Source organism: Chionomys nivalis, chromosome 17, assembly GCF_950005125.1.
Source record: "Chionomys nivalis chromosome 17, mChiNiv1.1, whole genome shotgun sequence".
Taxonomy (NCBI): Eukaryota; Metazoa; Chordata; class Mammalia; order Rodentia; family Cricetidae; genus Chionomys; species Chionomys nivalis.
The window spans coordinates 42,458,337-42,593,295 of NC_080102.1; the positions used below are offsets into that span (position 1 = coordinate 42,458,337).

Genomic DNA, 134,959 nt, shown 5'->3' on the forward strand with positions numbered 1-134,959 from the left:
ATCATCAAGCCCCAGTCTTGGGCCACCTCCTGCTCTCTGATGGAGAGACTGAAGCCATGCCTCAGGACGGAACAAGGGTCAGATGCAGGGTCCTGCATATTCCCTTTTGAAATGCAGAGCTGGAGGCTCCCCCAGAAGACTTGGATCTAACACACACTCTGTGGGTGCCTCACAGGGCCTATGGCTGGCTGTGGGATCAGCAGTCCCACCCGATGCCAGGCTTCCCAGGACAGCGGGCAGTGGCCAAACCGGCCCCGCCACATGCCTTCTGACCCTGGGCAGAGATGCCATTCACCGTAGGCAGTGCATGGTCACCACAGGCTTTGGCCAGGCAATCAGTTAGGGCTGCAAGCCCCTAGGGACTCTGGGCTAGGCCCTAGGAAAACACAAGGCCCCCAGAAGTTCACCACAAAGATCTGGGGAGACCCTAGATACTCGGGCCTAGGACTCTGAAGTCAAGGGGAATGGAGGTAGAGAAAGGGCATTCTACCCGCCCTTCCAGTCGAGGGCATATTGGGTCCAGATCTTTGGTTAATTCCTGGACATTAGACCATTAGGCTTTGTGTCCTTGCAGCCTGAACCCTTTCAGAGAAGCTTCTAGGCCTGTGTACAAGCATACATCCAGGGATTCTGGCTGGCTGCCAGGGGCAGGCCAGCCTGATGGTCCCAGCCGAGCCTGGCCAAGGACCTCAAGTACAGAAAGGAAGGAAGCAGGTCTCGTCAGCAGAGGAGGTAAAGGAAATGGGAAAGACTAGGGGTTCAGCCTTGGTGGGAAGTGTGTGTCCCCACCCTCAGGGCAGGAACTGCGGGGGCATAAAATGGAGACTCCACACACACACTTTTCTGATTCCAGCTTTTATTGGGGCCAAGTGCTCCCCTCCAGAGGAGGCACAACACAGCCCATCAGAAGTAGGGCACTTCAAGGACATGTGGTGCCCGGCCACCTCCACCCTGGCACACAGCATTGGGACAGCCAGTGCCCTGCCTGGGTCCACTAACCACCTCTCTCCCCTAGGCAAGGTCTGCGGCTGACCGAGTGCAGGCGCAGGTGCCTGGCAGCCCAGGGACAGTGCGAATTGCCTCGGTGGCACCAGGGGCCCCGAGGGTCTGTTTCAAGCAGAAGGAGGAGCCTGGCTTGGGGGACGGCAGCCAAAGCCATCCCCCATCCCCTCCAGTACCCAGTGTAGGTCACAATAACTTAAGAGACATGACAGACGGGGGACTCTATATAACAATATAAGTTAACCAGGCTCCTCACAGGGGACACTGGGCTATGGACTAGGGCATCCCAGGACTTAGGGTGAGGAGACGGGGCCAAGGATCAGGGTGGGGCATCTCCAACGTCCCAGAGGCTTGGAACATCCTGATATGACAGGACCCACAGCTGGATGCAAGGCAAGGGCAAACAAGGGTCACCTTTTCCAGGTTAATGTCCAGGCCACCTGGCTTGGTGGCCACCAAACCCCACATTCCCGTGGATTTCTGCTATGAAAACACCTTAGTGTAGGGAAGGCTGTGGGCAGTTGTGCCATCAGCCCTGCCAATCCCTTACCTCTGCAATGTGTTTTGGAAGAGAGGGAGGGAGATGCCCAGGTCTGAGCTCTTATGTCCCCGTCTGGAAGATCCTGAGGAAAGAGGACATCAAGGCTCCCACAGACCCCCGCTTGAGGGTCCCATGTCCTCATAATGTGAGGACACTCAAGCAGGTGTCTGTGGACAGTACGCAGGGGGCCTGGCAGATACATCCCTAAATTCTGGATGCCGATTCTCTGGCATCGGAGTCGGAATGGAAGAGGGTTCAGCCTCCCAGCACCTTGGCTGCTTCCAGGGTTTGGGCTGGATGGGGTTGTTGGGGGTATAATTCACAGAGCCATTGGGTCTCCAGAGAAGATTCAGATTGCTCTGTGTCCATCTGTCACGTGGGGCAACCGTCCCTGGCCTCTCCCGAACCTGTGGGGCAGTCTTGGGGGTCAGGCTGGCTCCAGGCTAGAGGGGGATTTGTAAACTGGAGGTGGAGATCGGCAGCAGACTGGGGTGGGGGTGGGTGGGTGAGGGGCTAGAAAAAGGAAGAGGCATGCCTGGAACCCGACACATTTGATTTGCATGACAGTTTCCAAATGGAATGGAGGATGGACTGTCCTCTGAGGCCATCTCAGGCCTTGTAGACCCGCTAAGCCCCTCCCAGAGTGCTGCCAAGAGTTCCCCTACCAGCCAGCTTCCGTGCCAACCCTGACACCTTGGGTCCTGCAAGGGGCAGAGGACCCTCGAGGGAGGGATTGAGGGGAAGAGAAGTGAAGGGAGATGGTGGGGGGGCGACCTCCAATAGGGTTAGGTCTGGCTACCCAGTCGTTAGTACTGAGTTCTCAACTGATGCTAAGAAAACATAAATAATTTTGTCAACATCCATCCACACTGCCGGGGGCCAGCAGGACACAGCTCAGGAAACAGTTTTGAGTGTGACTGGCGGGTGTGGCCTTTCTCTGTCCAGCCACCAGGCAGGGAGGTGATCCTCAGAGTCTCGTGGTCACTTTGAGGTCCAGTTTCCCGAAGAGAAATAAAGGAATTTGTCTCCATTGGGTACCAGACCAATGCGTTGGCCTTGGATGCCGGGTAGGTCAGGGCACTGCTGTGCCTCTGGAGGGGACAAAGCAGGTAGGAAGGAGCCTGGAGTACCCCAGTACCCTACCCCCAGTTCTACCCTCCTGTGCCCACAGCTGGCAGCTCCGGAAGCAAAGAAGGATGTGCAAAATGGCGAGGGCCGCGGGATGGGCAGGCGCCTTGTGCGCCTGCACCGCGGCCTCACTTGCAGGTGAAGACCTCGGTGCGCTCGCTGCACGTGTTGCACTTGACAAAGCAACACCAGTGGAATTTGCAGTTGCACTGCCACACCTTGGTATACTGGTGTGTGTTGTAGCCGCGGCCACAGCACATGGTGTCACAGCCGTCGGCACCGGGAGAGGTGCGGTTGCACAGGCGGCCCTGCGTGCCCACGCTGCCCGTGGCCGCGTCCTCCTCACAGTAGTTGGGTGACTTCTCGATGTACACCAGGTCCGTCTCCATAGGCTTCTGGTAGCTGCGCAGTTGCTTGATGCGCAAGAAGGTGGGCTGGCGCAGGCGGCTGGCGCGGACCACCTCCACCTGCACGGCTGCGTTGTATTTCTCCTTGAGCAGGTGGCCCACCTCGCGGAACTTGGGCAGAGTGGTCCAGCAGGTTTTGGTGGTGCACGAGCCCGACACACCGTGACACTTACATTCAAGCTTCATGCGGTCCTCCAGAACCTACAAGCGACAGAGTAGAGGCTCAGAAGGAAATGGAAGAGGCTGAGCGCCTTCCCGAATCCCCGGCGTCTCCTCTGTGAGCTCATTCGCTTAAGCTGCTGAAAATGGGTACCCATGTGCTCTCAGTAGAGAGTGGTGTATCTGATCAGAGTTATTTGGTTAAATCCAGCCCTAATGAGGAAATGGGACAGGGGCCACTTGCAGGGCAGCAGGTAGGGACACTGTGCTGGGAGAGGCCCAGCAAAAGCAGTGATTAATAAACACAGGCCCTTCGTGTCTCCATCTCCCTGTGACTGCCTCATGCCCGGTGCAGGGCCTGGCATGCAGTCAGAGCTTAACAGCCAGCTGCTTAATGACAGCCTGGCGTGCCAGGGATGGAGGAAACTGGGAGGGTGAGGGCACGGGTCAGCGAGGCCCAGTCGTGCCATCCTCTGGGAAGCCGACAGCCAGGCCTAGCTGGTTGTTGTTCTTTCTCCCAGATGCATGAGGGCCCGGGATGGGTGCAACCCTGTGTTTTCCTTGGGCCTCCCTCTCACCCAGGAAGGCCAGTTCCCAGAGCCAGCCCTGACCCCAGGTACTCATTTACCCAGATCGAAAGGGGCCTGCCAGCCGGCCTGATGAAAGATGGGGAATTACTGTTAGCTGCAGCCCTGTGGCTGCGGAGGGGCCATTTGTCAGCTGTCCCTGCTTCACTGCCTTACCGCCACCGTCTGGGCTTGCTGGCATTTGGCCCCCCGTCTTTTCCCCACCCCCATAGAACTCATTGTCAAGGGCACCTGTTCTTAGCCCCAGCTCTGCCCTAGACAAGAAGCCTAGTCAGTGAGTGTGTGAATCAATAAAGGGATGAACAGATGAAAACAATGAGTGGCTGCCTCCATCTCAGCACCTTCCCTGAACCTCACAGAGGACCTCTGAGACGCATGGTCCAGTATAATAAACAGGAGGACACAGACTCATGACTCCCAGGGCCTGAGGAAGCTCATGACTTTGAAAGGATAACATCTTGATCCATAACCATGAGACAGAACACTGGGAATGCTAAGAGTCTTAGGAAACTTCAAAACCTGATCCCAGAGACACATCTCGAGTAAGACCACACCTCCCAATCCTTCCCGAACAGTTCCACCAACCGGGGATCAGTTATTCATACATATGAACCTATGGGGGCCATCCTCATTCAGACCATATCTGTGGGAAACAAGCCAATGTGTGCAGTTACCTCGTGTTAGCTGTGGAGGCTTCCTGGAGAAGATGGTGTGGGCAGATGGGTGGGAGCTCATTAGATAGGCAGGGAGTTGGAAGGAGCTCTACGAGGCCCCACCCAAAGACACAAGAGTGCCACTGAGAATTCAGGGGAAGATGAGACTCCTATGCCTCTCATTGTTGGATGGACCCTGGGCGGGCATCACCACGACTCCAGCTAAGTGAATGATGGCTTGCAGTGAGGACCAGAGAAGCTGGTCAGGAGGAAGCGGGAGACTGAGGTAGGGCTGCCTCGGGTTTCATGTGGGGTAAGGGGAACAGGGTGGGCTCCAGACTGAGTAGAATAGATAGGCCGGAAAGGCTTGCGAGTCAGGCTAGAGTGGCCCGCCTCATGCACACTTGGGACCTATTCCTTACATGCCCCATCCCTCGTCCATCCTGGTGACTCTCCCGCCCCTGGTTCAGCTTTGTTTGGCTCTGTTCCCTTCTACTAGTTTTCTTCAAACCCAGGAAGTCCCCTGCTCTGGCCAACTACCCACCAGCTAGTTAGAGTGGTCCTCCTAAGTCCCAGGCAGGAGCAGCAGGTCCCTCAGGGCCTGGCTGACAACTCTTCTCCAATGGCTGAGATCAGTGGGGGTTCCTGTTGGGGTTGTGCAGGCCAGCCACTGGTCGGCTACCAGTATCATTGCAGCCTGCTGGACACCCTTGCCCTGTCTGTAGCTCCTGAGCCTCATATAGGATCTGTAGCCCGCTGCTCTCTTCTACCCCTGCCTGCCTGAGGACATCAGATCCTGCACAGCCCTACTGGTGACAAGGGCAGATGAAGTTGATTGGGCAGGTGTTTGCAGAGTGAGGGGCCGAATCCTCGCTTGGCTGGGTCCCCTGAGCTGGAGCCTCGCCGGGAGGTGATCACAGGATTCAAGAATGCGCCGTTTCCTTCTCCAGAGCCCTTGCCATCAGAGCGACAGCAGCCGTGGCGCCAGGGACAGCCAGGAGCTTGGGGCACTGAGGCCAGCCCAGGTGCTCAGGAGACACCTGGAGGCTGCAGAAGGGGTCTCCTTCATGAGGTTGGTTCCCTCCAATACACAGGAGTGTGGTGCCAACGGGACCCAGGAGAAGGGCTGACATGGAGGATCAAGGGCCTTGGAGTAGCACTCCATTTGACCAGGCTAGGGGAGTCACCAGGCTGGGGCCAAAGTCCTGTAAGAGGAGGTTGGATAGCCCAGGGGAGTCAGGCATCCCTCTACCTCAGCAGGGCAGGCCTGGGTAGGCAAGTGTCTCACATTCATTCAGCCAGGGAGCAGCTGAGGTCTCGGAGACAGGCTGTCAGTGGGGTTCTTAAAACCCTTCCTTTCCTGAGCCCATGGATGGCTTGGCCTCTCCAGGGGTCTGGGAACTGTAGGGACATGGCCTTTGCCTGCTGTTCTTTCTGACTCTGTCCAGGAATGGCTGTGGGTCTTGCTGGCCTCTGAGCAGCAGCTACACTCTGGGCTTGGTGTGGGTTTCCCTCCCAGATCTATACAACAGGAACCAGAACCCTGTCATAAACCCTGAGTCAGGACTTGGCCTGTGGCCAGCTGGTAGGGTGTTATCCCCAAACTCTCGGAAGGACCCCAGGTCTGTCCTGAGCCTAGCACCTGACCACAGGGACAGCCCTGGCCATCACCATATCTGAATAGGGGTAAGAAATCATTGATGCCACCTTCTCTGCCTACTGCCCTAGTTCCACACTATGGTGGGGACCCAAAGGGGACAAAACTGTTGACCTGGCTCCCCCACATCTGAGTATTCATTGGGAACAGTCTCCTTCTGCCCAGACACCAGGGGGCACCTCTCTCTAGTGACCAGCACAGCCCGTGAGGTGTCTGGGGATGAGCAACAGGGCTGGGTTGGTAGCCATGGTGGGTTACCACCATGAGCTCAGCCCATCTCACCCCAACCCATCCAGGATCCCTGCCTGAGTTCCTGCAGCCAGAGAATGGGGAGTGAGATGGTTGGAGGTTTCTGCCCATACTTTGTATCACAGAAAATCTTAGAAGTGACCTCACCCGGACAAGATGAAAGTAAAATGGAATTACGTCTGTCCGGTATAGGGTGGTATACAAAGTCTCAGTCTTAGTGGTATCCTCATTTGAGACAGAGGGAACAACATCCCAGTAGAGGCCACACAGTCACCAGCAGAGGCCAGACCAAAACAGACAAAAGCCAACAAGTTCTGGGGCCTCTAGAAATTGGTCAAGGCAAACAGGACCTCCCTCCAATACCCTACCTCCCAGAGCCTTTGGAGAGAGCATGACCCTCGTCATACCTGGATGCCAGATTTCAATGCTAGAACAGTGGGAGAGCATCTGTCGGTCTCTGTGAGTCTGAGGTGCCCTGAGACATCTGTCTGATGCCCTAGGACCCAGCACTGGAGTACCGTGACCTCAGGCTCTCAACTCCCCCCTCCCCACAGCCATTGCTAGCACTAAGCTGCTTGGAAGAAAAGGCTCATGTGGAGCCACCAGCTGGCTTTTAGGGGTTCAGGCCAACGTGTGCTCACAGCTTCAGGGGGTGAGGCTACTAGAGGTGCAGCAGAGGAATCTGGCAAAGTATCATCCATTGCGCCAAAGGGGAGACTAAGGTTTAGAAGAGGGTTAGGGCCAATCCCCACACAACCGATGGCAGAGCCGGTATAAGGACTGTGACCTTTAATCAGTATTTCTTTTAGGGGATGGGGGTGGATATCAGTGTCTTACTATGTAGCCCTAGCTGGCCTGGAACTTACTATGTAGACCAGGATGGCTTCAAACTCACAGAGATCTGCCTGCTTCTGCCTCTTGAATGCTGGGATTAATAGCATACACCACCACATCCTGTTCTCTCTCTCTCTCTCTCTGTCTCTCTCTCTCTCTCTCTCTGTCTCTCTCTCTCTCTGTCTCTCTCTCTCTCTCTCTGTCTCTCTCTCTCTCTCTGTCTCTCTCTCTCTCTGTCTCTCTCTCTCTCTCTCTGTCTCTGTCTCTCTCTCTTTCTCTCTCTCTCGCTATGCATCTCAGGCTAGCCTAAAACTCACAATCCATCTCAGCTTCAATGAATGTGCTGCCATGCCTGGGTACCACTGACCCTTTACAGCCTTTTCCCATGGCCTCCCTGTTCCTAACCAGCCTCCACCTAGCCTGCTCTCCAGTGGCCCATTCTCCATCTTAGTTCGTGGTACTGTTTTGCCCCAAACCCTTTGCATGGTGCGTGGCCTGTTCCTACACCCTCATCCCCTCAGCCAACAGCTGCCAGGACTCACCCCTTGCCCTTCATTTTGGTCCCCAGTCCCACTGCCAGCCTCCCTCTTCCCATATCTCCAGGGACCACTCAGCCTTAATACCTGCACCTCTCTACCAGATTGATCCCAGACCTAAACTGGAGATAATGCTAGCTGGTCCTCAGATGGCCCTTTGCCTGAAACCCTTGCCCCCATGACCAGGATCAGAACTCAGGCCTGGGGAGCCACTTGACCAGCTCCGCAGCAGCTCGCCCTGGGGCTCACTGCCCTTATCTGCAAATGAGGGATGGTGAAATCTTCCTTCCAAGAGAAAGAAAAAAATCTGCTCAGAAACATGCCACTGAAGCGAGTCGAGGGGCTCCTGAGGGTCCAGCCTTGCCTACCCTCCATGTTAGAGCCCCCCTCCCCCCTTCAGCCTCCCTGCCAGGGTGGTTTTAATCGTAGGCTAGGAACCAAACTTTGTCTGTAGCTAGTGGTTCTCTGGGCATGCACTGCCTCCACAGGGTCACGCTATCTTCATCCCTTTGTTACCATAATCTAACAGCCCCCTCTGGGGGATACCACACATCAAAGCCAACCCTGGTCCTGTTCTACGCCAGCACCTGTTTCCTGGGGCCTGACTCATCCACCCATCTGGATCCCATTGGCTGGAAGTGCTTGCAGCCATCCTCCAGGATCTTGCCTTTCCCCTGAATATCCTTCAAGACCCCACTGCCATGCCACCCCCTCCAAAGAGCTCCTGGGCCTTCCCAGGGACACCTAGGTCCTTTAAACCCTCAGGTGATCCCAGACTCCCTAGCCAGATGAATTCCTCTCTACTGCCCAGCACAGAAAAAGGACGGAGTGTTAACTGAATAAATGAATGAGATAGTGGTCTTGGCTGTTCCTCGAGGAGACTCATTCCCTCTTCTTTGCCTGGGAAGGCCAGTTCATCCCAGACCCAAGAAGCCCCTAGGCCCTGCAGGCATGGGTGCAGCACCTAGAGTTGAGGAACCAGATTCAGTCCGTGCTCTGCTCGGCTGGCTGCCCTATCTCGGGCCATCTTGCCGCCATGGCAGCCGCTCCTCCTAGCGCATTATCTGCAGCCCTCATCTCCCTGTGGCAGCCGGGCTCCTTCTGACTTCTTCCCTAGTGTGTCCTGACCTGATTGTCCTCCATTCCCACCCATATGCAAACCTGACTATTCCACGAGGTCACAGCTGACTGGACCTGCCCATCTTGAGAGAGTGATCTCCCTTCTTCCTCTGTCCTCAGCTGTCTGTTTTTCTTTTGTTTGTGTTTTGTGTGGTTTTGGGGGTTTTGTTTGTTTGTTTGTTTGTTTTTTGCTTGTTTGGTCAGCTGGCTGACTAGCTTCTAGATCCACAAAGTGGGCTGTTATGATCTGGATCATAATATGATGTGATCTGGCTATTATGATATGGCCTTGGACCACCTGCAGGTCCCTAGCCAGGTCCAGCTCATGCTTTACATAGAAATGGGTCCCATATGTCCAAACCCTAGATGTCATGCCTGTAGACCAGGCAGTAAGATTGCTGCAGAGAGGTATGGAAGAGACATTAAGAGGATAGGGTGCAAGTGCTTTCATAGGCAGGTATTATGCCCCTTGTGCCCACTATGCCCACCATGCCCGCATGCTACCTTTCTGCCTGCCTCATTGTTGTGGAGGTTCATGAGGCGCCTGGCATTCTTTTTAATCTCGCGAGCATCTACGAAGCGTCGGGAAAAGTCGATGCCGTAGCGCACATCGGCTGAGCAGCCTCCCCACTTCCAGCCTTCTGCCTGGTTGTAGTAGCCTTGCTTCTCCCGGTCACAGCCGCAGTTGCTCAGGTTGCCCTGGCTGCAGGCAGCGGTGACGGCATGGGCCACACCTGCGGCAGTGATGGCATATGTGAAGGCGGCCTCACGACTCCCTGTAAAGAGAGACAAACGGTTTGGGCAGTGAGGCCTTAAAGTCCTGAGCCAGGTGGTCACAGGGGATGTAGTCCCTAAGCTGAGAACCTGCCCTCTAAGAACTCGGAACTCACTACACTGGGGCTGATGAACCCCACCCTAAAACGGGGCAACAAGGACATCCGAATGGCATTTGTTTCTGCAGTGACCCACCTGCACACCCCACTGTCATTTTCTGTCTTCCTGTTCCCAAGGGACAGGCCATTTGTGTTCTGGGAGAAAGGTGATATTCTGGGCCATAAGGAAGTAGAGTCTCTGTACTCCAGAGCTCAGAAGCCTCCCTCTCTGCTCATCTTCGGTCCGTTTCAGGCCTCGGTCTCTCCCAGGGTCCCCTCTCCTTCCAGCCTGTGGGCAGCAGGCGCCACCCAGGCGTAGTCTAGGCAGAACGCCCACCCACATACCCTAACACTGTCACCGGCCTCTGCTGCAGAGCCAAACCCATGACCAACAGAGCTGAGAAGGGAAGCCACCCCCCACCCCAGCCCTGCTGACACCTGCTTGCCTCCCTGGGCCCTCTCCCCATCCTGTCAGGGACGATGACTCAGGCCTTCCGGGTGTGTCTCACACCACCCGCAAAGGTACTCTTCTTTGGGGGTGACAGTCCCTGCACCTCTTGAGGCCAGGCTTTAATGTCTCCTCCTCCAGGCAGCCTTCTTAGGATGAAATCCTCACTGCTGGCATGGGGACCCTTTCTACCAGCTTAGCCCTACAGGGGATCCCTGGTCCTTGTAGGTCCAAAGGCTCCTCAAGTGGGGCAAGACCTGCCCTGTTTTCTTTATCTACCTCAGCCCCAGGTTGGGCCATGCAAGCCTTCCATCTTGTGCTCAATCTTCTCAGGTCTCTCCCTCTTCACCCACTCTCTCTTTCCTTCAGGACTCAAGCTCACGGTGGTGGATGGGTGCCCAGCAGGCTTATGAAGAGCATCTCAGGAGCCTAGGGTAAGCTCCAGTAAGAAATGGTTCCCTACCATCTCATCTGCAGACAGCAGGGCCAGTGGTCAAATATGGGTAGGGTGGTGGAAAACCAAGACCCAGCCTTAGCGAGGCCCGGGCCAGCACCTGCCTGTCCTAGCCTGTCCTCGGTACCTCGTTGCAGGCCCTGCTACTGGGGGCTGTGTCTACTGAGTCCCACCAATAGAGAACAATGGCTCTGAGTCAAGTCAGATCCATAAGCCACACCAAGGACCAACTCTATGCCTGGCCTAAGCCTACCTTCCTCCCTACCCACCAACCAGCGGGGGTGCACAGGAGGGCACCTTCCTTCTCAGGAGGAGCTCACTGGGGGACCCTCTTCCCTCAAGGTGAAGACAGGGTGGAGCCCAGTATCTCAGGGCTACAGCAATCTCCCCTCCATCCAGCTGCCCTGCTGGCTGCCCTCACCCCCACCGTCACCTCTTTTGCCAGAACAGTCCCAGGATCTGTGGGCTCTGGGCTCCGATTATGATAGGAGAAATGAGAGATAAGAGATCACCCCTAAGCCCGATGGGCTCTGCACAGTCCCGTGTGGTTAGTGTCGTTCTCAGAGGCTCCAGGGCTGACCTATCCCTGCCCTCGTGGACACTGGCCAGGAGCCCCAGACAGAGCAGAAACTGGAAAGGTACAGGAATCTGTTTCTGGGTCTAACTTAGGTCACCAAGTCCCTAAGGGAAGCTGGCAGGTTCCCCTTCCCCTCTGATCAGGTCTGGCAACTTCATCTGACCAACTGTTGAGGGATGATGGAGATGGCCAGTCCAGGGTGAGTCCTGGGGTGCAAGGGAACTACATAGCCACTGACCCCAGGATGGGGGCTCTGTGGAGGCCAAGCTGACTTTCTAGTGTGCACATGTTGCAAGTATCCAATGTAGGGGTCTAGAAAATTCAAACCATTTTGCACTAGGGGCAGACAGCTGTGGGTGTCATCGTCCACCACCACCACACCACCGCTGACGCCGCCACCAATGCTGCCGCAGATGCCACCGCCGCCGCCACCAATGACGCCACCACTACCCAGGCCAAAGCAGCCACTGGAGGTGTTCAACCTCTTCCGGTCCATCCAGGAAGCCTATCTTGAAGCCCCAGGCAAACAGGCAGGTGCCCTGGCTGGCAGGTGTGTTTCGGGGCGACCCAAGGCGTCCCGCATGGGTTCTGCTTCAGGCCTCGGCTCTCACCTGCTTATGCCCACACTTGCTCTGATTCAGTTACTCAGCAGTTACTCATCAGGCTGCCACTCCTGCTAGGGCCGTTTTTATTTGGTTTTAACGAGCCAAACCCTCCGTCTGTTGCCATGGAGACAGGGAGGGGGGGAACAAGAGGCCAGTGGTAGTTTGTAGGGAAGAACAACCCATGTGAGGTCAAGCAAGAGGGGCTGCCATGGGCTGAGGGTCCCCGCAACTATCATTCTGTAATGTGTTCACTTTCAAGGCTTGAACGAGCCTGGCTCAGCGGGCTTGGTAACTCGCCCCAGGCTGTGGCATACCCAAGTGTTGAGTAGGGAGGGAGGGACTCCAGGCTTCCCCATCCCTCCTGGGGCCTTGGCTGGGACTGCTCAGGGCTCTAGCCTGCTTCCTTCAGGAGAGAAGAACTGACTCAGAAGAACCTGACCTTTCCAGGCGTAGACAGCCTGGGCTCAAGGACCTAGTTTAACAGCCATCAATGGCTCCCACGATCTCTGAGATGAATTCCAGTGCCCTGTGCTTGTCCCCAAAGCATCCAAGGCCTGATAGCGTACCCTCTCCCACCATGAGCTGCAGCCCAACATGGCCAGGGTGAATGGTGGCCCATCTGGGGATAACTGTAGTCACCTCGGCGCAGAGAATCTATTTATTTGTGGAGAAAGGAACCCCCAGCTCCCTGCCTCTTGCCTGGCAGGCGCTGGCAACCCTGCTTTTAGTGACTCTCAGGGTCCCCATGTCACAGGCTCTGGATGCAGCCGGGACTCTCCCTGATCCAGAGTGTATCCTGGAGGCAGAGATAGCTTCCTCTGGGCAACAAGGAGGCCGTTTTCTCATGCATCTCCCAACCAAGACCCTTTCCCAAGTCCTTGGACATGGGTGAATCTGGGCATTTCATTTTATCTTATCTTTCCCACAACCCCAAAGAATGGTTCATTTTAATTGGGCACATTTCTCAGATAGGAAAACTGAGCCTCCTAGTAGTAAACTATTTGCTCTAGACAGTAGCTGCTGCCTGGGCTCAGGCTGTTTAGGGGGATTGTTATGGCAGGTAGAAGGATAAAGTGAATGGTGACAGCACTCACAATCTGTTGGGCCATCACCAGCTGTCCTGAGAGGACACTTGGCCCAGAGCCCTAGGAGTCCTTTAGGACCTGAAATAATTCCTACACGGGTCTGCACGCCTAAGCCCTGGAGCCCCCAGTATTCCTGGAAATCACCAGAGATGGATGTGTAGGGTTTATAGTGTCCAGCCCTTATTTCTGGTCCTCCAGGGTCCCTGGATGGATTCTGAGTCTTGATGGTCCTCTGGGGACCAGGGTGATACAGAGCCCCCTGTCCATGATGTTTGGCTATATCAAAGCAAGCACTATTAGCTAAGGGGCCCTGGCCAATAAAGGGAAAGCAGAGGGGAGCGTGGAGGGTGACTTGGAGCAGGGAAGGTAGAGGAGCCCTGAGGGAAAGCAAACCACAACTCCTCTAGAAGCCCGTGTCCTTACTACCCTTGCGGGACTAGAATGTGCTCCTCCGCCTAGAGCAGGCTGTGGGTGCAAACGAAGCCAGCAACAAACAAAACCATCACTACGAGGGAGAAGAGGGTTGAGGCCAGCAGAAGGAACCATAGAATGACCGGGTACTGCTCAGGGTTCCGTGAGGCTGGCTGGGAACTCCCTCCTGCAGGCTGGTCCTTCCAGCGCTGCCCAGCAGTGTCCACCATCTTCATCCTAAGTTAACCCGGCTTACCAAGGCAGCAGATTCTGAGCCCACTACCATGTGGGAGAACCACAGCTGCAGAGCAGAGGCTGGCCCAGCCACAGGGGGATTGCCCAGTACAGTGCTCTCCTTAGATTATTCAAACTCTAGCCCTCACTGGGCATGTGGGCTCTCCACCCAGCTGGCACAGGCTGGGCTCATAGGACAACAGATTCAGCCCCTGCCTGCCACCTACCTATAGTGTCGGACTAGAGCCGAGACTCACGCACCTGCTGGCCTATCACACTGACCCCCAGAGAACATCACTAGGCAGAGTAGGCAGAGACAATGGCCCTGATGCCCAGAGTAGAGGCAGGACAGGGCCTCCTGCCCCAGGGCAGAGTTGGGGCTAAGACTACCCCAGACCTATCAGTCAAGCTACCTGCCACTTCCTGGAATCTCCATGGGCCACACACTATTTTTAGAATGCTATAAAAGCCAGAATTGGGCTCACAATGACCCCATGTGCTACACTGGGGAGGTCGGGCTAGAAAAGCCCTTGGCTCCTTCTCAAAAGAGGAGTCAGGGATCAGGAAATCAGTTCTGGGAAGGGCCTTGAGGACTTTCCAGTAACACATCTTAAGCAATGAGACCAAGTGAGGTCCAGAGAAGGATAGAATACTGCCCAATATCATACTCAGGATATGGCAGACCCAGGGCTCACAGACCCGTCACTGAGGTCAGAGGTCAAAGGTGAGGAGTCATTCAGGTCGCAAAGTCCTCTAAAAGACCAGATCCTAAAATCGGCTCCTTGGGTGACTGGTCCTGGGGGTCATACATGCTCCCCCAGATAGGCTAGCCTTTGTACCCATATATGTTACACACACAGGTTCTTTATGGTATGCACATGCTTGAGCAACTGCATGTGGTGTGTGTGCATTACATGTCCATGTATTTGCACATGCGTGAGCTTTTGTTTGAACTCAGCGCCTGGGAATGCACACTAAGGGGCATGCCTGTGTGACCTGCACTCGGGACCAAGGGAGTCCCACTCGCCTTCACCTCCCAACTCTGCTCCATCCTCCTTAGAAAAGTTGTCTTCAAGTCACTAATAAAAAAGCAACCAACCAATTAAAAATGGGCAAAGGAGGGCAGATGGGCATGGCCCAGTGGAGAGTGCTTGCTTGCCTAGCATGCGGGAGGCCCCAGGTTTCATTCCCAGGACTGAAAGGAAAAAAAAAAGGCAGCAGAGAAGGGAATGTGTGTGCAAAGATTCTGAAGAGATATTTCTCAAGAGGATTATGAAAATGAGCAATAAACACGCGAAGAGATTCTTAGTGCCCAGTGTCCTTAGCAAATCTGAATCACAGTGAGATGCAGCCCATACCTACCAGGACGACTGAAACCAAAGACCGCTAATCTCACATGCTGGTGAGGGCCTGACACCTCACAGCCTTGGATGGAGGGATGGGAAAGAGAAAGCCACCATGGAAAAGCCTGGCGTGTCTTTGGAAATGTAACGGTTGAGTTACCTGATGCAGCAGCTGCACAGCTCGGGTATGTGCTAAGAAATGAAGTCACACACCACAGAACCCTCCACACAAATGTTCACAGCGGCTCTCAATGGAAAAAGCTCAAGTATGCATCAATGATGGGTGAAGAAAATGCAAGCTACTGGGGCTAGAGAGATGGCTCAGAGGTTGAGAGCCCTACTGCTCTTGCAGAGGATCCAAGTTCAGTTCCCAGCATCCATGTGGGGTGGGACAACTACCTGAAACTCCAGAGCCAGGGTATCTTACACTTCTGGCCTTCCTGGACACCAGTACACACACACACACACACACAAATTTGTTTTAAAAAAGAAGAAAATGCAGTCTATCCATATAACAGACTATTACTTAGTCTTCAAAGAGAAGTAACGCTAACACAAAATCTTGGGCCTTGAAAAGATGAAGTGAACGAAGCCAGACACACAGGCGTCACACTGCAGGAGCCCATTTCCAGGGATGTGCACAGCTGGCCACTCCACAGAGAGGAAGTGAACTGGGAAAAAGTTAACTCAAGGTGCACAGTTTCTTCTGGGGCTGAGAAAATGTCTCAGATCTATACTGGTGGCCTGCAGTACCACCCCCGGAGCCGTATGGCTGCAGCCCGTTACAGAAATGTAGCATTTGATGGTCTGAAGGACTCTATCAGCCTCAGTAGGTGCTCAGCTCTGCTAAGACATGGGGCAAAGAAGCATTGGTGACTAGCCTCAGGGCACACAGAGGATGAGCCACTGAGCTGGAGTCTGATCTGGGAACCCTGAGCTCTTGATGCCCTTGAGGCCTAAGTGCCGAACTGGAAAACCTGCCTCCTGCCTCAGACACCTGTGTCAACCCCACATCTCATCCCCTCAAATGTAGCTCTGTTCCTGGCCAGGGCGTCCAGAGCCTGGGGGAGACATCTACATGTCCACCCCATCTGGCAAAGCTTTTCAGAAGGCCAAGCATAGCACGTGATGGTGGCGGAATATGCTGACCCAGGGCAGACAGGTTAGACAAGGCTCCTAGCTGCTGAGGCAGAGGGCAGCCGTCAGACTGTGCAGGGGTCAGCTGCAGGGCAGTGGAGGGACTAGGAAAGCCAGGCGGGAAATGTACTGAAGGTGAGCCCTAAACTGTAGCCAAGACACAGGGACCAGTGCCTCGGGCAGGAGGACCGAAGTCTGGAGGAGGAAGATATTAACAATTCACTGTTTATCCCAAGAAATCAGGGATGGTCCTCAGGGGCCCCACATCATTGCTTCTGAGAGAGAACCAGGAAGGGTTAGTTAGGGCTTTCTTCTGAGAGACAGGACATCCTTTGGGGTGTGGCTCTGATCTGAGCTGAAGGAACCCTCTGGCCAACTGCTGAGGTTTGGGGACATCAAGGAGAGGCAGGTGCAAGGGTGCCTATGGGTGAGCCAATGGGATCAGAGGGAAGTGAGGGAGGGGACAGAAGATTCCTGAAGGCCTCATACGTAGTATTGGAGGGCACCATGAAGGGTGGGATAAAGTCTAGGGGAATCAAAGAAAGTTTTAGCTAGTTTAATGGGTCTAAGGACAGGAAGGGAGAAGGGACAACTGGCACACAGGCTTAGTCTCAAGAAGACAGCCCTACCATGCCCATCCCTCACCATCAAAGCCAGCCCCAAGAAGCACTGGGTCTGTGCTATGAGACCCTGGCTGGACCCCTCTCTCTAAGGCCTCAGTGTTCCTATGTGTAATGGGTCCCCTTTAAAATCTCCTTCAAAAGGTAGCCATACTCTCTGAACCTTCCGGAAGAATACCTAGGCTGCAATGGGCAGGGATGTAAGAGGGTGGGCCTGGGCAGTGAGACACGACTGGTGATCCTTTCCCTCACCCAGCCTACCAGGTCCCCAGTATCCTCCTAAGTGTTGAACTGATCAGGGAGTATCAGAATCCAACAGGATCCATCTACACATTGAAAAACTGAGACCCACAGAAATAAGGACGTACCTGGGACCTGTGGGTAGTGCCACTGGCCAATGGGTTTAGTGCCTACATTTAGGGGGACCTTTGTCTGAACAGGGCCCCGAGTGGCTACTGGGCACAGGAACTGGGAAGGGGGAAAGCTTGGAAGCCAGAGCAGTGCCCAGTATGTCCCTTATGACTGCCCACGCCCCAGCCTGGCCCCTTACTCCCAGCACGGACTCAGTCACCAGGTCTGAATGTAAACCCTGCCTACGTGGGTCTCAGGCGGGCACCCTAGTACTCAGTGTCTCAAGCTAGGGGCATCTGTGTGTAGCAGGGGACGGGGTGGAGACAGGGACGGTGAGGTGGGCCAACACACGATACCTCTGACCCCACGGGGATCTCCAGGCTCTGCCTGGTGCAGGTTAAGCCGGCTACCTCACACGCCTGCCTTCTTCTACCCTAGTAAAATGAGGTGGTAGCAAACATCCCTTGAAGAGGCCTCTGACAAAGATAGCTGGAGAGGTATTACATGTGCCAGGGCCTGAGTACCATGGAGGAAGCGGGTGACATACTCTATGTGCTACAGACACCACCCTCTCAGAGACAGTCTGACCCTGGGCCTGCATAGGTGCTGTATGATTAAGGAGTGTGCATATGTATATATGTGTGTGTGTGTGCACTCACACGCGTGCGCACGTGTGTGTATATATGCAGAGATGTATACTGTTTGTGTGCGTGCTTCCATGTGTATGTAGGTATATACCTGTGTGGAAGTCCGTGAATGTGTGTTTGTACAAGTATGCATCTATGAGCGTCTACAGATGCATTTGTCTAGACGCATATGGTGTGTGTGTGTGTGTGTGTGTGTGTGTGTGTGTGTTTTTCCATGTGCCTATCTGTCCTTCTCTATCTCTCTGTGTCCCTTGGTCCCTTCTGGCTCCCACCCCACCCGGCCCCACCCGGCTTGGCTGAGTCAGTGTCTCCACTCTACTCTAAGCTCCTCTCTGCCGTTGTCATAAACAGAGCACCAGGGGAAGGCCTGCCAGGTCCGAACATGCAGGCCTGCCTGCGCCCCAGGCTTTTGTTCCGACCCAGGGTGGCCCGCACATGCTGCTGTGCAGCCCTGTAGATAGTGCCCCATTTGGGGGCACTGGGCCCAGAAGAGAGGACCTGGCTATACGACTGGGGACATAAGGGGTCTGTGTCGAGGTTCTGAGGGAAGGAAGAAAGTCCCCGGACAGCCGTGGTCTCTCATCCATGTTGCCTTGGGACAGTGCTAGCCACCTCCACTTCTCCCTCCCTTAGGGTTACTGACAAAAGCCACCCAATGCTCTGGGGAGAAGTGGGGTCTTGACCTCAGTCCCTCCTGACACAGTAGGGGAAATGGAGGCCCCAAGGACATGAGGTGATCTTAAAGGTTACCTGGGTGAGTTAGGACACTGACCCAGGAAAGATCTCTCCTCCCAGCCCTGCCTGACTATGCTCCTGACAGGGCCTGACAATGAGGTAAAAATTCCAATCCTGGACAAGTCTCAGGGGGCCTCTGAGGGGCTGAGGGATGGCCCAGGCCACCACGCCCAGCTGCTTAAGGCTGCAGAGCTCAGTCAGTGACAATGGTCTTCTGGGAGCAGCCCTCCCATCTGTGAGTTACCTTCAAACGAGGGGTGGAGTCCAGGCACTAGTCTGGGACCCCATCACATCCCAGGCCAGCAACTGACTTTCAAGCTCCGGACTGTCCCCAGAGTCCCAGCAACCAGAATCCCATGCATAAGAAATGTCTGTTCCGCTGTTTTGGCTGGCCCTGGTATTGGTTCAATGGAACAGTAGTATGAGATTCTCAGACCAGGTATCTGAAGACCTCAAGGCTAGGGTCCCTCTAGCCCTGCGACTGTAGCACCAATAATAAAAACCCAGAGACAGATATTGGAGTTCAAGTTAAAAGATCAGAGAAGCAAAGCAGTCAACCACTAGAGAGCTCTTACCGCTACACAAATCTTCAAACTGAAAGAGATTGAGCTCCTGTCTCATCCCTAGGCAGGGCCCTGGCCTGGCATACTGCAGGTGTTCAATGCCAGCACACCGAACCACCACAGGGGCTGATAATGGCAACCACTGTCCCTCACATTGCCTTGACCCATATGCCCTGGGAAAAGACCATCAGATCTAAGTTTAAATGTTGCCTTTGCCCTGGCCAGGTGAGCCAAGTCACTTTCATCCCTTCTCAGAACAGGCAAGCCATGAATATCTTCTGAGGTTTCCCAATGTGGTCACATTAAGTAAAGCATAAATAACACGGGAGGCCAATATGGGTGATCTTTCACTTAGCCGGTATTTCCAGACAGTATCACTCTAATAGACCGCAGGGTAAAGGGACGCTTACTTCTGGGGTCTGAGCCCTGCTGTGTCTTACACTGCTCTGCACTCAGTGGAAGCACACCTGCCAGCAGAGGCCTACAGCCATCATCAGGCAGTCAGTGACCTTCTGGGGACAGTGTTCCCTGCCCCACAGAAGCCTATGTGCAATGCCCTGGAAGAGCAACCAGTACACGTGCTGAGGAGCCACCCTCCCTCCCCAAGGACCTTCCATTCTCAGGTGACCGAAAAGGGGTCAACCTACCTACCCCCTCCCCAAGGGCTTCAGCTGCTCTCCTGATGTAACATGGGGGACGGGAAGCAGGGGGAACCTTGCTATAGGGACGCTGTCCCCATAACAAAGCTCAGCAGGGGTCAGCCTTGGTCTGCTCACGTGAGCACAGATTAGGGGCGGCCCTTATGCCTGGTCATGTCTGAGACCAGCACATGAAGGGCGGAACGCTGCACGTTGGAGCTGGGGACTACAGAGCACAGTTGGGGCCAGGTTAGCGGGTCAGGGGCTTCAGGCTCAGGAGGAACTGGGGTTCAGGCATGCTCAGAATCTTCCTGATGCGCTGAGCTCTGTGGGGGGACTCATGGCATTCCATCTGTCTTTCTGCACCCTTCAGCCTCAGGTCCCCCACACTGCCATCCCAGCTTACCCCCACAAAGCACCTGTGCTTCAAAAACACACTTTCTGCTTCCTGGCCTCATGGCCTCGGCATATTCCGTCCTCCTGGTCTCCTTTCCTGGGCTCCTCTAGAGAAGACTTCGATGGAAGTCCTGGCTTGGTTACGGTGACTGTTAGCAGCTCCCACACTTGCAAGGGGACCCACATTTCTAGCAGGATTCCCTGGAATATACAGGTACCCTACACATACACTCTCACCCCTCACCTCTGTCCCCCCTCCAATCTCAGTGAAGAGCTGGGCCATACTTAAAAGACATCACCCTCAAGTTCATTCTCAGTCGATGGAAGAAAGGGCTCCATCCTCCCTGGAGCCCTTGGGAATAGTACTAGTCAGGCCAGAGAGCAGAGGGTACCAAACGTGGAACACCATGTCAGCAGCATGGAATCTAAAGACTGTCTTGACCTTCTCAAAAGAACAAAGCCACTAGCACTATCAGACAAGTGTGCCAGACAAGACTAGTGTCGTGGTCAGCATGGGAGCACTGAGCATCCTGTCCATGGAGGTATACAAGTCACTGCAAATGTGTTGGGGAAGGAGTGGGACTTTGCTGAGGGGCTTTGCTGTCTTCAGAGGGTTTCTCTTCCACATATAAGTTTTAGGGCTGGCCCAAGGTCACAGGCAAGGCCTAAAGGGGGTTGTCCTACCATCCAGACCATTGCCCCTCTTGGGGACAATCATTAATTAGCCCTGCTTGAGAGGTTGCTCCCAAGAGAGCGCCCCAGCTGCCTGCCAGGCACCCAGCAAGCCTCTCAAAGTGGCCTGTTCACAGTACAGTCTGCTTGTTGATCCTGACTTTTAGCCACTGAGATTATATAGGCAAAGCCCCTACGGTTCCGGCCCCTGCTCCATCAGCTCGGCCTGTGGCCAGAGCTGCCCTGCTTGAGTGCAGCAGGAAGCTACAGGAGGCTAAGGCAGGGCAGCAAGACCCAGGCTGGGCTCCAGGAAGCCTGCCCATCCCAGGGCAGGAAGGGCTAGGGACAGGCACAGGCTGACCCAGCTTGAGGGTGTGGAAAAGCCCCCCAGGAGGGAGAGAGACGAACTGAAAGAGGTAAAGTACGGGGAGAGGCCTGGCCTTTCGGGCTGAAAAATGAGACAGAAAGGGATCTGGCCTACTTGGGCAGACAGAAAAGTCAAATGGGGCTGGGGGCTCTGGTGGGAGAAAATCAAGATGAGGAGCTCTGGAATAGGAAGGTAACCTTACCTTAGGGCAGCAGACAGCTACAGCAAAGAGTAAACATTGTTCTTTTTTTTTTTTTTATTGGCAATGGATTTGAAACCATCTCATACAGACTAGGTGGGTTAGTAGCTAGCAAATATGGGGGTGACAGGACCCTAATGCAGCACCTTGGTTTAGGAGGTGCTGGGGAATCAAACCCAGATCCTTTGGTGTACTAGGCTAGACATCTACCCACAGAGCAGAAAGAAAAGGACACAGGGTGGCCTGTCTGACCCAGTAACTGGGGCTGTGGAAGCCAGAGGCCATTCAGAACTTCCAGGGAAGGGTTGGAGAAGAGATCCCGGCAGGAACGAAGGGGTAGAGGGCTAGAGAGTAGAAATGACACCAGACAATCAGGTGGGATGCCATGCAGGAGAGCCAAAGTGTCCGTGGACCAGTGAGACTCAGAGCATCAGGTGACAATGAGCTGTCGGGGTAACTGTGAAGACAGTCATCCATGTGTGCCTGGGGACAGGACCTTACCTGGGGCAGGGCAAGGAACAGCTAGAGGCAGGAGAGAACCCAAGTTGATGAGTCCAGATGCAAGTCAACGAAAGGGAACAGTCAGCAACACAGGTCACTAATGACCTGGACAAGGAGCTGTGTGGACACAGACAGCCATGGGCTGGGCGTGAAAGAGTCTGCTGAGGACTCTGAAGTCTTCCTGAAATTCTTGATGCTCGGGCTCTCCCTAGGAGAAGCACCCGCGGCAGGAATAGTCCTCTCAAGAGCAGGGGGCATAAATAGGGGGAAATACAAACTCTTGAACAACAGTGACATTAGCAGCCTGGGTCCCACGGGAGCAAGGAGCAGGAGGGACACACGGGGCAGCACTCCCTCGGTGGCCTCCTTCCATGGACAGAGCTATGCCCTTCCTGGCTGCTGGTGGGCCCACTTCTTGAGGACAAGCTATGAAGTTCTTTGAAAGGTGACACTGAGGTAAGGGGACCACTGGGGGCAGGGGGATAGCATTGCTCCTGGGAGGACAGTGTGCAGAGTCACTGGCATACTGGGCAAGGCTCAGGGCTGTTACGTGTCTCTCTCCGTGTCTTGTGTTCCCAAAGTTCAAGCCCCCACTTCTCTGCTGCTTGCCCTGATTGCCAGATGAGGTGACACAAGACTCTGGGTCTACGCCCTGGGCAGGCTGAGTGACAGCAGATGACCTTACAACGTCAATTTCTTCCCTGTGCTCACAGATGCCTCCAAACATGGCACCTGGGGAAGTGGGTGGGAAGCCACACAAGACGGGTACCTCTGCCCACTATTGCCCTCCCCACCATCCCCCCCAGCTGGCACCTGGAAGGAGTGATCTGCACTTGGGTGGCAGAGCCCCAGGGAGGGGGCGGCGCCACGCTCCTGGCTGCACTAGGTGCCACCCACAGGCTGCTCACCACAAAGGGGCCCGGGGGGGTTTTCCCCTACACCACCCCAGCCCCACGCTGGCATTTGCAGCCCTGTAGAGCCGGCTCCTGCCTGGGCCCTGTGGCAGCTGCAGTCCTCTGGGGTATAGGGGACACTGTGGGCCTGAAGGCTAGGCAGCCAGCAAGTCTTGGACTGTTCTCCCATCTGACCTAGAGATGGTCTACAGGGAAGCCAGAGTCACTCACTGTCCCTGCCCACATGCTGTCCACAGCATTTATAGAACACCTACTGACTTTGAAACCCAGACAAGAGCCTACGGGCTTAGAGTTCACACTACAAATAAGAAAACCAAAGCTCAGAGTAGCCCCGAGAGACACAGCCAAGATCACATAGCTGGATAAAGATCTATATACTTTCTGGAAACTTCTTTTAAACCTCTTTCTAACCCTGAATGGGGTCCTTCCTGGGCTTCATTCTCCCTATCTGTGAAATGGGTACCATATTGCTCACGCAGTGCTTCAAGGGCAGGCACCACCATGCACCCCCAAGGGCTGCATCAGCAGCCACCCCACCTGACATGATCCCTGTCTTCAAATAGAAGACCACCCGTTTCGCCCAGATCCACCCCAGCATGCGGCATCCTTCCTGCAGGGTCGTAGGGATCACACCTGAGCATCCTGTAGGCTCTGCTGCTGGAATCCCTCAGCAAGGAGCAGGAGGCATCTCGTGGTCCTCCCTGGGGGGAGCTGCAGTGCTCAGCTCCTGTCCAAAGCCTCACACAGTCTCCCTGCTTTCCACAAGGCAGCCACAGAAAGCAGAGGAGGGGCCTGGGTACTTGAAGATACAGAACAGCCCCACCCACTGTATTAACTCCCCAGCCTCTGCTCCTGTCTACAGGAGTCACTGTGTCCCCACCCCACAGCCCAGAGCTAGGATGCTCATCCATACACACAGGCTGTGTGGGCTGTCTGGCCTGAACTTGGGTTGGCTGGTGGGTGACCTGGCCCCCAGCCCATAGGCCCAGAGACACCCTTACCTACTCGGAGCTCTTGCCCGAAGACGGTCTTCTCGCCCAGGGCGGAGCAGTTCCAGCGGCCAAATCGGAACTGGTGCTGGCATTCATTGATGCCCATCTGCGCCCCCTCCCCGATCACAATGATGGCATCGGGTCGGCTCTGGCAGATGGCACGCTGCCGTGGGGCCAGGCCAGGAATCTTGTTGCAGATGATGTTGGCTCCCAGGGCCACCACGGACGACAGTGCTCTGTGGAGGCAGAGAGAAGATGGGGGTTGAGAACCCCTCAGGTAGTCTGCTGTCCCCCAGTGGCACTCAACACTCCCTCCACTGAATCTCACCGGCCCTGGAAGTGTTAGAACCACAGTCCAGTTCCTACCTGCAGAAGCCATGGTCCCCAAATCTGAGTCAGGCACACATCCCCCCGAGCAGACCCACCTGGGATCTGACAGCCTTGGCACAGTCCCCGGTGGTTTTGGAGTGGCACGCCCAACTCCCAGACCACTGGGCTTTCCTATCTCCTCCTTCTGAGCCCGAAGAACAACCTCCAGCTCCTACCTGTGTGTGACCTTGAGGAGACACTCTGAGCCTAAGCTTCACAGTCAGAGAATGGATGTAAACACCTGCTGATCCCAGCATGCAAACAGACACACCTGAAATAGTGGCCCCAACTTCCACATGAGTGGGGTGCGCTGGGAACAGACAGGATCCAACATGAGGTAAGCACCTACTGTGTGCTGGGCTGGGCTCAGAGCCTATGGCTGCCTTTGTAATGACTCCTGGCAACTCCCAAGGAGGAAGCCTCTTGCCAAGTTCACTCTGAGCTTGGAGTATTATCAACACAGTTGTTTGTTTTTGTAATGAGGGGAAATTCACATAACATAACATTAACCATTTAAAAATGTACAGCCCCGTGGCCTTTAGCACACACGTGGTATTGTACAACCTCCGCCTCTATCAAGTTCCAAGCTTTTCTCAACATCCCAAAAGGAAACTCTGTACCCATGAGCAGACACTCCCAGCCCCTCCTCCCCCAGCCCCCGGCAGCCACTAATCTGTCTCTGTTCCCACGGGGCTGCCGCTCGCTCGGACAGTCTGTGGAATCTTACAATCCATGCTGTCTTTGGGGCTGGATTTCTTCCACTCAGTGAAATAAATGCTTTCAAAGTTTATCCGAGCTGCAGCACACATTAGTGCCTTGTTCCTTTTAAAGGCTGAATAATATTCCATCTGCACAATGGGCCCTCACTGGCTGATCCACTCCCCACGGACAGACACCCAGCCCCACCTCTCAGCTGCAGCCATGAAGGTGCATGCATCTGCCGCTGTCTGTCTGAGTTTTCAGACAGGGGATGGACTTCCTGGATCATCTGGCGATCCTCTGACCTCCTGAAGAATTGCTAAAAGTTTGCCACAGTCATTTTACTGATCTTTTTGGTTCTAGGTACTCAGAGAAGAAGCATCAAGAGGAAGCAGAGAGCTAGTCTTCGGGTTAATGGCCAGGGCTCAGACTCAGTTAGTTAGTGGTGATCTGGCCTTCCATGCTCAAAGCCCAAGGCTAAAACAGTAACACATGAACTACATGTGGCGGCTCATGCCTGTAATCTCAGCACACTGCAAGTGGAGGCAGGAGAATCACGAGTTCAAGATTATTATCAACTACTTAAAGTTTGAAGTCAGCCTGGGCGACAGGTGATCCTGTCTCAAAAATGATAGAAAAAAGTCTCCAGCTTTAAAACAACAGTCTGAGCCGGGCAGTGGTGGCGCATGCCTTTAATCCCAGCACTCAGGAGGCAGAGGCAGGTGGATCTCTGTTGAGTTCCAGGCCAGCCTGATCTACAGAGCAAGTTCCGGGATATCCCAGGCTACTCACAGAAATGCTTTCTTGAAAAACCAAATGATGATGATGATGATGATGATGATGATGATGATGATAAAACAGAGTGGGAGCAATGGTGAAGAGGAACACCCAGGGGTCCCCAAAGTTGACAACTATGCCCTGGGCCCCTGGAAAGATGGGGGCCCTTCTCTGCCCACTGCCTGTTCTTTGAGAACTCTGTGTTTTTCCAGGCCACCATACTCCCCAGGCAGCTGGGCAGTCCCCGTGTGGCCTGAGCCCCCAGCATGTGCCGCAACCTCGGTGACACTCAATCTCTGTGACCCGCCCACCTGCTCTACCTGTTAATCTGGCCAAGAGCCCCCCTGGGTCTCCTGTGACACAATGGGGTGAACACGCCCCAGGCTGGCGTTGAGGAAGGGCATCTGGGTGGGTGGAGCTGGGAGCGGGCTGGAATCTGGGGAATCTAGCCCAAAGTAACTGTAGAATCCTCGGAAACCGAGCTGGGGAAACGAGATGGATGAGAACTCCACCAGGCACCGCCACGGCAAAGCAGTCACTCTGGGACCAGACCTCAAGGGCGCTCCTCGATCCCAAATTCCTGCAATAGGCTTGGACCTCAAAGCCTCAACTGCCTACCCAGGTCAACAGGCTAAGCCGTGGGAACCTTAAGGGGACACAGGATGAACTGCCGGCAGCAAGAAACCATTGCAGTGGCCCCGGCCTACTTCCCACCTACAGGCAGCTCCCTCTACCACCCAGATCTGACCACATCACTCCCCCTGCTCAATATTCATCCATAGCTCCCCACTGCCTCTGCCTAAAAATATAAGCCTAGGGGCTGGCTCTGATGATCGCTCCCTTCTGCCTCCGCTGTCCACCTTGACTGTGTCCACATATCCCTCTGTTTGCATGCTGTCTCTCCTCTCTGGCTCCACCTGGAAAGCTACTTCTACCTTCCACAAGCCCTGGCATCGAAGAGGGGAACAGTGGGCACGTGTTCTGAGAGTCTAAACGCCAGTCCCGCTTGCCCCGATGTTACTGTATGCCTCAAGAACAATGCTAAATCCTAGTTGAATTTGGGGCCCAAGAGTGACCTACAGAGAAACGGCCCTCTTCAGCTCCCATAGGATGCCTGAGTAAATTAATAAGTAGACTAGACGCCCGAGAAGCACACAGGAAACCACGGTTGGAATTCAGCAGCCAGACAACAACCCCGTTTTGCAAAGGATTTGACATGTTCCCGCAGAGACATGGGAGAAGCAAGCAGCACATACAGTGAGATGTGACCTCGCCCATCCTTCCAGGAATGCGAAACACTGCACACCCACCAGGATCCCTGTGAGCAAAACTGAGAAGCTGCGAAGCACCAGTTGCGGGTGAGGAGGTAGAGGAGCAGGGTCCTCCCGCCACACTACAGTCGCTGTGGGCAGCAGTCTGGCAGAGAGTTAAAAGTCACACACAAAGCTGCCCGGAAATTCCATTTCTTGGCATAGATCCAAAAGAATTGGAGACAGGTGTTGAAACAAAACCTTCTGTATACATGCTCCCAGCAACACTATTCACAATAGCCAAAGGATGGAAATAACTCAATTCCCCATCGACGGCTGAGTGGCTGAAAACAAAATGTGGTATGCCCATACCATGGAATATTATTCGGCCATAAAAAGGAATGAAGCATGCATTCATGCCCCAATATGGGAAAAGTTCAGAAAACATTATGCCATGAGAAAGAAGGCAGACACGGAGTCCCAGATGTCACCTGAGTCCATTTAAAGGTAATATCTAGAACGGGCAAACCCACAGAGACAGAAAACAGGGGAGAGGGAGGAGACAGAGTCTGACTGCTGAGTAACTGTGGAATTCCCATCTGGGTGATTGGAGCTATGTAGGTTGGTGGTCGTGGGGTGCTATGAAAACGCGAACTGTCGCCATTCTGTGCTTTAAGATGGACAGAGCAGTAAATTTCATTTGATGTGTCTCTCAATGTTTTCATGTCATGTTTGGTGAAGCACCTCTTCCATCTTTATACGTGTGTGGGGGGGTCTCACCCTGTAACCCATGCCGACCTGGACTTCACTCTATAATCCCACCTTGGCCCCTTTACTTGGGGTCCTAAGAGAGTACCACCCTATTGGGCTATGCCTGTTTGGGGTTTATTCTCAAAACCCAATCTGAGCTGCCTCCTTGCTGAAAAAGCCTTCATTCATTCATTCATTCATTCATTCATTCATTTGTGCTTATGGTGTAGATATCCGCTTGCAATTTTCCATACCCTAGCCCCTGGCACTGACTGATCAGATCCCAGGCTCCTAGTGCAGGTTAGACCCTGGCAGACCCAAGTCTTTGGGACAGGGTAGGGGGCTGCAGGCAGAGCCCACGAGTAAGAAACATGGCTAAAATTCTAAAAACGAAGCAACCTGTGCCAGAGGCTAGTGGCATGTGGGGCCTTGCCGAGGTTATTGGCAGTGGGATGAGAGCTTTCCTGGCATCCTCAGCAGGCCACCATGCAGGTGAACCCCGGCTCTCATCCCACATTGGGAAAACCCTCTTCTCAGCCAGCAGCTGCCTGCTCAGGTGTCCAAGTGACCAGATCAGGGTGGCCTGTGAGCAGAGAAGCCTGGCTGGCAGGTGTCCAAGTGACCAGATCAGGGTGGCCTGTGAGCAGAGAAGCCTGGCTGGCAGGGGTCATGTGCCGCTGTGGTTGACTTTTTCCGTGGAACTCTTCTGTTCTGGGCTTGTCCCTCAAACTGCTCCTGGGCCTTAGGACATGGGCAAAGTGCCAGGAACAGTGGGGCCACACTGTGAGCCTACAAACCTTCCTCACCTCTGGCCTGGATCAGGCTCCTAGCAACAGCTCAGAGGAGCTGTCGACGAGACCTCCAGGCTCACAGGAGAGGTCACCAGGGGGACCCGAGTCTTGAGTTGCCCACCTTTGACAATCTGGCACTGTGACAAGGGGCACTGCCCTGGACAACAAGATGACCCTTCTACCTTCCAGAAGCTTACGGGGATGGGACTGTTCATGACGAGGGGCTGGAGGAAGGAGTGAAGGGCAGAGAAGAGCTCAACCTTGTTAGTACTACCCAGTGGTAGATATGGTAGATACAGGCTACCTACGCCCAGTCCTCTGATACAGTGGCTAGGGCCACAAATTAGGGTGCCGACAAGCTCTGTGGGAACCCTGACAATGCCTCTTCACGGCTGAACGGGAAGGCTCCAGCACACTCCCTAACCTCCCCGTGCTCCAGTTTCCTCCTCAGTAAAGGGATGTGAGAACATCCTGGACACATGTCAGAAGCCTCACGCTGGCACATACGCGCGCACCACACCACAGCTAGCGTGTGCTGACATTCCGTGTGTGGGATCATTTGTATCCTGCATGCCTGAGACTGCGGCCACTAGGTCCTTCACTGGACACACATGGCTGATGCATTCCTGGCTCCACCAGTCCCTCTGGGATAAGCAGTGCCCCACACCTACAGTGGGAACCGGAAGCAATGAGTGCCCACTGCGGGCTCCATGCCCACTCAAAGGGCCACCCTCGGGCTTTTCCTCCCTCCCATCTAGTCAGCTCACTCACGGTCTGAGAACCAAGGGAAAACAGTATCAGGGACCCCAGACACTACGGAGACCAACCAACCACCAGATGAGCTGTGGCTGTGTGTGGGGGAGGGTCAGATCCCTTCTTCAGGCCAGGCTTCACCCTGGGGTCTCCTCCAAGTACCCTCTTTCCAGCACTAGCTCACATTAAAGGCTGGGGAAAGAGTGCTCCCTAGGCCCAGGACTGAGGTGGTGTTTTCCTTACTTGGAGTGGAGAACACTCCTGTTTCCTTCAGGAAAGAGGCCCTCCAAAGACTGCTGTGTGTGTGTGGTGGTGGGGGGGGAATCAAACCTATTCTTCATACTGGCCAAGTTTTAAAATGCTTGAGTGAGAAAAGACCTACTGTGTGCTAGACTGAACTCAAGGTCCACTTAATGTCCCTATATGAAAACATCGGGGGCCAAACATGATACCAATTGTTACTGCTTTCCCCCAGAGACTCAGAGGGCTCGGCTTCCTAGGCAGGCAGGCAGGCAAGGAGCAGGGAATGCAGCCCAGCCCTCTGTTCCACACCTCAGCGGGTGAACGAATGAAGGTCTGTGAGTGGATGAAGGCCTTCAATCAGGCATCTCAGATGCACTGGCACACACCAGGAGCCCCTCACAAGACAGCGACCTGACTCACGGCTCACACGCCCAGCTGAGTGAAACATGGGACACCTTCAGTGTAGCGGGGCAAGCAATAGCTGTAGGGAAGTCATGGGGCTCCCTCTCTTCATCCTGGGTGACGGATCCGTGAAAACCACGCCATTTCCATGGAAATGGCCAGAGAGGAATGGTGTCATTGCTAGCCGCAGAGGTGACCGTGATGAAGCAGTCTCTCCAACCCAGAGGAAGCCTCCAGTCACCTCCAAAATCCCCGGATGGGTCCTAAGGTGGCCCTGGAGCCAGGCCTCTTCACCCCAGAATCCCCTTTAAATCTGTACGCACAAGAGCAAATGGTTCCATAATAGCAGTGACCTCTGCAGGGCTTCTCTCTGGCCTGAGCACTTTCCACGTGGGAGCAGGCTGCCCCCAGGCTGCTGGGCTGGGACAAACACACAGGATGGAAGTCATGGGATGGAAAGGCTGCCACAGGATCCAGTTTAGAACTGGAACTGAATGCACCCTGGCCCGGACACTCACAGGGACCTGGGCACTCCTCTCTCAGAAGCGGGTGCCTGTTAAGAAACTCCCCCAGGACAGGCCCCTTAACCCTCCTGTCCCACCACCCCTACATGCTCCAGCTCCTGGCTTAGCCCAGGGCCCTGTCTGCACGACACTCAACCTGCCCCATCTCAGGACCTGGCCCGGCCCTCCCAGCCTCAGATGCAGCCTCTTGAGCAACCTTCTCTGCTCTATTCCACCTACCCTGTGGCACCAGCACTGGGCCTCTCTCTTCTCCCTCCTGCTGTACCCCACTTTCTCATCTACTCTCCCACTGTGGATACACCTCCTCATAGGCATCGCATCTTCCGGCCCCCGTGGGGTCCCTGGACTCAGTATGTGACCCTAAGTCCTTTCCAAAGGTCATTTTCAGCAGGCTCTGCCTCTTGCCTACTGCTGACTGCTCAGAGCACGTATTCCCCATCCCTGCCAGGGATCAGTCCGAAAATGGCCCTGGCTTTGAAACGCCCATTCCTCATGTCTTCCTGCCTTGGTCCCAACTTTGGAAGGTAGGGAAAGGTTGGTCTAGCTCCCCTCTGGGCCCCCAAGACTTGGCCCGGTCAGCTGCCCAGCTGCCCAGCTGCTCAGTAACTCCAGCCCACGCTCCTGGCCCAGGGCGCTTTGTAATTCTTCCTTCTTGGGCATCCTCCGGCAAAATATTTGAGGAATGTTCTAATTATCTATGATCGGCCAGGAAGGCGGGCCTGGGTCCACTCATCCAGGAAGTAACTGAGCAAATACCCTGGAGGGTGGCGCTGAGCTCTCCCTCGGGTGGGCAGGTGTGTCCTGGGCTTTTCCAGCCACTGAGGGGCCCAAGGGCTCTTCCCAGGCTCTGGAGCACAGAGGGGTACTGGGTGGGGGGTTGGGAGAAAGGGCTAGAGGAACCTCAATGGTCTTGCTGCCAGGTAAGTGGGGATAGGAATGTCTCCCCAGAGTAGACTGGTCCCTAAATCAGAGTCCCCCGACACACAGCATTAGCTACGCTCTGAATTAGGTAAGACTGACCACAGAGAGGCCACCCATGCCATTAGGCAAGTCTTTAGGACAGAGGTGGTCAGATGGTCAGAGTAGAACACTGCCTTCAGGCCACCTGTCCCTCCCTTTGGTCCTCCTTCAGCCTCTTTTCCTCTGCTGGTAACCCCAGCTTGGAAACGTGGGCAGAGCACGCCGCTCCAGAGCTATGCTCTGTTTCTCTTCCTCCCTCCCTCCCCATCTCTCTCTTTCAGGGTCTCATGCAGCCCAGGCTAATCTCAAAACCACTAAGTAGACAAGGGCAACAATGAACTTCTGATCCTCCGCTTAGACCTCAAAGTTCTGGGGCTGCAGGTGTGCATCGTCTCAGAAGGAAGTACCTGGACCCAGGTGAGGCCGTAGAGGGAGTGCCAGAGGGTAGGTCCAGCCTGCCCATCCAACTGGCCCTTTAGCATGCCCTGACCCAGAGCCACGAGTCACCCACCCACAGTGATGCCTACTGTTCTACCCATCCCCACAGTGGCTCCTCACAGTGGACCTTAAAGCCTAAACTTTCAGAAGGAAAAAACAGACTGAAAGAAACCTAGAAGGGCCTGGAGGTACCCAAGGACTGGAAAGGGCTGAGGATAGGTACTTCTAGGGCTCTGCTTGGGAATTCAGCCATCCCAAAGCCCCTTCCTGACCTGCCTGGGTCTGTTTCCCATTTGAATATCAAGGGGCTGAGGTGAAAACCAGGGTACCTGAGGCTAGATCCTAAAGAGGGCCTCTGTGGCTATGGGGTCTAGGGTCCAGTTCTGCTCAGTCTCTGACCCTTTCTGACCAACCTGGGCCTCAGTCTACCTATCTGTCAGGAGAGAGAACAGGCTGTTCATGGTTGGGTCCCCTGGAGGCAGCCCCTCCCACTGGCTCCCATCTTTCCAGGCCACTGATCCACTCAGCTGCTCCTGGTGTTCCCAGGCAAGAGAGTAGAGACTCTGCTAAAGGCTTTCCCACCCTTCCACATAGCTGGCATTCCATCCAGGCATCCCGGGACCCCACCCTGGAGAGAAAGAAAGTAGTCTGGGAGAAAGCGGACGGTGAGCAGGAGGCCTGCTGGAGATGGGAAAGCCACAGCCATAGAGTGGTGCACAGAGCAATGGGCAGAGGGGCCAAGGGGGCTGATGGATTCACGGAGCTCTTATAGGGGTCACTGTAATGCCACTGGCCTCCAACTTCAGAAGTCTTAGGACCTCTCCTAGCACACAAGGCCCCCCATAACATGCCAGGTCCTGGCCCTAATGGACCAAGTCTTTACCCAGCTCACTGCCACCACCTCCAGGAAGCCCTGCTTCATTCTTGCTCCTAGCATGGCCATGTGTGCCCAGTCCGGCACAGGGGGTGAGGTGGCATCTCTCTGGCCTGAGCCCTAGCTTTTCTCCTTGCTTCCCACAGTACAGATGTAAATCACCACATCCAGAGATGCCAGGGCCCCTGAGGTGGCTGAAGTCCACCTGGAGCTGAGAGCCCCCCAACAGTCCAGCATGGCACTGACTATACAGCCTATGTGATATGGGGTGCCCTGAGGCATGGCTGGCCAAGACACCAACCTGAGACCTAGCGACAGATGGACAGGTGGGTGTAAAAGGTGGGAGGGAGCTGGCAGGACCCACTGGCCTACCGCCAGTTTGGGAGTCTAAACGCTGGATGGCTGAGCCAGCACTTCCTGGGACACTCTGAGCATATCGTGAGCTGTAAGTTTGGGGACCAAGTCCCACACACAGAGGTCAGGGCAGGGCTGAGCTCTTACCCAGCATAAGATGAGAGATAGACCCTAGAGAGCATGGGGCCTGCTGGCCACACAGCACCCAGGACAGTGTGAGCCTCAATCAGGAACAAGACCCAGCCCTGTCATCTGCTATCATCATAACTGGGAACCTGTCTGAGTCAGAAGACCCCTGGGCACTGCTCCCTGGTGAAGACCTTCTGGCTTTCTCCATGACATCAGTGGCCTCTCCAGCCAATTGCCTCTGATGGAATGCCCTGGGAAAGGTGCCACTCAATCCTAGTGGCCAGCCTGGCAAGGAGTTCACTCTTCCCATTTTCCAGAGGAGGCTCAATGGACCACGGTGTTTTATCCAAGGTTGAACAGCAGCTTGGCACAGATAAAGCCTAGTGCTTTGCCTCTGCCTCCTTGATACCCTCCCAGAGCAGCTGTGGCTACCCTGCTCCTTCCCGCTACAGGAATCCCCACCTCGGAAGGCACACTGTAAGATGGTTTTAGTACACCCTGTCCCTGTACTGCTCTGCGGGGAGTCCAGAGGGAAATGCTGACCTGCAGACTGCCAGAGGGCAACACTGACCTTTCAACCTCTGCTACTCCTCAGGTGGGACCATCCATCGCACAGAAGGAGGACTTCCCTCAGGTGGAGTCACCACGTACTCTACTGCAAAGATGGCGGGAAAGCAACACAGAACCTCGGGCAGGGCCAGGAGCCCCCACCACAGGTACCACAGTCTGAAGGGAACCTGTCCAGCCCTAGGACCTTCTGTTGCAGGGGGACGGGATGGAAGTCTAAACACTCTTCTCTCTGGCCATCTTGAGGGCTGTGTCTCTGGGGTCCCTCAAGCCACGCAGCTCTGTCCCAGAGCTCTGGTAAGATAAAGAGCATCTAGACTAATCAGGCCCCGACTAGTGCTCTCTCCACACAACCTACCCACCCAACCAGTCACTGGGTTCAAATCCAGCCCCAGACGCCCTGACCAGAGACACGCCTGGCCTTGACTGCCCCACCCTCACGTTCCTATGCTAGAGGTGGCTTGGTTTAGCCCCATGCCAGCAGTCAGGGTGGAAAGAGACTCCAGACAGGCTGGTCATGCCAGGCTCCCAGGAGAGGGCCTTCTGGAAACCGTGAAACCTGGGACCTGTGTTCCCAGTCTGGAGTCAACAAGACAGCTGGTCCGTTCTCATTCTAAAGACTTTCGTCTAGGACAGGCCTCAGTTTAAAGCCATGCTGGCTTTAAACTTGTGATCCTCCTGCCTCAGCCTTGAGTGCTAGGATAACAGGTGTGCAACCCCAAAAGGGCATTTCAAATCAGTTTTATACCCAATGGCCTGCTACTGAGAGCAATCTGGACTCCAACCTGTCCTCTGCCTCCCAGGGACCTGGCCACATGTCGTAGCTTCACCTGGGCTTGGTGGTAGACTTTCTGGGAGCACAATGGCAGAGGTTCTGGAAGGTGATAGAAGCCCTGAAGTATCAGCTGATGGGACTCTCAGGGGTTCTGGCTTCTCCTCCACCTAGGTACTATGTGCCTGCCTGAGTGATTGCTGTTGTCCCCAGCCCTACTCCAGCTCTTGGGAAGCTTTACAACCTATAGCTGTAATACTGGCTAATATTTACATCAACTTGATAGAGGCTAGGGTCATCTGAGCAAAGGGACTCTTCATTGAGAATCGCCTCTATAAGAATGGCCTGTAGGCAAGTCTGCGATTAAGGATAGAAAAGGGAGGGTCTATCCTACAGGGAGTGCTCTTAGGTACTTTAAGAAAGGCTGAGCAAGCCACGAGGAGCAAGCCAGTAAGCAGCACTCTTTCATGGCTTCTGCTTTGGTTCCTGAGTACAGGTCTTGCCTTGGTTTCCCTCAATAGACTTATCTGGGAGACGTGAGCCAAATAAACCGTTTCCTCTCCCAAGTTGCTTTTGCTTTTGGTGTTTATCACTGTAATATAAAACCTTACTATGATAGTTACCATGGACACATCGGGACCACTGCACTTTAGCATCGTCTACTTCCAGTCTCGGCCATGGTTGCAGCGATCTGCACCAGTACAGCCGTTTCAGCCGCACACCTAACTGCTTACTCTGTGTGCCCAGAGCGCCGGACTCGCTGGTCCAGCAGAGCCCTTCTTCAGAATCCCTGGTGTCATGCTTACATCTACTTGGATGCCTCGAGGACCAGAAAGCTCAGTGTCTCTCAGACAGCAGCAAGCCTGGCCCAAGTCTGGGGATACTTACTCAAGGGCAAGGTGACCCTGGGTGGATGGGGGATCTGGGGGGAGGGGCAGACTGCGCTGGAAGACAAGGAAAGAGAGGGAGCCTGGAGTGCACCTGTACCCACCCCCACCCATCGGCCAGCCTGAGGGGAGGCCCCCAGCCCCACACCAAGGAGAGAGGACAAACGGCCGTTTTGTCCTTGGACAGCGGGCGGCCTGTACAACACAATGACCCTTTCATCAGGCTGAGGGAGCCCTGGGCCGGGGTTTCATCTGACAAGGGAGGGCGCCAGCCTCTTGTCCCCTTGGGAGGGGAGCCGAGCCCTATCCCAGCCGGACTCAGGACTGTGCAAAATGGAGGTCTCCAGGGAGCCTGCTGAAGCTGTTTCACCTGCCTGGGAGAAGGAGAGGTTAGTAGGCTGGCTTTGGGCTGCACAGAGGGGCCCTGCTCTGGAACAACCTGGGTCCAAAATACTGGTTCCCATCCCAGCTCCGAACACTGGCTCAAACCCCAGCAGGGCATCCATGTCCACCAGAACACCTGCAGCAATAGAACCCTGGTCCACGTGCCCTTCCAGGCCAGCCTGAGGCTCAGAGGCTCAGCAGGAGAGTGCGAGAGGAGAGGAGAGGAGAAACAGAGCAGGAAGCATCATTTTTAGACATCTCCCTTCACGGTGATTACCTGCCTCTCTGCACTGGTGACAGCTGGCAGTGCCTCCTCGCCCCTCTGGGATGGATCGCCGTGGGAGAGCCATGTGGGGGTTAGAGCCAGGGGAGTAAGGTGATGGCATGGAGTCTGGGTGAGCTCATCTCTGAGGACCCCAGTACTGTATCTGCCTCTCCATTCCCACGGGGACCCCTGAATGTGTTTGACAGTCATCATGCTCGCCCATTCAGGAGTCTCTACTGTGATCTTACCTAGTCTGACCAGGACTCCTTTCCACCCCTCTAAAAATTCTGTTTAGACTCACCTGCAGGAAGCCCCCTGAGACACCTAGAGAGTACATCATGCCCTCCCGACTGCTCCCTCTACACCTCCCTCTGTGTCACTAGAGGCCAACCCCCCACACACACACCATGAGCCTGTGCTATCCAAGAGCCACCTGTCCCCTGAACTACCCCTAACATCAGGATCTGAACTGAGCACTGGCCCTGAATCTTCTGAGCGCTCAGGCCACCCCGTGAGGTTTGCGTGAGCGCCACAGAGTCTCCCTGGGCAGAGGTGTTAGTTAAGGTCAGGATACAGTCAGACAGGAAGAGGTGGCCCGCGGATGAGAACTCAGATTTGGCATGCCTCATGGTCTCCAGGACGCCAAGGAAACCAGGTTAGAAAGGGCCCCACCCTCCAGTTTCCCCCACAGCCAAAGCCCAAAGAGGCGAAGCCCTCTGCATACACAGAAGCTGGGGAAAGTCCATTCCAGACTGTACCTCGCTCCCCTCTCAGCTGGTAAGTCCTAATACCACAGTGGGTTTGGGGTAGCTTTCTGTGGTTACAGGGGCTCCAGTTGGCAGGTTTCCTGGGAGTTAAGCTGTCCTTGGGTGTTCTAGCTCTAAGGCTGTTGTGCCAATGTCCTATGGGGTGTCACATGCTTCCAGACCCAGAGACAACTGGGCCTGACCTGAGCTTCTTTGCCCTGTGACTGGTGAGGAGATACCACCCTTCAGGTGACCTGTCCATATTGAAGTCCTGTGACCCACACTGCCCACCCCCCCTCCGGACTGTGATGCCACAGGAGCAGCCTGATTCAGCTCCCATCTCACCAAGGGTCATGCCCACAGGGCTTTTAGGACTGTGGTCAGCACCACCGGCAAAGCCACAACAGGAGCCAGGAAGAGGCCTGCCGGGGCCTGGGGAGGACAGTGGTGAGCACCCTCTGCACCCCCCAAGCCAGGTGGTCGGTGAGTAACCATCCCGTCACCCATGACTCACAGCTCCCCAGAGCAGGCGGTTACCATGACAGGCTATACCGGAAGCCATGTGTGTGTGGGGGGTCATCACAGCCAACTACCACATCTAGGCCAGGGAGGCCAAGACCGGAAAGGACCTGCCCTTACAGTAGCTCAGGCTGGTTCTGGCTCCAGGCTTGGGCCAGGCCCTCACACCAGCTAACCCAGCACTCCAAATGCTGCTTGTGGCCTCAGCTCCCATTTGCCTTCCCTTGGTCCCTTGCTGCTTCTACACTTGGTCCCCATTCTACAACATGGGTAGCGGTGGCCAGAGCTGTTCTCCCAGCTGGGTCTTATGGGGGCTTGGGGCTCTTCCAGGCCAGCACACCCGTCCAGTGTGATCAGTGGCAGGGACCCAGGCATGTGTCTGAAATTCACTATGTCCGCATGGGGAGCTGAGAGAACAGCCCAGTTGAAAGGGGCAGGATCAACTGTTGGCCAGTGTCTGCAATCCCAGCCATGGGATGCCTTCTGGAAAGTTCTCTGGAACAGAACACAGCCTCCACTCAGGGCCCCTCCTCGCTGTGGCATCCTCTGGGACATTCTTGCAGTGTGAGAGAGGGGGGTGTCTCGCATTGACCCCTACCACCTTCCACTGTTAGCGGAGTTCTTCAGTTCAGGGGCGCCTAAACCAGGGTGGGTTAGCACGCCACGCTTTCATTCTGGGCCATAGAGGTAGCTTCATTCCTAGGCATCTTACACAGCCAACCCTATGATACCCAGCAAGGTGAGGATGGCCCAGCACTACAAACCATTAGCCCCCGCCCCCACCCAGGAACAGGGCTTATGATGGACCGAGCAGGCTCTTCATAACACCAGGCAGGACTAGTTAGTGCTGAAGAAAGGAACCTGGTCTGCCTAACTCTCCATCCCCCCTCCCCCCAGCTACCACCACTCATGCTGGTCCCCGCCCTGGCCTGGATACACTTGAGAAGCTGTTCCTTTAAAAGAACTTCAGCCCCCAGAGTGGCAGTGTAGTCAGGAAGAAACTCATGGAGATCGCCACTAAGCTGAAGAGGGCCCTCCAGGAGAAAACTGGGGGCCTCGGAGGTAGACTGGCTACCACTGCCAAGGAGCCCTGCAATTGCTGTGTGGCCAATTATTCTTCCCATCTTCTCCTCTCAGACCCAACTCCTGGTCTCCACCCCTGGACACCTCCCCAGTAATACCAAACCTCAGCTACTAGCTTCCCCAAATGATTTCTCAGAGTAGCTGCAGGCTCTTCAGCAAGGCTTAAGACTAGGGTGGCCAGAATGGGGGGGGGGGGGCGCTCAGGAACTCCAGAACCAGGAGCATTGGAGTCCTTGGTTGATCCATTTCAAGGAAGGATTACAGAAGCAGGATTCTCTTGGCCAGGTCCCCACTGATCAGGCGGTGCCCACGGGCCCTGCGCCCTGCCCCGGGAGGCCTGCTACTCCCCACCCCAGGCGATGCCTCCGCAGCCAGGGCTGCCCGCCGGGCCTGGAGCGCTCCCTCTGCCCGGACCTTGTAATTATGTTCCACAGCCGGGGAAACCGCGGGCCTCGCAGCATCTGGCTGCGGTTGCGAACTTTTGTTTCAAGATGCGCGACTATTTATAGAAGGAAAACTGGTAGGATAGTAATTTCCTAGGAGCTGGAGGAGAAATTGGCCGCGTCTTTATTAAAAGGGGTGGGGGCGGGGCAATTTATCAGGACTGTGGCCGCGGGGCGGGGAGGGGGTGGTGCAGGGAGCGGGAAAGTGGCTGCCGCCTCTGGCCGCGTTAGGCGACCCCGGACGTGGCCCGCGTGTTAAGGAGGGGTCGGGGGAGGGGAGGAGAGGGAGAGGGAGCGCTGGCTCTGAGGTTTAATCAGTAGCATCCAGCTTCAATTCCCCCAAACGGCGGTTCCATAAATCAAACTTCTTTTTAAATCGGAGGCCAGAGCATATGCGTCCCATTAGGAATCGGGCGAAGCCACCGCTGTGCGGACGCGCCCCCTCGGCTCGCAGGGCCGCCTTGGGCCCTGCCCCAGCTTCCCGTAGCCTGGTGGGCGCTGCCCTACCTCTCACTCAAGCGCACTCTCCGGGCCTTGATACCTGGGCGCTCCGCGACCTGAGCGCGCACAGTGCGCGCCTTCCCCGCCTCCAGGAGAGGCGTCAAGCAGAACAGGGGCCAAGGCCTTCAGGCGCGGCAGGATGGCGCGAGTGACCAGAGACCTCGGGGGACAACCTGGGTGCGCTATCTGGTGGGGCGCAACATGCACGTGTCTGCTACTCTGTGTGTTGGGAAGCAGATCTGTGCGTGTAGATCTCCTTAGTGTATCACGGGGCGTACCGCCGCGTGAGTTAATATGGCCTAGGGAGAAGATCTTTTGCTAACTCAGGATCCTGCTGGACGCGAAGGAAATCTTCACTCTGACTGGCTAGCTCTGACCCTGGCGCTCAGTGCACACAGCCTAATCTGCAAGGCAGTCGAATCCCTCTTAAGTCACCTTTTCTCTGTCCCCTAAGCTAAAATTTTCATTGCTACAGCTGCACCTCCAGGTGTTCTACCTCGACGGTTTAAGCCAGCAAAGTGACCTAAAACCAGCTTCTGTGCTGCACGCAGGGCACCCAGCTCCCCACCCGGAGACCCTCTCGCCACCTCTCCCGCCCTCCCTCCTACAGCAGTAGCAGATGGCTAGGGGCTCCCTTCCCATCCACCCTACCCGCCACCCGCGGCACTCACAGGTAGCTGCCGCTGGACAGAAGGAGAAAGATCTGCGGGCAATAGACGGAGACCAGCGCGCTGCGCGGCGACAGGAGGAGCATGATGGGCTGGCGCGCCTGGCTGGGCTGGACAGGCCCCACCCGCAGGGCTCCTGTGCCAACCGAGGCTAGGGTCTCCGCGGCCCTCCCTGATGCAGGGCAGCAGCGCTGGGCGCTAGGGGCCAGGGCTCGGGGACCGGGGGACAGCGGTCGCCCGTGTCTCGACGCCAGGACCGCGCATCGTGCTGTATTTGTGGCAGTAGCGGGCGCTGAGGCTGGAGTTCGGGGCGGGGGCCCGGCGGGGGGCAGTGGGCGCTCCTTAGCGGCTGTCTTGTCCTCTGTCCGTCTGTCTGTGCGAACGGGCTCTGTCGCTCACACTGGCTCAAGTCTCCAAGTCTCCCGAAGCGCGCAGCTGCCATTGGACAGGCCGCCCCTACATCCGCCTCCTCCGCGGGCGGGTTTTTTTTCTTTCTTAAGGGGAGGTTGACCAGAATGTGCAGCGGGTGCCGCCCCCAGGGTTTGCCCAAGTTGCCTTGGCCGGGATACCCTCGCCACAACCTTTGGCTAGAAACACCGCTACTGAGAGCGCATCTCCGGGAGGCACTGCGCGGAGGCGTGTGCGCCTCTTAGGGGTTGTACTCAGCAACGTGTGCTCATGTGTGCATGCATGTGCTGGCATGTGCTTGCAGGAGCACGGGCGGTCTATGAGCCCTCAGGTGTGTGTGCACAGATGCCCTGTGTGTGCTGCCCCTCTGCCTGCCTGCAGCCTGGTTAGGGATGGCTGGGTGTGGGTCCCTCTTTACAGCACCTGGGCCAGTCCTGCTCCGGGGCTATGTTCTAACCCACCCACTTCACGCACCTCTTTGGGGAGGAAGGCAGGTGAAGCCCCCCGGTTGCTCCTCTTATCATACAGGACCCCAACCTGTAGCATCTTTATCTCTCATCTTTTGCTCTTTGAGAAGTTGGCTGGGGTGGGTGCGGAGAGATTCTTCTGGAGAACCCTCCCTTTTCTAGTAAATATTTTTTCAGAGCCTACAAATAGATTTTGGGTCCTATCTCCTATTTCTGCTGAGCCTGACTGTAATGGAATGTACTTATATAGAGGTATATGTCAGCTGGGGGGAGTCTCAGAGAAAGGTGGACAGCGGGAAAGGGGAGCTGTGTTTGGTACAGTTGTGATCCTGAAGAGTGGATCCTTGGCTCCTGGGTTTGGCAAGGAGATTTCTGGCCATCCAGGCAGGAACCTCCCTTACCTTCAGACTTCCCTGTCGTTTGCCCCTCTGGTTCTCCTACCACAACAGCACAGAGAAGCCAGGGCAGGGCTGGTCCCCGTATCTCAGTGACCTCGGCTGTTCCCTATCCCACCTCGGCCTCCTTCAGGACAGCAGCTTCATCCATGGGGACCCTAGGTTAGGCACTGTGACTTCCTAATGTCATTATGCTTGGAACTTGTTGAGAATCCAAGGCACTTATGGGATTGTGAGGGCTGAATTCTGGCTTCTGCTAGTACGAGGGGTGGGCACGTAGGATGAATATAACTGGGTGGGATTTCTGGAGGTCCCACCACACATACAGAAACATGGAGCAGAGGCAGGCTTGGGGGCTGAGATCACAAAAGACCCTCTCCAGGAACAAATTATCTGGAGGAGCCCCCACGAGGGCTTCCACACCTTTGAATGTCACAGTATTCCATCACCATTGCTTAAGGTTAGGACAAAAGCCGTCAGAATCAATGCCTCACTGCCCCGAAGGGGCTTCTACCACCACTCCACTATCTTCAGATGAGGGTGAGAGGCTGCTCTGGGCAAGAGTTCACAGAGGCACCTGCCAGAAGTGATGTGAGATGCCTCCTCCAAAGAGCTCTCAACCACAAGGCTTCCACGCCACCTGTCCCTTCAGGACACATGCTCGCCCAGTTGACTTTCCTGCCCACCTAATGGAGGACACACACAGGGAGACACAGGCGCATGTGCGCGTGCACACACACACACACACACACACAGAGAGAGAGAGAGAGAGAGAGAGAGAGAGAGAGAGAGAGAGAGAGAGAGAGAGATTACAAAGACATCCATGCCTTCTCTTTGCAGGTCTCAGGGTCAGTCTCTGATTTCCCTGGAGGTCATTCCATTGGGCCCTTGGAATCTTTTTTCTTTTTAACTCGAGGTGGGGGCAGTTTCTAGACAGAAGAGTTCCCTTTCTGGGCTCATGGGCAGAGTTGCCACCATGCAAAGGAAAACTTGCTCAGTCCCAGAAGGTAGTGGTCATGGGCACTAGGTGCCCAGACTAGGCTATAAGAGAGACCTTCAGGGTCTCACTCACCCATTCTCTACTCAATACTGACCACCATGCTGTTCAAAACAGCCAGAGCCAAAATCCTGCTTCCAGAAGCGGAAGGAACAAGCATAGAGATAAAACCCAGGAAACACTCCAGAGGAGGCCCCAAGCTTGGGAACCTGGTCCCTCTTCTGATACCTTTTCTCATTTGCCCAATAGGAGGCTTCCTCGGAGGCCTCTTGTAGAACTGGGGCTAAGAAAGACTGGTCAGCAGTGGAAGCCAGAGCCGGTGGAATCAGGCACCCAACTCAAAGGCCTCCGTGCCAGAGCCAGTAACTGGGATCACCCTGGAGCCTTCTCCTAAAGGACTGTGTATCTCTTTACTGGCCTAGGTGGATCATTGCAGGCCGCTGAGAGTACGGGGAAGCCATGGCCTGCCCACCCCGCCCCCACCTCCCAGCAGGCTCAAAGCCCGCACCCCTCACCTTCATAAACAAACACCCAGGGACACAGCCTACCCACACAAACCTACAATAAATACAAAGTCACCAGCAGCCGTAGACACTCCCGCCCAGGTCTGCAGGAATAAGGCTAGGACGGGACTTCCAATCCTGCCTCTGAGGCCACCAGGCTTGGTCCCTGCCCCTCTCGGGGCCTCAATTTCTTCACCTGTAAGATGGCGGAGGTGCAAAGGGCTGGGAGGGGTGCTGATCTTCAGCTACTGTTTCTACCTCTCGCCTGGAAAGCCAGTCTCCCAGGTACCGGAGCCCACCCCTCCTACAGGTCTGGTCGGTCACTGGCCTTCCCAGGGCCAAGATGAGGCTGGCCTCCGAGGCCTAGCGGCGCATAGTAGGGGCGCGGGGCGCGGCGGCGGGGCACAGAAGCCCGCAGGTGCTCGGGGTGGGGGTGGGGGTCTGGCCTGGGCCGCCAAGAGTGACTAACGCCTGCGAGGTGCACTGCGCCCCGTTCGGTCACACTGCCCCTCCACCCCCAATCCGGGGAGGCCGAGACAGATTCCGTCTAAAGGAGATCGCGGCTCAACAGGTAAGGACTCGGCTAGGTTCAGGAATGTGGAAATACGACTCGGAGCAGCTACGGCGGCGAGCAGCGAGCGCGGCCCGCCTGGAGCCCGCCCGGCCGCGCCAGGGGGAGCGCGGCAAGAGGGGGCCGGGCGCAGGGTCCCAGGCGGGCGGGGGCGCGGGCCCCGGACGGAGCCCGAGGCTGCCGCGCCAGCCCCGCGGCCCATCCTGAGCCAGCCGGACGAGTTGTCAAGGTAATTTCAACATGTCCGGGTGATGGATAGAGACGCAGGGCCACGGAGGGTGCGGGGCCTGCGCGCTCGCGACGGGTGCACGCTCCGATCTCCCCCGCCCGGGATGCCCCCCGCCCCCCGGCCCGGCGCGCCCTCCGGGCGGCGAGCGCTCGGCCCGGGCTCGGCGCCCAGCGCAGCCCGGGGGAGGGAAGGCGCGTCCCACCCCCGGGGCCTGGAGCCCAAACAGGTGAAAGTACGCGCCCGGCACGCTCGCCGCTACCCGGGAGCCCCGCTGCGGCCGTCCGCGGGCCGCGCTGTTTCTGCTGCGTCCTGGGTTCCGCGCCCCTCGGGAGCACTTCTGTGTTCCTGGGCTCGGATGAGTCTGCGAGGCTGAGGCGAGGGCCGGACACACCGGTCGCTCCGAGAAACGCCCTTCCCCCCCAAACTCGGGTCCCCAAGTCCGCTGGAGGAGGTTCTCGAGGCTGCCGGTTCCCCTACTACGGCCCCCGCCCACAGGAATACTCACCCGAGCTTCACGTAGAGGACGCCAAAGCAGAGAAACACGTAAAAGATCCACTTTCGAAAGTTTCTGTGCATGATCCAGGGAGGGGGGCTGCGCCATAGACAGCTGCGGCCGGAGGGGACGCGCGGGCGGGCAGGGGCCGGGCAGGGGCCAGGGGGCTGTGAGAGGACCACGCTCAGCCGGCACTTCGGCTCGGGCGGCGGGCGACGCGCGGGCACCCGGCACGCGTTGCCACCATGGTGAGCCCAGGGCGCCGCAGCCGCCCCGTGCGCTCGGGGGAGTGACCCGGACTGGGAACCGCGACCTCGGAGCCCAGCGGAGTGACCGTGGGGCTCTGCGAGCGCAGGCCGGGGCCGGGCACAGTGAGCGGGTGGGTGGGCGGACGCTGCCTCCACTGGGCTCAGCCGCCTGGGGCCGTGCGCGCCTCGCGGTGCGCCGCGGCGGCCAATGTGTCCGCACTTGTCCGCCTCCCCAGGTGACTCGCGGCCCCGGCAAGCGAGCTGCGAGCAAGCGAGCGCGCCCCAGGTAGAAGGATCCGCCTCCCGCCCGCCCTCCTCGCTCACAGCGCGCTCTCTCTCGCGCGCTCCCTGGCTCTCCCCTCCCTTTTCTCCTCCCTCCCCCGTGACACACGAACGCATCTAACCCCGCGCCCCCCCTTTCCCAGGCCAGCTCCCTTCCGATCGCCCTCTCTGGACTGCGTGGGAAGGGGGGAGGGAGGGAGGAGGGTGCGTCTCTGAAGAGACACCTGCGCTCCTCTGAACCAGTGAGGGTGGGGGTAGGGGCGGGGGCTAAGAAACTACTCTTGCAGGGCCTGGTGGTCACTTGGTTTCCAGTTTCTAGTCGAGGAGGCAGAGACCACCCATCATCATTTCCTTTCTAAGTGCAGACATCCTCCCCCTAGATACTACTCACATGGGGGCTTCCACGGCCACACCCCCGATCAGACATCGCTGCCTGCCCAGCAAACTCCAGTGAAAGATCGTTCCAGCACTCGCACTGGAGAGCGCAAGCAGAGCGTGGGACTTCAGCACTGGTCAGGCACCCTAGCCTGCCCACCATTAAGAGTGTAACCATGACAAAGACTCAGAGAAGGGTATCAGAAGGTGTTCCTGGAAAATCCCTGTCAGGATTCTCTCTTCCACTCTGCAGGGCTGTCTGATGAGGGATATGATTCCTGTTGATCAGCCAGAGTGGGCAGTTAGACTAGCCTTGGTGTCTGGCACACTCTGGATGATTTGGGCTTGATTCTATCCTGGACAAGTGGGAATCAGGGACTCTGCCTGTCAAGGCTGTCCTACCTCAGCGGACCCAGTTAGTAACCAGATACCTGCTGGGGGGGGGGGGCAAGCCAGGTTTCCTAGTGTCTTCGGCTTTAGATAGCAACAAATGGAGCCATTATGACAAGGGAATAGACTCGGAGAGCGCTTAGTCTTTAAGGACTATTCAGTACCCAGTTGTCTGGTGTGGGAATAAGGAGGGGTAAGAGGGGGTTCGTCCTCAGGCCTACCTAGCTCAGCTCGGCCAGTAACCTCGAGCTCAGAAGTTATCTTCCCTGTCCCTAATCCCCTTTTAATCCCTTTAGATCCTCTGAACTTTTGCCATGACCCAGGAGAGAGCTGCTCCTGGGCCCCAGGTTCAGAAGCCGGCAGGTGCAGCTGTGCAGAACGTTTTGGGTCGGAGGACTCTGTAGAAAGGAGACTTTGGACATCACGAGCAGGGAAACTGAGGCACAGACATAAAACAGCTGTAGCAGTCCCACACCACAGTCTCCTGAAACCAAAAATCTCAGGACATCGCACAACTTAGTGGGCAGGGAGCTGTGCTGGGCCCAATGGCGGGAGCGAGCAGAACAGCTTGACAGGCGGATGCTGCCACCCGGTGGTAACAGGAAGCGACGCTTGCAGCTGGACCTGGACTTGAGATACTTAGGGGTTCCCCACCATGCCTGGAAGTTAGGGGACCACTCCACCCGTCACCACCAACAGCCTCAGTCTTGGAGTCGGTTAACGAGACAAAAGATTTGTGTGGCTGCAGCCGGGGGTTGGAGCAGCGAGAGCATCCCCACGTGTCCTCCACCTGGGGCTTTGGGATCCCCACCCTTTCTCCCGTCCAGTCAGATCCGAAGGCCCAAGATAGGATTGGCTCTGGGATTCTCCAGGAGGTGTGTGGCCGAGAAAAGTGGGTGCTTCTGTTGGTAGATGGGACCCGACCTGCTTTTATGCCTTAGTTTCCCAAAAACAGAGCACCGGGTTGCTAAACTTAGCGCCGAGGGTCTGAAGCACAGCGTCGTGCTGCCCCCTGCCGGCAGCATTTGGGAAGAGACATGGCCTAGGCATTCTTGAGGGCCTATAACCACTGATAGGCTCATTTGACCTTGCAGTTTGAAGAAGATATGGTTAAGGTTTGGCTCCAGTATCCCTCCCCCCACCCCACAACTATTGTGGAACAAGGTGGAGACTCACTTCTGCTGAGGGACGCTTCTCTCCATAGGGCTGGGTTGAGATAGGTAAGAAAAAGACAGAAGTCTCCAGAGCCAGGACAGCTTAAGGGCCTGGTTATCTGTGGGTACAGTCAGGCTCAGTTATCCTTGCCTGAGTGACTTCAGGCAAAATTTTCAACATCCTCAACCTGGAAATTATCATCATTCTTATACTCCGTGGTATAAGAATATATTCTGAAATGAGTATGAACAGTGGTGCTTGTCTGGATGAGTGGGTATTCAGGTAGATGATGCAATGATGGATGTATGACGGATGTATGCACACATGAACACATGGATGAATGGAGTGGTAGGTAGGCAGGTGGATGGATGAGTGCCTGGATACATGGGTAGGATAGGAGTGATTGACACATACCTTCATAGATGGGTGGTGCAGACATAGATGGACAGCATCTTAGGTGGGGTTTCTGTTGTGATAAAGCACCATAACCCAAAACGACTCGGTGAGGTTTATTTCAGCTGACAGTAGCACATCACAGCCAATCATTGCAGGAAACAGGGCAGGAATTCAAGGCGTGAAAGAGGTAGGCAACGAAGCAGAGGAATGCTACTTAGTGGCTTGCTCCCCTAGGCTCGCTCAGCCTGCTTTCTTATAGCACGCAGGACCACCAGCCCAGGGGAATTCAGGCTCTGCCCTCAGTGAGCCGTGTTCTCCAAGAGCAATCATCAACCAAGAAAAGGCTCCATCGACTTTGCCCACGTACTATTTCTTGTAGTGGGGAGCATCTTCTCAGTTGAAGTTTCCTCTCCCAAAATGACTCTGTGTCCAGCTGACACAAAATAAGCCAGTATAGTTGGCCCCTTGTCATCTTGACACACCAACACCTCACTGTTGGACTGGAACTTTCCTTTTCTCATTTGTCCCTAAGATGGTATGCCATTAATACCATAATATAAACACTCCAACTTTGTTTTTGTTTTTGGGACAGGATCTCTTTATGTAGCCCTGGCTGGCCTTGAACCCACAGAGATCTGCCTTCGTCTGCATTCTAAGTATTGGGATTAAAGGTGTGCACCACCACTCCTGGTAAACATTCTAATTTTGAAAACTTCCACAGTCCTTAAAAACTCAAACACATTACGAGTTCAGTCTCTTTAAAATACCCAAGGTTTCTTTAAAAGTTCAAAGCCTCTCTAAAATATCCTAAGAATCTCTAAAATTCCAAAGTTCCTCTAAAATAGCCAAGGTCTCATAACTGCAGGCTCCTGTAAAAATCAAAAGCCAAGCTAAATAGTCCTTACTCTAAGAGGGAAGAACCAGGACACAGTCACAATCAAATCAAAGCAAAACCAAAGTTCAATAGTGTGAAGAGTTCGGTGCTTGACATCCAGGACTCACGATCCTCTGGCCACCAAAGACCAGCAGGCTCACGATACGTCTCTGGCTTTGCCATTCACAGCTCACACAGCTGACTCTTAAACTCAACTCTTGCTGTCATTGGCGGTCATCCCACGATACTGGCATCTTCAAAATGCTGGGGTCCTCTCGGCAACTGGGCTGCACTTTTACCAACAGTCTTTCCTAGGTTCTCACCAGAGACTGTGACCCTACCACATGACACCAAGCCTCAATTTTCCATGACCCCTTTAATCCTGGGGCTTTACTTCAACTAAGGTGGGCGCTGATGTGTGGATAGGTGAGTCAGTGGATGCATGTATGGATAAATTTATGCATCTACGAATTCATGGCCTCTCCTTGTGTCAAGCCCTTTTACGCTTTCAAAACTGGTACCACTTGGGAGACTCTTAGACATTATCAAGTTCAGCTGCCAGCACGAAAATACAGCTTTAGCTCCCTCTGGACCACAGCTTCTGTGTACTGACTTTGAGGAAACATTAACCTGGAAATTCCTCCTTAATGATGCTGGTCTCTTACTCGCAACTGATTCTTCAACTCCAACTGACCAGCATCAATTGTCCTAGCAAAGCAAATATTTCACTTTCATGAAATCTTAATCCAAAATATCACAGAAATGACCTTGATAGTCTTTGTTTCCCTCTGAAACTTCACAAGCCAGGTTTCCATTGTCTGCACTCAGCATTGTGTTCCAAGTTCCCACAACTGAGCTCTGAACACTCAATGGCTTTTACAGCCTAAAGTTTCAAACACCTCCACAGTCCTTCCCAAAACAACACGGTCAGGTCTGTAAGAGCAATACTCCACTCCTGGTACCAATTTCTGCCTTACTTAGTGTCTCTATTGCTGTTATAAAATACCATAACCAAAAGTAACTTGGGGAGCAAAGGATTTGTTTCAGTTTGTAGTTCCACATCACAGTTCATCATCAAAAGAAGTCGAGGCAGGAACTTGGATTCAGGAACAGAAGCAGAAGCCATGGAAGAATGATGCTTACTGACTTGCTCCCCAAGGCTTGCTCATCCTACCTTCTTATAGCAACCAGGGCCACCAGCCAAGGGGTGGCACAGTTCACAGTAATCTGGGTTCTATGACATTAGTCATCAGCCAAGAAAACACCCCACAGGCCAATCCAGTAGAGGCATTTTCTCAATTGAAGTTCCCTTTTCTCAAATGTCTCTAGCTTGTGTCAAGATGATATAAAACACAGCATAGATGAGTAGGGGATGGATCGGTGGATGGACGGATGCATGCATGTATGGGTACATGCATAGATGGATGAAATAATACATGGATGGAAAGGTAGGTGAGACATACATGGGTGTATGCATGCAAGGATAAATGAATGGGTAGGTATGTGGGTGGATGGGTACATGAATATGTTGATTGAGTAATGTATGGGCAGGTGGGTGACTGGATGGATGGATTGATGGATGAATGGCTATGTGGATGGATAGACACATTGGTAGATGGATAGTTGGGTGGATAGATAAATTCATGGATGGATTTGTTGTGGGAGGATGCAGCAAGCCATCCCCGTGTAGACCAGTGTGGGCTATGGAGATGAATTAAGTCTAGGTATTTTAGTATTTTGCCTGGTACATTCCTGCTGTGGGAAACCCTCTCTGTATGCGGTGACTATGTTTTATTACCATTGGTTAATAAAGAAGCTGCTTTGGCCTATAGCAAGACAGGATGTGCCAGGTGAGAAATTCAAGCTGAGATACAGAAGAAAGGCGGACTCTAGGCAGATGCTAGCAAGCCACTGCAGCAACAAGCTATATTAGAGAACAGGTGATGATACAAAGCCACGTGGCAAAGTATAGGTTAATAGAAATGGGTTAATTTAAATTGTAAGAGCTAGTTAGTAATAAGCCTGAGCACTAAGCCAAAGGTTTGTAATTGATATTAAGCTCTGAGTGTTTATTTTAAGTGCTGCAGGACCAGGTGAGACAGAAAAGTCTGTTTACACATTCCCAGGTTTTTGTTTGTTTTTGTCTGATTTTTTTTTTTTTTTTTGGTTTTGTTCTTGTTTTTGAGATAGGGTACTTTACATAACCCTGGCTGTCCTGGAACTTGCTATACACCAGGTTGGCCTTGAATTCAAAGAGATAGGCCAGCCTCTGCCTCTTGAGTGCTGGTATTAAAGGCGCATGTCACCATGACTGGCAGATAGTCTTTTTTTTTTTTTTGGTTTTTCGAGACAGGGTTTCTCTGTGGTTTTGGAGCCTGTCCTGGAACTAGCTCTTGTAGACCAGGCTGGTCTCGAACTCACAGAGATCCGCCTGCCTCTGCCTCCCGAGTGCTGGGATTAAAGGCGTGCGCCACCACCGCCCGGCCTGGCAGATAGTCTTAAGCACCGAAAGTACCCCATCGCAGGAACTGGTCAGTCCTTGATAACCACCCCAGATCTAAAATAAAAGGTAAGAAACCAGAATTCTCCTCAAGCAACTCATTTCTCTGGGACCCTAGCAAGAAGTGTCTGAGAATGATCTCACAGGGCTGGGCAGTGAGGGAGAGGGGATTTGAAAGGTAATACCAGCTCACATTCAGTTGGCAGGCACTGTGTGCTGGGCTCCAACTCTGCACAGTCCTCACTAGACACCACAAAACAAAACGGGTTTCCCTTTGTCCCCACACCCTGCAGTCATTGGTCTTCCATAGCTGAGTGCCTCGAGTCCAGTCCAGGTCAGGCACAGACCTGGAATACGGAGGAGCAGATGGATGTAAAAAGTAGATGAATAAAAGCCCACCTTTGTCTCTCCTGACAACTATGTCCTTTCTGTCATTCTGACACTCCAAGCAAGCTCATTTCTGCCCCAGAACCTTTGCACCCTCTGTCCCTTCCAGCAGTGTTCTTCCTCTGGTTCTGTCTGGCCTCAGCTTAAGCATCCCACATCAGAGGGCCCCTAATATACCCACTGGTATTCTTTAATATGACGCTTGATACCCTCCTCCAAAGGCATCATTGTTTTATCTGTCCAGCTTCCATTGACATGTGAACTCCACAGGGACTATTGCAATGATTGTTCACTGCTCTCTCCTCAAGGCATAGGTAAGTAGGTAAGTGCTCTGTAATCATTCGATGAATGGAGTGAATAAGTGATTTTGCAGGAAGCAGTAGGCACGTGTGACCTGCAGTGTTCCAGGTTGAAAAGAGAGGGATCTGACCCTACTCCCCCAAACCCTGAGGTTTATTACCCCCATCTCTACCACCAATCACCCCTGGTTGTTGCAGCCTCTGTGTAGCATCCTGTGAGGGACATGTGAGTGATGTGGTCGCCGCCGTTTCCTAAACTTCAGCGGCTCCGGCCCCATGTGCCCTGAGTGTGCACTGGTCCTAGATGAGCAGCCGGGTACCACTAAGCTCAGGCAGATGAAAGATCAGAAGCAGAGAATGGTGGGCGGGGCCAAGCTCACATTGCTGGGGCAATATGTTATCTGGTTTTATGGCAACTCAATGTAAGCCAGAGTCCTTTGGGAAGAGGGAACCTCAACTGAGAAAATTCCCCTTTCAGATTGGCCTGTGGGCACACCTATGGTGCATTTTCTTGATTTATGATTAATCTGTGTTCTCTGTGAGCAATGCCGTCCCTGGCCAGGTGGTCTTGGATGGTGTTAAGAAGCAGACTGAGGAAGCCATGGGGATCAAACCAATAAATGGAGCTCCTCCACGGCCCCTGCTTCTGTTCCCACCTTGCGTTCCTGCCCTGACTTCCCTCAGTGATGGATGTGATTGGGATGTGCAAGCCAAATAAGTTGCTTTTGGTCATGGTGTGTTATCACAGCCGTAGAAACGATAACGGAGACAGGGAGGTAGGATTCCCACCTGTGCCTGTCAATCAGAGAGCTAGGCTCTTGCCACTGCGACACTCAATCTCTTCCTGGGGCAGAAGCAGAGAGGAAGCCCTGGCAGCCGCTGCTGGGAGCCCCAGTCCGGTGAGGTGAGGGACACTAAGGATGGCCAGAAGTTAGTAGCAAGGTGTTGTGCGAGGGGGCCTAGGTGTCCCTGAGGGACTGAAGCAGATGGAGGCAGGGGGATAAAGAGATGTGGTGGGTTCTTCAAGACGCCCTGTCCTTGTTCCGGTTATCCCCAAGACTGTGGTCGCCTGTGAGACCGATGCATGTAAAGTCATAATCCTTTGAGTCCATCAGAGCGTACCCTCACAGGCTGGGTCTGAGTTCCCGAGCTCCCTAGAAACTTCAGCAGCTGTAGCTGAAGGGGCTGCAGGAGCAACCTGAGGGACAGGCAAACTTGACTGACAGTTGCCCTGAGGAGGCACAGCGTCTCAGGAGAAGGCTCAGGGCCTCTAGGGATTGAAAGGTGTTGCAACCCTCAGCCCTCCCACAGCAATGAACCAAGTTCTGTGCCTGCAACCAGGACTAGCTCAGAAGCCCACTCCTGCAGACCTCCAGGTAGCCCCCACCCACTCCTGCCAGCCCCCAGCCATTGCAGGCTGGACTCCTGATGGGGCAATGGTTAGAAGCCATGCACTTTGTGGTAAACATAAAACCAATGTGGCAGGGTTTGGACACTCAGAGAGGGAAACAGAAACCCAAACCCCAAGACGGTGTAAGCAATGGCCCCTGGTATTGCTTAGGAAGGAGGCCGGGCCCCAGACATGGCCTGCATGCTGGACGGAGGAGCAGGGACTTCGTTTCCTGGCACAGAGGAGCTACTGAGGATTTCTGGAGAGAGAGAAGGGCATCAGAGGTGGGCCCTGGATGTAGTGCCTTCTGGTCACCTGACTAGCCAGGGTTGGGATCATGTCTCAGAAGTGGGGGAGGGGAGGTCCTATATGCTGGAGGGTTCTAGAGACAAAACCTGATTAGGAAGGAATCTAGACCATGACATCAATGACTGGTAGTTCCAAGTCACCTAGCTCCTGGCAGCTTGCATGGATGCCCCTATCCTGTGCATGCGTGAGTGTGTGTGTGTGTGTGTGTGTGTGTGTGTTTCCCACTCCAACTTCTGTAAGGTGAAGGGCAGAGCCCTTAGGGAGAGATAGGGAGTAAAGTGGGGAGCCGTTACTTGGATACACAGGCAGAAGTACTGGTTCTTGAGGAATGATGAGTCTCCCATGGAGCAAGCCCAGGAGTTTGACAGGCCAAGAGCAGGGAGGGGGCCAGAGGCTGGCCGGGATGGTAATCTCCAGGAACTGGCACTCTGCACTGTGTGGGCATGGCCACCAGGGGGTGCTCTGTGCACAGATCTGCTGCCCCTTTAAAACAGAGACCTGTGTTTCTAACAGAAGTCCCTTCTCAGGCCCAGAGGGCAGAGAGCAGAGGTTAGGCCACTGTCCACTGTACCCTGTTCCTGAGCCCTGGTCCAGCCTGATCTGGCCTGAACTTAGAGGCCTCTCTTCTTGTGTAACGCAGAAGAGGCACTGGGGTGTTCTCTCTGGGTGTGAGGACACAGGGCCCAGCAGGCACGGTCTGTCTTGATAGGGGAGTGTGTCTGCCATGCGCCTTGCTTCTAAAGTCCGCGATGCTCAGCTCAGACTGCCAATCCTCAACTTCCTCCTCCTTGGCAAAGGTGACTAGGTCCCATCCTTCCATCCCTTCACCTTACTGGTGATGGCTGCCATGGAAACACTATGTGCGGGGGATGGGGTGCAAAGGAACAAAAGCCCCTCTGACCCAACTCCTGTGTTGTTTGTCAACTTGACACAAACTAGTACCATCTGGGAAGAGGGGATCTCAACTGAGAAAACGCCTCCGTCACTCTGGACTGTGGAGAAGCCTGTGGGGTGTTTTCTTAATGGTTGGTGTGAGAGGTCCCAGCCCTCTGTGGACTGTTACCCCCCTAGGGGGAGGGGCATATGGTCCTGGGTTGTGTTTTAAAAATTGAGCAAACCTGAGCATCATTCCCTGTGGCCTTTGTTTCAGTTCCTGCCTGCGTTTTGTTCCTGTCCTGTCTTCTCCTCGGTGATGGACAGCAACCCGGAAGCCAAACAAACCCTTTCTTTTTGGTCTATCACAGTAATAGAAAGCCAAAAGAAATGAATACCCAAGGCTAGACCTGAGCATTCTGGATCTAAGTGTCTGCCACCTAGAACTGGACACCTTCCCGTCAGGTGTCCACCACCTGGAAATGCTATCCTCCAATGACTGGCTGAGCGATGATGTGAGTGCCTGGGGGGAAGGCTGGGTTGAGGCCTGGGGGCACCCACACAACACTCAGCTGCCGACTCGAGATGGATTGCCCACAGCACCCAGAACATTTTTGTTGGGTGGTTCTTAGGAGGAGGAGGTTGTTTTGTGTCCTGTGTCATTCAGCAGGGTCCTGAACCCCTATTACCACAGACACTTGTAGCCCCTCCCGAGAGGCATGGCAACCAGAAGTGTCTGTGCACATTGACAAATACCTCCTGGGAGATGGAACTGGACTGTTGAGAGGCACTGGTCTAAGCTCTAAAGTCTTCACGGTGGGGGACTCAGGTCAGTTGTGTGTGTCCAGTCCATAGCCTGGTACAGGCTCATGCTAGGGTTTAGACATAGTGAACTCTCCAGTTGCAAGAAGCACAGCCATCTGAGAAAGCAAGTGGCATTCCTTCGCACCTCTGGCATTCCACTGATGCCAACTTGATTTAGGCCACACCTAGCTGCAAGGGAGGCTGGGAGCTGGAGCCTAAATTCGGCTGTTGGCTAGGACCAGCTGCACTAGGAGACCCAGGAAGGAAGGAACAATAGATTCTGGGGGTGATCTGGTGTAGTTGGATTTTTTTTTTTTTTACTCTTTGGGAGCCTGCCACCCGGGTCCCAAATAAATACACAGAGACTTATTCTTTCTTATGAATGCCTGGCCTTAGCTCGTTTATTTCTAGCTAACTTTTATTAACTTAAATTGTCCTGTTCATCTTATTCTACATTATTCTACATTTTGCCCCTGAACTTTTACTTTTTTCTATTCTATATACCTTTCTTTCTCCTCTCTCTCTCTCTCTGTCTCTCTTTCTTACACCGTGGCTGGTTGTGTGAGTGGGTAACTGGCTTCCTCCTCTTCTTCTTTCCCCACTCCCCCCTCGTCTTTCTTCCTCTCCTATTTCTCTTCTCTGCCTGCCAGTTCCACCAGCTTCTTTCTCCTGCCTGGGTATTGGCCGTTCAGCTCTTTGGTGGACCAGTCAGATGTTTTAGACAGCCAAAGTAACACAGTTTGCAGAGAAACATAACATAAACATAACATAAAAGAATGCAGAACACCTTTAACTAAAATCCCACAACTGTCTGGCGGGTGACCTTCCGTCTTCCTTAGATGTTGTTCCCACCATGGCCCTGTGCGCTCCCACTGTGACGCCCTTCCCTGCTCTTTATCTTGTTTCCGTGGGCTGCTCTTAGTTCCTGGCCCTGAGCAGACAGATAGTCACAGCTCCTGTTGTGACGCTCTGTCAGCTCCTGCGTTGACTGCCCAGCTGACATTGTTTCCACTGGCCGAGGACAACTGTACACTGCACGCTGTCTCACCTGTGGCCATCTGAGTCCCCTTGTTCTCTGATGTTCTTCACTGTGCCAGCTCACAACAGAAGTGTTTAAACAGAGAGCATGCAGTTTTCTCTCTCCTAAGAGATGCAGTCATACACACACACCAGAGCTGGCATAAGGGCCACACGTAGCATCAAGGGCTCAGTTGCCATCCTGAACATGGAACTCTCACTTCAGTGTTCAAAATGGCCACAAGAGAGTTCCTCTGTCCCATCTGCCTTCCAGAATGTTGGATGAAGTAAGGGCCAAAGAATGTGTGGTTAATCTGGGTTGTCACCTTGACTGGATATGGAAGTAACTAAGACACATGCCTGGAGGTAGGTCTGGGGTGTATTTCCAGCGATAGTTAACTGAAGGGAGAAGACCCTGCCTTGAGAGTGGGCAGCACCTGTGGCAGTGGTCCAGCTATGAAGAGGTTTGAGAGAAATGTAGTGTGGCCTGCTTGCCTCTGCTTACTAGTGGTGGCTGTGGCTACCCTACCGCTGCCGCCGCCGCCACTGCTGCTGCTGCTGCTACTGACGCCACCACCCTCTGTTGCCATCAGAATCCAGCTTCTTTGACCTTCCAGTTTTTGTTGTTGCTGTTTGGTCTTGTTTTTTGAGACAGGGTTTCTCTGTGAAGCTGTCTTGGCTGTCCTGGAACTCACTCTGTAGACCAGGTGCCTTTGCCTTCCAAGAGTTGGGATTAGAGGCATGCACCACCACCGCCCTGCTGGCCTTCCAGTGTTAACTGAAGAGCCACAGCTCTTCAGAAAGTTCCTCAGCCTGTGGCATGAGCCCCAAGCCTGTGGCTGAGGCATCTGGCCTCGTGGGTTCCCAGCCTCTCGGGTTGCACGTCCACTGATGGACTACCCAGGCCTGTCCATCCTGTTCCCCTAGAGGATCCCAGGTAAACAGAAGGACAGCCTCTCTGACACTTCCGCTTCTCCCTGGCCAGTAGTTGGCTAAATGGCCACATCAAGCTGTGAGCCTGTTTGGAATATGTCACCTTCTAGCTGAGCATGCCCAACCCAGCAGAAACTGGAGCTGTTGCAAAGGAGGATGGGAGGCGGATATGGGCGGCATACATGGAAGACGCTTGCTGTGTCCACTTCTCTGTATCCTGCAACTGTCCTGGAAAGTTGGATCCCAGGCCGTGTGTGAATGACTGTTCTTAGACTCCCTGCAGGGAGTGTGTAGGGTGACAGCATCCTTCTCTGTCATCTCTGACTACTGGGGTCCATGATGTCAATGTGGACCTTGTGGGGCTGGGGGTGCAACTCATGGCTCAATGCTAACATTTTCCTTCCTCTGGGACTCCGTTGACTCTCATGTGTGTTTCATGACTCTTTGGTCAAGTGGGATTATGTGTGTGCATGTGTGTTTGTGTATGTATGTACATGTGTGGAGTATATATGTGTGTGTAGAATGTGTGTGTGTGACTGTATGTGTGTGGTGAGTGTATGTCTGTATGTATGTCTGAGTGTACGTGTGTGTGTGTATGTGTGTGTGTGTGTCTTAGAAGTGTTTCAGAAGTTTAGTCCATTGGTGGGGAGCATGACAGCATGCAGGCAGGTGCTGGAGTAGAGCTAATTTCTGATCTGTAGGAGAGAGAGAGAGAGAGAGAGAGCACCTAGGCCTGCCAATGGCTTTTAAAGCCTCAAAGCCCACCCTCAGTGACACACTTCCTCCAACAAGGCCACACCCCCTAATCCTTCTAATCCTTTCAAAGAGTTCCACTCCCTGGTGATGTAGCATTCAAATATATATGAGTCTATGGGGACCATTCTTGTTCAAGCCATCATAGGCTTGTAGTTTAAGAAGGGCTATAGCCCATCATGGCAAGGAAGGCATGACAGGAAGAAGAATGTGAGACAGTTGACCACATTCAGTCTAGTCCATGGATACTACTCACAGGCAGGGTGGGTCTTCTACTCAATACAACCTTTCCAAAAATACCTTTATAAACTGTTGGGAGCAGTGAGACCCCAGATCCTGAATTTCTTGTAATCCCCTGATCTGAGTGCCTACAGCTGCTCTGAGCACGAGACCTTCAGGAGTTCCTGATGGCAGGAGAGTGGTTTCTGGTGGGTTTGCCTGGGGCGTGGCTATCTCTATATAATCTGCCCCTGAACACAATAAAGGGGGCATTCTTGGGGAATTCAAGGATGACCCGTGTCGCTGTCTCTCTGTGTGTGTTTGTGTATTTTAACCTCCAGCCCCCTTGCCCGAAGCTCGCGAACTGGGTAATAGCACACCGAGTGCAGACAGGGGGCGTGGTGCGTGGCAATAAACAGAATTGAAACTCACTTAGGAAACAAGCCTATTCTGTCAAGGGTTAAGGTGACGATGATGATGAAGGTGATGATGGTGGTGATGATGATGATAACGATGATATTTTTGAGAGTGGTAGTGCTTTTGAGAATAAGATGGATGGCAGTGTCTGCTGTGGAGTCTGGTTTGCAAGCTGGATCTGCCCTCACTACATTGTTGTCCCTGGGAAAAACTCACAACTTTGACCCTTCTTTTTCATGGAAGTCATGGAGAAGGCTGGATGATTCAGGCAGCTCTAGCTTCTGCCCAGTCTCTACCCTGTGACCCTCCAAACGTCCTTGACCTTCATGAATCTGCTGAGTTCTGGATTTCATCTCTAGGACCTGACAACTCCCAATAGCTCCACCAGAGGGCACTCTACAGCAGGGAACGGGCACACTGAGACAGGATAAAGAGTGCAGATTCTGGATTCTCGAGCACCTGGCTGTCTGTCACATAAAGGCTATGTGACCATCTTTGCCTCTCTGTCGTGCTGCCTACCTGAGGCCTCTCGGGACAACACACAGGGACCAGGTTGGTGCTGGCTTACAAAGACTCAAGCAGGGTTGTGATTTCAGGAACAGGGCTGGATCCCCGTGAATAACAAACGGTAGGCCGAATATTTGAAGCTACAGTCCTAAAGATGGGGGTGCTAAGGGTTCTACACGCTATGGCACCACTCCTGAGGTACAGAGCACTGGAATGGGAACAGCCGCAGCAAGCCCAGCCCCCAGGTGACTACCTAGAGATCATGTAGAAAGGTCACCCCTGCATTTGTTTCTAGACGTTTGGCTCACCCAGTCCCTTTTGACTGCTGTGAGCCCTGGTACTCAGGACTCTGATCCGGCCCCTCCTGTCGCTTCTCTAGGACTCAGGTGTGGAAGTGGGCTTGCTGGCAACCTAGTAGTGCTCCGTGTTGACCTTTCTGAGGGGCTTACCGGTGTGGCCACTTCACAGTCTTGCAGCCACTGTGTGGGTGTCTTCTCTGCTCTCTCGCTGCTAGTTTCTTTGCTTCTATTGTGTTTTATTATTGTCTATCATTGCTATTGTTATTTTAACATCCAAGTACGTGGGAACCGGTATCTCACTGTGCTTCACTCCTTTGTAAGGCTGGACAAGTGGGGTGAATTCTTTCCTTGAGGGTTCATAGTCGGTGTTTGAAAGACCTGACAGCCATCCTCACACCTAAGAGGCCAGGACAAAAATGGCAGAGATAGACCCGACTGGGTATGGCAGGCCCAGCAGAAAGAGCCCAGCACAACCTGGAAGTTGCTGCAACCAACTTATTTAGGAATCTGTCAGCCCTCTGTGAGGACTTAGTAAGCGCGTGAATCTTATTCTAAGGCCCACCTGGACAGGTTCTGTCCTTCCAGATATTTCTTTTGTTTTTCGAGACAGGGTTTCTCTGTAGCTTTGGAGCCTGTCTTGTAGACCAGGCTGGCCTCAAACTCACAGAGATCCACCTGCCTCTGTCTCCCGACTGCTGAGATTAAAGGTGTGCGCCACCACCGCCTGACTTTTTTTGTTTTGTTTGTTTTTTGGCCTGCCAGGTATTTCTGAAGGATGAGGAGACTAACAAACAAGCGAGCACCTCAAGATGTGGTGTGTGGGCTCAGGATGTGCCTGTGGCAGGAGAGGGGAGGGCCCAGTAGAAGAGAGAGACAGCGCTTGAACAAGAATTCCTGGACGGAAGGGACTCAAGCGAGGAGGAGAATGCAGACCATGGGAGGCCACTGGAGTAGACCTAGGTGGGGAATCTCAACAGACCTAGATAAAGCGCAGAGGGCACGGTCACATGAGAGCCTGTAGTAGGAACGGCTTGCACAGTCTGAAGCTTCGGTTACCAAAGAGAGGAAGACAAAGCCAAGATTTCTTACCCCACCCCCCAAACTCCCCTCCATTTCCCAGGCACCGTTCCAGGGTCCTGATGGGTTCAAGGCTGGAGGGATCAGTTTGATTCACCCTTGAGGCTCCTCCCCCTGGAGTCTGAAGTTCTAAATCACAGTGCCTGGGCAGTGGGTTCACTTGGGGACATGGTGGCTCCCCTTCCGTGCTCCGTCTTCCTGTGTTGCTGGGGGATGGATGGTCCTGGCCCCGGGCCACCCGCCAGCACATTGTCTGCTTGTCTGGCCGGAAGCAGCTGCTGCCCAGGGCGGGTGGGGCCTGCGGGGACCATGGACTGGGAGACTGCAGGGCTGCAGAGGCCTGAGCCCATCCCAGTCAGACAGCCATGCACAGGGTCTGGGATGTGGAAACTGGATGTGGGGAGCGGGCTGCTGGTCGCCATTCTGTAAGTCCATCTGTCCACTCGCTCAGTCGCCTGAGCTCCATCCCATCACCCAGCCAACGGTAACCTGTTGGAGGATTTTGGTCACTTCTCAACCTGGACACAGTAAAGAAGACCAAGGGGAGTGGCCAAGCCCTAATCTAAGGAGAAAGGACTCTGGTCCTGGTTAGCTCCTCATCTAAGAGGAACATTCCAGCTGCTGGTCCCATGGGAATTTGGACACTCTCCCCTGGGGTGAGGATGGTCGGGTGTGGACGTCCAGCCTGGGAACTCACAGGCTCCTTATCCCATGGCTCCTGACCTGGGTCAGGTCCTCTCTGCCCCTATTTCTCATCCTTCCCTCCCTCCTCATTCCACACACCAAACTTCAACAAAGATGTCCAGTGTGGACAACTATAAAGAAAATTGGAGGTGTGTGTGTCTCAGTTGGAAGAAACTGGCTGTAATATCTGTCCGCTCTGACTGTATGATCTCATACGATAAACAACTGTCCCTGCACCAGTATGGCTGTTTGGCCCGGATGCACCTTTTCTAGCAGGGGTGCCCTGGGACCCCAATTTGGCCACCATGCCTGTTAAGGGGCCAGGACACCCTGGGTTGCACACTTATGGTCATAGTTATAGTGGGTGTCCTTCTCTCATGTCCTTCAGTGGATCCCACAGGGCAGCCACATACTAGAGTCCTCAGGCATGACATCCTGGCCAGCCATGCCTGACCTTCAGCATGCTGTTGTTCTGCCTTGAGGACCTGAGCCCTGTCTCATAAGTACTGGGTTAAGCACTGGCTCCTTACCTGCATAGACAGCCATTATTTGGGTACGGACTCATTCTGGCTAAGGGGCCTTGTTTCTAGAATCTTCTGTTAATTTCCCTTCAAATGTCTGCCTTACTTTTCAAAGTATCACTTAGATTAAAAGCTGACTGGGGTTGGCTGTCGTGGCACATGCCTGGGATGCCAACGCTTAGGATCCCACAGCAGGAAGATCCAGCCTGAGCTACACAGTCAGGCACTACCTCAGAATTAAATCTTTTTAAAGGCTTAGAGGTGTGCCTCGGTGGCAGGGTACTTGCTTGGAAGGTTCTGAGTTTCTTTGGGGGTGGGGAAGACAGACCAGAGTCTCTGCTTTGCCTTCTCAAATACCCAGGACTCTACAGCAAGGGTGGGTAGGGTACCAGTCCTGGGGACAGAGGCCCATCTTCCACACCAAGTGCATTCATGGCCACACCCACCTGACAGAGAGGCCATTGGTTCCCAGAATGGTGCCCTGTGGAAGCACTGTGGGCACCAGTGAGCCTGGCAGGCCCTCCCGCATAACCCTTCACATCTAGAACATCCCAGAACACAGGGCCACTACCCTATGAGAGGCAGCCACTGAACGTGAGGACCCAGTCTGCTAGAAAAGACGAGATAACCACCAACGAACAGGCTAAGCACGGCACAGTAGTGTGGATCTGTCATCTCTGCACTAGGGTGATGGAGAGTGGATGACCCTGAGTTCAAGGTCACCCTCAACTGTGTGACAAGTTTGAGGCCAGTCTGGGCTACACAAGACCCCGTCTGAACAAAGCAAGAGTTAGGCTTGCCAAATCTGAGCTCTCAGTTCAGTGAGAGAATTTGCCTCAGAAAAGATGGTAAAGAGTGAGGGAGGAAGACGCTCAATGTTGACGTCAAACTTAGCCAGTACATACGTGTGCCCACACATGTGTGTGCATACTTCCCCACACCGGGGGGGGGGTGCGGGTAGAAATGATGCTGTCCCTGCCGTGCAAGGCCTGCAGGAACAGGTCTTTGCCATGCAAACTTCCTCCATTCTCTCAGTCTCACAAGACGCTTGGATGACTGCAGAGGAGTAGGAACAGGGGCTCTGAACTTGGAGTCAAGTGTTACCAGGGACATGCACTTGGCTTTTGGAAGAGGGTAGAATCCTCAGCATTGCAAGAAAGGAGGCATGGAAAAGTCAGAGGGACAGACAACCCAAAAGGAAGGAGTCAGGATTACTTGGCCCAGAAAGTATTTGGAAGGAACGAAGATGCCACAGGATGAGTATTTAAAGCATAAGGCAGAGGGAAAACGGGAAGAAGGCTGGCCAAAGAGCTCACAGGTTTGACTCAGAGAACCTTAACAGCCGAGGCAAAGGGGGAGGTGGTGACTTCTGGATACCTACCTATTCATGAGGTTTTGATTCTGAAGCCTCCAAGCGGGAGAACGTGCCAGGGAATTGGGACATCACAAGGGTAACATGGGTACCTTTGTGACAGTTTCTCTGGTTGTCAACCAGACTGGGATAAGAAATCCCTAAGGGGCTGGAGCAATGTCTTAGGGTTAAAACATTTGTTGAGGACCAGGGTTCAGTTCCCAGCACCCACGCAGCAGCTCACAACCATCTGTAACTCCAGTTCCAGAGGATCCAACATCCTCTTCTGGACTCTTTGGGCACAGAATGCATGTGGTACATACACACACGTGAAGGCAAACACTCATTAAAAAAAAAGCCGGGCCGGGTGGTGGTGGCGCACGCCTTTAATCCCAGCACTCGGGAGGCAGAGGCAGGCAGATCTCTGTGAGTTCGAGACCAGCCTGGTCTACAAGAGCTAGTTCCAGGACAGGCTCCAAAACCACAGAGAAACCCTGTCTCGAAAAACGGAAAGAAAAAAAAAAAAGCCGGGATTGGCCTAAGACTTCTGGATTTCTCTTGCATATCCATGGAGCCCTTTTAGGGAGGGCTGGCATTCAGGGCAGTGATGAGCAGTGGGGGATGCCCTGCCTAGAACAGGGGTGTGACCTTCAAGCTCCAAAAGGGCTTAGGCGAGGACGGTGGTGTGAGCTGATGGCCTCTTTCTGTCCTGAGGAGGTCGTGAATCACACTGCCACCATGAACCACTAGCGCCGGTTACCTCGGCCCTTTACTGTGCACCCCACACCGGCGGTTCTTCTGGGAGGGCCAAGCCTTGGGTTGGGTCTGCTCAGGTGTTCTGCTGCCGGGATTGACTTCTCTGCCTCCCCATAGTGCAGGAGGCCACTCAGTCTCTCTAGTGTAAGCCAACAGCCCTAGCTGTCCTGGAACTAACTCTTGTAGACCAGACTGGCCTTGAACTCACAGAGACTGGACTGCCTCTGCCTCCTGAGTGCTGGGATTAAAGGCGTGCGCCAACACTGCCTGGCTATATCTTTCTTAAAAAGTTTATTAGCATATATGAATTATAAAAAAGTTTATTAGCATATATGAATTATAAAAGGTTTATTAGCATATATGAATTATAATAATATAATTTTGACACCCTCATACATTATATATTTTGATGTTACTCCCCTCCTGTTACTCTCTCTGCTTCCATGCCCACTGGGCCTCTCTCTCCCTCTTTTTCTCTCTCTCTCTCTCTCTCTCTCTCTCTCTCTCTCTGATCAATCTGTTTCATTGGGATTGTTTACAGGAACATAACTCACCAGTAGTTACACTGTAGAAGAATTTTTCTTTTAGGCCGCCAACCAGCTCCCAAATCATGACTTATTACTAGTTTTGAATGCTTGGCCTAGCTTACGCTAGTTTCTGGCTAGCTCTTTTAACTTAAATTAACCTGTTTCTCTTTATTTACCGTTTGCCTTGGGGCTCTTTCCTTTTTTTCTATATATCTTCCTTTCACTGCTTCTTGTATCTGGTAAGGCTACCTGGCTTCCTGCCTCTCATCTTCATGTTCTCCTCCTTATTCTCCTCTCAAACCTAGCTTCCTCCTATTTATTCTCTCTGCTCGTCAGCCCTGCCAATCCCTCCTCTGCCCAGCTGTTGGCCATTCAGATCTTTATTAGACCAATCAGGTGCCTTAGGCAGGCAAGGTGAAACAAATGCAACTCATCTTTACATAATTAGACACACATCCTTACATTGTTGAACAAATGCAGCATAAACAAAAGTAACACACCTTTATAGCTAACGTACTATTCCACAGCGTAAACAAAAGTAACACACCTTTATAGCTAAATATTCCACAGCATAAACAAAAGTAACACACCTTTATAGCTAAATATTCCACAGCATAAACAAAAGTAACACATCTTTATAGCTAACATACTATTCCATAGCATAAACAAAAGTAACACACCTGCCGGGCGGTGGTGGCGCACGCCTTTAATCCCAGCACTCGGGAGGCAGAGGCAGGCGGATCTCTGTGAGTTCAAGGCCAGCCTGGTCTACAAGAGCTAGTTCCAGGACAGGCTCCAAAACCACAGAGAAACCCTGTCTCGAAAACCCAAAAAAAAAAAAAAAAAAAAGTAACACACCTTTATAGCTGAAGTAATATTCCATAGCATAAACAAATGTAACACATCTTTACCTAGTTAAAATAATATTCCACAACAACACACCACTGAAGAAAGTGTCTCTCTCCTTCTCTGAGCAACCATTAGCTGGGTGTAGACCCATAGAGACCCTCTTATCTATCATCTATCTGTCTGTCTGTCTGTCTGTCCTATGCTTTCTGTTCCTTTAGGGCAGCAGTTCTCAACTTGTGGGTCAAGAGCCCATTGGCAAACTTCTATCTCCAAAAATATTTACATTATTTACATTATGATGCATAATAGTAACAAAATTACAGCTACAAAGTATCAATAAGAATAATTTTATGGCTGGGGGTCACCACAATATGAGGAACTATATTTAAGGGTTGCAGCATTAGGAAGGTTGAGAAACAAACACTATTCTAGAGAGTCCTTTCATGCTGAGGTACAGCTTGGGCTGATGGGGCTGGCCTGGGGCACTCCAGGTAAAACCTCAAATCAGGCTTGCTAGGCCCTCAGCCCATGCCTGTCACAGGGTCTCATCCCATCCCCACAACCACCTGGGCATCCGCTCTTGCTCAAGGGCTAAGGCTTCTGTGGCTGCTCTTCTAGCCGACAGATGAAGCCATGGAGACACAGTAAACTGGCAGAGAATGGCTGTGCCGTCTGTTCCCTTGTTCTGGCTGTGACAGGAATGTGGGGCCCTGGAACACATCTTTGTCACCCCAAAACTTCAGTCAGATGTTTCCTGAGTTTATGTTGGGAGTCTCAACCCTCTGTCCGGGTACCACCACGTCTGTCTCCCCCAACCCCCGCCACAGCCACCCGTGCTCCCAGTCTTGCTGTGGTCTGGGCAGCTAACACATGAGTTTTCACTCAGTGTGGCTGTCCCCACCCATGCAGTGGCCATTGCTGCAAGAACCAATGGGTCAGGCCTCTCCTACTGCTACTGATAAAAGACACCACTCCACCCCCACCCTTCCTCTCGATGCCCTTGTTCCCTTCTCCCTTAGCAGGCGATAGCTCCACGCAGGTCAGGGTCCAGGACACTGGCACCATTAAAGCCAAGGGCTCTGAGCTCTGCCTGAAGCATGGCATACATGCTAGGCATCCAGTCTACCCACTGTCCTCACAGCAACCACATTGCTCTCAGTAGTGGCCTAGATACCTGGCACCAGTCTGGACCCTGGGGTCTGCTCCAGGTACTGTGCCTGCTGTGTAAGAGGGAACCCCTAAACAGACCCTACCAACAGCCAGATTTTATGTGTGTATGCCGAGGAATACAGGCAAGTTCATATATGTTCAAGTGCATATGTATGTGTGTGCATGTAGCGGCCAATGGCCAATCTTAGGTGGCGTTCCTCGGGAACCATTAGGGGAATATTATTTTAAGGTGTGTGACTTTTGTTTATGCTGCATTTGTTTAACTCTGTGAAGCTGTGATTCTTTGCCTGTCTAAAACACCTGATGGTCTATTAAAGAGCTGAACGGCCAATATCAGGGCAGGAGCAAGGATAGGCGGGGCTGGCAGGCAGAGCATATAAATAGAAGGAGAAATGAGGAAGAGGAGGAGCAAGGGAACAAGGAGAGAAGGACATCAGGGATCACCCAGCTACACAGCAAGCCATGGAGAAAGAAGAAAGGTATACAGAAATAGAGAAAGATAAAAGCCCAGAGGCAAAAGGTAGTCAGGATAATTTAACTTAAGCTGGCAAGAGACAAGCCAAGGCTGGGCATTCTTAACTAAGCATATGCCTTTGTGTGTGATTTTTTTGGGGAGAGCTGTGTGGTGGGCCCCCAAAAGAGCCCCAAAAGAGTAAATCATCACACTATTCACCTCACTTTTTGAGTAAGGGTTCTCGTTAGCCTGGAGCTCTCCAAGTAGGCAAGGTTGACTGGCCAGCAAGTTCCGAGGATCCTTCTGCCTCCACTTCTCCACTTGCTGGATTACAGGCTCCCACCACTGTGCCTGGCCTCAGGTCCTCCTGGTTGGGGGCCTCAAGTGCAGGTGGCCAGGGGCATTCTTACTCAGGATTGGTAAGGTAGTGGCCCCAAAGTGGCCGCTACACATGAGCTGGATTCCCATGGTACCAAACTGAAGCCAAAAGCTCCTCCAGCCCAGCCCTGAACCCACGTGGCACTTCTGTGGCACCATGGAGCTGTCATAGCCCCTACCTGGTTGCAGGGACTTAGACACCACCCTTGATGGCGTATAGCCAGTGTCAGAAGAATCGGAAGATGAAAGGTAAATTGTAGAGGAGATGCCCCTGGTGTGACTTCAGTGCTGTTGTACCTTCTGGCTTCCGTGAAGAACAACCTTGCCGCCTGTTCTCCCTGGGGAGGGTCATTCTAGTAGCCAGGCTTCAGGGTCCCGGCAACTGCCTCTCTGGGATTCCCAGATCCATTTCACTGGTGCGGGAAGCTCCCGAAGGCTGACCTTGGCAGTCCCCAGACCTCTGAATATGCTGAATGTGGAATTTTGCTTGATCCTAGCCAGCAGGATGAGGTAACTGGTCAAGGTTCCTCTGTTAAAGATCACCGTGTTTGGCCAGTGCCTAACTCTCTGAGCACCCCAGGCCCCCAGTACAGTCTCACCTACAGCTGTGCACTGGCTTGCCCACGACGCCTTCTGTAGGAAAGGCCCTCTACTCAGGAGCAGCCACTGCCTGAGCAAGCTCTGTGAGGACAGGAGTGCATGTGTTAACTCCAGAGAGACCGGGTCCCGGTTAGGGCGACCGGCGCCAGCCCAGCACCTGAACAAACAGTGTCGGTCTTGTTTCCCGGCACCCTGCAGTCTGGCTGCCCCACGGGAGTGGAGGCCCCTCAATGCCAAGGGCAGCCATGTCCCTCTGTGAAGATGACAGTCCCCTCCCCCTCAGCTTCCCAGTTCTGCTCCTAGGTTCCACAGCCAGAGTCTCTACCTGGCACACAGCTGAGGGGCTAGCGGCCCTAATGACCCATCCAGACTCGACTTCAAACTTGTTGCCTTGAGACAGGCTCCCTGCCCTCCCCCCCGGTATTTCCAATTGTAGAATGAAATGGTAACACCCATCTTTGTCCTCAGAACAGATAGGGCAGTTGCCAGCAGCCAGGGACCAGGCTGAGGGAGTCCCAGAAGTTTGATGAAGGCTTGGCCACTCCCATTCCCAAGAATGGACCGTTTCTACTCAGGGTAGAAAGATGGTTCAGCATTTGTTCTTCCAGAAGCCAGGTTTGGCTCCCAGCACCTAAATAGTGGCCCACAAATGCCTGTACTCCAATTCCAGAAGTTCTGACACTCTCTTCTGGCCTCCCTAGGCACCAGGCACGCATGTGGTGCCCAGACATACATGCCGGCAAAATACTCACACACATAAAAAGAAATGAAAATAAGGACAACACACAAAAAAATTTATTTAAAAAAATAATTAAAAATAATAAGTAGAAGTCAGGCAGTGGTAGTGCATGCCTTTAATCCCAGCACTCAGGACGCAGAGGCAGGCAGATCTCTGTCAGTTTGAGGCCATTCTGGTCTACAGAGCGAGTTCCAGGACAGCCAGGGCTACAAAGAGAAACCCTGTCTCAAAAAACAGAAACAAACAAAAATCTAATAATAATAAAGTTGGAGAAATGGTTCGCTGCTTAAAAGCACTTTTTACTCTGGCAGAAGATCCAAGTTTGGTGCCCAGAACTCACAACTTTCTATAACTCCAGTTCTGGGGGATCTGACAGCCTCTTCTGACCGCTGCAGAACCAGACACGAACATGATGCACATCCATGCATGCAGGCAAGACACTCATGCACACAAAATAAAATTTAAAAATCAGAAAAATAAAAATATTTCTCACCAAGTGTGGAGGCCATCCCTGTAATTCCAGTGCTTGGCAAGCCACAGCAGGAGAATTTTGAGTTCAAGGCCAGCTTGGTACATACTGAGATCTGTGCTGGTTGGTTTTTGTCCCTTTGACACATGCTGGAGACATCTGGAAAGAAGGATTCTCGATTGAGGAATTGGCTCCACTGGATTGAACTGTAGAGAAATCTGAGATATTTTCTTGATTAATGATTGATGTGGGAGGGCCCAGCCCACTATGGGCGGTGACAGCCCTAGCAGGTGGTCCTGGTCTAGATAAGAAAATCTGCTGAGGGAGTCATGGGGAGTAAGTCAGGAAGCATTCCTTCATGGTTTGTGTTTCGGTTTCTGCCTTAAACTCCTACCCGGTCTTCCCTCAGTGATGGACTGTGGCCTCTCAGATGAATCGAACTCTTACCTCACTGGGGCATTTTCTGTCAGTGTTTTACCAGAACAACAGAGAAGCGAACTAGGACAGACCTTGTCTCAAAACAAACACCCAAGCCGCTATCTCTTCACTGATGGCCAAGTGGAAATGAGAGCCTGGGAAAGGAGCCTAGGGTAGGGGCAGGCAGGGTATGGGCCACCCAGCAGCAGGGCATTGTCCAACTTGGTAGGGAGGTGAATGAACCAGAGATCCAAGACAGGTACAGGAAGTGAGTCCTCACAATCCACGCCCTCCAGTTTGCGGAACACAGGGATGCCAATCCTTTGTAGTTTGCGGAACACAGGGATGCCAATCCTTTGTGCTCAGGATCTGCACTACAAAGCCCTCCCCTAAGGGGCCCCAGTCATCATCTTAGAGTTATGAGATTTACTTTAACCCCCGAACAATAACTTCTGGGCTTTCGGGATTGCATCTAGCATCTTGGGACCTCTGACAGCTCGGTAGTTCCTATTCCATTGGGCGCCCTGGGCAGGAGTAGAGGATACAGGCCATCTACTCCACAGCCGCCAGCCCTCAAACTACTCACGCATCTCCCGTCCAATACAGCTCAAGCCAGCACCCTGGTGTGCTCCAATGGAGAGAGTTCTCATCCATCTCCTGTCCTCGTTGGGAATACCATGAAGGTCTAGGGACCATCTCCAAAGTTTCTGACGTGAGTCATTTCCTATACCAGACTTCCCAGGAGGCCTGACATGTTCACCCCTCAACCTAGTCAACCCCAAGAGCAAGAGCGTGGGCCATATCCTGTTCACCTTGATTTCTTATCCTCAGCTGTAATGTCAGCATCAAGAACAGTAGCTTCTAGGATTGCTAGACTGTCCCCTGCCCATTTCCTGTATGTGTTAATCCACTGTCATCTGGGAAGTAAGGACGGTCATAATGGAGAGTTGAGACCACTGCTCATTGAGACACAGCTGAATTGGGCAGAGGCCTGGAGAGGACTTGGACAATTATCCCCATGACTGCGCACCTTGCCCTGGTACACACTGGATAACCTATAAGGCCACTGGGTCACCAGTCATGTAGGCCTATTTCTTCTGCTGGTCACACCATGCTGTCTTTCTACATCAGAGCATCTTGGGGTCATAGCTTCACCCATAGACCCACCCCATGACCTTTTCACTCCCCAAGTATCTATTCCTTCAGAATGTTGAGAAAAGGGGACATCAGACAGGGAAGTGACATGAAGATTCACTGTCCTTCTGGGCCCTCGATACAGGTCCTCTGGACTTGTACATGGAAAGCTCTGGATCTCTATCCCAGTCCTTCCTTCCACCAGTCCAGTCCTCTGTCTCCTCAGTCAGGCCAGCAAGATAGGGCCTTTCCTTCCCTGCCTCCAGGGTTGGGCATGACGATGCCCCAGGCTACTGGGGGGTCTCCAGCCTCCCTCTGAGGAGTCAGTGCCACAGACTCTGGACCAGTGAGGTCTGTGTCTGCCTAGTCCTGGGCCTTGCCAGAGCCTCTATGGCAGCCTCAGTTTACCTTCCAGTGCAGTTGATGGTTGGTCCCTATGAATGATGACCTGTCTAGTTCTAATATGATGGCACTTGGTGGAACCCTATTATCTCCTGAGCCAGGTGGTAAGGGTCAGAAGTAGGGAAGACATTTGGCCAAAGGGCCCAGGCAGGATTCCGGGGGTAGGGAGTGGAGAAGGAGAAGCCTGCTAGGGGGGAGCACTTTGTAGGAGAACCTGACTGGTCCTAGGGAAATCTTTTGATGTGTATGGGTATTTTGTTTGCATGTGTATCTTTGCACTATGCATATTCAGTGCCTGCAAAGCCCAGAAGAAAGTGTCAGCCCTCCTGGGAGTTACAGGTCGTTGTGAGCCACCATGGGGGTGCTGGGAATTGAACACAGGTCCTCTGGAAGATCAGCTCTTAGCCACTGAGCCATCTCTCCAGCCCTCTGGCACATCCTAAAGACTGGCTAGTCCACCCCTAACCCTGATGGTGATATGAGAGGCATAGTTCTGGTCACTCGGGGCCAGGCTGGGCCGGCTGACCTGGCTTGTAGCTCAGTTTAGCCTTCAGCACTTGCTGGGCCTCAGGGAAGGTGTCCTCCATTCTGAAAGCCTGCTGTTGCATGACCAGGTCAAGGCTAGTGTGTGGCCAGCTGTCCTGCAGTGCTGATGATGGCTCAGGGGACACAGAGTGCAGCACCGCCCCAGCATCCTATCTGTCCCCAGACACTGGGAAGAACCAGTAAACAGAGCCATTCCCTTCACCATCACTGTTAGGAATTAAAAAAACCTGAGCCTCAGCCTTCTATGTTCGGTCCCCAGCGGTAGAGCCTGAGGTGCCGGAGGGCCGCTGACTGGCGGGTGAGCACTTTTCTCTCAACACTGCCAACTTTCTGTCATTTCCTGCAGACCCTAACCGCCCCCGACTCGGACTGCACACTTCTCAGACATAGGTGGCAGCGACCTCCTGTGTGGGGATGTCACTCACAACCAGAGCTCCCCAAGACAGTACCCTAGCCCTGTGGATGGATGTGGTTCTGTGACTGTCAGTGACCCTGTAGGTTCCCAGTCCTCTGTGTTCTTGTGGTTCTGTGGGTGTCTGTGGCCCTGTGTATACTTGTGACCCTGGAGGTGTCTGTACCTGTGTGTGGGATGATGGTGGTCACTGTGTGCAGATAAAGGTCCTGTAGTGTCCAAAGCCCTGATTGAATTGCCATATGACTTTATGGCCACTAGGGGGCAGAAGAGGGATCAGGCCCACCTTCCAAGGCGATCTGTCTTCCCAGAGCCAGTGCTTTGTGCAGGCAAGGGGGTTGGGTGGGGGGGAAGTGAGCTAAGGAGGCTGAGCAAGGTCACTCCAGGCCAGCAGAGAAATCCTGGCTGGGATCCTAGCTCTGCTGCTACCTCCCACATGACTTCACCAGCCCAGCCCTCATCTGAACATGCAGAAAGCGCTGGGCCTGCTTAAGGCATTGCCTCCCGATGCGGAAATTAACTTCCTGCCCAGAGAGGCTGCGCCCACACAGCTGCAGGTCTGGGCCGCCAGACCTGGGGAGTCCTGGAGTCCAGTTGAGGCCTCTCCTACCCTCCTCCTGTCTGCAGATGGGAACTTGAGACCCAGCCAGGGCAAGGGGGCTTGGATGACATTGCATAATAAATTCAAGTCGGGGACAGGACCAGCTGGGCCTGCTTGCCTCACAGAATCATCTCCCAGCCTGTGTCCTCATCCCACCAAGGGCTCAAGTTCTGTAGAAGAGGGGTCCTGTAGGGCTGGGCAAGAGGCTGCTATCCATCCCTGAAGGCCTTCCTATGCCAGCCTTGGGTGCCAGGCACTGTGGCCAGCCTCAGAAGTCAGAGATCTCATACTGTTTTCCAGGCCTGAGTTGTGGGTACTTCTGGGCTGGGTGGGTATCTGAAATCTCATCCCCAATGCAGGGCCTGGCAGCCATATGGCGAGAGTGGATGAGGGAACAAGCCTCCTCAGGACCTTCTCTCTCCCCCAGGATGAAGGGGGGATAGCCCCACAATTGTCCTCTGGGCCAGCATTCCCCCAAGCTCCCACACTGAGGATAACAGTCAGCATTAAGTTCAGCCTAAGCTCCGGAAGAATGAAGTTTGGCAGGTAGGACCCGAAAGGGTGGGCTAGGAGGCTTTCCTTGGCCCTCCGAGACTCAAGTGGGGGCAGCTGTGGACTCTTGCTGAGGCTTGGAGTGTGGCACCCTCCCCCTCCAGGCCTCGGTTTCTCCATGTATTCAGCAGCCGCTGTGTGTGCAGAGCAGAGATTCTGAGGAGAACCACGAGGCTGCAGGCTCAGCCCAGGACTGGGATAGTCCCAGCTCAAGGATGGGCAGTGAATGAAGGTCTGGGTTCTCGGGCCTGGTTTTCCTCTCAGCCACAAGAAAGGGGCTGATTTTGTGCCTTGGGCAGGTGGCCCAGGCAAGGAGGCCACTGACTGCGGTTCTCTCCAGAAGCTCCTCCCATCTGCAAGTAGCATTACCTCATCAGGAAGCCATTCCGGAAAGGAGCTGCAGATCCCCAAGAGTGGGAGTGAAGAGGGCTTTCCGAGAGCCTCTTTGCCACCCAGGAGCCCAACCAGGACAGACAGCATAGCCCCGGTGCTTGCCCAGTGACCACTGCAGGGAGGTGACCAGGCTGGGCGGGACTGAGTAGACAGGTTTCAGGTAGGCAGAGCAGATATTTCAAGAGCTGGAACCAAATGGCCAGACACGAGAGGAGTCAGGGAGGAATGAAGGGCAGAGTCGCCAAGCCCTGACCCTCTCCAGCCTGTGTCCCTTCCTGCAAAGTACAGAAGCGTTGGGCACAGCGAGCATGTGACTGCACCCTGCTGCCTGACGAAACACATCCGAACCCCAGTGCTGCAGACAGTTACATGATCAGGGCTGGGTTAGGAACTGCGGGGACAGCTGGAGGTAAGGGACAGGGTAAAGGTGACCAACCGGGACAGCTCCCTAGCCCCTGGCCCAGCAGATGGATTAGAGAAAACTCTTGGAACCTTGGTTTTTCTCATCTGGAGAATGGAGCAAGTAAGCGCCCTGCCCCAGTAGCTGAAAGATCTGAGAATACAGGCCCTGGCAGACTAGTGCTTAAGGGGGCACAGGGGTAGATCCTCCCCTGCCTGGGCCAGAGGCTCCTCCTAAGGTGGACACAAGCTTCTCTCCTTGCCCTAGGGGAAGTGAAATTCTGTCCTCCAGCCCCACCCAACCACAGAGCTTCCTGCACACCCCACCTTTCCCCAAACCATGCCTGGAGAGCGCCTACTGCGGCCTGCAAAAACTCGGGAAGAGATCGGGCCTATCAGGGCTCCGCTAAGAACCAGTGAGGTGCAGGCAAGGGGAAGATGTGGACATGGGTCCAAGGCCAGGCCTGGCATATTTGTGACTGTCCTGGTTACTTATTGGAGAATAATTAGGACACACTAGTGGGTAGGAGGTGTTTTCGGGGATAAGAATTATATGTTCTGTGTCTGGGGCTTCAGATTGACTGACCTTAATGAATGCTTGAAGGTTCCAAGAAGACAGGAGAAAATTAGAGGCTGGGGTGGAAGGCTTTGCTTGTTTGTTTGTTTGTTTGACTGAATGATTTTGTCTGCATGTGGATATCTGTGTACTATGTGTGTGCAGTGCCTACGGAGGCCAAAAGAGGGCATCAGATCCCCTGAGACTGAGTTACAAATAACCATGCACTACCCTGTAAGGGCTGGAAATTGAATTGGGGTCCTTTGGAACAGTGAACAGTGCTCTTAGCTGCTGAGCCTTCTGTCCAGTCCCTGGTGTAGCCGTTTTAATGCAATGGTATAATACAGTTTTAATGGAGACCTTGATAGATCCCACAGCCTTCCTTCTGAGTACAGGAAGTCTAGTGAGTTTTGAGGGCAGAGCTGCCAGGTGACCATGTAGGACGCAGCTTCGTGGGTGCTGAAGATGCCCATGCTGATCCCAGGATCTGTGTGACCCCAGGACACCTAGAACCCTTGGCTGTCTTTACATCCAGCCCAGCTAGTGAGGGAATGGGGCAGGGGTGAGGGTAGGGTGGGATGAGGGCAATTGGGGCAGGGCCAATGCAGCAGGAGGTCCGAGAGACTGAGAAAGCAACTGGGCAGAGAGCGGGTCTGGGCAGGACAGGTGGCCTGTGCTGTTTCCATGGCTCCCTGGTCTCTGCCTGCCCAGCTCAGCCTGGGAAAAACAAGCTGGGCACTGAGCAAACACTGCCTGTGGCCGCTGGGACAAAGGCAGGGCTGTTTAGGTGCTCATGGCAGCCAAAGGGCCTCTTTGGCGGAACATCAGTTTAGACTAGGCCAGTCAGGACTGAGCTGCCACACCCTGTAATGGCCTGTCTCTTAACCTTTGTGGGTGCAAGCTGTGGCTGTGGTCTGGAGGAGGAGAGAAGGAAGGGGGGCAGGCAGGACCCTAGATCTGCATTCTGGGAGTACTGTCATTCATCTGGCCTTTCGCGGCACTAAAAACAGTATCATTATGTCCCTGGGTGAGAAGCTAGCAGCTCTGTAGCAACACACGAGATCCCTCCCTCCCCACCCCCAGGGGCATCTCACAGAGTGTGGGAAGTGCACTTTTCGCTGCCACTGGGACAGATGCATCCTTGGCCCCAAGCCAACCGAGCTGGAAGAAAGCACCCTTAGCCAAGATAGCACTCCTAGTATCCTGCAGCACTGCCCCCGGCTGCCCTTGGGTAGACATTCTGCACTAGCTAGAGCCTCCTTTCTCCAGCCTGCTGGAATCCCCTCCCGTGAGAGAGCCCAACTTACATGGAGGCACCTGTGCTCCAGGGCCAGCTTGTGGTAGACTGGAGCAGGAAGGGTCTCTGCAGCAGGTTGGTCTATGGGTAACCATAATTGGGGTTCAGAAAGACTGACCCTATACCATCTCATCTCAACAGGGAATGGGTGGCAGAATGACGCTGAGGCCAGTTAGGACTGGAAGATATACAAAGAAGTAGGGACTGGACTGGGCCTTTAGGAAAGGGGGTGAGTAAGCATGACCAGAACGAGGGGGTGTTGATCATCTCCACTCCTTTTCACTCCTCTCATTCCAGACCCCACCCCTCAGAAAACCCACCAAGGATCAGCTACTCCCCCTGGAGCTGGTCAAAACAATGCCCACAGGGTATTTAAGGCCTGGCTGCCTGACCTGCTATAGGCTCTCTCTCCTGCCTTCCTAAGAGTCACCTGGGAGTTGCTTTGCTCTGCTTTGCTCTGTTTATTAAAACCTGGTTTTATTAATTCAGTTTGATTTGGATTACTTCATTGGTAGAGGATACTCAATAACCAGAGATCCAGAACTTATCAGGGGGTACCATCAGACAGCAGCCCTCAGAGTTCCCAGGCCCCAGAGAAGGCACTTTCTGCCCTTACCTATGCCCCCACAAGATTTAAGAGCATCTGGTAACTCCCCCACTCAGGGTTAGACTACCTTCCAGGAGGGTGGTTGGGGCTGTGGCTGATGCAGCTACAATGTGGCCTACTGACCCCAAGCCCTAGTGTGACCAAGAAAGCCAATGATTTCCTGAGCAGGGAGATGGTCAGCAATACCAGCAGACAGGACCAGGCACGGAAGCAGGATGGCTACTGGGTGGATGGACCCTGTGGAGCTGATCTTCCAAAATGACCGCAGAGCTGTCCTCAGCCTGACAGAGTAGGCCCTGACTTTATTCCTGTCACATCAGTCACTGGGCAGGCCTGGTCCAGGGACTGTGGCCTTGTGGCCTCCAGGTCAGCTTCTGCAGCCAGAGGCCCACCCTGCAGTGTCCACAGTCAGGGCTGTACGCTAGAGGAAGGCTTGTGGTATGGTCGGGAGGCTCACGGCCCCCTCCTGGGACTCTTCTCCCTGCCTGATGCCCGGCACTTGCTCAGGCCCGAATGCAGATAGTAGAAGGTAGTCTAACCCTGAGTGTGGAAGGTACCAGAAGCTCCTCCCTTCACTCTGACTTGCCAGAAGCTTCCCTGTTTTCACAGCCTCACCCTGGCCTTGAGTCTCTGTGGTCACCTTGGTCTCGTCCACTAAGGCCCCTCTCTGCATCCTCTGCATTACCTGTAAGCCCTTGACCACTCGCCTCTTCTGCTCCACCTTTCCGCCTGGGCCTCCCCAAATAGCCCTCAACAGAGCCTCCCCAGATTCTGCTCCACGGTTCCTCCCAGCTCAACCCACAAGGTTCAGCCTGGGCCTCTGTCCATCTCGGGGCCACACCCAGTCCAAGGTTCTGCCAAGTACATTCCAGGAATTCAACCATTTTAGTTCTCTGCTTAACTCGCTTAGAGTCCCATCTGCCCAGTTCAGCCCTAGGTTCTACCCAGCCATGATGCCGCCCACCCCAGAGCACCGTTCCGTGTTCCGTTGTCCCAGTCTAGGGTCTCCCCAGTTTAGGACTCACCTCTTCACCTATTCTGTTGCCTCTCAGGCTTTGGCCAGTAGATTTGTTACCTTCACAGTTTTAGGGCAGAGGGTAGGTGGACTCCCAGCACGTGTGAAATGAGCGTGAAAATACAGGAATGGGTGGGCTAACACATGAATCATGCCGGTGACTGGAGATGGCAGAAGAGGCTCCGCCCAGGTCTTTCGATAGCCCGCCCTAGGCATTCCACAAGGGTAAATCCTGAGCTCTAAACCTGAGCATCAGTTCAGAACACCCTTGAGTTCTGGAGACAGTCGAACCCCCTAGCGTGGAAGGAATCATTCCAGCACAGTCCTAGCAAAAGGAGCCCTGGGGCAGACCTGTGAAGGTAGCACCCTGCAGGACCCTGCCTGTCTCCAGGAGGGTGCGCCTGAGTCAGCCCTGGCATGCTACTGTCCCCACAGAGACCAGCAGCTGCTGAGCCCGTGGTCAGGAAGCGGATCCACGGAGCCTTGTTGGAACTTGTCGTGTGGGGAACTCAGGTGTCTTTCAAGATGCCTTCCCACGGCTGCCACTGCCCATCAGATTGTCGCGCAGATGCGTCACGGGAGGGGGGGTGTCCCTTGGCCTCGGGCAAGTCGCTGCATGACCTGCCAACCTCAAGACAGCATCTTCTGCTTTTGCCACAAGCCTTCCAGCCCACGCCTTCTCTGGCGCATTCCCACTTGCTTCCAGGGCCTACCACCGTTACTCCCTCTACCTTCCTTTCCCAGAATCTGCTGCCTCATCCTTCCTTCCCTGGGGCAGCAAGTCTCCTTAGTAAGGGACACACCCCTGAGGCCGTGTGTGTGTGTGTGTGTGTGTGTGTGTGTGTGTGTGTCCCGCTCCAAACCTAGTTACTGACCCATCCTGCCACCACCCAACACCCTTAGACCTGTCTAAGCTGGCCACCTGGCAGACTGCATTTCAGATCACTTCAGTTTGGGATAGTTGCTGCTCTCCACGGGATGGCTCCAGTCGAGGTCAGAGGTGAGCTCCAACCTGCTGAAACCAGCCTCAAATCTCCTTTTGTGTGGCCCTGCTTCTGTTCTTATTGAGCTACTTACTAAACCAATCCCACACTTCATGGAATCCATAGTCCTAGGAGAGCTTGCATTGTGATGCCCAGCCCTGCACAGCTGTCCCCTGTAATGTAGGGAGAGAACACAGAGCCCCAGGAGGCCTGAGCTCCCAGAACCCTGGCTTTGTGAGATACCAAGAGCCCTTCATGCTGCCTCCATTAGACCTGGATCCACTCAGCTTCCAGCTTCCTGGGACTACGGCTGTCACGTGTCTAGGACTGAGAATACCCTCCCTCTCCACCAGCGTCCCTCTCCCTGCCATGAGGGCTCTTGGAGTTCTGAGAGTAAGGGTTACCTGGTGATCCCTGGTCTTGGACTCACTTGGTGACACTGGAGACTGAGCTACAGCCTAAAGGAAGGCATAGACAATGGCACCCAAGGGCACTACTTCCAAAGTCATCATCTATCCCCCTCAAGGCTCAGTCTGATAACACCCAGACCTCAGCTCCCACCACCCTCTCCTAGCCACTGCCAATATCCCATGCAGCCTCCTCCGGCCCCCAAACCAGTGCAGAAGAGCCTTCAAGAGCTAGTTCCAGGACAGGCTCCAAAACCACAGAGAAACCCTGTCTCGAAAAACAAAAACAAAACAAAACAAAAAAAAAAAAGACAAAGCCAGCCATGGGAAGGGGGTAAAGCTACCCCTGACCAGTTGGGAGTAGAGACCAGAGTCTGAGCCAGTTGGGACCAGCTGAGAATGAACCCGACCTAGCCTTGGTTTCCCCTGCTCTCCCCGGCAGGCAGGCCATTTCTTTTGTTTAAAAACTGGGATCCTGTTTAATTGGTTTTTTATTCTTTCTTTTTTGCATTTCTATGCCACATGCTGTGAATGCAAATTCTTACAGACAGTGATTTTTAGAGGTCAAATCGTGATTCTCATACAAATAGAAAATAAATCCACCTAAGACTTGATGGTAATTTATTAATCAATAAGGGAACCAAGAAGATGCTGGAACCAGTGCATAGGGGCATCGGAAGGACAATGTATAAGCAACTCTGATATGCATATCCTTTCCTGGAGGGCCAGAAGGCTCGCTGTCAGGAAGGACGGTCTCTGCCACAGAAGAGAATAGGGTTCTGACTCTGTGGGAAAAACTCACTTGCTGGTCTGGCCAAGGTGGCTGCCTCTGTCTTCCAGAGCTTCAGTTTCTGCAGAGCTGAAACTGCTCTGCCAATGGTGTGGAGTAAGAACACACACCCATGGAAAGGGAACATTTCCAGAGTCTGCTGGACAGATGTCGGTGCCCCCAACAGGGCAGTCAGCAAGTCTATTTCCAAGTCTGGGACATCTTTCCCTCCAGACTTTTATCATGAAGAGGTTTCAGTGTTGATCTTTATCCTAGCTTTAATTTTTATCCTTTGAAGTTAGACTTTATCATAACTATATCGGCGACTGGAGTTTTATCTCATCAATTTCCTTCCTGTGTCCTTTGAAAAAAATCTTACTGGTCCTTTGAAAAGATCTTACCGGCCAGCAGACGCATTCTTGCATAGTCAGTGATATAAACCCCCCATACACACATTGTCTTTTGACTCTGCTTATACGATCTCCCCAGAGGAAAGTAATCCTACGTATATATTCCTCAATATTCTATAGACCCTAAACAAGCTTTATTACTTAGCCAGGTATTTCTCAGTCCCAACCTTTTGTCAATATTACCTATATATTTCCCTAGTATATTTATGGTTTTCTGAGGTTTCACATCACAGTTTCACCTCTTCCTAGTTCTCCATTTTGATTAGGGAGCCACCTCTTCCAGGGACAGCCCAGTGGTTTTTAAAACATTGCTTTAAAATTCACTTTATTATTTGGTAATACATCCTTTGTGACAAGACTTTCTTTCTCAGGGTCATCTTCGGAGGCTAGCGGAGCAGCAATGGACAAGGTGAACACTAGAACTGCTTCTCCGGAACACAGGGTGTCTTCAGACTTTGTTGGCTCGTCCCTTCCATCTTCAATGAACAGTGAGCAACAGCTAATATCGGGGATGTCAAAGGGCGGGAAGTAAACCTTGACCTGAGAAACTGTGTCCTTGTGTGAAAAGGCTGTGCCAGTTCATTTCGTATCACAGTGATAAAATGCCATGGCCAAGGCAACTTAAAAAAGAAAGCCTTTAATTGGGTTTACAGTTTCAGAGGGCTAGACTTCATGATAATGGAGCAGAGGCATGGTGGAAACCATAAGCAGGAAGCAGAGAGCACACTGGGAATAGCATGAGCCTTCTGAAACCTCAAACCCTACCCCCAGTGACACACCTCCAACAAGGCCACACCTCCTAATCCTTCCCAAACAGTTCCACCAACTGAGAATCAAGTATTCAAACATATGAGTCAATAGGAGCCATTCTCTTTAAAACCACAACAAGGACCAAAAAGGACCAAAAGGGTTCCTTAGGCCCAGGAATTGCTATTGGCTGGCTCCTCTCACCACCTCTACATCCTTAGGCTTCGTTGAGTGTGAGGTCGCAGTTCTGGCAGGGAGACTCATCTACTGGGAGGTAGGTCACAGTCCACTCGTCTGAGGCCCCGGCTGTGCCATGCAGAGGTGCCTCGTGTGCTCAGTTCCACTAGAGATGACAAGAGCTGAACTTTGGATTTGGATGACCTTAAGTGTCATGAGGAAAACACACGCTCTGATGTGACAGGGCTGTCTAGTCCACACTGTGCCTTGATCATCCTGGCCTCTTTGTTCTCACAAAGCAAGAGGCAGAAAGACAGATCAACACATAGGATACTGAGCCTGATTCTCAAGAAGAGCTGGGCTTGGGGGCAGGGAAGAGTCAGACTCAGAACTAGGAACTCACACCAGTGCCTCTTTATGTTTTCAGGAAGGTGATAGATGTGAGAAGCCAGTGGCAGTGACCATGGCCAGCCAAAGTTATGAGACAGAGAGTTCAGAATCCCAGAGAGAGGGAACCGGGGCCCCACAACCCAGTCAGCACACATGATCCCTATGTGATAAAGGGACAGGGTCCTGGAGCTCACCCATCAGATTGTATTCTCCTGGGATACACGGACAGTCCCTAACAGTCACTCACTCCCCCAGACCAGCTGAGCTGCTCATCTGTAATATGTGTGGGAAAGAAGCAATTGGTGTCCATGATGGTCTCAGGTCTGGTATCATCATGGTACCTGGAGTTGTTGGTCACCACCTCCAAGGTGGCATAGTACCTTCCCAAAAGCACAAGCAGATAAGGCTGACAAAGGGAGTGGCCTGCAGTGGACAGCTCATGTTCAATTAGGCCTTTTCCATCCCGACCCAACTACAGCCTCCACAGCCAGGCCCACAGAGACTTCAGCTAGCTATGAACCTGTGCACATAGACTGTTCCTTCTCTTGGACCATCTATGGCATCCTGCCCTGGTGCCTCTCCAAAGACACTGAGATGCGGGTAGAGTCTGCACTGCACTTAGACTCACCAAGTCTGGAACTGTAGGAATGTCAATATGTGTTCATGTGTGTGTATATGTGTATGTGTGCATGCTTGCAGAGGCCAGATGTCAACATCAGTGTATTCTATCTCTCTCTATGTACTTTTTTTGAGACAGTATCTCCTACGGAACCTGCAGCTTACTACTTTAGCTGAATTAACTAGACAGCAAATCACCGGTATCCTCCTGTGCCTGCCTCTTCAGGACTAAGATTACAGGCATGAACTAGCACACCCCATTGATATTTGTTTGTTTGTTTTGTATGTGAATATGTGTGTGGGCACGTGCAGAGAACAGAAGAAGGTCTCAGATCCCTGAAGCTGGAGTTAGAGTCAGCCATGAGCTGTCAGACAGACATAGGTCTTGGGAAGCAGACTTGGGTCCCCTGTGAGAGCGTCTAGCCTCTGAGCCATCTCTCCACCCCCACCCCCAGCTTTTTACGTAGGTTCCTGGAATCTGAATTCAGGCCCTCATACTTGCCTGGCAAACACTTTGCTAACTGAGCCATTTCTTCAACTCCTCAAGTTGCTTCTTGCTGGATGTTTGGGCAGAAATGCGAAAAATAACCAGTATAAGGGGTAATCCTCCTGCCTCAGGGACTGACCTAGTAAAGCATCCTTGAGTTGGTTTTCCTTGGACTCTCATCCTTGACCAAAGGCCAGTCTGTCTCAAGCTCTGCTTCCAAAGAAAGATGTCTAAGGTGTGTGCCATCCTAGAAAGAAATGACAGGAAATGGCCCCAAGCATTTAGAAAACTGTCATCGGTGTTGTGAAGGGATTGTCCCTGTACTGCCCAGTAGGATAGCTGTTAGCCAGCCACATGAGGGATTAAGTGTGACAGTGATTTGCATTAAGGTGAAATGAGGGTGGAGAAGCCTGATGACCTGAAATTGGTTCCTGGTAAGCCATGCACAAAGCTGGATGTCATGACACACATCTGTAATGCCAGCACTCCTGAGGTCAACTGGGAAGCGGAGATGGAACATGAATGGGAAGCTTCAGAGCCAGCCCAGAGGAATGTAGCTTAGCAGCAGAAAGATAAGAGAGAGAAGTTGCATCGGGCAATTCCCAAATGTTGTCTTCTGACTTCCACATGTGTGCTGTGGCCCACAACCACACACAAACACCATTATCATTCCCACCCCCGCTCCCTACACACACACACACACACACCATTCCCATTCTCAATCCCTGCCCCCCCCCCCAACACACAAATAAATTTTGGTTAAAAGTGAAATGGAATAAGATAAAAAAAAAATTAATTTTCCTGGTCATACATTTCATGGGCGCAGTAGTTATATGACGAATAGTGGCTACTTTGGGGGCAACAAAAAAAGCATTTGGGCCACCACAGAACACTCTTTTGTACAATGTGCCCTGAACTGTTTGGACCAGTACCTGCAGTTTAATGCCAGATTGCAAATACTAGAGTCGCCATCCATCCAGTTTGTCTCTCTGCCTCTTACAAGGGGCACAGATGCCAGACAGGATGTACAGGTAATAGGAAGAAGGAAGCAGAGGGAAGACTAGCATCTGGCTGAGTGCCAGCTGGCTGCTGGTATTTGCAGAGCACTTACTGCATGCCTGGTGCCACCCCAGACCCTCACCCTGTGTTGCTTACGAATTCCTCACTACCCTCTGGCTGTTATCTAAGTCTACAGAGGAGCAAACAGAAGCTGGGGAGGTGAGCCAGCTTGCCTAGGGCTAAGCACAGCCCACTAGCTACTGCACTGGTTTCTTAGTCTTTCCTGACAAGGGCAGAAGTTTGCCTTGGGCACAGCCATGTGTCCATGCTTCCTGCCCTCTCCCCTGGGTAGGACAGGCTGTGAGGCCTTGCTGCTGCTGCCCCTGGGGCAGTCGAACCAGAGACCCAGGCCTGTGATGTGGCCGCTAAGGGAGATGTCACGCCACTGACCCCATGCAGTCTCTACCCATGATGTCAATCAACATCACCATGGCCCAAAGTGTTCTGTGAACTGGCCCAGGTGACAGGACACAGCTCCTTTGCATGAGATCTGCACGGTCCCCTGCTCGCCCCAGGTGCTCTCAAGGAGCCAGGATGGAAAGATTGACTCTCCCAGATCAGGAGTGTGGGATGGCTTTTCCATGGCTAATTGCTGAGGAATCCGGTGACGTAGTGGAAAAGACACAGAAGGCGGGGAGGCCTGGTTCTCACACTGGCCCGTCCCAGCTTCAGACCAACCCACCGGGGCCGCGGCTTCAGACAAACCCACTGGGGCCGCGGCTGCTACTTCTGTCTGCTAAAAGCTGGAGGTTGCAATGCTGAGGGTTCGTCCTGTTCTGCCTTGTGAAAACTCAAGTGTCGTGAGACTAAGGAGTGTTGGGGCAGCTGTCATGACAGTGTGGTCTTAGCCCTTTAGACTTATAGTGAAGGTCTTTGGGGGCTACAAATTTCACTTCTATTAAGATGACAAAGACTTGAGAATCCAAAACTCGCCACCACGCCCCAGCTATCTTCCAAGTGAACCAGATGTGTCAATACACCGAGGGCTTGAGAGACAACCCCCTAGGATACGTTTTCCAGGATAGGCTACGCCATGTGTCCAGCCACACTGGAGCTTCCTGTTGCTTTGTGGTTGTGCCCACTGTGAGTACTCAGCCTGGCACTTGAACTAATCAGGCACACAGCAGTCGCCTACAGAATGTGCTCCATAACACAGCTATGCTGGTTGTCACAAGGACACAGCATCATGATCGAAAGCTGCTGCGTGGCTCACTGGCCTCCAGCTTCGGGAAACAGAATCACATTGCCTCCCTCCCAAGAGGCCAACTGCTCCCCAAAACTGAGACTCTTAAGACTGAATGCGTGTCTCTAGGGAAGTGAACTGCTCACCTGTCCTCTTCACTTTCCATCTCCTCTTCCCAACTTGTCCTGTCCCTGGCCCTCACAGACCCTTGTTAGCACTGATGGGGATGGAAGCCGGAGCTGGGTGCTGACTCCACACAGGTTCCACCCATGATGTCAGCACCAGAGTCCTAAGCATCTGTAAATTGCCCTTCCTCCGTGTGAGATCTTCAGACATTCAAGCATTTGATCCCTGTGCCGGGGTTAGAGGTGGGGTTAGGGCTGAGAGTTTGTCTTAGAGTTAAGACTAGGGTCAGAGCCAGTGTTTGGGTCATGTGCAGAGCTTTGTTTTGTACTGTGGTCAAGGTTATGGATAGGGTTAGGGCTAGGTTCATGTAATGATTATGGTTAGCACTACGGTTATGTTATGATTAGTGCCTGGGCTAGGATTGTAGTACAGTTATCTGTAGGTTTACGGTATGGTTAGAAGTAGGGTTAGGATTAGCATTGGGTCTAAACTTCCATCTAGAGCTCAGGAGTTATGATTATCGTTAGATCTAGGGTTAGGCTTAGGGCTGACTTAGGGAAGAGTCTAATGCAGCATTAGGGTACGAGGTACAGCTGGTTAGAAATTGGTTTGGGGCTAGATGTAGGATTAGGGTTATGGTTTTGGCTAGGGTCTGATTAGGGTCACTGTAGTGTTAGGGTTAGGGCTAAACTTAGGTTTGGGATTGGGCTTGTGCAGTGACCCCTTTCCTACAGATCGTCTTTTCACAACTGCTCCTTCCTCTGGAATGGTCTGTGTGCCCCCTTGAAGGTTCCCCTCAGACAGAGTATTCTCAACTCTCTTGTATCTTGCTAGAATCTCCTCATGGCCTTCCTGGACCAGCCATCCATTGCTGGCCATGTCTCCTCACTCTTCAGGGTCACTAGGTGTCCTCATTCATTCCTCTCGCCTCTTCTGCTTCTTCACAAAGTCTGAACTCCCCAAAGGCCAACAGGGTTCATGCATGGCTTTGGAACTTTTTCATAATCCCTGGCCCCAAAGCAACATCAGCAAATCATCCGCAGGAAGTCAATGACACAATGCCCTCACCAGGGTGACCTGACATGTGCAACCCTGTCCTGTTCTTATAGAGAGAGATCTTTCTTTGTCATTTGTCCCTAAGAAAGCCTGGTGTGGTGGCATAAGCCTTTAATCCCAGCCATTGTGTGGCAGAAGCAGGCAGATATCTGAGTTTAAGGCCAGTCTGGTCTACATAGGGATTCTCAGGCCAGCCAGATAATGAGACCCTGTGCGGCTGTTTGAATGAGGGTGGTCCCAATAGGCTGTGATGTTTAACTATTTGGTCCCTAATTGGTTGGAACTCTTTGGGAAGGATTAGAAAGTGTGGCCTTGTTGGAGGAGGTGTGTCACTAGGGATGGACTTAAGGTTTCAAAAGCTTCTTGCCATTCCCAGTGTGTTCTACGCTTGCCGATGATAGTTTTGAGATGTGAACTCTCATCTGTGCCTGCTACCATACCTCACCCGTCATCAGGGACACTAACCCTCGGAAGCCATAAACCCCAAATAAACTGTTCTGAAAGCTGCCTTGGTCATGCTGTTTCATCACAGCCATAGAAAAGTAACTGAATAGCTAAATATACGAGAGAGAGAGAGAGAGAGAGAGAGAGAGAGAGAGACAGACAGACAGACAGACAGACAGACAGAGACAGAGAGACAGAGAGAGAGACAGAGAGAGACAGAGAGAGAGACAGAGAGACAGAGAGACAGAGAGACAGAGAGAGACAGAGAGAGAGAGACAGAGAGAGAGAGACAGAGAGAGAGAGAGAGAGAGAGAGAGAGAGAGAGAGAGAGAGAGAACAAAGCTAATAGAGTTCTCAGACTTTCTGCATACCCCCATTTAATACTGGGGGAAACGGAGGCCTGGTCAAGGACAGCTGCTAATCTCTTACTCCTTATCCTGGGCAGAGCAGAGCAGGCTCTCCATCACAAAGGGTCACACATGTGTAAAGTCACACCAAGACCTCCTTACTCCAAGAGCAGCCTGGGAGCCCCAGGGAATCTGCCCTCACACAATATCTCTGCATAATAGACAGACAGGGCTCACAAACCCTTACCAGACAATAACAGCGAGTCTCAGAAGGACAAGTGATAGGTAATCAGTAAGTTGCTAGGATAAACTGGGCTGAGGCTCGGTTTCAAATCAATGGAAGATGCTGGAATCTCTTGGCCAGGAATGTGTGCGTGAACATCGGGCCAGGCGTCCTCCAGTTAGTCACGTGACTACAACAGTCTGCCTGCAAAGCAAACCTGTGTAGTACTTGTAGGGGACCTGGGTACAGCCTCCTGGGTTGTATTCCGCAGCTCTGGTGAAGTCCGTTCTCTGGGCAGTCACTTTAACAAATGGGAGGAGCCTGTTAACAAGCCTTTCTTCTGTAATGGGGACCTCCCGCACCACTCCTTGTAAGGCACAGCCCAACAGAACTTTAACCTGGGCCTCAGAACCAAAGAGAAAGGAGGGCCTAAGGAGAAAACATGGGCAGAACCCAAGCAAGACCTCTCCGTGTGAGGTGGTCTTTATTCTTCACACGTATTAAGTATGCGCGCGCACGTGTTCATGGTGTGTGGATGTCAGAGAACACACTTCTAGTACCGGGGATCGAACTCAGGTCCCCGGGCTTGGTGGCCAATGACTTAACTATCTGAGTCATCTTTATGGTCCCAGTCTTTATCTTCTTATTGATCATTGGAGAATTTTAAAATATCATTCTTATTAAAGGAAAGTGGGCAGGGCAGGAGCGGAACTTGATCTCAAACTTTTGGATCTGCTCATGATCCCGTGCCAACGCACGCAGGGAAGCAAGGCGCGCAGGACTGAGCGGTCAACTGGGAGGAGAGTGGGCTTGAATCCCAGCCCTGTGCCCACGCAGCCGGCCACGCACACGCGGGCAGGCACAGCTCGGGTCGGCATCGGCATTCCGCGTGGCACTGCCGGAGCGGTTCCCAGCCCGCGGTGCGGCGCCGGGACAGCGGCGCATTGTTCCCCGGGACACCCCGGGAGGTGCAGCGCCCTCGGGGCCTGGCGCGGCCCCGCCGCGATTTGCATTCGCTCCAGTCACAAAGGTTCAAGGTCAGGAGCGCCGGGCGGCCAAGCCCCGCCTGGCCCAGGCGCTTTTCTTCGCCCGGGCGGCGGGAACCCCTCGCTCGGCCGACCCAGCGCGTGAATGGCCGCCGTCTGAGGCGCTTTGTGTCTCAGCTCGGCCAGCTGGGCCCGCGCGGGACGTGCCAGCTCGGCCGGCGGCGCCCCCGCGCCAGCGCCCCTCGCCCATGCTAATCAGCCTGGCAGCGCGTCTGGGCGGGCGGCCCGCCGCCGGGAGCCCCTTGCGTCTCCTGCCAGGCCCCCTCCCCCAGGATCCCCCTGCTGCCAGGAGCCCCCGCACCCCTAGCTGCCAGATGCCCTCCACCGCACTCCTCCTCCACGCCTTGTGCCAGGAGACCTCTGGGCTGCCAGGAGTGCCCCGGCCCCGTGGGAAAGGCAGGCCCACGACGGGGAGGGGGGGCGGGGGGGCGGAGCGCCTGGCCTGGGAGCAGAGGGGGCCTGACATTACTGGGACCTGGGACGAACATCAGCCTCAGTTTCTGTTTAAACCCTCCAGTCTCCAGAGGCATTTCCGGATCTAGTCTACCTCCCAACAGAAGACCTCGGCCTGAAGGTCCAAGGACAGGCACATGAAAATTAAAAGCCTGCTGTGTTGAAGTCCTGATGGGCTGAGCAAGAGTTTAGGGTGAGAGTGGACCCAGATCATTTTGATCACCACCGTCATCAAACCTCCTGCTGTTGCTTTGGTCCCAGGGTCTTGTGACCATCCCCACTGTCCTGGGAATCCTCCCCACTTCCTCCCTGGGGCAGGAACTTATGATTCCCAGGGACTCAGCAGAACTCAAGACAGGATTACTGATTTCATAATTGGGTGGGTGGATGCCAGACAGGGCTGGTCATGCCGGGTGGTAGCAGATGGGGACAGGCCATGCCATTAGGTGTTTCTAACACTTGAAAAGAGACTGAGTCTTTCTGGGGGCAAAAGAGGACCTCTTCCTGGAGGGTGCCTTTGGATTCCCTTTTGCTCTGAGGAAGATGCCACCCCTGAGCCTCTGGAGGTGCCAGAAGCAGAAGCTCTGGGTGGATGGATGGGTGGTACCCAGCTGATGCTGGCGATCCCTGGTGTCTGCAGCACCTTCCTGTTCATCCATATGAAGCCGGTGAGCACCACAGGCACATGCTCTGGGATGATGTTGATGGACTTTCTGCAACAACCAGGCTCGGGGCCAGGCTCGGGGCCAGGCTCTGGAAGAAGGTGGTCAAGGTGGGCTGGTGAGAAACACACAGAGGCGCCACCAGCCCCAGACCTTCGGGTTGGCAGGCAGAGTCTGACCTAGGATCAAGTTTTTTCCCAGCCCCTTTACTCTCACTCACTCCTCTGTATGTGACCGGAGTATGGGGTCTCCCGTTCCTTGGAGCCTTGTCCATGCATGCTCGGAACCTGAACATCATATTTGGTTCACTTTTCTTTTTTTTTTTAAAGACTATTTATTTATTTATTATGAATATAATATTCTGCCTGCATGTGTACCTGCACCCCTGAAGAGGGCACCAGATCTCATTTGTAGATGGTTGTGAGCCACCATGTGGTTGCTGGGAATCGAACTCAGGACCTCTGAAAGAAGAGTCAGTCCTCTTAACCGCTGAGCCATCTCTCCAGCCTCCTCGGTTCACTTTTCAAATGTCCCTGCTTGTTCCTGGTCCCTGCAAATGGAGTGCCCTTGAATCACCTACCTCTCTGTTGCTACGATAAAACACCACCGCTAAAAGCAACACGCCAGAGGAAAAATTTATTTGGGCTTAAGGTTCTTTTAGAAGTATAAGAGTCTATCGTGGTGGGGAAGCACAGCACAGTGGCAAGAGCAGGAAGCAGACAGCTCACACCTTAGTGGTGAACAGGAAGCACACGGGGGGGGGGGGGCTTTTTACCTTGAAGCACTCTGCCAGTGGCATGGAGCCTCCAGCTAGGTTGTATGGCCTAAACCTCCTCTAAACAGCATCACTAACCAGGGACAAAGTGTTCAAAGACCTGAGACGGTGGAGGAAGGGACTGTTCTGATTCAAACCACCACTGCCCTCTAGATGGGCTCTCTCATACCTACCCACCCCTTGCCAAGGGCTCAGAGGCTAGCTCTTTGAAGGTAGCAGCTCCCATCCCATCTTCCCTCCTTCTAACCCATGCCTTTGCAGCTATAATAAGGAATTTGGCTCTAAACTCAAGGACAACAGGGAGCCACCATAGACTCTAGATAGAAAGCAGTGACTCCATGGTGTGTTCATGTCAAGCACCACCAGAGGCTCTATCCTCCTGTGGTCTCTTCCTACCTGGTGCACTGGCTTCCAGAAACTTGGGAGAGCAAATGTCTCTTCTGACTGTCTCTTGGCTCCATTGTGCCCTCCAACGTAGCCATTCTCAGAAAAATGACCCAGGTGGGAATTTGACTGGGCATTGTGGCTGAACAAGGCAACCAAGGATGCCGGCCTGTAAGAAGGAAGGTGTGAGAACTAGAGAGTCAAAGTCTGAATTCCTGTACCAGCTGTTGAAAGGTGCGTGCGTGCGTGCGTGCGTGCGTGTGTGTGTGTGTGTGTGTGTGTGTGTAGCCCACATGCTCGTCGTGAGCATTAAACTCTTCTATTACAAGTTGGTGGCCTCTGACTGTTGGAAACAAGCATTCTCAAGGAAACACATAAAGAAAAAGTAAGAGGGCAAAGCAATTCCTTTTTGTGAAAAGGTTGTGTCACAGCCCAAACCAGGCTAACGAACACAATCCCGGAGGGTTGAGTGATAGCTCGGTCCATAACGTGCCTTCCCTATAAGCACAAGTACATGAACTCGGTCTCCAAAACCCTGTGGAGAGCCAGGTGTTAGCTGAGCCTGGTGGCACGTGCCCTTCGTCCTCCTAGCATTTGGGCAGAGGCAGGTGGAGGATATCTCTGAGTCTGAGAACAGCCTGGTCTAAATAGTAAGTTCCAGGCAAGACAGGGCTACATAATGAGTGAGACCCTGCCTCAAACAAAAACCCTGGGTGTGGGTGTGTCCACCTGTAATCTTAGTGTTGGGGAACTGGAGACTAAGCAAATCATTGGGGCCTGGGGACCAACCAGCCTAGCTTAGTTGGTGAGTTCCGGGTCAGTGAGAGACTCGAAAAAAAAACAAAAAGTGTATGTAGGGGGATTCTCCCTAAAGAATGACAGCAGACATACATGTGCATAACATTCTTCATGGCATCCTAAATTTCAAGCTGTTTCCAAATGACTATGAATTTGAAATCGGGAGGTCAGAACCAGTTTGCCAGCCATTGCTTCAGCTGTCTATATTAAGTCGCTTGCCTAAGCAGACTGGTCCTAGACAGGGCACCTGTAGGCCCTGTGTTGGCACTGAGGACATTGAGGACAGTCATTATTCTCAAAAAATTCACAGCCCGGTGGGACTCAATACAAAGATAGGCCTTGCCAGAGGCACAAAGAGCCAACAATGTTCAATGTGGCTTCTCATGATGGAGGGATCCATCCCCATTGTCCTGTGACGTTTCCTGGAGGACACGGTGGCTGAGGCAGCAGCTAGCGAGAACAGTTTGAGTTGCCACGGTTATTCTCAGAGGAGCTGGGATTCTGGTTTCTAGGAAGGAAGAGCATTCCCAGAAGGAAAGGCCCCTGGTTCTCTAGCAGAGTCTCCACACTGGGGGGACTTGTTGCTGGGTATGGGGAATGGTCATGGCGAAGAAAGAGGCCAGAGGGGGAAGCAGAGATCAGCCTGCTTCAAAGTCCTAAATCAGAGAATCTGAGGACAGGCAGAGGCCACAGGTTGGGGAAGCCCTCCAGTCCACTGCTCAGAGGAGGCTGTATAGGGAGAGTGGAGGAGTGGAGGGTACCCCCTCAGGGGTGGAAGGAGCTGGCCACACTTTGTCTTAAGAGTGTCCAGGGCCTTGCTCATGGTCAAGGTGGACAGATATCACAAGCCAGGCTGCATATGAGATGCCTCACATGACTCCTTGGTGCTGTCCTGATGAACAAAGATGCCTTCTGACCACACCCACTCTTTTAGGGGTCTTGCCTACCAGCTGAGATATAACCAGCATTTGCCTCTGCCACCCACCCTCCAAGTGAGAGTAAGAACAAGGTAGACCTGGGAATGTAGGAGAGCATTGCACAATCCAGACCTGAGAACCAGCCCTGCCCTGACTGGCAGTAATAGGGACAAGCAGTGACAGGTTCAGTAGCCTTGGGGGCAGCTAGGAATGGAACCAAGTCCTTTGAAGCTCAGAACCCCAATTCTCCCTGGCCACCTGCCTTCAGGATTACTCGGCAAAGGTAAAATTGCAGGGTTTGTAGTGGACCGCAGCCTCAGGCAGGACCATTCTCCAACGTGCTGTTCCTGTCCCCAAAGCTCTCTCCATAGTGAGATGCTTTACATAGTCTCAGCTGACGTGAAAGCCCAGCACTGCGGAGGCAGAGGAAGGGAAGTCCCCATAAGTTTGAGGCCAGAGTGGTCCAGAGATTTCCATGTTAATCAAGGCTACACAGCAAGAACCTGTCTCAAAAACAAAATGGGGTGGAGAGACAGCTCAGTGGTTTAGAGCATTGGCTGCTTTTCTTGAGGACATGGGTTCAATTCCCAGCACCCACATGGCAACTCACAGCCATATATAACTCCAGTTACAGGGGATCCAATACCCTCTTCTGACCTCCATGAGGCAGCAGGCACAAACACGGTGCACAGACATATATACAGGCAAAATACCTATACACATAAAATTTAATTTAAAACACAACAAAAGCTACTGTTACATGCTATGTTACGAAAATATTTTTTTTTTTTTTTGATTTTTGAGACAGGGTTTCTCCGTAGCTTTTGGTTCCTGTCCTGGAACTAGCTCTTGTAGACCAGGCTGGCCTCGAACTCACAGAGATCCGCCTGCCTCTGCCACGAAAATAATTTTTGCCCTTCCTGGGCACCAACTAGTGATTGTACTTGAGAGTTTTTGAAAGGGCCGATTCTCTGTGAAGTCACAACTTCTGTAGGAGCATTTTACGGGAAGCATTAGGGATGCTCACTGCAGTCTAAGTGTCAATCACCCACACGGCCAACAGTAAAGAATTAAGTACGGAAAGTACATAAGGGACATCGAAACAATGGATGGCACAAAGTCATTAAAATGTGCCACAGAAACACCAAAACATGAGAGTTTTCATTGCTTGTTAGTAGAGATAAAGATAATACAACATGACATATGGTCACAGTGGCTTAAGTACGTGTCATGAACAGAGAAGGAGGTCTTGACAATGGTGGCTTCTCCGACTTGAGGTCCTGTTTGTTATTTTCTTGTTTCCATGTTTGCAAAGTTGCCAACAATGAACATGTATAGTATTAAGAAAAGAAATATGTGCGTTTGTGTGTGTGTGTGTTGGCATGTGTCTGTGTGTGTTGGTGGGTCAGACAGAAAAGATCAAGTTCAGATAAAGATCACCAATAATTTTCTGCTTTTCCAGGTAAATCAGGCTTCTCTTTCCTGCTTGGAGATTATTACAGAAAAGACTGAATGTCTCCATCCCCAGTCATCTGGAGGGGTACCCCAATGGGCCTGATTCATGTACAGGCATTTGCATCTTAGAAAGAGACCCTATCCCTCACTCAGGTTTGGAGAGATGGTTTAGCATGTAATCCCAGTCCTGTGGAGGCAGAGACAGGAGGATTCCTGGGAGTCCAACAATTGAGCTCCAGGTTTAATGAGAGACCCTGTCTCAAAAAGTAAGAAGGGAAAAGTAAGGCAGAGAACATTTGAGGAACACATCTGAAGTCTACCTCTGGCTGCTATCTATACATAAACATGCGCAGACACAAAGTGTTAAAATATTTGTAACAATGTTATTACAGAGGCTGGGAAGTGGCTCAACAGGTAAAGGCGCTTGCCACACAAGCCTGACCACCTGAGTTTGATTGATCCCCTGAACCCACATCAAAAGCCTGATGTGGTGGTGTGCATCTAATCTCAGCACTCACAATGTGAGTGAGTGTCAGAAACAGGGATATCAGCCGGAAGTACATGGGCCAGCTTGTCTGGAGTAAACTGTGCTGCAGAAATGAGAGGCCCCACCTCGCAACAAGGTGGAAGGAGAGACTCCAGAGAGGTGTTCTCTGACTTCCTGGTGAATATTAATAAGATATATATACTGTTTCCACAGCATTAGACACTCGCCTTGCTGTGCAGCCCTCATCATCCATTCCCATACCTTCTCATTATCCCAGACTGAAACTGATTTGTTCAGTGAGAACTCCACACAACCTCAGAGGGCTGGGCCTGGTAGTCCCATTCCCCTGCTCTGTGGGCTTGCCTCTTGTGGTATCTTTGCTTGGATACTTGGTGTTTGGTTTTATGCACTTAGCACGTTTTCAGGGTCAATTCTGGCGTAGCTGATTTGAGGGCTTCATTCCTTTCTAAGGCTGATAATGTCCCTTTGCGTGTACTTCCAACATCGGCTTTACCCACTCACCCGTCCATCCGTACCTTTGGGGGGATGTTTCTATTTTACCCTTTCATCTTCTCCGAGCAGGAGTGAACAGCAGTCAGTCTATCACTATTCCTCTGACAAGCGGAATGGCTGGGTCACATGGTGGCTCTAACTTCTGACGCCCTGTCATAAGGTTTTCAGTGGCACCTATGTCATTTTGAACTCCTACTAGCAACATGAAAAGGTTCCAGGCTCTCCTCATACTTGCCAACACTTATTAAAATTTTCCACCTTTTCAAATTGTGTTCCATACATTTATATAATGAATTTTAGTCATTTTCACCTCAAAGCTTATTTTTAATTTCCGTACTTGATACCTTAGTGTGAGGTGTTACTTTGTGAATTTGTTTTGTTTTTTTTCCCTGTTAATTGACTACAATGAGCATCTTTTTTACTCTGTGGGTCTTAGACAACTATGTAGTCTTTGGAAAAAGTCAAGTCTTTTGTCCGTAATTAAATTAAGTACTTCATCGTTTTAGTTTTTATATAACCTGGACACAAGGTATCTATTTTGGGATAAAAGGTAACATTTGTTCCTTTTAAATTTAGAATATTCACCTTCAAAGAATGGAAACAAGAAGGCTTAGTATTTGTGTCTTCGACAAGTGTCATTCCACCTCTAGGCATGCCACAGATGTGAAGAAAGGAAGAGGTGAAACTGTCAAAGCCAAGGCCCAATAATGAGACGTGGGTTAAATAACAAAGGGGGCCCCATCTAGGGCTCTGTGTAACCACAGATAGGGTTGCCATCGGACCTTCCCAGCAACACCAGCCACAAAATGACAAGGGCAAGACAGTACTTAAAATGCATCCCCATGTTTGTTTCAAATATACATAGAATTGTAAAAAAAAAAGAAAAGAAATAGGTCAAAATTTTAACACTGGTGATCTTAAATGAATAGGCTTTTGTTTGTTTGTGTGTTTGTTTGTTTTGGTTTTTCGAGAAAGGGTCTTTGTGTAAAAGTCCTGGCTGTTCCGGAACTCATTTTGTAGCCCAGGCTGGCTTCGAACTCGCAGAGATTCACCAGGACTGGACTCTGCTTCCTGATCAAAGGCTTATGCCCCTCGCCCTGCTGATCAGGTACTTTTTGTTGTTTGATGTTCTTGTTCTTTTGTTTTTTTAAATATTCTTTTCAAGTTCCTAAATTTTCTCTGGCAACGTTTTCTTTTTGTTATTGTTGTTTTATAAGTTGGAAAAATTATCAAGCTTTGTGTGTGTTTGGTACCAGGTTGGAACCCACTCACATATGCCAGGAAAGCACTCTGCCGACTGAACTACATTCCCAGACCAAGAACAGTATTATTAAGGTATCCACAAGTGTTATTCCAGTCACGCAAGAACCTCTATGCCGTATGCGCAGCCTCGAAAGATCTCCCGAGGGGCTTGGCGTGGGGAGCTCAGAGAGGGTTTCCCCTCTTCTTCGTCCTCGCCAAGGTTTACAAATTCCAACTAACTGGTGGTTTGGTCTGGTTTCAGACAGGAAAGGTAGGAAAGTCTTCAGAAAAGTTTAACTGAAATGAAAGTGTGATTCAAGTGAAATCTGGACCAACAGGCAACAGTGCACAGCGCCACGCGTGACCCGCCCGGATACAGCCTTCTAAACGTGAGGACCTAGCGGGGCCGCGAGACTACGCAGACTCAGTCCGGCCGCGCGCCGAAGCCCCGCCTCCGGCCCCGCCCCGGCTCCGCCCGCACTTAGCTTGAGACCGCTCCACCGGGTCCCGCCCACATCCTAAGCCCCGCCCCATTCAAGCAGGCCTCGCCCCCGAGCCACTGCCTTGCCCTGCACGTAGAGGGGCCGACCCAGGGCCCGCCCAATCCATGCCCCATTCCGTCCGCACCCTTCGCGACCCCGGAAATCGGAGACGGTGGCCTAGTGGCTCCACCTCTAGCTGTGCAAAGGACCCGCCTCCAGACAGGGCCCCGCCCCTCAGCGGAGAGCCCCGTGGCGGGGCCTACCGCATCCCGGACTTCATTTCCGGCGCAGGCCTCTTAGAAGTCACGCCCCAAGGCGCGAGAGGCCCCGCCCTACGTCTACCGCGAGTCTACTTCCGGGGTGGGACGTAAGTCTAACACCTTTTGCCCAAAGGCTGTCCTAGTTGCGGCGCTCTTTATCGTTTTCAGCTCCGCCTGTGCCACCACCGCCAGGTGTGAGCGCGAGGCCCTCTTGGCACCTAGGGAAAGCAGGTCAGGGCACTGGGATGGCAGACGAGTTGTGTCACCCGGAGCCCGAGGCCCCTCCTGCTTTGCCCTGTAACCTCCTTCTTTTACAGGGATTGAGGTTGCCCTGCTGGGTCCTCAGCCCAGATCCAAGAATTGCCGAGCGGAGGCTAGCCCCGCGGTGTGACCGCCCTTTTCGCACGAACCGACAACGTGCTGTAACAGTGCTGCTCCCAGCGCCTGTGGCCCGCACGGTTCCTCCACCGAGAGCTGGAGCCCTGTGAACCACACCCTCGTTTTGAATCTCTGCTTTAACCCGTTTTGCTCAACTGGAACCTGTAAACATAGTTCCCTTCCGTGGTCACCGCTGATGGTCAGCTTTGCCCTGTTCATCTCTCTCATCCCTAGCTGGATGGAAGACCCTCCTTTCTTAAGCACGCTAGAGGTGCCTGATGTCCCCACTCACCTGTGCACCAAGACCATCAAATGTAGATGCTCCTTAAGGATGGCTCCTACCGACCACCCATTGCGGCTTGAAGACATCATCTGATGTTCCTAATCTACTAAATGTCCTGGCTTATCAATGCAGCACACAGGAGCCTGTGGTTTCCCCTTGGTAATGGCCGACGTTGAGAAAGGGTGTTTCTATCGCGTTATCGTCAGCATGGGAAAGATCAAATTCAAAATCCCAAGTACTGTTTCTGCTGACTCCTGTCACGTCCGCACCACTGCAAGATCAACCCTGAAATGAACTACTTGTAGGCTGTGTACCATCTGCACACTGTGTCTCTCTTTGTACAGGAGCGGACTGGGGAAGATGGTCTCCATAAAGCCTTTGAAGAGAAGACATGGAAAAGTAGATGATTTCCGAGCATCTAGTTTGTTGGACCGAGCTTGCCAAGGCACTCTTGTGGACGAAATGTGTATGAGAGCGATCACTCCTGTGTTCTCATTAGTGCTGAAGAAACCAGCCTTATAGTGCATTGAGACGGCTTATCCCATCTGTACCTACTGCTTTCCCCGGGATGTCCTTAGGTATCTTATGGTTTCATGGTGTCTTTCTAGGTCTTATGCACTGAGTGTTGACAGCAGCAGGTTCACAGGATGAGTGGCCCTGGGCTTGAGGCTCTGCCTAGCTTGTCCTCAACAGTTTAGATTTTCTAGACTAAAGTGTGCCTTAGGCAGCTGTATGGTGGATTGATTTTTTTTTTTTTTTACTCTATTAAAAAAAACAAAGCTTGGGAACTGGATAGGCACCGCTGTAAACAGAAAACACATGTTTTCCAAGAGAATGGCCTCTTCGTTTCTTGGTTCCACCAGTTGTGAACAGAGGCCCATTTTAAGCATAGGGAGTCTGGGACTGGGGCCTGTCTCAGCTAAGAGATGGAAAGCCCCCTTCTTATGAAGAAGATGGATGGGTGAATCTAGGGTGTGGGCTGAGGAAGAAGGCCTTTTGAAGCGGAACAGGACTTGGTAGAGAGGCTAGACCACTTCTGTGCTCAGAGAATTGTTCTGGGTTTCACCTGAGGTAGTTTCAGGTGAATAGGTGTCCCTTGGGGCCTGCTAGCCACACAGGCAGAGACACCTCTCTGGTTCAGAAGAACCTTTGGCTGCAAATCTACAGGTTCCTAGGGAGTTCAGCCCTCCCTCCCTCCCTCCCTCCCTCCCTCCCTCCCTCCCTCCCTCCCTCCCTCCCTCTCTCCCTTTATTTCTCTCTTTCTTGTTAAAGATTTATCTTATTTTTAATCATGTGTAAGTGTGTGTCTGCATGGGAGTGTCATGGGAGTGTGCATGTGGGTGTAGGTGCCCAAGGAGGCCAGAAGCACTGGATGCCCCAGAGCTAGAGTTTCAGACAGTTGTGAGACACTTGATTTGGGTGCTGAGAACCAAACTTGGGTTATCTGGAAAAACACCATGTTCTCTTAATTGCCAAACCTTCTCTTCACCCCCTGGTTCTTTCTTTGTGAATGCATGTATGTGTTTCTGTGGGTCACAAGTGTATACATGCATGTGTGCATGTGGGGGCCAGAGGTCAGTGTTCAGTGGCTTCCTCAATCACTCTCTGTTTTATTTTGTGTTTATTTTTGTTTTTAAAAAAGAGTTTCAAAATTTTGTTTTATGTGTACAAGCATTTTGCCTATACGTGTATATGCTGTGTGCATGCCTGGTACCCACAGAGATCCGAACTGACAACCAGGTCCTCTAGAACTGGAGTTACAGATGCTTCTGAGCCATCATGTGGGTGCTAGGAACTGACCTGAGTCCTCTATAAGAGCAGCAAGTGCTCTAAACCACTGAGCTGGCTCTCTAGCGCCTCCACTTTGTTTTCTGAGGCAGATTCTCTCGCCAAACCTAGCACTTGGCGATTTGGCTGGGCTGTCCCTGCCTCCCCAGTAATGGGATTGCTACCATGGTGCCAACTTCTTTATGTAGGTTCTTGGGTTCAAGCTCAGGTTCTCGTGGTTACACAGCAAGCACCTTACTGACTGAGGAATCTGCCCAGCTCTAGTTTCTTAACTTCTCTGGGCCTCAGGTTTCTCATCTGTTAAATGTGGGTACCCATAAAAGATAAAGGGGTAGGGCCAAAATACATTGTATGACCAGTACCAATTTTTCATTTTTTTTGGTACAAATTTTTCAAAGAATAAATATAAAGTGATATTTTTAAAAGATAAAGGGAGTCTGGAGAGATGGCTTAGAAGTTAAGAGCACTTGAGGTTAATCCAAAGGACTTGAATTTACCCAACCTCAGCTGCTCACCACGCCTGTAACTCCAGCTCCAGGGGATCTGACACCGTCTTCTGATGTCCACCTGAAGACATTTGCGCATACTCATATACGTGTTGCATACACATATACATGGGAGATAATAAAGTCAGCCTCTAAAGATACAGGAAAACTCTATCAGACCTACAACTAAGCTAAAAAATTCAGGAGCAAAAACCAAACTTGGTCCCAGTTTTAATGCTGAGTTCTTTATATGCCGTTCAGGAATCTGTGCAGGAACCCAGGAGCCTCTAGAGTCTAGACACACCTAGCGAGCACCTCTGTCGCCATCCTTGGCTGGGCGCTGCTGGCCCCACATTAGCTGCAATAATTTCTTTAGTAGCAGCCACCTCAGTGACTCATCATCCTTCAGGAAGTTCCCAGAAGCCTCCTCTGTGTCCTCGTGGGCAGACTGGATTTGGGAAAGCCACTGGGCATTTCTGGACTGGCTCTACTGGATGGTCCTGCAGCAGCCAAGGCCAGGCCTCCTGTCCAGGGCCAGGCTGTGCCGAAGCTATAAAGCCAGGACTCCTCCTGCTTCCTGGCTCTAAGAAAACATACTGTGGCCTAGAAGTCTAGACTGGTCACCAGTGACGCTGGTTAGTGTGAATGTCTAATTGTTCACAGAATTCCAAGCTTGGTGCAGGAACCAAACTAAAGCAACCTTTTAAACATGAGTCTGCCTTTGTGTACTGTGCAGTTTGATTTTCATAGGATTTTGTCCTTGGGGGAATATTTCAGAGCATATCTGACCAGAAAGAGGCATCTGTCCTGTTGATAGTGGGATTTTGAGATTTTGAAGCTGAGTTCTTCCCACCCTGTCACTCTGGTTTGCCCATGCATTTCTCCAGCCCTCAGCTTCCCCTTCTCAGATGCTCCAGGGAGGAAAGACACAGGCTGAGCCCACACTTGTGGGTGAAACAGCTCATTTATAAGTTTAAAAGATAACTCACAAAGTCCTGTTCACAGCAGCTAAAATAAATCATTAGAAACTACCCAGTGGTCTGTCGATGGACAAACAGATGGACTTCAGTCAGCATGCATCGGAATAGTACAGACCAGTGAAAAGCAACGAGCCGTGGTAGCCTGAACCACAGAGGCGAATGCGAGTGTGCCAAGCAAGAGTTCATGCTCCATGGTTCCTTTATTAAGTCAGGCAAAGGGAAGGCACTGTGCAGGGACAGCACTCTCGAGCCTGGCAGCCATCGCCTCCCTACGAGGGGCTCCGGGAAACATTAAGTATAAGGCTGCAGATTTTCTCTTGGTGCAGGGAGTGGTGACACTGCGCTGCACTAGAACTTGCGAGTCTACGAAGCTGACTGTATTTGCTTTGTTATTTATTGAGCTAGGGTCTCATGTATCCCATGCCACCCTCCAACCTGCTGGGTAGCTGATGATGACCTGGACTCTCAGTCCTCCTCCTGTTCCTTTGGGGTGCTGGGACAGCAGAATTGTGTCATTGCTCCCTACTGTGTATAGCACTGGGTGTTGAACCCAGAGCTTGGGGCATGTTTTGCAAGCATTTCACTAACTTAGCCAGACCCCCAAACTAATAATGCTGATTTTAGAAATTATTTACCTTTTATTTTTTCCAAACATTATAGAGAATAATATTGAGTGTTATAAAATTCTACAACATATTGAACAAAATTTTAAAATAATCTATACTGTGATCTAACTACATGTGTAACCTACCATGTAATCTAGTTTTATGCACACACACATATGTATGCTTGCATTCACACACTTGCACTGTTTGAAATATTCCAGAAGGACTTTGAACACAATTACCTTGGGAGTAATTTCTGTTTTCTTTTTTTATACTTTTCTGTATTTCCAGATGTTTCTTAATGAACACTTTTATATTCATAAACAAATAAAACCAAGCACATCTCCTATCTTTTTCCCCCAACTCTAAATCAGGGAGATAGAACTGTACTCCTAGATGGGACTTAGAAAACACCCCAATTCCAGAGGTCACTGCCCAGTGAGATGACTGCAGGGAAAATGGCTTTGATCTGAAACACCCAACCCTCCCCCGTTGGCTCTGTTTCTGTGCTGGTCACCCCGAGGGCTGTGTGCCCATTTAGCCCTGCTGAGCTGCTATACTTTGTGGTCAAGGGGAGCCAGGATAGCCCTGTCCCTGGCAGACTTTTCTGTTTGGAGGGCTGGCCTGGGGCCATGTGCACCTCTCTGGGTACAGCTGCCTTCTGTGTTGCCCTGCCCAGCATAGGATCTGGGGTTTGGATCTCTGCACCCTTGTTAGTCACCCCACTTCCTCAAGGCCTAGTGGGAGTAGTCCTAACATAGGTTGGCAGAGCCTGTCAGTCACTGAACACAAACTCATCCACTTGTAACCCTGAAAACTTAGGGATATTGTTTGGGGCAACCAAAGCTTTAGGTGAGGAGTAACTTACCCAGAGAATCTTGGCCAGCAGTTGGTTGAACTTAACCGGGCTTCCAATTTTTATAATTTCGGTTCCCATGAGTGTCTGGACGCAGTAGTTGATTAAGGTGGTGTGGGTGTAGGGCCTGGATGTTTGCAGGTTCTGTGGCTAGTCTTTGAAGTTGACTGTGATCTTCTCTGGGAATAGGATTCTGCCTTTATTGGAAGCTGTTGGGCCCGGTGTTCAGCACCGCTCTCTCCTGCCTGCTGGTCTCACAAGGGGTTGAGGGAGACACCCGGTGGCTCTGGTTTGTTTCCCCTCCCTGATTGATGGAGCAGATTCTGCAGCAGCCTGTGGGTATAAATAAGAGGCTGAGACTGTTAAAAATAATTTTTTAAAACCAAGTCTCAAATGGGAAAGCTGAGGCACAGAAGGTTAAGAACACAGTGTGATACAGAGCTTGTAACCAGCAGCAAATGTCACAGGGTCTAGTCCTGGAGAGCAGCCTGCCACAGAGGCCAGGTTTATACCCGGTGTGAGGGCAGCCCAGGGTGTGGTCAGCTGGGTGGGTGTCCCTGAGAGGAGGAGGGAGATCATTGACTCTGCCCAGAATCTTCAGTGAGTCTTCAGTGAAGTGTACGCTGTCTCCCTTTCTCCCTCCTTCCCTCCCTCTCCCTACCCCCTTTCTGTGTGTACTAGCTGGCCCACAAACTTCCCAGGATTCTTTGCCTCCTGTCTCTCCACAGGAGCAATGGGATTACAAACACTTTTATCCTGACTGGTTTTTATGTTGTTTCTGGGAATTTGAACACAGGTCCTCATGTTCATATGGCAAACAAACCCACTGAGTTAGTCTCCCATTGGTGTGTGTTTAAATGAATTAATTAACTCAGTTATTTATTATAAGTATGTATGTGTATAGGCACCTTCTTGTCACATCATGTGTGTGGAGGCCAGACGGCAATCAATATCTGTAGGAGTTGGTTTTCTTAATATACCACGTAGGTTCCAGGGGTCAAACTCGGAGCCTCAGGCTTCAAGTTGCAACAAGCGCCGTCACCAGCTCAGCCATCTGGAGGCACCATACTGGTACCTTCACTTAAGAACAAGGGATAACTGTGCATGTTGGCTTATGCTGGTAATGGGCACATGGGAGGCTGAGGTTGGAAGACGACTGCGTCTGGGGCCAGTCTGATTTACACGGACAGTTGTAGGCTAGCCAGGGCTATATAGTATGACTCTGTCTGGGTGGCAAGGGGATGGGATGACAGAAAGGGGAGGTGAATACACTTTCATTGAAAATAATGAAGCATGCTAGACGATGGTGGTACACGCCTTTAATTCCAGCACTTGAGAGGCAGTGGGTCTCCAAGCTAGAGGCCAGTCTGGTCTACAGATTTAGTTCCAGGACTGCCAGGGCTACTGAGAGAAACCCTGTCTCTAAAATTATTTTTTTTAAAAAAAAAAAAATTAAATACTGAAGCAGGGCATTGGAGCATGTGTTTATAATCCCAACACTCAGGCTGAGTCAGTAAGATCTAGGTTAGCTTGGGTTACATACTGAGACCATGTGTTAAAAATAAAAATAAAAAAGCCACGAAACTGTCTCTGGGTCCTGGTGTCAAATCATGACCAAAGGTGCTGCTTATTTACTGATACTGTATACGGATCTGCTGCCAAACCCTCAGGATACCCACGGAAGCTCTCCCCACCTCTGAGGGAAGCAGCGACCCTGAGATAGCACACAGCGTCACCCAGGAAGGCCAGGATGGCCTCCGTCCTTACAATCCCGTCACTGTCAGCACACTCTCTCCCTCTTTGAGACACACATAACAAATCGCCACTGAAATCTGTTTTCTCATCTGTGGCGATTTGAAATTATTTTTTTAGGCAGAATTCAGTAACAGAATCACTAGCGATAAGACCCTTGCCTTGTGGCATTGTTAACCTACGATCACAGTCAGGATTGGCTACTTAGTTCTCAGAGCCCAGAACAAGATGAAAATGCAGCTCTGAGCTTAAAAATGACTCTGATGCCCATGCAGGCAACAGCTGACAAGCATGGGGTCCTTTTGTGCATGTGGCCCTGTGGGACTGAACATGTCACACACCTACAAAGCCAGCCCTGGGTCAACAATGTGCTTTTATTTTCTATCTTCGTCGTCTCTCTCCATGCCTACTGTTTTTGTTTTGTTTGGGAAGGCTCTTATATAGCCCAGGCTGGCCTTGAACTGAGTATGTAACCAAGAATGACTCCTGATTGTCCTGCATCTGCATTTTAAGTGATGGGATTATCAGTGTGGACCACCACTCTGGTGTACGCAGTGCTGGGGCTTGAACCCAAGGCTTCCTGAATGCTGAGCAAAGTCTTCTGAGCACATCCACAGCCCTCTTCATATTTCTTCTTCTCCCCCTCCCATGTTTCTTCCTGGTTTCTGTTTTTAAAAGAAGTTTTAAAAACTTTTTTATGTGTATAGGTGTTTTGTCTTCATGTGTGTCTGTGCGCCATGTGTGTACAGTGCCCATGGAGGCCAGCAGAGGGTGTTGGACCCCCTAGAATTGGATGTTACAGATGTGTGTGAGCCCCCCTGTGTGTGCTGGGAATCAAACCCAGAGCAGCAGCCAGTTCTCTTAACTGCTGAGCCATCTCTCCAACCCCAAGATTTTTAAAAGACAGTAGCTTTGGCTGGCCTGAAATTTGCTATGTAGACCAGGCTGGCCTCAAACTCCAGAGATATACCTGTTTCTGTCTCCTGAGTGCTGGGATTAAAAGTATGTGACATCATGCCCAACTCTCAAGATTTATTTTTAAGTGTGTGTGTGTGTGTGTGTGTGTGTGTGTGTGTGTGCAGGTGCCTGATGAGGCCAGAAGAGAATGTCAGACTCCCTGGAGCTGGAGTTAGAGGCAGTTGTGAGCCACCTGCTGTGACTGCTGAGACCAAGCATGGGTCCTCTAGAAAGGCAGGACAGGCGGTTTACTCTAGCCCCCCCTTGGTTTTGACATAGTTTCTCACTATGCAGCCCAGACTGCCTCAACTTCACAACTTTTCTCCTTCGGATTCCGGAGCGCCAGAATTACAGGTGTGAGCCCCACACCCAGCTCCTCTGGGACAAATTGAGCTCTGAAGACAAGGCATGCTGCAGGCAAGGAGAGGCCATGCTCCAGGAAGGCAAAGTTTTGGATGCACTGAAAATACAAGGTGGGCTTTTCAGACACTGCTGTTCCTGTTGCTGCTCGCTGCAGCCCTGGTCAACCCCACATGGCAGCTGATGGTGACCCTTGGGCTGTTCTCCTTCAAGCTATTCGCTGACAAAATTCCAAAAACAGCAGAAAACTTTTGTGATCTGAGCACTGGAGAGAAAGGGTTTGAATATGAGTTCCTCCTTTCATAGAATTATTCCAGGATTTGTGAGGCAGGGTAGCTATTTCACACTCTGTAATACACCATAATGGCACTGGCAGCAGGGTCCAATTTACAGGGAGAAAATTGAGGATGAGAACTTCATCCTGAAGCATTCAGGCCCTGGCATCTTGTCCATGGCAAACACTGAGCCAAACACAAATAGTTCTCAGTTCTTCATCCACACGCAAGGACTGAGTGGCTGGTTGGCAAATGTGTGGGCTTTGGGAAGGTGAAGGAGGGCATGAGCACTGTAGAAGCCACGGAGTGTTCTGGATCCAGAAACAGCATGACCAGCATGAAGATCACCATTTCCGACTGGGGACAACTCTGATTCTTCTCACGTACAGGCATCTTACCCACCAGACCGTTCCTTCTGCTGCTCAGGAGAGCGCCTCTACCCATCTGCTTGCAATATCCTATAATCTCTGCTCCCATCGAAGTTCTTTGGGTTCCACATTTTCCTCATTCCCCTCCAAGTCTAGCTGGATTGCAATGCTAAGTTTATGATTATGAATAAAAACTCAATAAGGAAAAAAATAACCCAAGGGGAGTTCCTGGTAAGGGCAACGGTGGAGAAGGCAGGCAGGCTTCCCCCTTGAAGTGTGATTTAGACTGAATTCTCTTAAAAGGACCAACCACCCTGTCTTGATGGAATCCCCACTGATCTGCAGATGATTGGTTGACGCTGACTGCCCCAGGGCTTGTGGACTTGCTGGTTTCTTTGAAAACACAGTGGGAAGAAGTATCAGCCCACACTCTTAAGACAGGATCTTCAGCTTCACTGGTAGGCAAATCTGGCCCCTCCCACCACTGTCAATCTGTGGAGGTCAAGTGACTGTGGTTCTCAGAATGGGTGCCATGGCTTTTTTTGTTTGTTTGTTTGTTTGTTTGTTTGGCTAGGTCTTGGCTCCACCCCTTCCGTATCCCTCACCATGTCAGAGAAGTTTCCAGGAAGGTGGACAGTGTCATCCATCACATGTTCCAACGGCTGAGCTCTTCTCTGAGCCTTGTGTGGACTGACTCTCGGAAGAACTGAAATAAAGAAACTCAGCCTAGAGGTGCCGGTCTGCCACCACCACTCACTTTAGGGGAAGAAAAGAACATATCCTTCCTACCCCATCCTACCTACTTCCAGACCAGAGTCGGGGCCCTTCTTGTTTCCCTCTTGGGAAAACGACAAAACAAAAAAGCTCTGGGGTGTCACTTCAAATTCTAGGGTTTTCTAAGCCGCTCCTCTCCTTGTTGCCGTCTTTTTTTTTTTTCTCCTGTCTCCCGGGCCGGCCTGCTTTCTGTCTTTGTTGCCAAGCTCAGACGTCGCTCCTGAAACCCAGCCCAGCCTCTGCGAAGCCCGGAAACTTCGAGTTCAGCGGCTGTGCACGAAGTTGAGGTGGCGAGGCCAGAGCGATGGGTATTAGCAACCGCAGTTGCCCCAAGTCGTGACCCGTGCTGCCGGCAGAGCCAGCTCCTAGGGACCTTGGACAGTCTCGGCGGTGGCGGTGAACTTGACTCCGTGCTTTTCCCGCCAGCCCGCCCGCCTGCCGGCCAGCCCGCCCGCCTGCCCACCCCGCACTGCCCAGGGCTCCGGTTGACCTGGTAAGCGCTCCGCCCTCTGCTCGGCCCAGGCCGGGGCTGGGGTGGTGTTAGCTGCTGAAGCTGGAGGGAACGGCAGGGACACGCATGGGGGCCGCCCTGGGGTGCAGTCTGGGCCCCAGCCCATGCAGCCCCAGCCTTGCACAAAGGAAGGCTGCAGAGTTAGGCCGGGAATGCTCTGCTGAGACAGTTTCCTTCCTCAGCCAGAGCTACAGCAGGGGGCTCTTAAAGGGGAAAAAAGAGTGGTTTTTGTTGCTCATAGCCGGCCCCTTTTGGGATGCAGGATGAGAAAGAGGCTTAGCCTTCCTAGACTGGGCTGCACAGAGGCAGCATACTCAACCAGGCAACACTTTTGCTGCAGGAGTCGGGGTGGACTATGCTGCCTGAGGTCAGCCAGGGTGGTGACGTTCAGTGCTGGAGACACAAGGCAGCTGTGAACTGAGACAGAGTGGGACTCTGGAAACCCTGGTTTCTGGGTTCAGCCCTTAAGACCATTTGTGTAGGCCTCTTCTCAACACCACCCCCCTTTACCTGAAATAAGTACTGGCCTAGAGAATGGCACGCGCGCGCGCGCGTGTGTGTGTGTGTGTGTGTGTGTGTGTGTGTAATTGCCATGAAGTTGAACTCCCCTTCCCAATCCACAGGCAGTGCCAACCTCCCAGAGTTCTTCCCTGAGTCAACAAGACTATAACCAGGTACCCTAGCCATTGTGGGGACCACTGGCTAACTCCTACTGCCAATGTTGGCCAGGTCCCCAATTGTGTAGAGACCCTAACCTACACCTCTGTCCCTTGGGCACCCCAGAAGCCGGACGGACTTCTAGGGGGAAGCCCAGGTATGAGCTAGAGGTCTGACTGCCTGGGTTCCAGCGAGCTACCTGCCCTCAGTACCACAAACTTCCCCAGCAGATTCTCATACAAGGGTCTGGAGAGAAAAATGCCAGACTTCCATAAAATTGTAAGTATTATGAGACAAGGAAACAGGCCCAGGCTCTTGCAAAGTCCCAAGGTACGAGCCTCTTGTACACGTGAAATGAGTAGGTTTGTGTTGAAAGGCAGGCTTCCTAGTGCCTTGGGGACTCAGTCAGAGCCTTGAGGAGGAAGCCACCTGGCTTGCAAGGCAGATTTCTGCTCATCACCATACCTCATGGAGAAGGCGAGTGGTCCTTTAAAACCACATATGACTGTGTGAGATGATTCCAAGGTTAACCCCTGACTGCAGGCCAAATCAAGATTCCCAGCACTGGAGGGATGGGTCAGTAGTTTAGAGTGCTTGCTGGCTGGGCATGGTGGCATACGCCTTTAATCCTAGGGCTCAGGAGGCAGAGGCAGGTAGATCTCTGTGAGTTCAAGGCCAGCCTGGTCTACAGAGTGTAGACACACACACACACACACACGCACACACACACAATGGCCAGTCCTATGTAGAGAGACCCTGTCTCAAAACACCAGAACAAACAAGTAAAAAGAGGGCTTGCTACTCTTCCAGAAGAAGAATACCCACTTTTGGTCCCTAGCATCCGCTTTTGGTGGCTCATAACCACTTGTAATTCCAGCTTCAGGGGATCTGATGACCTCTTCTGGCCTCCACAGGCATATACCAATGCCCTGGGCAATGCCAATATTGAGATGAGCTTTTCTTAACCCACATCCAACCAGAGGTTCTGTTTCCTGCACAGTGCTCAGGCCACTGGTCCTATTGTCTGTTAAAGCCTGTAGAGAAGGCAGCTGTCTGCTTTTCTGTGGGTGCTGCTGGCAGTTGCTGAAGTTCTGGGCACCCTTCAGAATTACTTGAGGGGGAGCAACAGGGAAGGTTATAGCCCCGTGCCTGAAGCATCTGGCTTTAAGAGGAAAAGCACGAAGGTCCTGAGAACATAGACTCCATTCCATCTCTACGGGGGTAAGGGCACTACAAACCATCAGGGAATGTTTTTGTTGTTGTTGTAATTATTTGCAAACCTGCCCTGTTCTCCATTTTTTTTTTTTGCCAACATTCTGTTTAATAACCCCACGTCTGTATTGGTGACCCCCACCTACTTTCTTCCTAACAAGTATGTCTCTTTCCCTGGGGACGGCATTAATATACTTTAGTTTTCTGGGGTCAGAGTCCCAGTTTTGGAAAATCTGGATGAAATAGAAGAAAGGGAGTCACTGAGCGACAGAGCATCGGATCTGGTAGCTTCACGGAGAGATGAGATGTCGAGGTCCAGCTCCGCGGCACCCCGTGTGCTTTGTCTCCTCAGCCTCCGTAAACTGTGCTGGCCTCAACAGAGGAATGACGTGTGGCCTTCCTAGGTCAAAAGTGGACTAGGAATTTCAAGATGGTGGCAATGGAGAATATAACAGAATGTAGGGCCCTTCTGAATTCAGGTGCTTGCTGGGCACTGGATCTGTGTGGCTGCAGAGGTCCCAAGCCACTAAGCCAGGGCTGTCCCTTGTATCTGATCATGCTGAGGCTTGGGAAGCTGATAGCCACAATGAAGACTTGCCATTCCTCTTCCTCAGTGTGTGTGTGTGTGTGTGTGTGTGTATGTTGTGGGTATTCTGTGGTATTAGATTGTATGGATCCCCCAAAAGAAGAAAACCATCTTTTAATTAACTTTGAGTTTGAATTTGCCCTGAGTGTACCCACTGGGAACACCACCCATCTTCTATGAGAACAAAACATGTTAATGTCTTTGTGTGTCGCATGGAACCTCATGTGTATCTCACTAAGTAAGTAACTGACCACAGCTCTTTGCCTATGTCAGATGACACAGGACTACAAAGTGACTGTCATGGATAGCTAAGGGGAGATCCCTGGGTGGACTTCCTCAACTTCATCACTGGACACGAGGACTCTTCCCAAACTCCTTTGCTGTTAGCCATAGCACAGAGAGAGAGAGAGAGCACGCATCTGTGTAGCCTGCTTCCTTCCCAAGGCTATGAGTTTATTCAAGAGCCCTGGTTGCTCCGCTAAGGGAGAACTTTCAGTTTGGGGCATTTCTTAAGGCTATCTGTAATTTCACCTGTCCCAAGTGTCTCAGCCACCAGACTTTTGTGGGTGACATCAGGGATGACATGCTGATGCCATAGGCCTGGCATCCACCCTGGTCCTTTTATCCAAGTATCGTGGGGATCCCATGCTGATCCTGTTGCTCTTATGGAAGGTGGACACAGAAATAATCACAGAGTTGACCATGGCCCCCATATCCCTAAACTATAAAGGGGATATGGAAGACCAATGTAGCAAAGTAGTCTGCCTGAAGCCCTGGGCTTGTTGGATAGAGAGGGAATGAAATAGCATGATGTCCACTCATGGACAATGCTCGGTAAGTGGCCAAGAGGAAGAGAAGGGATGAAGGGGGAGGGAAGGGGAAAGAGGAAGGTAGGGAGAGAAAGGGAGGGCCGAGGAGGTAGGGAGCAACAATCTCCTCTCTGGCAGATGAGGGTCACCCACGGAGAGAAGGCTTTGCCAGGTATCAGCCCACCTGACCAAAGGCCCCTAAGACCCTGAGCTACACTGATTGCCAGGTGCCTCCAAGCCCAGCCCCACAGCAGCCCTGCAGATGAGCTCTGCCTGTGGAGTGACCACCCTGTCTGTCTGGGTCTTTGCATTGCTCTTCACCCTAAGGGTCACTGATTCTGTAGCCAGAACAAGGCAGATTCATTTTTCTTTCTGTATAGAGGGTTAGAAATCAGGTAGAGATCTCACCGGGCCAAAGGCAAGGTGTCAGGGATAGGCGCTCTGTAGGAGGGAGACATTTCCGCACTTAGAGGGGCTGGAGCGACATTTATGGAATGACGACTATTTGCAAAATCCTTCACGACCATAATCCCTGTGGGATGGAAAGAGTGGCCCCCTCAGTGTAGCCAGGGCTCTCCCTGTTTTTTCCGATCTTTCATGGCTGCCTGAATTCCTTTGCTCTGTGTCCCTTTCTCTGTCTTCAGTGGCAGCAATTCGCTCTGACTAAAGGGCTTGTGGGTAGTCCAGGCCAATTCCAGATTCTTCGCTTCATCATTTCTTCAGTCTGCACTGTCTTGAAAGGTGACAATACATCTATGGTTTCTAGGGACTGAGCTCTGAGCATCTCAGGGCCATTATCCTGCCCAGCAAGGGTGGTGTCAGGAATAACCTGAGGTTTCCTGGAGCACTAGGGGATGACCCGCTCATCTCTTTCCTCATCCTCCCCTCTTCTCCCTCCCCTTGGTCCTCCTCTTCTTCCACGCTTTGGGTGTGAACTTATATATGGTCAGGGGAGCCAAGGACATGGAAACCTGTCCCCCGTGTAGACACCCTTGCTCCCTACTCTTGATGCCCGCCTGCAGGAACATCAACTTCAAGACTTTCCCCACACCGTCAGAAGGGACCTGGGGCAGGGAACATATACGGAGTGTCTGATGTGTGTCCATTCACCCTTCATCTCCCCAGGCCCTGTGGCGTCGAAAGGATGCCCCCCTCAACTCACAGACTAGGAATACAGGCTCTCAGAAAGCAGCAGCTTGCCCACAGAGGAGCCTCATCTCCTGTAGAGGACCCCGATGTGGCTGGGGCTGTCCCATGGGTAGGACGATGAGGCTCACTGAATCCCAGCTGAGCCTGTTTCTCCCTGATGGCTAAAAGGAACCCAGCATCACCTCTCATGTTGATACCTGAGAAACAGGCTCAGAGAGGTGTTTTGATTTTCCCAAAGACACAATCCCCTAGATTGCTCTTCTGCCCAGACCTTCACCTGCCTTGTCTCCCTTCCCTATAGACACACCGCTGTACATGTGCAGTCTTCAGCTGTAGGCTCTGAGGGGTGGGTAGTCTAGTAGGGACTGGGTGGTCCCTCTTTGAGGATGCTTTACTGCCTCTCTTTGAAGGATGCTTCTCTAACATGAATAGCCACCAACCTATTCTACGGGCTGGTGGGATCCTTCTGAGTTCAACTCTAGTGTCCCTATTTTGAGCTGATTGATCCTTCTATACCTAATTTACCTATCTGCAAATTAAGGATGGTAATAATGTGATAGACCCCCCCAAAGGGACCTCCAGGAGGCCTTTGCCCAAGGATGATCTGTACATACACAAGGACAGTGGATGCTCATGGCCACAGGATTCAGGTTGACTTCTTTCTCAGCACACTGACTGTTGTGTTGGGTCCACCAGACTTGTTCCTGCTGGAGCTTTCTCTGGCCCCACCGTCACTCATCACAAAAACAAATGACCCAAGACCTCAAGCAGGCTCTCTGCTCAGCCAGGAGCTGTACTATCTTGTCTCAACTCCATTGGGGCAGATATTGGTGTTAGTACCCTTCCACTTTTACAGCTGGGCAAACGGAGGCCAGATAACTTGCCTCACTGGCAAGGTCAAAGCTGACTCTCAGTGATGGCTGGGTCCCAAACCCAGGGCTGTGGGCTTCAGGAATATAGTCCTTCCCTCTCTCATGTAGCCAGCAATCCTAGACTTTTCCAGAAGGGCCACAGGCCTCCTGTCTCATTGACAGAACAGGCTGCCTGCTCTCACAGCCAGGCTGTGGGGCAGCTTCTGAATTCAGAAGGCACTGGTGTGTGCTGGGGCGGACGGACCTCAGAGCCCTATTGCAGCTTGGATGTGAAGGTGGAGATACAAACGAAGACAAAGGCTTTCTCAGGCCCAAGTGTCCCACTGGATGCTTTGGGCACAGCACATTTTTGTGTGAGCCATGTTGGAACATAAAAGAACCTTTCTGGGCAGCATCTGGAGTCAGGTGGCCCTGGACACAGGGAGGTGGCCAATGTGGGCACCATCAGAGTCTCCTCAAACCATCTGCAGCAGTGCCCCCCGGGGCCTGGCATGGGAGGAGTTAAGCCACAGTGGGCACCTTGGCACGTCCTACTGGCCAGAATGTCCGGCTCCCCACCCCCACCGCTTTTCTTCCTTTTTGCCTTTTTCCTTCTTAATTAATCATACGCTGCTGCCCAATTTAAATATGGAAATACCCAGGCTGAGACTCTGCAATTATTCATGAAGCCAGGCCTGCTGTCCAGGCTCTTGGGCTGCAGGGAGCATCGTGGCTTCGCCTCCTTTCTGTGAAATTATGTGCACAAAGGCGGCTTCTTATCTGGGTGTGTGAACTAAATAAATAAATAAGGGCTTTTGTTTGTTTGCGGGCTCCTGCACATGACTGTTTTGACTAAACCACTCGTGTTGTCTGTGCCTTTATGGGACTCAGGAGACAGGGGGTGGGATGGGGGGTGGCCAGGGCTGGAGAGGGGGTGGCCGCCGGGCACCTGGGGCTCGCTCCCTCCCCTGGCACCAGCTTCACTCCAGCAAACCCCTACACACGCTCTGCTGGAAAGTTCGCCCTGCCCGGGCTGGGCTCCCAGGCAGCCTGGCACAGTGCCAGGCTCGCCGCAGAGCACAGGCAGCAGGGTGGGGCGAGCGGCAGAGGCGCGGAGGACGTGGCTGGGCGCCCTGGGCACGAGCAGGACCCGAGGCCGGGGGCCAGGGACCCAGAAGGTGAGGGCACTCTGGATGGCATCAGGGTGAGCCTTGGGGGTGGTCAGGCAGTGCAGCCCGACCGGGAGCAGGCCTCGTGGGAAGAGGCTGGATGGCGGAAGAACCAGGCACAAAGCATGGCAGTACCAGGCCGCCAACATGCAGCATGGCCTGCTTGCCCAAGCCCTGGGCTGCAGCGTGGGATCTAGGGTCAAGGGGGGGGTGAGGGCGGGGGAGGATGCGTGTGCATGGAGCCTCTTCAGGAGCAGCAGCCACGGAGCTGCAGGGCCAGCCCGTGCAGCCCAGCAGAGGAAGGCCAAGCAAGGCAGGTGGGGCCCAGGGCTGTCAAGGAGAAAAACATCCCAAGGCCTGCAAATTGCTGCTCTCAGCTTTTCCCCCTCCTCCTGCTGGGGGTGAAAAAAAAGCAGTGCTTCCTCTGGAGGCGGATGCAAACGGATGCAGAATTTTAACCATCTCCTGCATCAACCAGGCCTTCCCCTGCAAAGTTTACCCAGGCTAGGCAGTGGCACCATTGGAAAGGGGATGCTGGGACCCTGCTTGCCTTTTCTGTGAGATACTGGGAAGTCAAGGCTTCCTCAGCACGTCTTCCAGAACCAGGGCCTGAAGCAGCCGCTGAAGGTGCCAGCTTGGGGGCATAGTGTCTGGTTCCTGCACAAGCCTGGTGCATCATGGGTGGTGGCAAGGTGCCAGTTATTGGCCCTGTTACTGCCATGCCTGGGCTTTGCTCTTGGGGTTGAAGGTGTTGACCAGACCCTCTTGGCAACTCTATGGAAACCTTATTGGAATGGGGAGGGGGGGTTCCTCAGTTCCTACCGACTTGGGCCCTTAGTGGGATCCTGAATTTTTCTCTTAGCTGGTTTTTGTGTTTTAAAAATCTTGTGGAATGCTTTCTGGTGATGGATGGTGGCCACTCCCACTGGCTCTTCAGGGAGAAAGGGAGTGAATTCTAGAGAACCGTGGTCAGAAGAAAGTGGTGGGTGTACTCCCGGAAGGGGAGGTCTATGCCTGGCTGGCTATAGATGTGGGAGGTCACAGAATGGCTCCGCTCTGTGTGACAGAGAGCTGCCCCACCAAAGACCCACAGCATGTTTTAATTTCAACTCCTTCTATAATTAAAAGAAAAAAATGAGAATGAAATGATGAACATGTAATATTGAATCCAGCCTGTGCTATGTACATCTCCTGTGCGTCTATAAAATAGAATTCTCAATATTTATGGAGGAAACCCTGGAAAGGCAACAGCGATTGGATCAGGGAAAACTGAGGTGGTCCGGGCTGGTCTTGTTTTTCCCAGGTCTGAGGGTCTGATGTCTGGCTCTGGGGATGCTTTGGGAGCCATCTGGGCCTCTGTGAATCTGGCTTCTCTGATGGTTGGCAGGACAGGGTGACTCTGTTTGTCGTGGAGAAAAGCCATGCCTGGTGACTGTGTGTGCATGTGCGTGTCTGTGTGTGTGTGTGTGTGTGCAGGCATGCTCCTGTTTACCCATGTGTGTTGCACAAAGGGTTCCCCAACACCTGAAGGTAATAATCCCAACCTTTGGAAACGCCAAAATGAGGCAAGGGACAGCGTGGCCATTTGTGCCTGGTTTTTCTGGATCCTAAGTGAGCGGTCATTTTGGGCAGAGGAGCCCTTGTCTGTCTCCCTACAAGAAAGCAGTCTTCAAGGCTTCCTTCTGCACCCCAGTCCCTCTCCTGGCCCAGCCCTATCCAGTAGAAACATGGCGTGAGCCCCAGTTACAGGCCTATCATCGACCCTCACAGGGTCTCACAGCCATGGTTCGAAAAAGAAAGCAGAAGCAAGAGAAGTCACTTGGCGATAAAAATCCATTTGCTCTAACATGGATCCCAAATAGTGATCTCAGCAAGGCACACAGAAGTAGTAACGAGAGAGAGAAACCTTACTTCTCCCCCTTCTGTCCCCGAAAGTCCTCAACACTCTCAATGTATTTTATGCAAGGGTCCAAACTTGGATTCTCTATATCTCTAGGCTTTGGGGGCCAAGAGGGTCGGCAGACTGCTGTCGTGGGCAAGGCAGGTTGGACTGGTTTCTGTATCTGATCTCAGGGTTGGGAGCTTTCTCTTGCAGTGTCCGTTCCTAGCTAGGGCAGGGGACTCCTCTATGGGATTGTCAGCCCCCCCAGAAACCCTGAGAATGGAAAAAGGGGGACGTGGGATGCAGGTTTCCAGGGCAAAGGCGAACTGCTGGAAAGGGCTCTTCCACTATGCTCCCAGACACCAGGGGACCACACAAAGGGCTGGCTTCAAGCTTACAATGGTGGGGCGGTTAGTCACTGTGCCAGGGCAGCAGGCAAGCAGACAGAGCCCCCTGTGTCTGTGCCTGTCAGGCTGGGCCCTATAGCTCCTGATCCCCTGCCTGTGTCCCATCCTATCCCTGCCTGTGTGCTTTGTCTCACCCCACCCTGCTCCCCAAGTTAACCCTCTGCTACCCGTCGCCTACCTGGCAGCCTCTAATAGCGCATCCTTGCCAGGCTTTGGCTGCCATCAGCTACCTTGGCCAAATAATACTCCTTCTAGAAGCCGGGTCAGACCTGTAAAATGTCATTGGCCTCCCTGGGGAAAACCGTTGGCAGGGCACTGTCACTGGGCACACACTGCCACTGGATTTTCATGTCAGAGAACGCAGTGCGCAGGGCTCCCAACTTAAAAGGCCCCAGCCGAACGGGAAAGTAGGTATCGCCCAAGAATAAGGAAGAAGGAGAACCAGGACTGTGAAAGATGAGGGAGTCACCCTGGAGTGGGTGGATGTTTTAAAGTGAGCAGACTGATGTGAATATTTTAATCTTGTGTGTAGATAGATGGATAAGATAAAATAAATTAATTATGACCCCGCCCTGTCTGGCGACTCCCTGAAGCTCTCTTGCTGTTAGCCTCAGCATTGGCTAGTTGGCCTTTCACAAGTGAGATCTCCTCCACGCCTGGGTCCCTAAGCCTCAGATGGAATTGTCATTTTGCGATGATTTGATAGTTAAATTATTGACGATTGCATAATGGCATCCTCCCCAAAAGGTATAAAGTACACTAAGAGTCCCCCGCTCCTGGATTTTAATTTAAATGTCACCTCGGCAGAGACTCTCGTGTCCTGGCTTTTGTTTGCTGAATTAAAATGGCAGCTGTTTTTGTTTTAGAAAGCAGGGATTTTTGTTGTTGTTGTTGTTGTTGTTGTTTTGTTTTGTTTTGTTTTATGCTGTGCCCACTATGAGGAAAGGAAGTAAAGTGAAATAAGTCTTTTGAAAGTGTGTTCATCCATTCACGATTTAAAAATTCCAAATACCAGACGTGCCTCCCCACCCCACCACTCAGAGGAAATGGGTGCGTGCAATTAGTGCAACTCACCTGTTGATTGTCTTTTTGTAGCTACTTAGTTTATCGCCGCCGAGCACCAAGACCACCTTTGGCATGTAGCAAGGCCGGGGCTGCACGGTCTGTGAGAGGTTGGTGCCTCATAGGTCCTGGCCTGAGTCTGCGCCATCGGCTCCTGGGTCAGCACGTGTCCATGTGCAACAGCTCAGACTGCCTTCAGAAAGATGGTGATAGAAGACATATGCTGTGTGCACAGCATTTTGTTCTGATTTATTTTAGGCTAGTTAAGATGCTTTTAGCAAGAAGAGTGGTGGATCTCACTCATATTCTGAGAACCATTGGATTTTTCAAGCTCAGTACATTTTTTTTTTTCAATCCAAATTTAGGAATTGCCTTTTAGAGTAGAAAACAGCACACGGGCATGCCTTTTAACCCACTTTTAAAGAATGGTATTTAAACCATCCTCATTGGATCTGGAGACCCGTCCCTTCAGCTGGAGTCTAGAAACAGCCCACTGTTAATAACAAGTAGAAAACAAAATAGACTCACAGGGGCCAAGGGTCCCAGGGTGGGAGCATCCTCAGACGTGTACTGAGCCCTGAGGTCCTGTATGCATAGTTCTTCCTGCTAAAGCTGTAATGTTATCACGTGGGAAAATCCCCACCCAGCCAAGACACTGTCACGCTCCACGGGGCCACTAGCCAGCGTGACCTACAAGCTGGAGCATGCCCCTCAAGTGATGAAGGGACCCGTGCAAATACCATTACTTTAAGGCGAACCTAGACGGTCTTTGTTCCTTGCAGTTCTGTCCCAGGTTCAGGCACTACTTGTGACAATGGGAAAACAGCAGACAGACAAACAAAAAGAACCGGGAACAGTAGGAAATACATTGGATCTCCAAGGAAAATGGCCTGGAAGCTGCTACAGGGATGTGGGGTGGGGGAACAGAAAGGCTTGCTAAAACCTTGAGGCTCTTCACTTCTGGGGTGAATTGGAGCCTGCACACTCTCAGGGCTGCTGCAGGACAATGACACCAGTAGCCAGTGTTGGCAGATCCTTAGTTTCAGTTTCTATTTGAGAAGGTTTCTCTACAGGGTCAAGTACCGGAGGCATGTGAGTCCCCTGCAGAAAACTAGCATTTTTTTTTTCCAGGCAATGTGTGGTAATCAACGTTTGTATTAAACTCATAAGTAGTAGCAATCCCACGTTTCATTCTTCATATGAATTCTATCTTTTTCGAGATAACATGTACGATAGACCCCTGTGATCCTGAATGCATGGTAGACACATTGTAGAGGATTTAGAAGGTACAGAAATGACTGTGGGGGAAGACAATCTGTGCTTTCCAGCAGGAGACAAACTCGGTACACATTTCCCTAGGCTTCCTTCTTGTTGACTCTTGCAGGGTCTGACTTCAGACACTGCCACGGCTGCCTTTGTGCTCTGTTGTCCTGGTTTCTTTGCCTTTCGGCTCCAGAGGCAGTTCTTCCTCCCAGGTGAACATGAGCTGTCTCCTCCAAGTGGCCGGCTCAGGCCTTAGGTGTGCAGGGACAAGGCTGTGGCCTGCCTGACACCAGCTTTCTCTCCCGTGGTTTTGGGAGCCTAGCTCTGGCAGCCGGGCCCCAGTCAGGACAGCCGCACTTCAAAGCCAAGGATTTAGGCAAGCTCTGGGTGCATGTGTGCCGAGGGGCCCAGAACCCTGCCATAAAGGTGGAGAAGGGGAAGTGAGGCTTTCCTTGGGATGGGGTGAGGGCGGGCAGGGAACATAGCTGCCAGCACACGGGAGACAGAGGTATGTGTGTTGGGGCACAGTAAGACACTCGGGCCAAATGAAACAGGCTTCTTGTTAACTACGCAGTGCTCCTCGGAGCTGTTGAGATAGTTGTTTCCAAAGCATCCACTTTATGGCCTTGATTTAAATGCACCAAGTGGTGGATGGCTAAGGGCATCAAGGGGCTTACCTGGCAGGGATACACCAGATATACATCAGTGTAAGGATACAGTCTCCAAATGCCATGTCACAATCCGGCATGTGCCTCAGCTGATCCTACAAAGGAGAAAAGAGTTCCACAGAACCAGACCTCTAGAAGGGGAACCAACAAACTGGAGTCATTGGGATTCAAAAGAAATTTCAGAATTGCTAATTGCTAAGTTCCTGGGCAAAAACTAGAGCTAGCTTGCTTGCTTTCTTTTCTTTGTCTTTCTTTCTTTCTTTCCTTTCTTTTCTTTCTTTCTTTCATTTCTTTCTTTCTTCTTTCTTCCTTTTTTTCTTAACTTAAAAAATATTTACTTATTTTATGTGTACAAATGTGTATCACCTGCATTCCTTCTGTTCTTGGAGATTAGAAGAAGGCATCAGACCCCCTAGAACTGAAGATGATTGTGAGCCCCCAGGTGGGTGGCGGGGCTCAAACCTGGGTCCTCTGCAAAAACAACTCATGCTCTGAACCCCCGAACCACTTCTCTAGCTCTATAGAGATTTCTTAGTGGCTCACGCTGCCCACAAACTTTACAGGGAGGATCATGGATCGCAGTATTAGTTATAAGAGGAAAGTAGCAAGAAGATAAAATGTGCACTAGAAAGGACACAGCAGTAAATTGTCGCAGAACAAAATAGTGACATAGTGTGTCGCCCTTAAAATGGTGTCAACGAAGAGTTTGTGGTGGCTTGGGGAAGTACAAAACGTGATAGTTCCCTAACAGTAAGTACATATGTAAATTATGTAATTGTGTACATATGCTCACTGAACACTAGTAGAGGAGGAAGTACCCGGAATATTAGGACCTATACCCAGATTTCCTTTTTCTGTATATTTTGCATTTAACGCTGCATGTATTTTCTTTTACTTTTTACTTAAATTACCTGTATTTTAACATGTTTGTATTTTTATTCTCAAGTTGTCTAGACTTTAAACTTTTTCCTGCATTCCTTAAACACGCAGTATTTTCATAATCAGGATGACCATTTTTAAAGGCGTAGGAATAGAAATATGGACAATTGACATGTTTTTCTTTGGTTGTTGGGACTAGATGGCAGGCAGCAGAAATATTCGTTAGGCCAACATATATCCTACGGTGAGTAAATATTATCTGTTCTTCTGTAGAGGATGCTTGCATTGATAGGTTATCAATCAAATACTTCGTGGGGTCCCTAGTAAACACAAGTGCTTATATAACCAGCGTGTAAAAAATCTCAATGAAAATTTTATGTGGACTTAAGGAGAAGTGATTGGTGTACCCTAAAGTTTGGCATGTAGAGGAAAGGGCCATTCCTTCTTGGGCTCTTGGATTGGGCTTCACGGTGGCTCTGTTTTCTGTTTAAAGTCAATTTAAAGGTGCAGAAATTTCTGGGTAGCAGAGAAGTAAATAAATCTTGGATTCATGATGTCAAATGATAAACAGTGCTCTTAGGGTAATTTAAAATCATCATCTCCTTAAAAAAAAAAACATGTATTTTAAGCTTATGTGTACAAGAACTTCTATATCTCAAATTTTTTCTTTCACGCGTGACCCAGCTTTGATTCACATCTGGAACACACGGCTGGTTTCAAGACAAGAGGCCTAAATTTGTTTTGTTTTCTTTTTGTCAGAAATGTTGCAGAGCTGATTTTGTAACGAGGAGGGAATCTGTCTATGTTTCTAACTAAAGAATTTCTTAGCCTTCAGGTAGGGTCTTCCTTAAGGAAAAAAAAAAATCCGAGGTCCTGCAGGATGGAAAAACGGCAGAATTCTGTCACATGCCGAGCCAGGGAAGTTTCAGTGTTGCCTTTGCGTGAAAGGCTTGGTGAGACTCCCTGGAGCGACCCCTGCGCAGGCCAGGACCCCAGGGCTATGGGCTCGCAACTCTGAGCTCTAAGGGTGCAGGCTCAGCCTCAGTTTCCCTGACTGCGCGAAGCCAGCGAGCTGCGGCCTGGAAAGGGCCAGTGCCCCTGGGAGGTCCGGGCCGCGGGTCTGCGCCACCGCCAGGGCACGACCCTCTAATCCGCTTTAGTCAATATAGTGTGCGCTCTGCTCCGCAGAGCAAACACGGGAACAAAGCAGCGGCCCTCGGCCCGCGACTCCTGACCCCAGGGTCGCGCCCTTTGTTCACTCTCAATGGGGCCGCCCGCCTCCTGGCCCGCGGCTAATTGGGGCGCGTGCAGCCTTCGCTGCCTGTGCCGGTGCGTGCCTGGCCTAGACCTGGACACCGTCGGAGACCCCGACCTGGACACCCAGCTGGGCACAGACAGGCACGCGGCTCCGGGCACCCACATGGACCCTGGAGCCTGTGCAGAGCAAAGATCAGACCAGGACCCTGGATACTGACCCTGGGCTCGGACGGGAATCCAGTTCTGGACACTCCTGGACACTGAAGTGGACCGTGTCCAGGGTGAAGATCAGACCTGAACATTGACACAGACCCAGTTGTGACTGCAGACTCCTTCCCCAACACCCATACAGACACTGGTTTCAAACCCAGATCCAGACCAGGGCCACAGACTTGGGCCTGGTCCTTGCCAGACAGACGCATGTCCGGCCACTCCTCCTCCAGCATCAAAGCAGTCGCCAGCCTGTCTGTAGGTTGCACACTGGGCTGCCTCGGGCTTCAATGCCTGGGGCTTCAATGCCTCATCTTGAGCCCACGACCTAGCCGACTTGGCTCCTGACTGAGGGAAGAAGCCCTCTTCCCTACACCTCGAGAGATCCAAGGTTGCCTGCAGGAGGCGCGCCAGGCCAAATCCTCTCCAGCCAATGGGTGGTGCTCCTGTGCCAAGCATAAGGGTCCCAAGCAGGCCTGTCTCCAGGTGGGACATTGGTCTTTCTAGGTTTGTCACTTGCCCAGGAGTCATTAACGATCTCCAATGGTTGTTTGCGGAGTCTTTTGTTAGCCCTTTTCTGCTCGTCACCGCTGCTTGGAAGTCTGTTCATGTTGCAGGAAAGACAGAATTCTCCGTCCTCAGATCCTTCTCCACACCACATTTCTTGCCCCTCCGGAAGACATCTCCAGAGAAGGGTCATGCTAGGTACACCAGCACTGGACGCCATGAACACAGCAGGCACCGAATTCAGGCCTGATCACTGCATGCACCGCCGTCTTTGTTCTTCCACTCATATTGGACAAGACTGTAATTTTTATCCCAAGGAGCTTTTAAAACTTAACTCCTCCTGTTTTGAAAATGGGCTTTATCTATTTTTTTATAAAAGGCACTTTCTTGTAATTAGGTGCAGAAAGGAAACAAGCAAAGGACTCTTAGAAGCCTTTGCCTTTGAAGATGGCAGAGAGGCCTTCAGCCCCCTGGCCCTTCTGGGCAAGGTCCTCTGGCCTGATACTCAGCTGTTTCATTTTGTTCCTAGCTTTAACTATTGTCAGGCTTTGTCAGGAAGACTTTCAAGATGTGGGGTTCGTTTCTGAACGTGTTGTTTGCAGGGTAGAAAGTGCCTCCGGAAGGGCCTGGCACGCTGGAGTTGCCAGGGCACGCCTTTGCGTTGTAAGGATAGCTCTGGGACAGGGGCCTACCGTGACCAGGAGTGGAGGAGGCAGCGGCATTGTAACTTGGTCTGTGTGTGATGCATGGTGGCTTGGAAGCACAGTTGTATGGAGACAGCTCTTGCATTTGGGTCTCCCATCAGTTGGCTTGCCAAATTATTCTCTTTCTTCATGCCTTCTTCAAATTTTAGTTCTGCCTGTGAATGCAGCAGCAACCTAGCCTTTTCCTTTTTCTGAGGCAGTTAGCCATCTGCTGTAGACGGTTGCCTTGGGGTGCTGAGGATTCTAAATACCTTCCCAGGAAGGAGGGGACCTCAGGAACGAGTAATCTGTGACCTTGCTGGGCAGAGGAGACTTTCAGATTTTCCCAGCCATTTTCATCAACTGCTCCGCTTTTGATACCGAGAGCATAGGGCAAGTACCTGCCAGGGTCCCAGACATGGCGCCTGGCTACGAGGGCTCCAGTTTCAGGGTGCTGGTACTTGGGAAATGAGGGCAGAGCCTGGAGAGATGATCCTTCAGTTCAGGCTAGGTGGTTTCTTCTGCGGACTCTCACTGGCACAGTGTGGAGCACGTGTCTGTGATTTTTATACGTCACACCCGGTTTTAGGAGGGTGATCAGGGAAGAGTTAGAGCCTCAGATGACCAAAGCTGGCTTCAGGGTTCAGATTGAGGAGGTTGCCCAAACGATCCAGCTTAAGGCAGTTCTGGCCTGAGAGTTCAAAGATGCTCTGCTTTTTTTTTTTTTTTTTTTCTGAAAATTGCTTTTACCTGTGAAGTAAGCCTTTTTGGGAAAAAAAGAATGATGATGTTTTCCTTTAAAAAACAAACAAGTGCCCACCCATGTCTGTACAAGGGTTGGGGGCCTGAGTCTGTGTAATATTGATCCAAGTCTCTATTCTCTGCCTGCTGGGCCTTAGTCTTCCAGGAGGTTTGACCATTTCTGTTGTTCCTCTCAAATTGGGAGGTTCATATGGGATGAGGTGGAAGAGTGTTGTGTAAGGTGTGGAGCGCAGGCTGTTCGTATGTGATGCTGCCCTTCTGCTTTCCAAAAGCCCCTCTACCACGGGTCAATCATTTATTATTAAAATGCTTATGCAGCTCATACAGTGCTTGGTGCCTAAGTGGTAGCAACGCTGCCATTGGCGGGAACCATATCAAATCCCTTTGCACGGGCTGTAATAAAGGTGGCGAATGAACATGGGACAGATAGAATCTTAACCTTTTCCTTTAAACATGCTAAGATGGCCCCAATTTGAGAGGCTGGAGTCAGTGGTCCTCTGGGTGCCAGCTAGCCCATGTGTAGCTCATTTGTCTGTCTAGCCTGGCAGAGGCTGCTGTCTCTGACCTGATCCTCAGCCTAGTCTACACCCTTTGGCTCTACCAACATGGCCTTGGGGCCCTTGAAGCTTTCAGAGTGGCTGGGCCAGGAGCCCTTCTCCCTTTCACAAAGCACGGCTTTTCTTTTGAGGTTAGCTCTACTGTATCCGAGATCTGTCTGTTATCTAGGTCACATTTTTCCAGCTTTTTGGGTGTTGGCACAGTGTAATGAGGAAGGGTATACCTCAGGAGGCTACAGATAGGGCCTACCCTGCACCTGGCTGACAGCCCTCCAGAGGGAGTTCAGATCAGCCCCATGGGCCACAGAGGAAACAGAACTGTGATTGCTGCACTTGCACACGCATGTGCACTTGCACACAGGCACACACACACATGCATGCGTGCACACATGCACCCCAAGACGTTACCTTTATAAATCTAACACTTCATGTTCTCAGTATTAAAGATTGAGGCACCAACAGGCTGTCTTCAAAATCTCTCAGCCTGTCTGCCTTGGAGAGGTTTTATTTATAATTCTTGTCATATCAAAGAACTCTGTGTTTCTTGCAGACTGTTTTTCGGGGCTGAGTGTTTTGGGTTTTGGCTACAGCCGGTTAATTTTTCTGAACCTGTGGCTCCCAGTGTACACCGACAGACTTTTCCTAGCTCACCAAGTTCTTCCTTCTGAGCCTTGGGGTCCTGCTGTAAATTCGGTGTTCAGCACAAGACAGATTTCTAAGTTTGAAGTTTTGAGAGGTAGAGAAGGAGCTGGCAGTACCCGTGTCCGCTGCCTTCCCGAGACAGAAAAGACTCTGGGCAGAGTGCACTTGCGAGGCCGAACCTTGCTGCCCAATTTAGAACACTGAGTTGAAAAACTGGTTCGTGGGTTAGGCATTCACAGAGGTGAAAATTCACACGTGCGCGCGCCTGCACACACACACACACACACACACACACACACACACCACCCAAGGTCAGTAACTCTTCTTGTCCAGTGGCCTATATGACAACTTTCTTTTGGTTAAAGAAAACAAACTTCATATTCTTTTGAAATCAGGAATCTTGTTGAAAGTTGCTCTGTAAATAGCCAGAAGCAAAATGAAAGCACCGGTTGTTTCTTCCTCCTCTGGAATCTTTCTTTCGAAGCAGTTAAATATTCTCTTTTCCTGGAGGAAGGAGACTTCGCTAATATTTTCTCACGTCTTGTATGAAGGACAATGTGCGAAGAATTGTGGTTTTAACTCTGAAGTTAGCATTGGATACAATTGGGACAACGAAGCTGTAGAGTAAACTTCATTTTGTGAAATCACGTTTGACCTTGAAAATAATTAAGAATATTTCAGTAAATAAGAGCAGTGATCAAAATCTAAATACTTTGCCACAAACTCTTAGAAAGCTAAATCCTGTCCCAACCCTTAAAAGAAAAATCTGTGAAGTCTTGAGCTTTAAAACAGTTCCTGCAACCACTTCAATTTAACGATGAGCCGTTTAAGTTCTGCATCAGCTTCAACCCCCTTTCTCTCTAAGATCTTTACCCCAAAGGTCTTCTAACTCACCTCAACTGTGTAACACCGAGGTGCTGCTGAAAGCCTTTCAACTGGGGGGAAGGCGAATTTTTCAACTGACTTTATTATCGTGTCAGCATTATTTTAAAATCTGGAGCACAAACATAAATGGTTGGCAGTTGCTGAAGTTTAGACTCTCACGGCTGCGGTAAGCTTATATGTGCTGCAAAGACAATGTGTGGCCAGTAGAAACAGTGGCTTTTCAAGACCCCCGTCAAGGGACAAGGTGCAGCAGTGTTCCCTCGACACCGAGATGTCTCCGTGAAGAAGGAAGGCAGCCCTCTGGCCTTTTGTGGGAGGGAAACACTTTCCAAACTTTTGAATGCAATCTCATTTTCTTGGAAATTTGTACCACCTACCAGAATCTGTAAAATTACCAATTCTAATACATCTTAAATTGCTGATAAAAATCCTGTGAGGAGCACAGTAAATTCTTTAGAAGAATGTTAGCTTCCCAGTTTATGATGGTTCCATTTTAGAAATTGTAGAATTGAGCAACTAAAATTAACTCAGCACTCACTTCCCTTTGAAAGGTAATTTTTATTAAAATTTTCTTTCTCTTTAGCCGTGCTTATTCTTATTCCACATATAAAGCCAAGAATCTAGCCATGGCACTGATCATCAGGGATAATTTTCCTTTATCTTAGTTCATACTTTTTAATTTTTCTTGTTATTACTTTGGGTTGAAAAATAGCAATTATAATCCATCATCTGAATCAAGGCAAAAATCTTCATCCTAGGATGCATATATTATAGATAAAAATCATGTATTTATGACCAAACACATTTATCACAGATTCCCAGTAGTTGTGCTCCCCTTCTATTTGAGAGATAATAACCACTTAAAGATGTGTCTGGGGTGCTAACGTTCTTTGGTGACAGTACACGGAAACTGAAAGGGAGAATGGGCCAGCTTCTAAAGTACATTAAAGATGCTACGTAGTGGCTCGGAGAGGCTCTCTAAGCACAACTGATTGCACGGATATGGAGTTAAGCGCCCACCAGCTATGGGAGTGGAGAGCCTCGTCACCGTCAGCTGCAGGCACACTTAAGTGTGGTCTTTATATTAAAAAGAAAGAGGACTGGAAAGAGGATGGAGTGAGGGGATCAGCAGGCTGCCTTGGTGGAGGTGGTGGTGGCTGTCCTGCCCTGCATCTGCTTTTGTCCTCACGCAGGCTTTGCTACAGCCAGCATTTCATTACTGTTGGTAACAAACGAATGCCAAGTTGGACATAAAACGGAGAGAACCGAAGCAAAAGATTGTGTAAATGGCTTCATTATGTCAGGAGGGAAGGAATCCTTTCCCTGGTTGCTTGCTTGCCCTCGGTCTAACAGCTCAGAATTCTCTTTCACTGTTTTATCTGTATGGGAATCAGTGAGCTTCTTTCCTTTCTCGGTTTCCTCCATAATCGATACATATACATATCGATATATAATGTACACTCAAGGGACACGGGTGCTGATAGGTTTTGTGCATAAATAACCGAGCAGGAAGGTCGCCTTCCCAAGATAGAAGCACAAGTTCGTATGATACATGCGTAGTAAAATGGGCTCTCAAACCTGCACTCTACTTCAAGACAAAGACGAAAGAAGAAAAGAAAGAAAGAAATCCTAAGCCTGGTTTGCCTTTTCACAGAATACTCAAAGCTGGCTCGCAGCTCCTCTGAAGGGCACATTGTCAGCAATGATTGAAGTGGCATCTTAGCCAGGAGCGGCTGCAGACTCACACTGCCAGGGCTCCCCGGCCAGCTTTCTAAACACCATTATTCTTGGACATGCGAGTTGAACGATCAGAACCCGAGTGAAAATCTGATTTCCCCCCCTCACACTCATCTTGTTTTAACTAGATTAAGTGCATCTGTTTACTAAGTCCTCATAATGCCCGGGATACTGAAAATTTAACACCATTAAACATGTCTTTGTGGAGAGAAGCAAATCGAAAGTTGAGGCTGCACTGTGGGCCAGAGGCTGAGCAGAGAAAACCAGGACTCAAGAAAGGGTATGGCAGGAAGTTGCTGGCTGAATTCCCATCAAGCAGATCTTGGGAGATATCAGGAAAAAATAACTATATAAGGCCAATATTATAAACATCCTGGTCCAGGGACAGGCTTCCTAGGACTTCTTTTCAAACAGCTGACCCCAGGCATGGCTGTGGTCCAGAGGGACAGCCAAGGGTTTCTTAGCAAAACTTGTCTAGCAAATGCTCACCAACAATATAATTTTTTTTCAGGTTTCCTTTTTGAGCATTTGAGTATAGTTTAATTTTTCTGACTTTGAATTTTTATAATTTGATAGCAAGTAGATAAAAAATTAAAAACAAAATACACACAACAGAAACAACAACAACAAAAAACAAAGCTAGCCAAACTGAGTAATGCCCAATAGAATTACCTGAAGGCCATTATTTCCCCTAAATTAGGCAGAATTTGATTTCTGAATTTGCAACCAAATTACATATAAATCCTTGCCAAGTGCAGGGAGAATTTTTTAAAAAGTATGTGTTCTTGACTATTGTTCTGACTCACCCAATTTCTTGCATAACTAAATAAAAATTGGGAAGGGGTTAGAAGACATTAAATTAATTTATTACAATGTGAAGGTAAGGGGGAAAGTCGGCTAATAAGAAGGTTAGCAACCCAGCGCGATTACACAATGATTCCAGGTGAAAATTACAAAGCTAATATCCTCGCATTTAATCGTCGTGCTCTCTAATGATACACTTGTCAAATTTGTATTTGTGCCAGTGGGACAAAACTTGTAAGCGGCATAATGGAAGATAATCTCCTTTTCTTTGTGGCTTTTTAAAAATTCAATGTTTTAATCCACCCATTTAATCACAAAACATATATCACATTACTTATAATATTTATAGTGTTTAGGAGCATGATTAGAAATAGATTATAGTGTTGTGGTTGGATGCAGTTCTTTCTCTCACGAGCGGATCTCAGAGGTATGCAGCCATTTTAGAACTTGCACTTGAGAGCACTCTTATGTGGAAGTAAGCACCGAATATTTGTGTTCAGAATCCCCGTTTGGTCGTTCCTGAGCTTGCTCATTATTTTGGAAAAAGAAGATTCGGCATTTAGAAGGGCCTGGTGTTTAGAATGCCAGGATCTCTGTGGCCAGCCCAGTCCTAAAGTTTCTGTCCTTCTATAGCCCCGAAACTTGCTAGACCACAAAATGTCTTTAGTGTTTTCTGAACCATTACAGCAATAGATGCCGAAGTGAAACCTCATGGTTGAGGTTGTCCTCCTTGTCCTACTGTGGCTGGTGTAGGAGGGGCTTCCTAGGGACTTATGTGGCATTAGGGGACTGCCCAGCGTAGGGTCACCCTGCTCCACACTTCTGGATCAAGACTGAGAACTTTGATAGTAAGAAAAATTTTAAACGCCAGAAAAGTTAGGTTTCACCCGCCCTGTGGCTGGGACTCGGTATTTCCACTTGGGTAGAGTGCAATAGGGCCCCTGCCATTCTGGCCCTGGGACCCTGGCCCTGGGAGCTGGGGCCACAATGCCCCTTCCCCAGGAAGGGTGAAACTCGTTGTTCGTGGTCGTCTATCTTCAGTTACTGGCAGTTGTAGAAAATGAAAGTTGATCAGGACAGGACGTGTCCTGGATTTTTTTTTTTCCTTTCCCCTAAACTGTATGTTATGGGATTGCCTGCATTGATGTAGATGTGGCATTAACCTAGGTCAGGGTCATGGTGGTCTACAGAACTTAAAAGCAAGTCACTGGTAGTTAAAGGCCCTGGCAGAACTGGCCAATTCGGGCCAGCTTTACCCAGTGTGTCCAGGACCTCCCTCATGGCAGTCCAGTACAACGTGGAATGAAGTTTCCTGGGAAGCGGGACACACAAGGAATTTTTGAATTTACCAATGGCATAAAAAATTATATTTTTTATTACAACGGGCAAGTTTCAATTGGTTGACAGAAATGGCGAGATATGACGTCAAAGGATACTGGTTAGAATGCCAAGGCCAGTGGGGAGGGGGAGGAGGGAGACAGGCACAGAGACTGTGGGATGGGCCCTGGAGGCCTTGTTCTCCCTGGCCCTGGTCGTCAACGGGCTATCATGCACCTCCAGAACCAGGCAGGTCCAAGTGGCTGTGATCCAGAGCATGTCTGGACAGGAGGAGGGAATCTAAGTCTAGGGACCCTGTGTTCACATGTGTCTCTGAGAGCCTGAGGCCCAGGCCGGCCTCTGTTTGGAAAACGCTTGGGCGCGCCAGTGAAGCGATCTGGAAGACGCTGAGGCCTCCTTGGCATTCTAACCAGTAACCAGGCCTTGGAGCCCAGCCGTCCCATTCCCCCTTGTAGGGGCCCGGTGTGGCCTAGAGCCAGCAGTGTCGCAGTTGCGCTGAGAGCAAAGCTATGGCCTTGAACTACCCCCACAGCTCCCGTGCCCTAGCCCTAGTAGCAGGAAGTTGTTTCCAGCGAGAAGGGGGCGAGCCTAGAGCTGGGCACAGGCACTGGGCACCATGCCTGCGCAAATCCCATGCCTCCCATGCCTCCCCGGGCACCTTGCGTGCCCCCTTTGCATGCTCAGTTCTGTGCATTACTCCCCACACCCACTCGCGAGGTTCAGTGTGCCCTCCCTGCCACTCCCTGCTGGGCACCGCGCTCCTTGCTCTGTTGGACTGGCGGGGTCGCCCGTGCGCGCGCCCCTTCCTTTGAGAAGCCACTGCCACTGTCCGGCCCACCACGCTGTCTCAGTACCCAATCTAGATCTCGGCGACCCTGGCGGTTGTCCTTAGCACCCACTGGATTGTAGGCAGGCAGAAGAGACTGCTGACGGCTGAGGGTCCCACTCGGCCCCAGCGTGCGCGCGCGTCCCGGTGCTGCCCGCAATCATGGCAGCCGGCGCCTTGGAGCGCAGCCGCGGAGCGCGCCCCGGCAGCCTCCTCCGTGCCAGGGCGGCGCGGGCGGCGCGAGCGGCACGGGCAGGGGACGCGCTCCTGTTCAGCCCTCCCCGCTGCGTTGGCATCAGGGCTCTACGGGTGGGTCTCCGCCGTGCGGTGCCCAGTGGGGTGGGTGCGCGAGGGCGACGGGCGGGGTCGCGGGGCGGGAGCGCGCAGGCGGGGAGCGCCCGGGGCGGCGTGCCCGCGGGGGCGCGCACGCGGAGCTGCGGGGCCAGGAGCAGGGCCGGGGCGGAGAATCCGCAGCTCCCGCCGCCCGCCCAGCCCGAGCGCGCCCGTCCGGGTGTGGGGGGGTGCCCGGGAGGGGCGGTGCCCGGACGCACCGGCCCGCAGCGGGCACGGCGGCCGCGTTGGTATTCCGGGCGCGTTCGCAGCCCTGACCTCCGCGCGGAGCAGGGGCGCCCGGGTGCTCGGGCACGGCCGCTGCCACCGCCCCCGGGCGGTCTCCCCAGGACGCAGGGCGCGCGGGCGCCTTGCTTTCCTCATCCCCTCCTTCCCGGTCCCCTGTGCCCCCTCCCCCGCCGCGATCCGGCGGCGAAGGGGTGGGCAGGGAAACGCGCTCTCTGGGACAGGTGCCAACTCCGAGACAAAAGACATAAAATAGGCGGCAACGGGGGAAGCGCGGCCAGCGCGCTCGGGCGGGGACCGCGATGCCGCGGGGGCCGCATCCTCGGTGCCGGCCGGGGAAAGTTTGGGAAGTCGGTGCGGCCGCTCTGCAGCGGCGGGGGACGCGCGGCCCAGGCCGCCCTCCGTGCCGCGCTCGTCCTCTCCGCGCCACTGCTGAATAATTCATAGCGCGCCCGCCGGCCATTAGCATGCACCGGGCGCGCGGCGCGTCTGTGCCAAGCAGCCGTTGCATTCGGAGCCGAGGTAGCGCCAGACCAGTGGCCCGCAATGTCCCGATGCCCTCCGATCTTCCCCTCACCCCAGTGGCCCGCACTGTGGCCCCGCGCGCACCCTGGGCCGCTAGGTCCCGAGCCCGTCCGACGGCCAGGCTCTCTCTGAGCGTCCGGGCCCGCTGCGCCCGCCTGACCGCTCCGGGATGCACGTGAACTTGGAGAAAGTCACGGGGCACGCCGGGCCGGTCCTCCGCGGCAGGGCGTGGGCACATGCGGGTCGGCATGCTTTCGTTTGCGTCCCGGACAAAGGTCTCCAGTGGCGCCAGTCGTGCACGCGTGATTCGTTCCTTCTGGCCACTCTTTTGCGTGGTGGGTCGTTGGATGCAGGACTGCAGAAATCCGGAGAGCAGGAGCTGTGGGTACGGAGCACGGGGCCTCGCTGTGCGCTCGCCGGCGGCCGTTCCAACCTGCGAAGAGTTGCGGGAGCTGATCCGCGCTGCTCTCCGCTGTTCCTGAGCGCCCAGGAACCCGGCGCAAGTCACCCCAGACTCCAGCCAGCGGTCGCGGGCACGCCAGCGCAGCGCTAGCCGCGGCCAAGAGGTGGTCTGGCAGGGCGGTGGACCTGTCTGCCGCGGGCATGATCAAGGTTGGAGAGGTAAGCGCTTTTTTTCACTTTAGCTTCTTGACATTTAAATATTTAATAGACACATTTCTAAGAGGGGTCCTTCTTCAGGGACTGCCTTTCACAGCCGGGGACATATCCGAGGTAGGTTGCTTTTGAACCCAAAGCCAGCCAGCTTGCAAAGAACGCCAAGCTGTCCTCTATCCAGAACTTGGAATTTGTGAAACACAGCTTCTGATCTCAGGTGTGGGGGCTGCTAGCCTCGCAGAAATTTTATCACGCATATAAAATACTATAACAGACATCTTAAACAATAGAAAAGAGAAAATATCGGGGGGGGGTGTTTGGAAATGTTACTTGGAAGCTAAAGTCCTTTCTTGAAAACTTGAACTGTTTTATTACTAAACCCCTACTACTTTAACAATGTTATTTAACGCTGGATGGACGTTTGCAGAGAGCTGGTTTAAGTGTGGCAGCCAAGATCCAGGGTGCAGTGGAAGGTCCTAGCGTGGAAGTTCTTGCTGGTGGGGCAGTTAAATGAGCAAAGCAAAACAAAACAAAAAAAACCCAGTTCATAGCCTATTGAAATAAGTGCAGCTATAGGTGGCTTGCACAGCCCAGCTACAGGCCTGAGGAGGTTTGTGGGGACCAAAAAAGGGGTGAAAGAATTTGTCTTCGCCATAATTGCAGGGTTTTTAGGTAGAACTGAAATTAATTTCTTCGAAGTTGGATTTCAAAAGCCTAGGTGGTCTCTCCAGGCCCTCGATAACTTCATAATAAAATGAAATGAAATAAAATAAAATGAAACACATAGGTTCCGGGTATCTGGGGAATAAAGTCGTGTCTCTGTGTGTACCTAGCCTGGGTTAAAATGATAAACCACTTCATGGGGATTAAGCCTGCTTTCATATAGTCGTGAGGCAGGTGTGAATATACGGATTCTCCACATTTTCGGTGTGGTTTGGATAACCTTGCTGGGGCCATTCACCTCAAATCACACACAGTGAGGGACACCTATTTCCATAACACCCCAGAGAGCCATGCGCTTGAGGCCCTGTTTCCGAGAATGTGGATGAGGCCGGAGGAGTCCAGGCCTGCTTTATGCCTACCTTCCTGGACCGCGTGCTCTGGTTGATTCAGGGTAAGAGCCTCAAGGAGTAGGAAGTCTCTTTTTGCAGAGTCTGAACTAAAGACTAACCTTGACCATCTTTTACTTCTTTCTTTCTTTTTTAACTAGTCTGCTTTATGCTGCTGACCACCCACCCCTGCTTTGAGCTTTTGTTTATTACTTAATCTGAGGTATTTAGCAAACAGAAAACCCTGGGTAAGACATCTGGGAGCAATCTCAGCTGTAGTAGTGCCTCTGTGGAAGGTATGGCACCCAGAACTGCTTGGCTTAACGCTGGACACGATGGGGTCCTTAACAGAAGCTCGCTCTCCTTGCCGGAAAAATTCTGGCAGTGTTTTCCCTTGTCCACGGAAGACCCACGGCACAGGGTTGGCAGGGTGGAGAATAGGGGGTGGTTAGCTGAGGTTCTTCATCATGCTTAGGACTACAGCAGATGCACAAACAAGTGGACATCTCCCCAGGCCGTCGTATGGAAACCAAGGCGAGCAGGAAAGATCAAAGCCTTAGAGGAGGTGGTTCGAACCAGGACCTTGAACCAAAAGCACCATTTTGACAAGCATCAGGGTCCTATGTATTGCCAGACCATACCCTAGTACCTGGGAAATAGCAGGCTTAAGCGTGTTTGTTTCCGGGAGGCTGTCCAGGACATCTTCCCATTCTCAAATAGCTCGTTTTGGCACCATTTCTTGGGGAGGGGGGTGGAGTGGATACACACACACACACAAAAGAGGAAACATGTACTTGTCTGTTTTTCTCCCTGTTGGATTTAATAAAAGGAACAGGTAAGTAGGGCCCTGGTGGAATGGATGGCTGTGTGGACTTCCTGGGACATAAGGCTCTATTTCTGCTATTAAATTAGGGCCGATCCCAGGGTGGCCACAGAAGAGCCTCACCACTCCTCACACTGTCCTGGGCAAGGGCAGATGCAGGCTGGGTTTAAGCACCAGGCATGTGTGGCAACAAGGCCCACCGTGCCTTCTACCATGGCAGTGACCTCTGTAAACTAAACCTGGCTTTCTGCCTCTATCTACTCTCCAGCAGGACACATGGCCCCAGCCCATCATAGACAAGGTCCTACTGGAAGGCAGGAGGAGAGAGGTGGAGGACTTTGCCCATCCAGATGGGCACCCTGCTGGGCGGGTACTCCTTTCTGTCTAGGAGAACCTCTTACAAGCCTTGAAAGAGGAACATTGCTCAGGGAAGTGCCAGGCCTTGTGGGCCGGGCAAGAAACATCTTACAACTTCCATGCCTTGTTTTTATTGATCCTGTTGGATTTTCAGGGTTGTATTTAGATGTGTAGAGTGAAGGGCCAATACTGATATAGAACTCAGAAGGCTGGAGTGCCCAAGCTCACATTGGGGCGTGGAGTTGGAGCAGTCCAGGTTCTAATTTGTCCATGTCTCTGGCTCACCATGTGACCCAGGCAAGTCCTGTTGCCTTCCCAAGCCTGTACCCTGACCGTTCCGAAGAGGAATAGAGATGCCAGTATCAAAGGATGCAGACAACGTTGTTTTCATAAGGTGCTATTGCTGGCATGTTGTCTGAGAGCATCTAATGGCTGTGCTATAGTTAGAATTGTAAATGAAGTCACTATAATTCCTTATATATTTATCATTTACTACCGTGTGCATTTTATTATATTATGTTATATTATGTTATATTCTAGATAACAGATCCCACCTCTGGTTTATTCATAAAGGACACCAAGAAGTTGACTCCCCAGCGCCTTTGGGTTGGCTGGTGGAACTTGCAAAGCCAGAACTTTCCACGTCCCGGGGGGTTTTGTGTAAATGGGACTACTGCATGCATTGTGAATCTTGCATTAGATACAGCAGAGGAGACAGAGGTTTCCTTAGGGACTCAGAATATGTTACCCCTTCACAGGGCAGTATGAGGTTTTCCTGGAAAATGACTTCAGGGTTCTTGTACGGGTCTGAGCTTTGTTCCCTATGGTGGTCCAGCATCCTTGCCAGAGATACGGATAGGGGTTTGATAGGACAGTTTTACCACTCTGACACATGAAGGGTACGTTTGCCAAATAACTTGTTTTGGGGAAATTTTCTCCTGCCTGTTCATTCAGAAATATCCAGCAAGATTACCTTTTTTCCCTCGAAGCACCTTGTTGGAGCAAAAAGAAACCTTTAAGGACACTAGCCACACTTTCTGATGTTACAGGGATATCGCACGAGAAATAGCAACAATTGCCTTCAAGCAGAGGCAATGGATCTTTTATATGGGGTATTTACTTTGAGGACTGTCCAGTGTCCCATTGGCTGGGATGGTGATCAGAGTTCAGGCATTCAAGTAGTGTGGGCCCTGGCCTCACAGTCAAGGGCAGAGGTTTACAGGGGGAAAACGAAAGTCCCCTGAGCTGTGGTTCTGGGGAAATCTCAGCGGGTATGGGTATGCCCATCTCTCTTTGTGGGGTGCAGTTTAAATTTTCACTATTTTATCTTTGTCCTCCTGTGCTTTATTTTCAAAAGCCATAGGGGGTATATCTGCAGTCCTTGGAAAGGTGGCCAGGTTTTGGATTATGGGCCTGCTGAGGTTTCCCTTAGACCAGGTCTGGCCTGCCTAGCTGGGTTTCAGAATGCAAGTGAATAAAATGGACTCAGAAGCAGAATCGCTTCCCAGGGGCTCCACCAGACAATGTGGGCCCATATTTGTGGTTTTCCAATGTCATCTTCTCCTCCTTCTCCTCTTCACATCCTGTTCCCAGATGAACTTGGGAGTGGCCTGTAGGTTGTGGGGGTCTAACTGGAGTGGAGAAGACCACATTAGCCCTCCTTTATATCCCCGACTACCGAAAGTAGTTTGTGCCTCGTGATCAACAAACCCAGTATGTGGAGCCATGAAGACTGCCTTCTAAATTAGTGGAAAAAAACTGGATTTATCTCCGAGGCCTCTACCCCAAGGAGAGTATTCCTGGCCTGCCCTCCAAGGGCTGATCTGGCCCACACTATGCCTGGTGGTGGGCCACCTTAAATGTGAGGTCAGTGGCTGAGGCTCACCTTGGGGATTCAGAGTGGCCTTGCTGTGCCAGGGTTTGGATAGAGAGTGTGGGAGAAGCCAGCATTATGTGGTTCTGGGAATCCCAAGGGGGACCCTTAGTCAGCGAATACCTGTTACTTCAAGTGACCCTTAGTCAAGACTCTTCTGCCCGGGGCCAGTGGAGGAAGACAGGGACAGACAGGTCCTGGCAGGGAGCACCTACTTATTACTAAACAGATAATTTTTTTTTTTGCAAATGATAATATTTGTCTTCTGAGTAAGGTTTTATTTTAAAAATCCCTTTTGTTGATCTTGTTTATTTTGAATGCTGAAAGTTCATAGCATCTGACTTTCTATATTAGCCCGCGCCTCCAAAATGCCAAGCCAAGAAACCTTTAGGGATGTTCAGACATCTAATGCTGTGAGTATAGGCGTGGAAAAGCTGAAATTATGGGAAAGAAAGAAATCTTGTGTCCTGGACAGGAAAAAAAATGGATTATATTCACTTGCTGGAGGAAGCAGGCACAAAGCGCAGTGTAGTCTTGCCATCAGATTTTGGCATCTTCTAGTTGGAGTCTGGAATCTAGCGTCTCCTCCTTAGGATGCAGATGTGTGTGCAGAGGTATTTGGGATTCACTGTCCAGGCAGTGGTGGGGGAGGGTTTGTGAGCAGTGATGGTGTCAGGCTTGGGTAGGGTTAGGACCCGTCGTGGTTGTGAAATGTGCACAGGTAAATTTTTTAAGGCTGGGTACGTTTTCCCTTCAGATTAAAGAGGAATGCTGCCCAGGTGCTCTGGGTTTCTGATACCGGGCTGGGTTTTTCGGCGAACTGCCCTTCTTTACTATTGGAAATTCTGGCCAAAGTAGCACTCAGCAGAAATATCTTAAATTGAGAATCT

General features: G+C 52.1%; 1 protein-coding gene across 2 annotated transcripts; it reads right to left on the bottom strand.

Annotated features, from left to right (window-relative positions):
• Positions 1-918: 918 nt before the first annotated feature.
• Positions 919-44,325, bottom strand: Wnt7b (Wnt family member 7B). Of its 2 annotated transcripts, none has more exons than XM_057791937.1 (4): positions 43,857-44,325; positions 23,643-23,869; positions 9,377-9,648; positions 919-3,279 (listed from the first exon to the last, which is right to left on the bottom strand). In XM_057791937.1, the coding sequence occupies exons 1-4, from the start codon at positions 43,925-43,927 to the stop codon at positions 2,800-2,802; spliced, it is 1,050 nt and encodes a 349-aa protein (XP_057647920.1). In that variant the 5' UTR covers positions 43,928-44,325; the 3' UTR covers positions 919-2,799. The 2 variants fall into 2 exon arrangements, with proteins under 2 accessions (XP_057647920.1, XP_057647919.1); XM_057791936.1 differs by lacking the exon at positions 43,857-44,325 and adding an exon at positions 39,785-40,145.
• Positions 44,326-134,959: the final 90,634 nt, after the last annotated feature.

Coding starts and splice junctions, on each gene's coding strand:
- Wnt7b (XM_057791936.1), bottom strand. CDS start 39,867: ATGCTCCTCCTGTCGCCGCGCAGCGCGCTGGTCTCCGTCTATTGCCCG. Junction 9,649..23,642: donor CGGGCAAGAGCTCCGAGTAG/GTAAGGGTGTCT, acceptor CTCTCTTTACAG/GGAGTCGTGAGGCCGCCTTC. Junction 3,280..9,376: donor ACAATGAGGCAGGCAGAAAG/GTAGCATGCGGG, acceptor TGTCGCTTGTAG/GTTCTGGAGGACCGCATGAA.